The sequence below is a fragment of the Wyeomyia smithii genome, chromosome 3, assembly GCF_029784165.1.
Source record: "Wyeomyia smithii strain HCP4-BCI-WySm-NY-G18 chromosome 3, ASM2978416v1, whole genome shotgun sequence".
Taxonomy (NCBI): Eukaryota; Metazoa; Arthropoda; class Insecta; order Diptera; family Culicidae; genus Wyeomyia; species Wyeomyia smithii.
The window spans coordinates 104,074,368-104,218,546 of record NC_073696.1 but is presented as its reverse complement, the minus strand read 5'-3'; the positions used below and the strand labels follow the sequence as shown (position 1 = coordinate 104,218,546).

General features: G+C 40.1%; 4 protein-coding genes across 8 annotated transcripts; 1 reads left to right on the top strand and 3 right to left on the bottom strand.

Annotated features, from left to right (window-relative positions):
• Window positions 1-3,525: 3,525 nt before the first annotated feature.
• LOC129731183 (chromosome transmission fidelity protein 18 homolog) lies at window positions 3,526-22,495 on the bottom strand. Of its 2 annotated transcripts, XR_008728978.1 has the most exons (11): window positions 22,274-22,495; window positions 21,638-22,202; window positions 21,402-21,570; window positions 20,561-21,330; window positions 20,285-20,504; window positions 8,915-9,286; window positions 6,816-6,991; window positions 6,383-6,761; window positions 5,279-5,339; window positions 4,731-5,225; window positions 3,526-4,667 (listed from the first exon to the last, which is right to left on the bottom strand). XR_008728978.1 is itself a non-coding variant. In XM_055690994.1 (10 exons), exons 1-10 carry the CDS (start codon window positions 22,356-22,358, stop codon window positions 5,125-5,127), a joined length of 2,898 nt encoding a protein of 965 aa, XP_055546969.1. In that variant the 5' UTR covers window positions 22,359-22,495; the 3' UTR covers window positions 3,526-5,124. The 2 variants fall into 2 exon arrangements, 1 of the variants encoding a protein (XP_055546969.1); XM_055690994.1 differs by having other exon boundaries at window positions 3,526-5,225.
• LOC129731184 (cilia- and flagella-associated protein 206) lies at window positions 17,629-20,395 on the top strand. The gene is made up of 6 exons (XM_055690995.1): window positions 17,629-18,048; window positions 18,110-18,526; window positions 18,584-18,945; window positions 19,002-19,262; window positions 19,319-19,473; window positions 19,767-20,395. The coding sequence occupies exons 1-6, from the start codon at window positions 17,811-17,813 to the stop codon at window positions 20,134-20,136; spliced, it is 1,803 nt and encodes a 600-aa protein (XP_055546970.1). The 5' UTR covers window positions 17,629-17,810; the 3' UTR covers window positions 20,137-20,395.
• Window positions 22,496-32,146: 9,651 nt separating the features above from the next.
• On the bottom strand, window positions 32,147-37,670 carry LOC129728466 (uncharacterized). The gene is made up of 3 exons (XM_055686913.1): window positions 33,513-37,670; window positions 32,430-33,356; window positions 32,147-32,386 (listed from the first exon to the last, which is right to left on the bottom strand). Exons 1-3 carry the CDS (start codon window positions 37,668-37,670, stop codon window positions 32,147-32,149), a joined length of 5,325 nt encoding a protein of 1,774 aa, XP_055542888.1.
• An 8,859-nt stretch (window positions 37,671-46,529) lies between these two features.
• Window positions 46,530-137,090, bottom strand: LOC129732577 (frizzled-4). Of its 4 annotated transcripts, none has more exons than XM_055693568.1 (4): window positions 136,833-137,090; window positions 134,442-136,073; window positions 95,950-96,143; window positions 46,530-48,786 (listed from the first exon to the last, which is right to left on the bottom strand). In XM_055693568.1, the coding sequence occupies exons 2-4, from the start codon at window positions 135,341-135,343 to the stop codon at window positions 48,146-48,148; spliced, it is 1,737 nt and encodes a 578-aa protein (XP_055549543.1). In that variant the 5' UTR covers window positions 135,344-136,073; window positions 136,833-137,090; the 3' UTR covers window positions 46,530-48,145. The 4 variants fall into 4 exon arrangements, with proteins under 4 accessions (XP_055549543.1, XP_055549544.1, XP_055549542.1 ...); XM_055693569.1 differs by having other exon boundaries at window positions 134,442-136,054; XM_055693567.1 differs by having other exon boundaries at window positions 134,442-135,965.
• Window positions 137,091-144,179: the final 7,089 nt, after the last annotated feature.

The window sequence follows — 144,179 nt, the reverse complement described above, 5'->3', positions numbered from 1 at the left end:
GAGATATCCGGCTGGGTCGGGAGACGACATGGTGAAGTGAACTTCCACCTGACACAAATCCTGTCAGGCCATGGTTGTTTCAGGCAATATCTACACAGGTTCGGACACGCGGTGTCCCCCATGTGTCCCGAGTGCGTGGAGGAGGAGGAGACTGCTGAGCATGTCTTCTTCGTTTGCCCCCGTTTCGCAAGAGCGAGGAGCAACATGATGGTTGTGAGCGGGCCTGGCACTACTCCGGACAATCTAGTCCGGAGGATGCGCGACGACCCGGACATCTGGAACGCGGTCTGTGCGGCCGCCTCTCAGATTGTTCTGGAGCTGCAACGTGTGTGGCGGGTCAACCACCAACACGCCACTGGTAGCTAATTACCAGTCTCCAGGTAGTTAGCTAGGAGGTTATAAGAGTAAAGAGGGTGCATCACGCACAAAAGCCACTCCCCGACGTAATACTTAACCATCGTTCCGGGAAGACCAGGGCTGGAGACTGGAGGGGTTTTAGTGGGTCGGGACAGGGATCAGTAGGTGTCTGGGCGAGTGTAACTACCCCAGCATCTCTCCCCTAGTCTCATCCCCACACCCTGAGTTCTCTTCTCAGGTGTCTGTTTGCAGATTTCCCCGCCACCTTTAAAAAAAAAAAAAAAAAAAAAAAAAACACACAAACATATACACCTATACATGCATATATGCAGAAAATGCTCGATTCGTCGAACTGAGTTAAGTAGTATATGACATTCGGCCATTTCAATCATTTTTCTACCTTTTAATTAGCCAGTGATCGTTAGTAGAAAGTCAATATGTTTACTTTCATTATGTGATTTCACATTTTTATGAACAACGGACACAGTTACAATCCGATTGCAATGAAATTCAATAGCAACCCATGGGGCAACTAGACTTCTCATTTGACACTAATTTTGTGAAAATCGGTTCAGCCATCACTGAGAAAAATGAGTGAGTTTAAACAACCTCAGCATAACTTTTCTTTACATAACTTTTGAACCATATATTCAATCATAACGAAATTCAAAAGTTAAGGGTTCTGGGGACAGCCCAATCATTTGAAACCATATGTTTAATCATAACGAAATTTAAAAGTTAAGGGTTCTGGAGACAGCGCGATCATTTGAAACCAGTTTTATTGGAATCGGTTATGTGGTTTCTGAGATATTGATGTTTCGTGATTTTTACATTTTGATACATAACCTCTAAACTAAAAATTCGATTACAATGGAATTCAATAGCAACCAATGGCGCAACTAGACCTTTCATTTGCAATTAATTTTATGAGAATCGGTCCAGCCGTCTCTGAGAAAAGTGAGTGAGAAAAAAAAAGATGCACATACACACACACATACACACATACACACACATACATACATACTGAAAATGCTCAGTTCATCGAGAGGGGTCGAGTGGTATATGACATTCGGCCATTGGGATCACTTTTATACCTTTGGTTTTTCCAGTGATTGCTATACCTTTCTAGGAGAAAGGTTAAAACATTCTCGGGGTAAAAAGTGTAGTCCGAGTGTAGCTACACCGCGAAAACGAATTCGACGTAATAATTTACCGTGAATTACTTACTAACACTTCTCTATGAGCCTTCGTGGGATATTTTTTTCTAACTCTACATAAAAAAGCTCCATAGCTAAATTCGATCCACGGAGATCACACGATATTTCATTTACCATATCACCACCGGTGCATTGTCCGATTGCAATTTTTCAATTTTGTATATTCAGATTTACTCTCGGTTATATTGATAGGTATTTTTGTATGCATGAATGATGCAGACATTAACAGTCTTTTTTTCGATTTTTTTGTCCTCTTTTCCCAAGCCGTTATTTAATAATGCTACAACAAAGCAAAAATAAGGTTCGACCTAATGATTTAGCTTGAACAGAAAAAATGTCAATCGCTATGTCTGGAAAAGGATAAATAACATCAATTACCATTTTTTCCTTCAATATAGATTGGGCAGCAGTTCCGTTTGCTTTTCCAATCCGACGACCACAAAAATCCCGAACAGTTAGTTCACACCGATAGATGCATCATGGTGCTGCATTTATTTATTCGATCCCATGAAAAACCCACCGTAAAACAAGTTATGTATTATAATTAATTTGATCAATAATTCAGCTAAATAGGAAATTAATTTTTCAGATTTTTTTTTAATATTTTCATTACGGGTTTCCCTGCCCCAAATCTGCCAGTAATCCGACTGTGCAGTCCGAACGTGCTCATTAATACAGCGTGGGTGGCCTAACAGGAAAGCAATTTTTTTCTGAGGGTTATACAGTTTTTTTCACCAGTATAACCCTCACATTGTTTTTGATTCGCGCGATTTTAAGAACGGTCTGCAATGAAAAATTAATATCAAATTACTGTAGTCAGAGTGAGAATCTGAGTGGAAAATTAATATCTTTCCATATGATGATGACTTTTTTCCCCCGACTGCCTGCGAAGATTTCGGTGTCCCGGGAAGAGAGAAAAAATGTGCCGCCAAATTGCGAATGCGTTCGCATGAAACGGTTATTTCCGATTTATTTATATCGAATTCTGGGTCCCCAAATAATGAGGCGGAATTGATTTCGCTGCAGGCTTATAAAATTATTAAATTTATTAATATTAATCCCGTGGGTGGTCACTTACGACGAAAATCAACGAATTTCGTAAAAAAAAATCCATTTTCGTTACAGTTGACTATTGTCGACTAACAGACGATGTCTGGTTTGTTGACTGAAATATTTTGCTATTATTCATCCAATTTCTCTCGATGTTACTTCTTTCCTTTTCGTTCTGCGTTTGTTTTATGCATGAACAATAATTAGCAGTGTTGTACATATATCAAGAGATACAAAAAAGCAAAAACAAACAATAATCCTGCAATTCGTAAGGCCATAAATCTGATTTTGAAAGTAAACGAAAGGGGTCGAAACTTGTAAGCTTTTGCTACTGAATTTTAGAGATCCTGTCCCGGTCGACCTGATGGTGTTACTGGTGCACATGTGTGAATATTTTCATCTCGAAATTTTGTTTCCACCAAGCGGTAACGTAAAAAAAACGCTATCCAAAGGGCGAAGGGTGTCGACTGTATGAGCGGAATCGATCCCATTTGCAGGGGACGATTGACTGGCTGTTTGCTCACCTCCTTCCATTATAACCCACTTGTTCGTCTATTTGTCAAAGATCACGTTGAAGTAGATTTGGGTGCACAAAGGAAACATCCACAGTAGCGGGCAACCCCTGTCGGATTGTTTTGTGGTTTTAGGCTAAAATATGTTTCGAAAAATGTTGCCGACCGATTAGCCCCTAGGGGAAGTTGACTGAAGGGTTTGCCCGTCGTGTTTGCTTTGTGCAGACCCCTTATGTGCCGGGACCGAGCGAACGACTGCATCGAGAAGTTTTTACTATCGCATTAGCGAAGCGAAATTATCAGGATCAAGTGATAATCACATTTCGGAGCTCGTTAGCGAATTTTCTCCTTGTGATCGAATTAGGCGCTATTTATTATCATTATTATCTTTTTGACAAAAGGAGCTACTGCTTGTGGCTAGTATATGTCGATGTGATATTAGGAGGAACCGAAGAACGATTTGAGCTGTATACCGCAAACAAAATCATATAGTTTAACTATCTGAACCCTTAGATTTTAAAAAATCACCCGTTTCAAGATTACATTTGGTCGAATATAATTTTGTCTAGTGCAGAAGATTTCTCTCAATGTACGTTCCTGTTGTGACCGTTATTCTCTAAACATATCGAAATACGTGATATATTTATCACTGAAATTTTTTTGTAACAGTGACAAGGCTTCAAATGTTCGAAAAGTTTTGTTTCTGTTGAATTGAAATAAAAAAAGTTTAAAAATTAAAAGAAAACCTTTCTATGAAACTAGTCCTAGATTTTCATTAATTGCTTTCGTTATAAGATATTACAGTTTTTTCCATCGTGGAAGCGATCAAATTCAAACACAAGGCTAACCTTCAAAAAAAGCGTTTTTTCGCAAAAATCAGAATTTGTTCATCGTAAAGAAATATTAATCCTATTTGATAACAAATAGAGAATATTGCCAAATCAAATGAATCATCACTTCAGGGATTGATTCGTTTTGTTTAATATTCCTTTTACGATATCTACGAAAACCTGAAATCCTAACATTCGGAACACATGTTTTAAGGGCATCCGTCTTCCGGAGTACCATACCAAAACAAAATAAAAACTTGTCTGCCGTCGTAACTTTTATACGCTGACACCTGTGGCCACCACCTCACATGATATTAAAGCATCACAGTAGCAGCAAGTACCGTTTCGGTAGAAAATTTGTTTTAATTTTTACTCAATTTTCACACTCGGCACACGCCACACAACAGCACTTCCGGCAATCTTGTAACGACTCACTTTTATCTCCGACGATACTTTGTTGCTGAAAATTACTACTTTATGCTTTGCTTTTTGCATATCTTCGCTGTATGTTGTTTCGCCTTCAAAGAGAACCCGGGTAGTAAAACACTTGGCACCACCGGAACGTATCGCCAAAGTTAACCTTATGCGCCATCCGACGAAACAGGATGCCTTGGTCGATCTTCCGTTTTGCATCCTTCACTGTTTTCGTTGATCACATTCGATTAAATTTTAATAAGATGAGCAAAAGTTTGGGTAATTGCCTAAATAAATTGGGTTAAATAAAATTAAGCGGATTAAGCGGTAAAGAAAAGGCATTTCTGAACCTCGGCTACAAACATAGACTTGTGCTCCAAACGAAAGCGCCGCGCCACGGCGCTACGTGCAAAGCCTCCTGTAAAAGAGGATGTTTTTCGGTCGAAAAATTAGCTGCTTTGAAGTGTGTGCGCTCTAAGCGGTACGGAAATTTTCCGCAAAGTTTTCCCCACTTGATTGCGTTCCGAGGCCGGTGGACGATAGTGAACTTTGCGGCAGCCGTAGCTTTTGAACTTGATTATGTTGGAAAATTTAGGTATTATGAAATTATCGGCAAATTATGCTTTGAGTAGCTTATAAATGATAAGCCATTTTTACAGGATTTCTTTGCAGTAACTTTAAGGATGGTACGAATCGGATGAACACCTTCACTTTCATTTACGCTCGAGAGTCATAATGCAGGGCTTACATCAAATCTTGCAGAGTAACATCCTTCCGCACGGCATTGTTAAAACCTTCCTTGTAGCGATACCAAATAGGGCTTTTTACAATCGTGTCAGTTCCACCTGAATAAAATTTATCCTAGTGAACAAAACAGCGGCAGATATTAGGCTCTTACCTTCTTGAACGGGTACCATTGTTTCACGGGTTGTGATCCGACCGAAAAAGTCCTTGAATACCTAAAAGCAGGCAACATATTTTATTGGTTTGAAAATTTCTTAATATTACGCTACTCATTTATTTTATAGATGATTTTTATTATTAATAATATAAGATAGCAAATCTGCTCGATAAAATTTTATTGAGTATTAAATATATAAAATTAACAAAATTATTATTATTTAAATATATAAAATTATCTTTGGTATTCAAGAGTTAACCTTGAGAACACTAATGTTTTGATCGAAGCTTTTTGTAACAACTGTGCACAATTTCACCCCAGCCTACGGTATCACAATCATCCAAGCTTTCGATTTCCCCCTTATTGTGGCTGTTGTACAACTAAAGAAAATTCAAACAAACGCCAAACGTATTTGCATAACAAATGCTTGAAAAATTGCTTTCACTAAAATTCCCGAACAAGGCTTATTACCCTTATGCATATTGTATTTTTCTATCAAACTCTCTCAATTTTGTCGACGAAGAAGATAAAGCTAAGTACACTTGATTCCGAACATCAATTTTCGGTTATGAAACCAATCATATCAAACCAATCAAAAGTAAGATTGGATCTATCGGTTCAATCTAGCCAAAACACAACCGACTTTTCCGGTGCGACTAGCAGCCAAAATGATTTTTTCCCAGCAAGCATTCAGCCACCAGCCTGCAAACAGAAAAGCAGATAGGAGATGGGCGCGAGATGCTTTTTCTATCAAGCGTTCAATCAAACTTTATACTCCTATTTCAATTTTGTGCCAATACAACTTTCGCGGATTCGTACGGCGAAAACTCCGGCTCTAGCGGTACGATGCAATCATCAATTCGAATAATCGTAATATTTTCTAAATTGATCCTTGATGGCATAAAACTGTTTCGATCAGTTTGTTGCCTTCGACGGCAAATTATTATTTGAGGAAATGTTTCTATCAACCGGTTTTAAATTTTGATAGTATATATGATAATCAAATATTGAGTTCTATTACTTTCCTGAATGTATATAGACAATTGTTGAACAGGTATTTATAGCACAATGAAAAACTTTAAAAATGATAAGCACACTTACCACCTGTTTCACTTTCTGGACGACTGGTTTCGGCTGAAGAGTTTGCAGATGATTGGGTAACGTCGACGATGATGCTGCGTTCGATGGTTTATTTTTACGAGCACCACCGATTTCGGTAATTTTAGCAGTTTGTCCTTTCGCCGGTGCCCGGGATACTTTTGGCTGAGCTCGTCGCATAACCTCCATTTCCACTTCTCTCGCGACGATTTGCTTTCCAAAGTAGCTCAAATTTTGCCCGGAAACACCTGTGAAATGACCCAGTTGTTCGATATCCGGATTCAGCTGGTACTGATAAGATCCCTCAGCCGATTTCAGTTGTATGTAGTTCAAGCCAAAATCTGCCATAACTTCTACTGCATGAGTTAGGTCCGACTTTTCCCTGTTGGAAAATTTATAATAATAACAGAATTAAGTTTCATATAGTCATACTTACTTTGGAGTCAACAATTGCAGCGAAACCGATCTCAATGAAGGACTAATCACACGCTTCAACAACGGCACCGTATCCAGCAGCACCGTTGGTCCTTCACCAATACCCTTTAGCTGCGCCGAGAGTCCCTTCCGCAGTCCCGTTAGTATCAGTTTACAAGTTGCCAGCTTTTGGGACGTCTGTAGAAAGAGGGAAAAGAAAGCAGAAGCGGAGTTCTTTTTTGTTAGAGATCAAAAGAAAAATTGCATCATACAAAAATTGAATTCCTATCTCAGGCGGGAGTGAAAAAAAGGTAAATCTGACCGAGAGTTGCTACAAAAAAAGTAAATGAATATTGAATAATTAATAGAATCATTTCATGAAACGCTCTTTCGGGTGAGTTATCTTAATAATCATCAGATTTATGCTTAGTCCACACTTTCTCTGGTAGGCTTACCGCCTGGGCGAAAAGGGTTCAAAAATGCTTTTTTCGCATCGGAACTCGCGTTAAGGCACGCAAGATTCAACAACACGAAGCATGAATGTTATCGAATATGTTCACACACCATCTTTAAGTCCAGAAATCAAACAGAAAAGTGTTGGAAAATTTTGGCAAGCACCAAGCCCTAATATAGTTGACGACTAACGGAGAAAAACCGCGTTAACGGCTAGGGGGAGTGCTTTATAATTGCTGCATAAATTATGCATGTGCTACAGAAAGAAACCACATTAAGAGGCCGTTATTTACTAATGCACGAGAATCCGGCCAGTCACACCCTTGGTTGACACGTCCCAGAAACGTTAGATTATTTGGCATAAAACCATATTGCATAATTGTTACACTACGCATGCCACAAAATTCTCCACCCTTAAAATGAAATCTAAAAAGGCACTCAACTTGTTTTGGGGAAATGAATACGCCTTGCAGAAAAGTTACTCTTGACGAAAAATATTTTTATTAAAAAATGAATATCCGAGTGTTGAAAATTTCATTCCAATAGAAATTCCAATAAATAATTGCATTTGTATTTCAAAAGTTTAAGGAAGCGGTTTCGAGGACTACATTTCTATTTCAGCAACAAATTGTCATTAATAATATTTTAGTGTTGTCAAACTCAAAGGAGTTTGTAAAAAGATTTTTAGGTTTACGGGACTCACTAGATAACATTATAGTGAAGACCTAAAATTGATAGAAATAAAAAGTTACTCTACGAAGACCACAATCATTAGAAACTTTTAACTCATTTTATTATAAATCTAAAGAAAGCATCAAATATCAGGTGTGAATTATTTTATGCAAAAATATTTTATGCATATTCGCTAGACCAACAAGACCATCTCATTCAGTACTAATTACTTTTTTTTCTATTGCCGAGCACAAAATGTGTCATCCACTTTCGCGCTTTCAAAGAATTCAGCGGCTCTCGGTGCGCAAGGACAAAATTCCTGTGCAGCTGATTCGCCGCGTGGGTTACCACGTATGCACACTCCTTGGGCAAACAAGCGGGATAGCCAACCGCTGACGTGCACAAAAAGAATTATTTAAAATGGTGTAAATTATGTTTAAACTGTGTGTATTCCATTAACGACATCAGCATCGTAGACCGAAGTCATACAGCTCGTGATGGTGCTTCCGTGTTGTATGCAAAGGAGCCCATCCTTGTCTTTTCAAAGCCCGAAGGCATGCTCGTGTGCGGTGCGGTTTGACTGCATGCACGTACGTGACGATGATGCAGCTTCATTGACAGTAAACGAGACCCACTCCCTGCTGACCCTTGAAACTAACTTCTGCATGGCGATGAAAAAGAAACGTTGTTATTTTCCCTTAAATGTTGCGGTGCAAAATGGAATACTAAATTAGAGATTGCCGCACAGATTGAAGAATGAAAGGGAAAAATAATTAGTAGCTTCCACGGATGAAAAGCATTTCCGAAGCGCTGTCAATGTAGGAGAAAAATTATTCTATTCACTAGCGCAAACAGCTATCAATAAGCTTCTCTTTGCGTCTTTCAAAGCACATACATTCATTATTGTAAAGCACATAATAAGTTATAATAACCCTAGTAATTGATTTCATTCAACACCTTACCCAGTATTATCACAAAATACTCGTTCGTACGTACCTCGAAGCCCTTGTTAGGGAAATTAATTTTCGGCCAGACCAGACCGGCAAATAGGAAATGCCACGACACGAAAGCGTACATTAGGTACGGGTATATCGAGTAATTCTGCTGGTGGTTAATCATCTGCTGGACGCGATCGTTGAAGCAAAACCAACTGCCAGCTTCCGCTACACCGACCATATTCGGATCGGGCATTTTTTGCTGCAAATAGTTCTCGAACACACCCTGCGTCAACCTATCGTAATCGCCGGCCATATGAATCACGTCCAGAATGTTGACCATCCGCGTGGCTGGAGACATATCAGTTAGCGTGACAATTGCGTCGTTAGCTGAATTCTCATCCTCTACTAAGGTTTTCTTTGGCCGTTGAATCTGCATGAATGAAGAAAAATAAGAAAATTGATAAAAAAACATCAATTTGTAAATTTATAAATAACATCAATTATTTTGATCGATTACAAAAACTGAATGAAGGTCTAGCGTTATTGGAAGTGGTATACAATAACTAATTAAAAAAAAAACGAATACTAAAACTTCATATCTGGAATAGCTGGTTGTGAACAATCAATAATCTTTCCGTTTAGTTTAAATTGAGTAGATGTTAGTTCAACTCTTTTTTTCTGTATGGACTTCCTCACTGCGACCAGAATCGTAGATCTATTGTGAGATATGCCCGGGTGTCTGCTGTATCCCGCACTTCTATTATAAGCAATACCGCCATTGAGAAGTGGCATGCTTATTATAATTGTTTATCAGTGCTTGTGTGTAATGTGATACTCTTCCTTTCACCCGCTTACTGTTCTACTATACCGATGCTCGTTCCTCTTGCCAAATATCCCCAATTATCATTCCCTGGAGAAGTGTCGTAGTGCGTCCTTCTTGCCAGTTTTATTAATAAGAGGGACTTATGTATTGTTAAGAGAAAGTCACGCAATGGTGTTATAGATTATAGATTTATTTTTTATAGATTTTTTATAGTTATCGAATTCAACTCTCAGGCCCACATTCCAATCTGAACCTTGATAAAGACTTCTGAAATATATATTCTCCATTAGTGTTTCTCCTTCATTTCGCATACTGTTTGTTGAAAATAAAAATTGCAACTCCATAACTAACTTGCATGAAAAAAATCCAACACGATTGTCGAAAGGCTGAAGGTCCGGAAAAATAACTAATGGTTAGACATTTCTCCAAAGTTCCAAAGATAGTTTAGATATCTCAAAAGATACACCGGAGTTATTCGATTTACAGCTATTGAATTTAAAGTAGTAAATTAGGTTCATATCCATTTCATTCAAATAGGCTGTTTAAAACAGATAGTATATCATCCATGCATTACGAGAGGACTTTTTTCGAAATTTTCGACCCACCTCCCCTCATGATAAGGTTTAGTAAGATTTTGCATTACCCTCTCCCCCTAACAAATCTTATTTTGTTTTAACCCTGGAGAGATAAACTTATTCTGGCTTTAAATTGATGCATGAATTTTGAATCATTTAACATGCAAGTTTTTGTTCGAAATTCAATAATACCAGAATTCAGTTTTTTCGAACAAATACCAGAATTCAGTTCTTTCGAAAAACGAGAACGGATTCGCACTACACTCCCCCCAAAATTATGGATCACCACAATTATGGATCATTTTTGTATTTCATGGTATAACTGTTTGAAGGCATGTAACATTATTGCAATAAAATACCTATGCCATATTTGCTAGCTTAGAAAACAGTGAACATCGTTTTTGTTTTTAGACTGATGTGTTTTTTATAAGCGTAAAAAATGTCATCGGTAATCTATCAAAATATTTGTCGTTTTCCTCATTCAGCGTAAGTAGCACACTCCTTATTCAGAAGTTTTATATGTAATATAATCGCTTATTCTAGAGCAAAAAATAGCTCGTACACAAAGATCAAGGTAAGTTCTTCACGATTCATCAAAATGTTAATGGTTGGTAACGATTTTTTTGTAAAAATAAATAAAAATAGATAATTTTCTAAGTGTTCCATAATAGGGACCGAAACAAGATAGTTTTTCACAATTATGGATCACTTCGATTCAAATGTGATTTTCACCAATTAAAAAACTCTCTCACCTTCTATTGAGCTCTAAACAGAAGCTAAACAGTGCTCGGTCTTTGGAAAATACTGTTTCTAAAGCATGCGGGACAGAAAAGCTGCATAAAGCGGCAAACCATTATGATGTATCATATACACTAAAGTCGCTTTTTACGCGGGGGATACGTGCCGCGTAAAAAACGCGTAAATTCCGGAATCCGCGTAAAAAACCGCGTTAATTCCGGAATCCGCGTGAAAACCGCGTAAATTCCGGAATTCGAGTAAAGAAATAACGGAATCCGTGTAAAAAAAAACGCGTAAATTCCGGAATCCGCGTATAAATACCGCGTAAAAAACCCAAGTGAAAAAACCGCGTAAAAAGCGACCTTAGTGTCGCTACCTTCGGGAGCGTCAGGCCTGGACCTGCCAGATCTATGGATTTATCCTTAGGGGCCATCCACATACCACGTGGACAGATTTTTAACGATGTTGACCCCCCCCCTCCTCCCCCTCCGTGGACAACTGTCCATATAAATTTAAAAAAAAATTTTGGACCGTGGACATTAGCCAAACCCCCCCCCCCCCTTCCCAAAGCTGTCCACGTGGTATGTGGATGGCCCCTTAGATCTACGGATTAACATTTATATGGGAAATCCGTAGAAAGGGTGGGGGGGGAAATCAGGAGAAATCAGGAAAAAACCGTGGAAATCCGTAGAACATACAGATTTTAACGAAATAGTTCTGACATCTCACAGGCTGGACTCTCGATCTAACTGCAACCTCAAAAGCCACATAAAATGTGGCCAAAGCATGCGAAATCTTTGATATGATTTGAAACATGTTATTTCTTCATATTACCAGTGGTGGGCACCATTCCGCTAATTCACTAACTAGCGACGCTGAAAATCAGTTAGCGATTTAGCGATTTCGCTAATTTTTGAGCTGGTTAGCGAAACTGTTAGCGTCGCTAAAATTTTGTCCTTCGAAACGCTAATCGCTAATCCGCTAAATTTTGTAGAGAAGCGATAGTAGAAATATTTAGAAAAACTGTGAATTGCTGATGGCGTACGTAAATTGCTTCGAAAGATGAACATACTTTACTGCGAAAGTTACTTTTGTCAGTTTTTTACCCTAGAATGGAGTTTCAGCTATCGTACAAGCCAGAGGAGCATTTTGAAGAACAAGCACAAGGTCTAGATTGAATTTTCGGCACACCAAGAACTTTGGTAAATTGCAATGCGCTTAAAATTATGACAACTTTGGTTCTACTTTTTTGATTCAGATAATAATTGAATTTTTATGAAAACTTTTTTTAAGAGTATCTATTTTCAATGCAAGCTAAATAACTTTTGTTATTCTTGTTTATACAAAATCAAATAAGAATACCGTTTCGTAAACCTCTTACTGTAAATAGCTTTAAAAATAATTGTTTTCGTTTGTTTAACCAAAACAGATCAAAGTGGTCCAAATCTTACAAAACACGAGCAATAAATATAGCGATATGACTATTTACATATTAAAAAGTTAGCGATTAGCGATTAGCGAAAGTTCCGCTAATGTGGGTTTAGCGTTTAGCGTTTAGCGATTATCGAGCTAAATTTTCCGGTTAGCGACTTAGCGATTAGCGTCGCTAAATTTTCGGTAGCGGTGCCCGCCACTGCATATTACATAATTTGAATAAGGTTCATTGAATGAATTCGTTGCCAAAAACGGTTTTTATTATGTTGATCCATAATATGATGCGAATTGTTTCATAATTGGGACCGCTGGCTCGCTTTTTTTCTGGCAACTGTTTCCAGAAATGAGCAATTCTAGCTAAAACCGTCCCACTGGTGACATGAAGTCTTTCAAAAAGGATATTTTTATGTCTAAATGATTGAAAGTAGCGAAAAAATGAGAAAACCACTTTGGTTAGTTCATATTAATAGACCCCTCGGGCACAAATCGGTTAAACGGTTTTTACAAAAATTGATTTTTGAGCAATTCTTGACCTTTTTATTGATTTATTTCTCTTAAATTTGTCATTGAACCCCCTGCAGGCTGCAACCAACACATCGTTTTCAAGAGAATTGATAGAGCTTTCATTTGAAGTAGAAAAATATTGGCCGCTATCTTGGATTTTATCAGAAAAACGTGTTTTTGAGCAAGTTCGCAACCACCGATTTTGAATTTGACATCACCATTGGAAAGCTGAGAAAAAATGCTTTAAGATGCATTCAAAATAGTAGATAAGCATTAAGGTTATCTTGTCATTCTGGTCACTTTTCAAAATCGACCTTCAAACAGTTCAACGCATGACTCGCGTCCAATATCAAATCAACGCAATATACTGAACATGTGGTGTGCGTATGATGTGGACAGTCAGTATTCCTAGTTTACAGGTAGTAAGTGCACCCACGCACCGTAATTTTTGAATAGCCTTTAATCAATTGGCTGAATTTCGTTGGGTAGCAAACGTACCCTTTTCGTCGATAAGAATTTGCTAGGGATCAAAAAAGTGACGATTCTACTCTTACTTTATTTACGCTGGCATACACAAATCTTCTCCAGATTACTCGGGAAATACTTGATTCATACTATACCTTGGTATACCATACCTAAGTTTGTTGATAGTAGTTTAATGCATGAAAACAACAGTATATAACAGTAGCAAAAACAACATCTAACATTAATTTGTTCAATTACTAAACACGCGAAAACTGTCCTCCGTACAGGGAACCAAACTTTGTTCTAGCAAAAAAATCGTAGAGAAGCTTAATCACAAATTACGTTACACTCAAGGAGGAGCGAGGGAGTGAAGAAATAAACAATGTGAATGCAGTGAAAAGAGATCAAAGATAAGATTTTTTGCTTTACGTAATTTGTGAACAGACCCAAAGTTACAGAGGCATTGGGCCATCCACATTCCACGTGGACAACTTTGGGGAGGGGGGTCTGTGTGATGTCCAAGGTCCATACAAAATTTTGAGAATTTATATGAGAAGTTGTGGGTGAGGAGAGGAGGGGGAGGGGGGTTACAAAATCCTTTAAAATCTTTCCACGTGGAACATGGAAGGCCCTTAATATACACTACCCACAGACACACACCACAGGCTCAGCATGATTTGATATTGGCCGCACGTCATGCGTTGTACTGTTTGAAGGTCGATTTTGAAAAGTGACCAGAATGACAAGGTAAACTCAATGCTCACCTATTGTTTTGGATGTATCTTAAAGCATTTTTTCTCAGCTTTCCAATGGTGATTTCAAATTCAAAATAGGTGGTTGCGAACTTGCTCAAAAACACGTTTTTCTGATGAAATCAGAGATGGCGGCGAGATCCAAGATGGCGGCCAATTTTTTTCTACTTCAAATGAAAGCTCTACCATTCCTCTTGAAAACGATGTGTTGGTTGCAGGGGGTTCGATGGCAAATTTAAGAGTAATAAATCAATAAAAAGGTCAAGAATTGCTCAAAAATCAATTTTTGTAAAAAACGTTTAACCGATTTATGCCCGAGGGGTCCATCAATATGAACTAACCAAAGTGGTTTTCTCATTTTTTCGCTATTTTCAATCATTTAGACATAAAAATATCCTTTTTTAAAAGACCTCATGTCACTAGTGGGACGGTTTCAGCGAGAATTGCTCAAATCCTGCTTAGCATCTGGGATGAGTGGAATCAAATTGTTCAGGATTGTAGCCTTGCGGTCTGCATCGATTTCTCGTAGACTCTTTAAAAAAAATATTGTAGACAGTTTGTTGAACGAACTTTCGTCTATCAACTTTAGTTGCTGTTTGCTAAAAACCGTGCACCGGTTCATGTTGCAATCCGTTGAAACTAAATCGCTATACAGTCATACCTTGATACAAGGCAACCTCGATATAAGGCAACCTCGATATAACGTAATTTTTACCTCAATATAACGTTACTTTTTAAGATGTATTTCAATAGAAAATAAATGATACATCAACTGTTTTGGGGTATAAATTGCTTCAAAAAATGGTTGTAGTAACATTTGAAACTAATGGAACCAATAAGAAAGGTTTAAAATAACTAATAGGTGATAGGAAATAGGTTCTCACGCATCCTTCAGTGACAATTCACAGTCTTGCATCCTTTAAACAAAAATTATTTTTGCTTGTTGAAATTTTCTTTAAATGGGCATAAGAAAGGTTTAAAATACTGATAGGTGATGGAAAATAAGTTTTCGCGCAAGTTGGAAGGCCCCAACACACTGAATTGTGGCAACTGTCGAGGCACTACGTTGCTCAACTCCGCTTCGTGCTCTTTCGTATCCTGTTCTTCAGATTGATACCGTTAACAAAATCCCTTGTCGACGAATACCAGGCTGGTTTTCGACAGAGGCTTTCCATGACGGATCAAATTTTCACCTTGTTCTGGGAGTATAACTTGCAGATCCACCATCTGTTTGTAGCTTTAAAGGCGGCATACAACTCAGTTGAAAGAAGCGAAATGCGGCGAATAATGATGGAATAAGGTTTCCCAACGAAACTAATTGAGCTGAGTCGTATGACGCTTGAGGGATCGAAATCATGCGTGCGGATAGATGGGGAGACAACAGTCGAATTCGTAACGTTAGATGAACTGAAGCAGGGGGATGCGCTCTCCAATTTGCAGTACGAAGAGTAGACGTCCAAAGAAACGGTAAGATCATCACGAAATCTCACATGCTTCTTGGTTTTGCGAACGACATTGATATCATCGGTATCAACCGTAGGGCCGTGAAAGAGGCCTTCAGGCCTTTTAAGCGGAATGCGGCGAGGTTGGGGCTCAACATTAACTCTGCCAAAGCAAACTACATGGTAGCTGGCAGGGAGCGTGGGAGTTCCGGTAGTGTTGGTTCCGAAGTGGAAATTGATGGGAACGATTTGAAGCGGTTGATGAATTCGCTTGTGAAGTGGTTAATGTACGCTTGTGACATGTGACAACGATATGAGCCGCGAAGTGACACGACGAGTTGCAGCTGCGAATACAACCTTCTAGGGACTACGTAACCAGCTGAGATCCCGTAGTTTGTAAACTCGCAATTAACTAGTGCTGTAGAGGACGCTGATCTTTCCGGTTGCCTTTACGGAAACGAAGCATGTACGCTGAAGGAAGCTGATCGACGAGTGCCCGGAGTATTTGAGTGTAAAGTTCTGCGATCGATACTTGGCGGTGAATATGAAGAGTGTAGCGCAAACGCATGAATCACTAGTTCTACAAGCTTGCAGTAAAGGTATTACAGCGGGACAGGCTTCGATGGACTGGAAATGTGGCCAGGATACCTGCCGAGAAAGCCGCCACAACTGTATTCAGCAGAGAACCAGAAAGATGCCGTCGACTCCATGGTAGACCTTGCACTCGTTGGGTGTGCGCGGTGGAAGAAGATGCACGATCTGTGTACGTGGTGACATCTAACAGTATTTCCTGCAAGTACTTTCTAGTATACTTCCTGGTTATTGGCCACGGCTTCAAAATTTCCTTATCGGATTTTGATATGCACAACAAAACCTTCGACTCAAGTTTGTGGGTATTTGAGACTCTTATATAGAAAAGTAGCTTCCATCATCCAGAATGAAAGACTTTCTGCCGCACTTCCGAGTCATCCAACGGCATTGGAATCCCACGGTTTGGATTTAATCGTCAGTGTATCGTCAGTGTAATCTAGAGATCTGGTTTTCTTTCTACACATTTTTCTTTCCTTCTTTAAAGTCTTGCAGATGTACGGCTTCAAACAACGGAACTTTCTGGCTGCTTCCCGCTGACCTCCGAATCCTTGCTGTTGAACATGTTGTGTAGGGAGCGGAGTGTTTTCTTGTTCATTATTTCCCTTGGACGGCTACCTCTCTTCCGGATTACTGCCATGGAAACCAGGATACGGTAGACGGTAACCGGTATATTTCCACTCTTAAAATGGTCCACTGTGTACTTTTCGCCACGATTTTCGTTTGTTTGTACAATTTTTGTACAATGCGGGCGCGCACGTTAGAGAGAAATGGAATGTGTGACAATTCTCTGAATGGAGTAAGGTTATGGAATGTTATTTTTGTATAGAAAAGTGTTGAAGTGTTGCCATTCTCATTTTAAGTGGACAATCTCGTTATCTCGTAACATTCTTTTGAAATTTTACTTCACTTGCACTCATTCATACTTTAATTATCTTATCGCATGAGGTCGGGCTGGCAAACTAAGAAAACTTCAAACTAAATTATACTTTACGAACTCATTAAATTTTTTGTATTAGGGACCATCCACAAACCACGTGGACAGCGTTGGGGGGGGGGGGGATTTGTGTAATGTCCACGTTCCATACAAATTTTTTAGAATTGATATGGGCAGTTGTCCACGGGGAATTACATTATATGAATTACATAATATGAGGATGTGAAAAATGAACACTGGACAGAACAGAAGGTGTGACTTAGACTTAGAAAACATTTTCCTCATCAAGAAATGTAAGCCAGCAATTTTTAAGATAGCCAATAATTTGTCTTTGAATAATTTGTCTTTGAAAAAGTTGAGTTACAACGGTACAAATTCCTCACTGAGGAAATGGTATACATTTAATTCAAAATTTATTATTTCATTCATTGGGTTAAACTTTTCTCGAAAATCACAATTCCATTTTTGAATGATGAGTTATTTTGGACTTGTAGGTGCCTTAATTTTGCTATAAAGAACGAGTGATAAACAAAATAGGGTACATACATCCGCATAGCAACCGCCAAAACAACGAGCGTTACGTACCTATCAAGCGATACCAATGCCCACGGACCAACTTAACAGCAGTTTACCAAGCTCAATCGAATTTTAACAACCGGTCGGAAAAGTTGATTCGCTTCCCGAGAAGACACCAAGATGACGTCGAATCATTTGAAAACCTACTTATTAGAACCGAACATAAATCTTAAACCGCTGCTCTATGAGATTGTGAAACAATGTGAAAAGAAAAACATTCGCTACGATAAGCATCTAATAACATTCATCATGAACTTGGTCAGCTTGGACCCGAAGTTTGAAATTTACATGGAGACGCTTAGTGCCGACAGACGGAACCATGACGATTTTGTGGAGGAATGCGTCGCAATACTCTCTGGTAATGGGTAAATAATTACATACCTGAAAAAGTATTGATATATTTTTTTTTTCATTTGTAGAAGATCGGTCTCCTAGTTTAACCACTCTCAAAATTCAGTTGTATTTTTTGGAACATTTTTTTAATAAAGACGAGGTAATCGAAAAACACACTCGGAATCTGCAGAATAAAACAGCTCATCTACTAAGAGAAATTACCGAAAATGACGTCATAACTAGAGATGAACAGGATGAAATATTCAGCAAAATCATAATAGATATCGTCCTAAACATGGGACTCGGTAACCCAGATAATAAAGAGGTGATTGTCGAAACAACAAAAGCATTAAACTCCGTGATGTCCCGGAGCGACAAGGCGAAGTTTATCACTCTCGACAAAAAGGACCGGCTGCTGGCACTGAAAGATATACGTGAGATAGTGTGCGGCATTCGTATCTTCAACAAACATGCCGGAAATGCTTCAAACGGAATGTCTGATTGTAAGTATAACTATGCCAATTGAATTGGAGAAAGTAGTATAATTCTACTTTTTATAGTACCGCGGTTGTTGGATCAATCTCACGAATCTACCAAATCGATCCTGCAGATAACGTTATGTGAAATTATGGACAAAGTCAACCTACTAACCAGTGCATTGAATTCTTCGATCGCTTACGATCTACGTAACCGTACGATAGTAACCCTTTTACCGGAGAACATATCTTCGGAGGATTTGGACGACTTGAAAGATTTATTAATTATGTATCGACAACATGAAGTTTATACTCGAAAACTAATTGATGAATTAGTTTTAATGAAATACAACATCGATACCTGTAACCAAGAATACAACCAAAAGTTGATCAAGCTTCACGAGGCCGTTCAGTATCGAACTGCCATTCCAACTGATCGCGTATTTGTAAGATTTCTAACTAATGGTACTATGTTCGCATCATATCGTGTGTGTACTTTTAGCCAAAATTCTCTGAGTTGACACGCATTTGGATGCAGTATCAAAATTACATCTATTTACTATCGGAAATCAACCAAATTAGTAATACATTAACAAATCTAACGGAACGATGCCTCAGTTTCGATGACCTGGCATACCGTTTACTAGGAGAATGTCAAGTTCAAACCGACTTGGATAGATTGGGCAAAACAAGCAACAAGAAACTTTACATTGACTCTGAAAGTGTAGCCTGTGAAATAGTACCCTACGCGTCATCCTTGAAGGTATGCTTTTTTTATTTATCGGTGATCATGATAATAATTTGTTCTTTGTCGTGTAGGTCGAATTTCTAAAATTTTGCGTATGGCACTTGGCAGAAGCAAATGGCCTTTTAATGCCTGGCAACACCGACATGGGAGTGTGTCAGTATCAGAAGGAACTTTATGCATTTAACATACCCGAACCCGCGGTTTTCTTCAGTGAAAATCCCGATAAGTAAGTTTAAAACTTGCTTTGACTAACTCTAATTTCATGAGACTATGTTAACCTATTCCCCACGCGTGCCGACGTATGATGTTGGTTCATATTTTAGGGATTGTACAATTAAGAACGGTTAGCAAATAAATCAAACTTTCATTTGAACACACAATTTGTGCTATCTAAACTCGAAGTTGCCGAGTGATTCGAAATTTAATGCAGTTTTATGTCTGTGGGGAATAAGTTAAAATTATTTGAACTGAACTGCTGGCTGTGCTATACAGTTTTCGTTCTAATTTACTCCATGACAGGTATTTGTTTAAAATCGTCAAACTCGCCCGCAAAAAGGTTCAACTCGTTGTCTTTCTGGACATTTTCTTCAAGTTGCAAAATTGCTACAACTCAAAAACAATGGAGGTGTTCCATGTCAAAGTCCCGCTAACGGCCGAACAGGAAGTGCAAACTGAGCTGCACCCGATTCCATCAAATATCGACCGACAGTATCGTTGGAACATCTGGGATCTTCGCCGGGAGGCCATCGGATTAACTAACCTTCGCATGAAGCGAACCAGTTCGTCCCAAACGACGAAAAGCAAACCTACACAGGTATATTTGCCGAAAAACCAGACCACACAGACGCGAGTGTGTCGCGGAACGGAAACCGAAGAGCGGCGACAATGAATTAAGAAGGTAGAAACGGCTCCAACACCGCTGAAATTTTTTTCAACATCAAATAATGATTTAAGCTCACAGCAGAGTAAATCAGGTTAGATAATTCTGGCATGAAACGATTTCTGGAATTTTTAAAAAAAATGCGCCATAACCTTACCTGGAAGATTGCAGACCAAATTCCGAACAACCCCTTGTGTCGATCCTTCTGACCAACATTACATTTCAAAACGTCCGTCAGTCGCAGGGGTTTCTTTAACGAGCTATGAAATTGCAGCATGGAAAGGCATGACCGTACATCATTTCCTGTTTTATCCGCTAGTGCTAGCATAGATGTCAAGTCTGTTGTGATTTTCTCCTGCTTGGCTATCAACAGTAACCTGTAAAAGTTTCAGTTGAAATATTACAGGTTATATAGAACATTTTTGGTGCTCACCTTTCTGCCAGTCTGGCCGATTCAGTGGGTGGAAAGTTGACAACGAACGCCATCTGACGCAGTTGTCTCAATGCAGGAACGTACAAGTCGTTACATATACAGATTATCGGTCGTTTCAAAATAAACTTGTCTCCTTTGCCTTTTTTATTACCACCTTTTTGCGGGACCGCTCCAGACACGAATCGCAGCAAAAAATCCACCGTTGCTACTGGGGCACCATCGATTTCATCCAAAACTATACAGTTCGGTCGTTTATCTTCATTAAGCACGGATTTCATCTGTGTTCCACTCTCCAACGCTAACCGAAACGCTTCCGGACTTCGATCATCGGATGCGTTGACCTCTCGCACAACATACCCGGCATGTCTGGCGATTGTATGAGCCAAAGTGGTTTTTCCCAAACCTGGGGGACCACACAACAAGGCAACTTTCTGCACTGGGCAACCGTGTTCATCCAGATCAGTATTTAATGCCGATCGACCTTTCCGCTTCCAGCCTCCATTCGACTCAAATCGGCCGGTCTTTTTATTAAAACTGTTCAACTGTTTAGTATCAGTTTTTTGTTTCGGTTCGCGTCCGAAAACCACCTTATCCCATAACTTTAACCATTGCAATAGACTGCGATTTGTGGTTTCGTCCGACAGTAAATCAATATAACGTCTTGGGCGGTACTTTTCAACCCATAGCTCGGTACTCTGATCTGGAACAATGACCTGTACATCCGGGCTAGATTGAATTGCACGTTCAGGAGCTTCAAAGCGCTTCGAGACCTAGAAGCAGTAATGAACAATTAATTCTTGTTGTCTCGTTATTGTTTTAATGGATTGAGGAACAAACTCACGATTTCCTTAGCTTCGTTCCAAATTCTCTCCTTTGCATCACCTAGTAATCCATTGATACCATTCTTGAAGCAATTTATTTCATTTATAGCATTCGTTTCAAACTCTTCCGAGTGAAACCGCACGTAAACCCGCTCATTGTCACTTCGCACAATCGTAGCAAAAGGCCACCTTAAAACGAAAAGCATAATTTTATACAATTAATTTGCTTAATTACGCAGAAAAAGAAATAAGTTACTTCGGCACCGAATATGACAAATTCTGCATCTTGAACCGATGCAAAGCCTCTGCTCGATCCAATCCGGTCGATTTAACTGGATTCACAACCGCTTGGAAGCGTTTCCTTGCTTCGAGGATTTTTTCGATCAATTCCATATCAAGTTCCTCTTCGGTTTTGGTTTTCTTCGTGTAGACCTGCTGACACAAAATGTGCTCATCATCTTCGATATCCTGAATGTCTCCGAATAAAGCATCTAAACGTCTTTTACGTGGATTAAGACCGATGTTTTGAATTTCGCTTAACGGGTCAGCGGCCAGTATACCAGCATCAGCATTTTCAGGAAACGGCGTCGAAGCCAAACGTCCATAACGCGACGGACCCGGAGTATCAAAGAGCCGCTTATTGATTGTGGATGAGTTTCTCGGTATTTGTGAAAATGCGGGGCTTTGTAACGGGCTGTCCTCGTTGATTTGAGACAAACGTGGGCTATCTAGTGGACCTCTGCTATAATGAGAAAATGCTGTCGATGCACGAGGAGGGTCGTTATTCTTTGCACGAGTTGGTTCCGGTTGTGCTTCAGACACTGTTCCAATGAAACAAATAGAGCATATATTATTGTTTTTACTATACACATATTTGAATAGGAACATTTACTTTCAAACCCCAAATCATCCATCGCCTCGAGCTCATCTCCATACATCAGCTCAAATTCCTCCTCTTCTGTCGGATATTGATCCATTTTTACACTTTGTAATTTTAAACAAAGAGCACGCTTTATAATTGTACTTATTTGTTTCTTGTTACAATAAATAAAACTAAACTAATTCATTGATATCAACTTTAAGCGAACACCGTCTGATCCTTGCAGCGTACACATAAACATTAAACTGTCAATTATTCGCGCTTCTTTACTGTGTTATAGTAGCATTCATCGTGAGCTGATTGTGACTGCGGTGAGGTCCATCTACTGGATTGAAGGAGAAGCTTGTGCGCAATCTATCATAGCGCTGATCGTAAAAGTTGCATGCAATTGAAAAGGCTCACATGAAACATTGATTGACACGCGGGTAATAAACATTTATAAAAGATGATAACTAGGTAGAGCGAAAAACATTACATTTTTTACGAATAACTTACGTACCGTGCAAATAATAACGCAGTAATTCACCTAATCGCGTAAGGAAGCTAATCGCTAAATTACCAAATCGCATGAGAAATGCATTATTTAACAAAATCGTATCAGAAAACTAAAGCGCGAAAAGAAAACCGCCTATAAATAAAACTCTAAAATTCCACAAATCATGTTGAACGAAACTGAATATAGCAACATAGCATAATATCATTTGGATCAATTGAAATATATTTGAATGAAAGTTTGCGAATGCGATTAACACGAAAAAAAATTTTCCTCAATTGAAACGATTGTTGCATAGAAATTGTTTGTTTTGGAATAATTTGATAATATACGGATAATATTCGATACCATCTGGGACGGTTCGAGATCGCAGATTCTATAAGCATTCGAATCCTAATCACTTTTCGTGACGGACGCAATTTAAATATTTCTTTCATCCCCGTACCTTTCAGCAGTAAAAATTTGCAAATTTCCAGATCGATTATATTATTCGTACTCATACGTCAAAAGTGTTATATAAAACATTTTTCAAATGCTTGTAATAACCATTATTGCTGGGAAACTTGAGAAAAAAAAGTAATTTAAATAAGTAAATTAAATAATTTAAAATTAAAAGTAATAATATAGAATAAACACATAACCGCATTAAAAGAGTGCACCTGTAGTGTTTTCGCATGGCAGATTTATACCAGTGTATATGACAGATTTCAATAAAAGAAGTATATATTCTATTTATTTTCCGTGTAAAATACGTTCTTTCCACCACAAGGGAGCGCTGCAAAATTCACTGAGCACTCAACAGTTTTCGAATCACAGATGACCTTTCGTTCTGTGATCTTAGTGAAGATGGCGGATACGTACCTCGGACTAAAGGCTTCTTCGCTAAGAGGTTCTTCTATTCAATACCCGCATTTAAAAAATAAGAACTGAAATACTTTGTTTATTTTCCAGCTTTTTTTTTCAATTCTAAAAATTCATTGAAAATGTGCAGATCTTTTTCATGCGGGGTAAGCCCACCCACCAGCGGGGTAAGATCGCCCACCATTTTTTGAGAATAACAAATATTTTTAGGGCCAAAACGGTTGATTTTATCGGTATAGTGTCTTTGAAAAAGTTGTGATGGTATTTTTTTTCCTTTTTAAAAAATATACACTGTGAAAAATCTTTTTTTGTACGTTTTAAATTTTTTTATTCTTTTGATTATCCAAGTTCAAATAAATGTTTAGGTAACTTTTTATGGTTTTCAAAATAAATTAATAGGGGGTTTCAAGATATTCAATTTATAACATACCAGTCTTTAAGCTAAAAATAAAAACTCATTAAACCAGTCTGTATGATATTTTCGAAGACTTATTATGTATAGAATAATAATAATAGTTATAAATTTTTTTATTCATAATTAATTTTTGCACGTTTATTTTTTGAAGAACAAAATTACCTACGACTCTATACTAATCAAACAAACTGCTCAAAAAATTTCTTTACTCAATTTGTGCTAGTTATATTTCTGTTACTCCATGATCCAACAACCATCAAATTTTAGCTTACCTTTTGTAGATTTCGCAGGAACAACCTAAATTAATCCACCTAGCGGTCAGACCCAGCCTTTCTCATTCAAACTTTAATTTGTAAAAATATATTTACATGAACGCTTCAATCCAATAAATGTATATTCACTCTTTAGATTCTAAAATAATGATGTTGTAATCTATACATATGAAAATGCAAGCCGGTCTGTCTGTCTGTCTGTCTGATCCATATAGGTTCGAAAACTACCGAACCGATCGACGTGAAAATTTGTATGTAGGGGTTTTTGGTGCCGATAAAGGAATCCTATGATAGTTTGAGACCCCTCCCTCTTCTGGAAGGAATCCCATACAAATGAAACATAAATTTCTGCACAACTTAAGAACTAACCGACTAAATGGAACAAAATTTAGCATGTGAATGTTTTTAGAGGAAACAAATATGTGCATAATGGTTTGACAAAATGAAACACAAATTTCTGCACATCTCGAGAACTAATCAACTAAATGGAACCAAATTTGGCAGGTAAATGTTTTTAGTGGTGAAAAATATGTCCATAATATTTCGACACCCCTCCATCTTTTGAAAGGGAGTAAATGGAACCAAATTTAGCATGTGAATGTTTTTAGGGGTAACAAATATTTCCATAACGGTTTTGACACCCCTCCTGTTCTGTTCTGGAAGGGAGGGGTTCCATACAAATGATACACAAATTTCTACACATCTCGAGAGCTAACCAACTAAATGGAACCATATTTGGCAGGTGAATGTTTTTAGTGGTAACAAATTTGTTCCATAATCGACCTCAGGCAACATTTTGGATTGTAAGATGGCAACTTCCGGTTTCTGGAAAACAGCCAAAATGGCCGATTTCCACCCAATATAATAATATCCGGATCTAGAATGATACACAGGAGCTAAAATCGATCGAAATTGTCTTCAAATGCCATGATGAAATCCAAAATGGCTGCTTTCGGTTTCGGAAAAACAGCGACAAACGACCAAATACCACCCAATATGGGTTTTTCCGGAACCGTAATGATGCACTGGAGCCACTTATCGACTTCAGACCACATTTTGAATTGTAAAATGGGAACTTCCGGTTTCTGGAAAACAGCCTGAAATGGACGATTCCCTTTATATATGAGTATCTCCGAAAACAAGAAAGATGTACAGAAGCTTGAATTTTAAGATGGTTACTTCCGGTGTCTGGCAAACAGCCGGAAATGACCAAATACCATTCAATATGAATGTTTTCGGAACCAGGATTACGCTCAGATGACAGAAATTGATTTCACAGGCAATTTTAAAGTCCAAAATGACGGTTTTCGGTTTCTGAAAAACAGCCAAAAGTGACCAAATACCACCCAATATGAGTATCTCTGGAGCCAGAATGTTGCAAGAAGCTAAAAATTTACCTCAGACACCACTATGAATTGTAGGATGGCAACTTCTTGTTTCTGGCAAACAGCCAAAAATGATCGAATAACACCCAATATTGTTGTTTCTTCAACCAGAATGACGCATAGAGGCCAGAAATTATCTTAAATACCATTTTGAAATCCAAAATGGCGACTACCGGTTTATGAAAAACAGCCTAAAATAAACAAATGCTATTCAATATGAGTATCTCTGGAACCAGAATGATGCAAGGAGCTAACAATTGACCTCAGGCACCATTTTGAATTGCTAAATGGCAACTTCTAGGAAACAGTCGAAAATGACCGAATAGTACTCAATATGAATATTTCCGTAATCGAGATGATGCATAGAAACCAAACATTGACCCTGGACACTAGGCTGTCCCAAAAAAATCGATGTTAAAAAAGTCAAGGTGCTCAGCCCCAAATTGAAAGATAATGTTATTTATAGCATTTTTGTAGAACATTTCGACTTTCTAAAAGGTCGTTTTCAGGTTGCCCAAACGTGATTTATGAAAAAATTACTTTTTCAAGCTACAAAACCACTCTTTTGCACTATTTTCAAATCTCTTCGATTCCTACATTTTTCCATATATTTTTTTATTTTTGTGGGGTTCTTTTTGAATATTTTGCATGGTTTGGTTCAGCATCACATTCAATTTTTTGACTCACAGAGCCCACTGAACATCACAAAAAAGTGAATTTTCCTTATAATTTTCAGATAAACCCCTTCAAAACACATATAAAAATTTTTTTTGATCAAGAACTGAAATTTTTACTACAAAGCGGAATTCAAGACGAAAATTTACATGAAAAAAGATCCTTGATATCTCATCGGAGGGCTAAGATATCGGCGTTTTTACATGTGATGGAAAACTATGCATTTTGTCAAAAATGCCACTAAAGTTCAATATCTCCATTGCACAGTGTTTTATTTTGCCGTTTGTGCGTATAATTTCCTAAATAGTGATTCAAATGTTGATTATAGCCATGAGACATATTCAGATAAGTTTCAGGATATTCAAAAATGCATCTTTTAATGTAGAAAGAAGTGTGATCAATCCACCAATAAGTGAGATAAATAATTTACTTTTTAATCAGAATGAGATAGACACAAGGTGTCTTCGACAAAGTTATCAGCCATCCAAAAATGCATTTGTTTTCTGAACATTGTTATTTTTTATCTCCCAAAATAAAACAGTTATTTAACATATTTGTTAAAATGCAAAGTTTTCCATCATATAGAAAAATGCCAATATCTCAGCTTCTCGATAAGATATTAAGTATCTTTTTTCTTGTAAGTTTTCGTCGTAAATCCCGCTTTGCAATGAAAATTTCAGTTCATGCTCAAAGTTTTTTTTTATTTGTGTTTTGAAGGGTTTTATCTAAATATTATTAGAAAAACAAATTTTTTTGTGATGTTTAATGGGCTCTGGGAGTCAAAAATTGAATACAATGCTGAACCAAACCAGGCAAAATATTCAAAAACAATCCCACAAAAATAAAAAAATGTACCAAAAAATGTAGGAATCGAACAGAATTGAAAAAGGTGCAAAAAAGTGGGTTTGTAGCTTAAAAAAGTTATTTTTTTATAAATCACGTTTGGGCAACCTGAAAACGACCTTTTAGAAAGTCGAAATGTTCTACAAAAATGCTATAAATAACATTATCTTCCAATTTAGGGCTGAGCACCTTGACTTTTTCAACATCGATTTTTTTGGGACACCCTACAGGACACCCTTTTGAATTTAAAGACAACCACTTTCAGTTTCTGGAAAACAATCAAAATAACTAAATACCTCCCAATATGGGTATTTCCGCTGTTAGATTGATGCCAGAAAATCTGCTGAGAATGACCGAATACCACCCAATATGAATATATTCAGAATTAAGGCGATGTACAGAAGCCAAAAGTCGGTGATGTTGTCATTTCGATAAAACCAATCATTTTAAACGATTTGTTATTTGACCTTGATCATATCCTATGGCCGATTCATTGTGCATTTGCAGATTTTAAACACATCGCAAGGAATCAATGAATCAATGGAACGTTCAAATAGTACGATACCACATTTAAATTATGTTGAGGCCACATATATCGATCAAAGCAGGTATAGCTTTCAATAGTCTTTGAATTTCTTCTCTTTCCATAACTTTTGAGCCACATATCAAATTGTTATGAAGTTTTTTTATTTGTAAGTTTGAAAGATGACTCGTTCGTATGGCACTAGTTATGTTCAAATAAGTCATGTTATCTTTGAGATAATAGACTTTCGTTGTTTTATAAACAATTTAATACATAACGGTTGCTTAAGTTCGATTATAATCAAATGAAATGGGAACGTATAGGGCAGCCAAAATTTGAAACCACATGTTCAATCATAACTCATCAGATAACCCTTAACTAGCCCGCTCATCTGATAATAATATTAATCAAATCGGTTGTGTAGTTTCTGAGATAATGAAGTTTCGTGATTTTCACATTTTGGTACTTTACAGACGAAGTTACAGTCCGATTACATTAAAATTCAATAGGGTGTTATGAGGCAGCTAGTCTTTTAATTTTACACTAATTTTGTGGAAACCGGGTCAGCCATCTTTGAGAAAAGTGTGTGAGTTTAAGTAGTCTTGTGAATATTTTACTTTTCATAGCTGGATTTCACATTTTTAAACATAACAGGCAAAGTAATAGTCCGATTGCAAAACAAATCAATAGGGTTTTATGGGGCAACTAGACCTTCCATTTGACTCTGATTTTATGAGAATCGGTCCAGCCATCTCTGAGAAACATGAGTGAGATTAAACAGTCTTCAAAACACGTTTCTTTTCATAACTTTTGAATCACAAGTTCAATCTTCATAAAATTCAAAAATTAAGGGTTTTTTAGGTAGCCCGTTCATTTGAAATCAATTTTGTTCAAATCGGTAGTGTAGTCTTTGAGATAATGATGTTTCATGATTTTTACATTTTGATACATAACCTCTAAACTAAAAATCCGATCACAATGAAATTTAATAGGGTCTTATGGGGCACCAAGACCTTTTATTTGCAATTAATTTCATGAAAATCGGTCCAGCCATCTTTGCGAAAAGTGAGTGAGAATAAAAATCTGCACATACACACACACACATATACACATGTATGTGTGTGTGTATGTGCAGATTTTCATTCTCACTCACTTTTCTCAGAGATGGCTGGACCTTCATGAAATTAATTGCAAATGAAAGGTCTTGGTGCCCCATAAGACCCTATTAAATTTCATTGTAATCGGATTTTTAGTTTAGAGGTTATGTAACAAAATGTAAAAATCATGAAACATCATTATCTCAAAAACTACATTACCGATTTGAACAAAATTGGTTTCAAATAAACGGGCTACCTGAAATACCCTTGACTTTTGAATTTCGTAAAGATTGAACTTGTGGTTTAAAAGTTATGACAAGAAACGTGTTTTGAAGACTACTTAATCTCACTAATGTTTCTCAGAGATGGCTGAACCGATTTTTATAAAATCAGTGTCAAATGGAAGGTCCAGTTGCCCCATAAGACCCTATTGATTTGTTTTGCAATCAGACTATTACTTTACCTGTTATGTTTAAAAATGTGAAATCCAGCTATGAAAAGGAACATATTCCGACTACTTGAACTCACTTTTCAGAGATGGCTGACCCGATTTCCACGGAATCAGTGTCAACTAATAAGTCTAGCTGCCTCGTAACAGCCTATTGAATTTTACTGTAATCGGACTGTAACTTCGTCTGTAAAGTACCAAAATGTGAAAATCACGAAGCTTCATTATCTCAGAAACTACACAACTGATTTGATCAATTTTATTATCAGATGGAGGGCTAGTTAAGGGTTAACTGATGAATTATGATTGAACACGTGGTTTCAAAGTTTGGCTGCCCTATACGTTCCCATTTCATTTGATTATTATTGAAATTAAGCCACCGTTATGTATTAAATTGTTAATAAAACAACGAAAGTCTATTATTTTAAAGATTACATGACTTATTTGAACAAAACTAGTGTCAAACGAACGAGTCGTCTCTCAAACTTACAAATAACAAACTTCATAACAATTTGATATGTGGCTCAAAAGTCCAACATCCTCGACTATTGGCTTTTGGACATCGCCCTAATTCTGAATATATTCATATTGGGTGGTATTTGGTCATTTTCAGCAAATTTTCTGGCATCAATCTGACACCGGAAATACTCATATTGGGAGGTGTTGAGTTATTTTGGTTGTTTTCCAGAAACTAACAGTGGTCGTCGTTAAATTCAAAATGGTGTCAGGGGTCAATGTTTGGTTTCTATGCATCATCTCGATTACGGAAATATCCATGTTGAGTATTATTTGGTCATTTTCGACTGTTTCCTATAAGTTGCCATTTAGCGATCCAAAATGGTGCTTGAGGTCAATTGTTAGCTCATTGCATCATTCTGGTTCCAGAGATACTCATATTGGTTGGTATTTGGTAATTTTAGGCTGTTTTTCACAAACCGGAAGTCGTCATCTTGGATTTCAAAATGGTATTTAAGATAATTTCTGGCCTCTGAGCGTCATTCTGGTTGAAGAAACACCCATATTGGGTGTTATTCGATCATTTTCGGCTGTTTCCCAGGAACCGGAAGTCGCCAACCTAGAATCCAAAATGGGGTCTGTGGTCGATTTCAGCTGCTGTGTATCATTCTAGATCCGGAGGTACTCATGTTAGACGGAAATCGGCCATTTTTGGCTGTTTTCCAGAAACCACAAGTTGCCATCCCCATCTGAAGTCGATTTGTCGCTGTTTTTCGCTGTTTTTCCGAAACCGGAAGTCGCCATTTTAGAATTCAAAAAGGTATCTGTGGTCGAATTTAGCTCCTGTGTATCTTTCTTTATCCGGATATTATTATATTGGGTGGAAATCGTCCATTTTGGCTGTTTGCCAGAAACCGGAAGTTGCCATCTTACAATCCAAAATGTTGCCTGAGGTCGATTATGGAACATATTTGTTACCACTAAAAACATTCACCTGCCAAATATGGTTCCATTTAGTTGATTAGTTCGCGAGCTGTGCAGAAATTTGTGCAGAAACATGTGCTTACAGAAGAGGGAGAACGTCGAACCATTATGGACATATTTATTACCCTTTAAAACATCCACATGCCAAATTCGGTTTCATTTGCTTGGTTTGTTCCTGAATTGTGCAGAAATGTATGTTTCATTTGTATTGGACCCCTTCTTTCCAGAAGAGGGAGGGGCCTCAAACTATCATAGGAACCTTTATAGGGTCCAAAAACCTCTTCATACAAATTTTCACGTCGATCGGTTCGGTAGTTTTCGAGCATATATGGATCAAACAGACAGACAGACCAGACTACATTTTTATATGTATAGATTATAACATCAATATTTTAAAACCTAAAGAGTGGATATACATTATTTGGATTGAAGCGTTCATGTAAATCTATTTTTACAAATAAAAGTTTGAATGAGAAAGGCTGGGTCTGACCGCTAGGTGGATTAATTTAGGTTTTTTTTTATTAAATTTTAAAAAAAATATTTTTAATTCTATTTTTATATCTTTTCTTCAAATTTTTCTACAGTGTATGCTTTTTTCGAAAGTAAAAACCTACTATTTTCAACTCTGCCGGAGACGTCATACCGAAATGAACCGTCCTGACTCTAAAATTATTTTTGTTCATTAATACCATTTGATCGAGCCGTGTATGCTGTAATGCCGGACTTTGGAGGTGTTGCTTCCCGTTAACTCAGAACGGTACCAAAATTCACTGGAGAGGAAATATCGACGATCTACCGCTTCACCTTTTGGCGTGAATTAATCGCTGGTCACCACTTTAGCCGTAACAAAATTCACCGTGCCGGTCACGCTGATGGCAACGGGTTACTTGGCGCACGAGAATAGCGGAGTTAAAAAAAAACTTCACTTCGAAGTCGGATAGCACACCAGAACAAAAGGCTATCAAATTGGAATTCGGACTCCTGATCGAGTGAAACAATTAATCCGTGTGGTTCGATTGGGGATTTAATTTCTAATGAACGGTTTGTACAGAGCTAGGATCAATTGGTATCGGTATCTGACTATCACATTCTCCTCTCGCTACATCTCTCTTATCAGAGAATAAACTCTACAGAGTGCGTTTAGTAGTCTTGCGTTACGTTATAAGTTAAGTATGTTTAGCCTAAATTTAGGTCTAATACTAGCTCGTAAGAATAATCTAAGTTTTAACAATTTATCATGCACACTATTTACAAATTTACAATTTTACAATCATTAACTATTTACATATACATTTATAGCAATTCTTTATGATCAAAGTATTGATCATTCCGGCCACCTTGAAATGTAATTTCAACCTTCAGATTTCTTTCATCATTCATTAAGTTTTCACGATGACAGCTCCAGTGAATGAAACTCGACGATGGTAGCATGTTCATTCGCCTCCTTGGAACATCGTTTGTTTGCCTCCATTCAGGAAAGGGTTGATCTTCGGTTGGGTAGCCTTCTTCACTTCGTTTTCATCTGTAAACAACAAAAGACCCGGTAGAACGAACGGGTTTTTTAAATTAAATGGAACGCTAATCACCTGATTGCTTTCCAGATACGCATTGAGATAGTTTCGAAATACTCTACCGATCTTTGTAGTTTCAGCATTCATCGATGGCTTCAGCATCTGTTGGTAATGGCAGTATAGCGATTCTCGCTATCGGTCTAACGACATTTTCTGCTACCGCTGTCTTGATGGTAACGACGCGAGTCACGCCGTCTTTCCCTGGGTGGAGTTTGACGATTTTGCCTAAGGGCCATGTCGCAGGTGGTAAATTATCATCTTTGATAACGACTATGCGTCCCCTTTCAATTGGAACAGGACGCTTGCAACCTTCTGTCGCACGGGATTGTAGTTGGGCTAGGTATTCCGGATACCAGCGTGCCCAAATGCGCTGGAAGATTTTCTGCGTTCGTTGCCAATGATTTAAATGGGACTCCGAAGTGTGAATGAGACTTGGCTCGGGAACTGCTTGCATGTTTGAGCCGACCAGGAAATGCCCTGGTGTTAACACTTCGAGGTCAGTGGGTTCACCAGGAATCGGTGTTAAAGGTCTCGAGTTTAAGCACATTTCAATCTGTGCTAGCAGAGTAATCATGTCCTCCTGGCTGATACTTGTGTGGCCTATTTCTCGCAGCAGGTGGTACTTGGCAGATTTTACTGCGGCCTCCCACAACCCTCCGAAATGGGGGGCTCGAGGTGGCGAGAATTTCCACTCAATCTCGTTGTCGACACACCAGGCGACAATTCGATCTCGTTCGGTTCCATTCGATTTTAGCATTTCAAAAACGTGACGTAGGTGGTTGGCTGCCCCTTTAAATGCGGTTCCATTGTCGGAATGTAGTTCAAGGATACGACCACGACGGGCTATGAACCGCCGGAGGGCTGATAGGAAAGCTGGTGTTGACAGGTCAGAGACCAGTTCGATATGAACGGCCTTCGTTGCGAAGCAGACAAAGATAGCAATGTATGCCTTGACTGGTCCGTGTCTACGGACTGCGGATTTCAAATATACGGGACCGCAATAATCGACGCCACTAACTGAGAACGGTCGGGATGGTGACACTCGGGATTTCGGTAAGTCTGCTGTGGCTTGCTGGATCAAAATTGGTTTTTGCCTAAAACATTTGATACATTGATGATAAACACGGCGGACTAGGTTTCGTGCTCCAATTATTCAGTATTTTTGACGAATAGTTGAGAGCATTAGCTGGGGACCAGCATGCAAGAGCAATTTATGGTAGTAAGTTACGATTATTTCTGCCAACGGATGATTTGCGGAGACGACAATTGGATGCTTCGTGCCTTCGGGAAGATCAGAGTTAGACAGGCGACCTCCAACTCGAATCAGACCGTTTACACACATGAACGGTTTTAACCATTTGAGTGGCGATGACTTGAGGTCTTTCTCACATCTCGTTGAACAGTTCAACAGAGCAAGCTCATCTGGGTAGAGCTGGGCTTGAGCTAAACGTGCAAGCGCGTGATCTGCTGCTTTAAGATCTATTGTGGATAGCATCAGAGATGCATTGGGGGATACTTTTGGAGTTTTCTTTTGAGCTAGACGAATAAACTTGAGACAGTAGCCCATGACGTGTCGAAGTTTTGTATAGGACGAATATCTGGCAAACAGGTGATCAGCAAATTGTGATTCAACCAGGGTGGTTGATATCAGTGCTACCGTACGGGTTTCTTCTTCGACATAAATAGTTTCTTGATTTGGGACCACTGAATGCGGCCAACTGCTTGGCGGGAGAGCTAACCAGACTGGACCATTCCACCATCTGGTTTGTGTTAGTATTTCTGTGGGTTGCAAACCACGTGAGAGTTCATCGGCAGGATTTTCTACACCTGGCACATGTCTCCAATTGGTGCCCTCAGTAGACGTTTGGATGAATGATACACGATTCGCCACAAAGGTTCTCCATCGGTTTGGTGGCGATCTCAACCACTGAAGCACTGTGGTTGAATCTGACCAGAACGTGGTGTTAGTAGAAATCTTTATGGCTTGCGTAACCTTCTGGTATACCTTCGCTGCAAGTTCTGCAGCACACAATTCAAGTCTCGCTATAGTGTGTTTAGTAGAGATGGGCGCCACTTTAGACTTTGAGGTTAGCAGCTGTACGTTAACACCTTCGGAGTTCTCTGAACGCACAAAACAACATGCTCCATAAGCGGACTCTGACGCGTCGCAGAAAATGTGAAGTTCAATATTCGATGCCATTGGCACAGCAACAAAGCGGAGAATCCTCAATTGATCCAGAACGTGAAGCGTTGCATGAAATTGCCTCCAAGTATCCTGTGACTTTGGTGGGAGTGGTCTGTCCCAGTCGTATGGTTTTTTATCTTCTGTTTTCAATCTCCACAACCGCTGCATGAACATCTTGGCGGCAGCTATGATGGGACCCACAAGGCCTAATGGGTCAAATATTTTGGCTATATACGATATCACCTTCCTCTTCGTGAGAACGGCAGCTGGGAGAGGTAACTGGACGTTGAAGCGAAACATATCACATTTTATATCCCAAACCAAACCTAGTGTTGAAATAGATTGGTCATCTTGCAAATCGTGTAGGGGTTGAATGGCTAAATCTGTCACAGGTACATCAGTTAATACTTCCGAAACGTTTGATGCCCACTTCTTAATCACAAACCCTGCAGTCTTAAGCATTGCTGCTACTTGCTGACGGATAGCTATAGCAGCTTGTGGATCATCAGCACCGGTCAACAGATCGTCAACGTAAAAATCGTTATTAACGGCATCAGCTGCCGCTGGGTAGGCGTGCCCCTCTACTTGTGCTAAATATTGAAGGGTGCGAGTTGCTAGGAACGGAGCGGACGCAGTTCCGTACGTAACTGTGCAAAGTTCATAGGTATCGAGTGGATCGGATGGGCTGGCACGCCAGAGAATACGCTGTGGTGGTTGATCGTCTGGGTGTACTTCAATTTGTCGATACATCTTTTCGATGTCAGCGACAAGGGCTACAGCGTGGAAACGGAATCGTATCACAATCGAGAGTAGGTCTTGTTGAACTACTGGTCCAACTAGTAGTGTATTATTCAGCGAAAATCCAGAACTTGTCTTGCAGGAGGCGTCGAACACCACGCGTACCTTTGTGGTAGTGCTCGACTCTTTGAACACTGGATGATGTGGCAAATAACAGTGAGGCTTATTGTCGGGTACTGGATCGATTTTTCGCATATGGTGGAGGCTGGCATATTCCTCCATAAACTTGAGGTAGGCGGTTCTGACTGTGGCATCTCTTTCGAGGCGTCTTTCGAGGCTATAAAATCGGCGAATGGCAATCGCGCGCGAATCGCCAAGGGTGACTTGCGGATCTTCAGACCGAGGGAGGCGAACGACGAACTTCCCGGATTGAGTTCGAGTGGTGGTGCTAGCATAAATTTCTTCACATCTTCTTTCTTCAGCGGAATATAACGGACCTTGATGTACCGATTCTAGCTCCCAGAATCGTTGGAGAGCGGTATCCAACGATCTATCGACATTCGAAATGTAGCAGGTGGGTGGAGCATAGGTTGATTTGATGGGTACCTTTCCAGAAACTGTCCACCCAAAGACTGTTTCAATAAGCAGCGGCAGACCACTGCCGATTGGTATGCGCTTCCCAGTGTGAATTTCGTGATAGCATTCACCACCGATGATGATGTCGATTAGTCCCGGTTCGTTAAAATATGGATCCGCGAGTTGGATCTTCGGAATTTTCCATGAGGTTGTGCTAAGCGGTATCGTTGGCAAATTGGCAGTAGGTTTCTTCATTACGAGGAACTCGAGGGTAGTGGAAAATTTGTTCGTTCTTGATTTGATTGTAGCTGATATTTGGCGTTTTATTTGCTTAACCGAATCACCTATTCCGGCTACAGCGACGTCTACTGTGCGGGGGCGGATGGCGAGGGCGTTGGCTAACTTCTTGGTGATAAAATTAGACATCGATCCGGAATCGAGGAGAGCTCTGACTGGTGTTAACTTTCCATATTTATCAACTACGTGAATAGCAACCGTCTCTAGTAACACCGTGCTGTGGTTTGATTGGATGGAGAGACTAATTTCGGGTGGATTTGCAGATTCAGAACTTCTTACGTTCGCTGACGTGGTCGCGGTAGGTTGCTTTGCATTGTGTTCGGTTGTAACAGCAGGTGTCGTCGATATTTTAGAGGGTGCAACTTGGTCGTGCAACAGCGAGTGATGTTTTGCATGGCAGGTTCTGCATGAAAACTTGGATTTACAAGCTCGCGCTTGATGGTTCGTACGAAAGCAATTCCAACACAGGCTTCGCTGACTAACTAATTCTCGACGTTCAGAAACAGAGAGCTTGGTGAACCTTGGGCATTGATACAGAAGATGTCTTTCGGGGCAAGCCGGGCATTGAGGGTTGTTAACTTTGGTGTCGGATGTAGCAGCGTTGGCTACGAATTTACCATGATAGGGTTTCTTCGGAACAAATCCGGCCACCTTGACAGTAGCTGGTTGTGAACGGTGCTGCAAATCACTCGACACAGATTTAAGCATTCGTACATGCTGCACGAGAAAGTCAACAAGCTCTTCGTAAGTGACATCATCCTTCTGGCGGGTTTCCTGCTCCCAAGCGCGAACAGTGGCGGGATCAAGTTTACTCGTAAGAATGTATACTAACGGTGTATTCCACGACGCAACAGGTTCTCCTAGCTTTCCCAAAGCTTTCACGTGGCGTTGGTAATCGTCAACAAGCGTGTTTAAATCCTGAGCAGATTCGCGCCTTATCGATGGCAACTCGTATAAACCTCTGAATAATTCCTTTTTCAAGAACCGTTTGTTATCAAATCGCTTCAACAGAGCGTCCCAAGTCGACGCATAATTATCCGCTTGAATGTCAACGGATTCGAATGGTTTCTTGGCATCCCCTTCTAAAGCTTGAATCAAATATTGCAATTTATTCACCAATGGGATATCATTGTTGAAATGGATCATGGATAGAAAATTGTCTCGAAAAGAAATCCAACGCGACTCATCCCCATTAAACTTCGGCAGATCAATTTTCGGCAGACGATGATGAAAGCTAACGGATGTTGGCTGGTGGCTAAAGTTCGCCATTGTTGAATTTAGGATCTGCTGCGGGACCTCCAGTTTGGACATCAGAAACCCTTTCAGCGCACAAAAACGATTTTCGAAATCAGCCCGTATTTGGAGATGTTGTTCAAACGCATCGGCTTTGTCAAGCATTTCGATTTCCGCTTGTGCCTCAAGAAATTCTCTGTTGCATCTTTCAAGAGTATCTAGCCTCACCTGAATTTGATTTGCATCCCTATCTGCATTGTATCCCTCTTTAAACTTCTCTATCACGTCTCGAACTACGCACACTCGCTTTCGAACCAACATGTTCTCGATCAACTTTTTATCCGCCTTGCTAGTCATCACTCACCACTCAACTCATAGTTTGACCGAAGCGTCTCGTTTAATTCGATACGCTTTATCCTTCCCGCCGCGACACGTGACACCTTTTGTGTAACGGTTACGAGAGCAACACAAAATTCGATCGATTATAATCCTATCCGACGCGCTATGCTGCTCCTACGCGAACCGGAATGACGGAAACACCACGAATAATCGTTCGAAATTTATCCTTCCCGTCGCGTCGTGATGTTTCTACGCGAACGCAATCGACCGACCGAAAAAAGACACGTAAATTCGATCCGCTACATAACGCCACCAGAAATCGTTAAGCCTAATAATTATGGTTGCAAAGTGTGCTAGCACCAATGCGCACCGCTATTCATGCGTACGGTGTGCAATGCTCATTTACTTGTGATGCAGCAGATAACAAATTTCAGATGTGATCAGTTTTATCAACCTGATGTCACACTTTCGCCCTTCTATGCCAAACATGCAATTTTACCATTTTTCTATAATAGTACTGGCAACGAATTATGGCAATGGCCGAAATCAAAAAACGGCACACGGTATGTTTCTTAGAGAGCAATTGTATGGCCTACCTTTGTGTGGTCGAATTCTATTGACCACTTACCGCAATGGCGGGTTACTACCTCGTGCGTCGAGAATTTGGCTTGGATTTGTCCTCCAGATCCGGTTCGAAGGACCAATGATCGAGCCGTGTATGCTGTAATGCCGGACTTTGGAGGTGTTGCTTCCCGTTAACTCAGAACGGTACCAAAATTCACTGGAGAGGAAATATCGACGATCTACCGCTTCACCTTTTGGCGTGAATTAATCGCTGGTCACCACTTTAGCCGTAACAAAATTCACCGTGCCGGTCACGCTGATGGCAACGGGTTACTTGGCGCACGAGAATAGCGGAGTTAAAAGTTAAAACTTCACTTCGAAGTCGGATAGCACACCAGAACAAAAGGCTATCAAATTGGAATTCGGACTCCTGATCGAGTGAAACAATTAATCCGTGTGGTTCGATTGGGGATTTAATTTCTAATGAACGGTTTGTACAGAGCTAGGATCAATTGGTATCGGTATCTGACTATCACATTCTCCTCTCGCTACATCTCTCTTATCAGAGAATAAACTCTACAGAGTGCGTTTAGTAGTCTTGCGTTACGTTATAAGTTGAGTATGTTTAGCCTAAATTTAGGTCTAATACTAGCTCGTAAGAATAATCTAAGTTTTAACAACTTATCATGCACACTATTTACAAATTTACAATTTTACAATCATTAACTATTTACATATACATTTATAGCAATTCTTTATGATCAAAGTATTGATCACCATTTTTACACAAGTTTACTTTTTCCAAAAATTAGTCTTGTTGAAAAAATATTACTAGAAAAGCTTCAACCAAATCGAAAATGGTCGATTAACCTCGTTGTCTTATGTGGCTTAAAATTGCTTCACTGATCCTGTAAGTATTGCTTTTTTTCTTTTAATAGGGGGGGGGGGGGGGGAATATTTGTAATGATTTATTTATGTACTAATATCTATTCAGAATTAATATTGTGTGTTCTGCCACAAATGGTGACATTTCAACACTATTATATTAGTATTGCCTTTGTAGTGTCGAGGCTTTTGGGTCTAAAACACAGTTGTATACGTGGCGGTTTTACCCCATGTATAGTGGGCGGCTTTACCCCCAGTGGAACATTTTCATATTTCACCGAAAAAGTAGTCAAACTTACAAGATTACTCACGGCTTTCGATATTTCCGAAAGAAGACAGATTCAGGCAAGCGGTTAAACGTGCATTCACGAACAAAACAATAGATTTTTAGACAGAAAAGCCTTAAGTCCCGTTGCCGCAAAACAATAGCGCATTGACTGGTTCTGTGACCGTTCGCGCACTATCAAAACAGAAAAGGGTGCAAAATGTTATGTAATTATACTGTAATAGACACGTTAAAGAAATTTTTCAATTGTTATATAACTTGGTAGTAAACCTACGGTGGGCGGTTTTACCCCGCTGGGCGGTTTTACCCCGCTGGGCGGTCCTACCCTGTTTACCCCTACATGAAAAAAGGTGTTCTCGAGAAGACAGTGCTAACCTCCCACCTCGAGTTCAAGTTGGAAGTGATTCATGAGAATTTGAGCTTCGTTTTTGGGCTGATATAAAAAAACGTTTTCGCACGATGACTAAAATTTTAAAATGAAAATGAAATGCGCGATTGAAAATTTAAAATGAACGTTTTGTGTGGCGAAGGAGCTAGGTTCCAGTGTTACGTCTGTTAGTCTGTGCTGGAAGACAAAAAAGTCGATTCTTCTGAAACATTATTCTGAGACTACACCAGATCTCGACGATTCATCAGGATATTATCATTTCAACCCTGTACTGTACCTTTCTTCTTAGGTCTTTTTTAACGAGCACGACATTATTATCGGAAAGCCATTTGAGATTAGATTTGGCTGAATACACTAACGTCAAATCCGGGAAACATAGAACGTTATGCGTTATAAAAAAGAACGTTATGCATTATATGCAGTGGAATCGATCTCTTCTTCAAGCAGTCGTTCAAATAAATTTGAGTTTTAATTGTCCTTTTTGTGAAGAAGATCAAAAACCACATATACAAATGTCTTGTCAGACCAGCACCTTGTGATCCAGTTTTTTTATCGCAACGGACGGGTCGTCTCCGTGATTGGTAAACTGTTCCCAACAGTTGTAATGTAAACACTGCGGCCCCGATAGTGTCTATGAATTTTCCTCCCATATGTCTCATCATAAAAATGTACTGGTTTGGGTTATCCAAAATACGCTCATATATATAAATTTCAAGCTTTGATCCTGGAACCATATTACTGCTCTGGAATTCGTTTGAACACTTGCTCTTTGTTTTTTTTTTTGGCTATGCTTAATCGTCTGGATAATTCTGATGCTTGTCTTAAATTCCTCGTCCAAATCACGAATAAAGGCTGATTTGTTTTCCAGCATGTAATTCACGACTCTCCGGTCCAATTCACGGTTGCTCGGACCAGGTTCTTGACCACTTTTCCGCATATCCTTCAGGGAGGACTAATGATCAAACTTTTTGACAATCCTCTTAAACCTTTTATCCGTTCCACGATCCGTAAAACTTCCGTTTTAGTTTCCAACTCAATCCGCGGCATTTTGAAAACAACCTTCTCAACTTAAAAAAGTAACTTGTTCATTTTTTTACCAGTAAAGTTTTTACTCCCAACGCCTTCCTCTATTAATCTGCATTGGACGTGGTCAGCTACGTTATTGTTTAAAGAAATGAAAGATCATCGGGAGTTGCACACTCTGTGAAAACACAATAAACAAATTTGTACCTGTTTGGGGCCGTTCTTAAACCACCTGGTCATAAAGAGGGGGACGGGGGGGTTTGTCAAAAGACCACGAAAGACCACGAACGGGGGTGGGGGGGTTAACGAAATGACCACGTGGTCTTTTTTCCTGGCTTATAATTTATTGTTTTTTTTATTCTCGCTTATTTTCCGTCGGTCTAGTTCCGCCACTGTTGTGGCCAATCACCGACGCCCAGGAAGGCGACTCCATACCCAGGACCCTAACTCGAGACCCGTTTAATAACGGACCGGCGCCAACGGCTTTACTTCCTGTCGGCGGTGGGATTCGAACCCAGGCGTCGAGCGTGGTTGGCGGAGACGTTACCAACCACACTAGGCCCCCGCTCTTATAATTTATTGTTGCCACCAAGTCAAGAATGAAGCTTTTGCATTTAAGAAATAAAGAATGTACTAAAATTTTAATCAATTTAAGTTAAAAATTTAAGTGGATTTTTGGCACTTGACAAATGAAAGACCACGTGTTTAAAATCGAGGGGGGAGGGATGGCCAAAAGACCACGAAAAAACACGGGGGGGGGGTACGGGGGGTATTAAAAGTGATCTAAGCATGACCACGTGGCTTAGGAACGACCCCTTTATGTGTAAGAAGTTAGGCGACATCCATAAATTACGTAACGCTCATAGGAAGGAGGGGGGTATCCTTGAGTGTTACGATTTGTTACACAGGGGAGGGGGGAGGTGAGTTCAGCGTTACGTAACGAAAAATCTCTGGAGAGACTATCAAAAAATGAGCATTTTTATCAAGGAAATCCTTCTGCACCGTTTCGTAATTTTTATGGGGGAGGTTTTGGCATTACGTTTCGTTACATATTGGGGGGTGCGGGTCCAAAAATTGTTTTTTTTTTGCGTTGCGTTACTTATGAATGTCGCCTTATTGAATTATTTTTTGATACCCTATTTACCAATCTCAACATAAAACAATTCCATCCCTGATCCAACGTCAAGCCTGCATTTGTGCGCTCAGACACAGACTATTCGTTTAATCGATCAGTTGAACATCAACTATCGTTTATGATAGACAACTAGCCTGTAATTACCTCACCTACCGCTCACATGGACTAGTGATATCGAACTTGAAATCAATGCTCGTGAAGTTTTAAAGTCGTTGATTAAACCGAAGATTTATTGCTTTATTTTAAAATACTATCAACACACATACACATACCGCATAAGTCTATAATTAATGCTTTTCTTAGAGTACATGTTATTTTTTTAATTGTATAATCTTAGCTCTATTAGACAAACATACTGTTGAATACATAATAATCATGTAAATGGCACAATTGGAGAAAGTTACTTTTGCGTTACAACTAGCAATACACTATTCGTTAATACTTGCGGTTCGTGATACTAAATCTGTATAATACATGACACATGTCTTACAGTACATTACACTTAGAATATATACATTGCATATATAAATAAGAAAAACTGATGTTACATTATCCTATACACTGCAAAAGCATCCAAGTGTTACATCTCAGAAACAAACAAGTTTTAGTTCATCAAACTACAGGAGACGAAACCGGTCGATAATTAAGAACAGGAGCATTTTCCCACTGTAGGTACTGAGGCGGCCTAAGTAAACAACCAAAATTCGACAGGCTCATAAAAACTGATACACATTTATAATCACTAACGACACGATAATTAGCTACCATACTGGAGCCAACCCTTAGCCGGGCAGGTTTGTACAACGGCGGACTGGTAAATGCAGTTCCGTTTCAAAAAACTTAACTAGAGCTAAATTACAGGTTTCCAGCTCGCAAAATACATCCAGCTACAAGGTGGGTAACCTTGCTTACATGGATCCTCTAAAACCAGCGCGGTTATAAGTTAAAACTGGGAATAACGAGGACATAGCATATCAACAAATACCGCAAGGGACCAGTATCTACACTCAAGCTGAAACCATTCCAGGAACGCGGCAGATATATTGCACGCATAAAATTTCGTTCTAAAACAAACAAAATAATATACATGAGCAAATGATGCACAAAAAGTGCACCGGTTTTTTTTATACCCTACGGGTGTGCAGAAGAGTTTAACACGGCAGGAACCGTTTACCACGGTGTAGACGGTGGGTGCCAATCCGGCGGTTTGGGTCCAACTTTTATGACCCCCAGAGCCCTCGGCACACCGAATCCAATTATAGTTATTCCTTCGATTCGATTGGGTGAGAGATCGTTTACATTTCAACGCCCATTTTCTCCGTCTGTTATGTGGCTGCAGCGAGCGGTAAATAAAAACGTTCAGCTGGTGCCTATCGAAGGGCCCAGGACGATCAGGTTCAGGTTTAGCGGTTTTCATGCATACGTATAGGGCAGCCATTCGTGTGATCGCACGATCGCAGAATGCCGAATTGCTACCGAAGAGAATGCTACCTTATCTCATATAAAAAAATGAGGGGGCATGATCAGTTCACGGTATTGTTTTTTTTTTTTTTTTTCATATGTTTTTCCAGAAAAATATACAATTTATCATTTTTCAGTAAGCGAGTCAAAGAATGTGTTTTGTTAGAACAGTACAATGTAAAAACAATAAATACACTTTTCAAAATAAAAAACCAAAAGGAGTTAGAATTCAAAGCAATCTAAGAACAAAATATTCACTTCTTTGTTTGTAATTACAGCACTTATTTCCTTTGAATCCTAGTAACGTAATGTACAATCAAAGAAAAAAATACTATAAGTTCACGTGCAGGTGGCGCAGCATGACATCCAATCGAAATAAAGCTGAAATTTCGCACGCAATAGTATCAAATCATTCACAAAATGTCTCAGGTAGTTCATTCTGAACTTTATACTAAAGGCAGTATTGTCATATTATTCTTGGCCTTATTTCTTTTTAAAAGCATAGTAGTCTCAAAACTAAATGAAATATTCTGTTAAGAAACAATTACCATAATTGTTTTACTCATTTTTCAAGTCGAACTATTCCGCCACTGTTTTAAGTTGTTTCAAAACATTCAGAATTATGCTAAAATTGAATATATAACAAAGAAAAATTTCAAGAAAAGTCCATCGAAAATCATAATCGTTATCAATTTAGTTCTTTTACGTTTTACTAACTTTTTCAAATACTAGCAGCATGATAAACGAGTTTTATGCTTGTTCAGTTGCAATTCAGTAACTAATTGTTAGTCTTCTGATGAATATGTGAAAATGCATATTGCGTCCCAATTCCAACAGGAACAAAAAACAATATTAAAATAGCTGGCTACAACAGATGTACTTAAACCTGAACATTTTTTCAATTTTTTAATGAAAGCTGAATAATAATAGGAAAAGTTTTGCTCACGCAACGGAACTGTTAGTTGAATTAAAAATAAACTCACTGCTAAAGAGAATAGCCGAGCACTTTTTGCATGTGAGAATTCACATCGAAGAAGCGCCTAGAAAAAATTGGAATAATTTAATTATTGAACAAAGGCAGTGTTGTTTCTCTTTAAATACTATAATGAAACCAATTTGATTAATTCCAATTTGACACATTTCATGAATTTATCTAATTGCCTTTGATTCAAAATACCGCGCAGCCGCGTTTCCACAGTGCATAAATCGTTATCAACTGTCTTATTTGACCCTGACAAGCCTGTGCTAACTGCCTCTTATTCAGCAAGATTGGTTATTGTGAACAACATTCGCAGCAGTAGGTAGCGTTAAAACTACTTCCTCCCGGGCAGTTGCATATTTCTCACTCTCCTGGGCTTCTGCAATATACAGCACAGCGCAGGTTATTTTCCTTTTTATGTGCATTTTATGGTTGATTGTCGGGACCCTGCTGCATATGCAACTCGATCACTTTACATAAAACTGTTTCTCGGTGGTAAAACTGAGTTTTTACTCTACTTCAGCCTACCTGAAACTCTGGAGTAGTTTTTTTTTATTTATTTACGAACATTATCATTAAATTTTAATCATAAATTATTGCTATACTTTCGCGCACGATTTTTCACCTCCTGCCTTCCGCTATTGACTTATTTGCACCTACTGATTCAACGGAACCCGTTCTGAGGTGCAAAAAAGGAGCAAAAATCCAATCAAAAATCGATTATATTCGAGAAATGCGTATCAGTGCGGTGGTTTTCAACACCATCATCCAATACAGCCTGTCAGCCGCATACAAGACCGAGGCTGTGGATGAACTTGTGATAATGTGCATTTACTAGGGTGGCCAACCAAAAGATAGTTGGAGATTGGTGCAAAATTTCAAGCTTAACAGAGATTATCACATCAATTTTTTAAGCTTCAAATGAACTAAAAATTTCGAATTATCAAGACTTATAACTTTTATAGAACTTACGGTCACCTTAATGCAGCAAAAGCAGGTTTCCGGAACCCTTGCAACCACTCCAGTTAATGCAAACGACGGTGACGACACCGCCGTCCCGAGACCACCATCTTCTGAGTATCTCAGTCATTTTTTATCTCGCTTTACAAGCTTTCTCGTCTTCCCTCTTGCACACCATTTCAAGCGTCATAATCGCCGATCGTCGCCAATGCAGTGCTGTCGCCGCTAGCGCTGGGGAGCACATACCTTTAAAAAGGTTGCTCGGCTTTTCGACTGGGGTTGCAAATACGAGTTACAATTGGACTGCCGGAGATATCGTCGGTTGGTGTTACCCTGATCAAGTTATAACTCCTAAAAGTTAAATGTGCATCTGCATGTGAAATGCACAGAACAGGAACACATGATAGGTTATGTGCTGGTTTGGCCTCCCGAGTCATCATAATATCATAAAAAAGTCACTGCTTTGCTATTTTTTGGTTATCCATCAAAAATTTATTTCGAATGGAATAAACAAGGAATATTTTGTTCACCCAAATATGCTTAATACCATTTTAATGTGTATTGCACTGATACTGTCACCACAGACTAACACACGTTGCACTGGAATCTAACGCCATCGCCACAAAAAAAAACGATCGATTCAAATTTCCAATGGGATAACAGTCATTGCACGACAACACCGACTGGAGCGCTGCCATACAATCTTATACATATTTTTTGGTTCCCAATCTGCCACGAAATGTCAAATGATTTTGAAATACAAGACGCAGCGCGAGCACGGCAACAGATGGTGCAAGTGTTATTAAAATAAAGTACTGGTATTATCTGAATGACGATTTTATTGAAAATTTGTTCAATATCTAATGTCTGATAGTCTGTGCTATCACTTTACCGAATGTAAGGAGAACCCTTTTCCATCGCTTGAAAGCTTTCGATTTAGAAAGGTTAACTTAAAAAGAATTGAATAGCAAAGCAGTTCTTTTTTCAACCAACATTTAAAAAAAACCTGCTCCTGTTAATGTTTTTTTCAAAATATTCCTGTTAAGTGCAGAAAAATCATCGCAAATCGGGCTGCTTGGGCTTAGGGGCCATCCACATACCACGTGGACAGATTTTTAACGATTTTGACCCCCCCTCCCCCTCCGTGGACAACTGCTCATATAAATTCTAAAAAAATTGTATGGACCGTGGACATTAGCAAATCCCCCTCCCCCCAAGCTGTCCACGTGGTATGTGGATGGCCCCTTATTGAAATTTATCAAAAGAAGTGAATCTCTATGTGATTTCAATTCTACGAAATGAAAGAATAAATGCCAGAAAATTACTGAAAATTTTTTCACGACAAAATCTGCTGTTATCTGTTATCGAAAATTTCCACATTGTACAATGCTCAAAACCATGACCTTAACAAGCAAGATACGATGGCTTGCTCTTTAAGGTCATGGTTTTTAGCGTTGTACAATTGTACATTGTCAATTTCAGAAAAAAAAAATTCCGTTTTTTTTTTCATTCAAATTCAAAATCGTTAAACATCTGTCCACGTGGAATGTGGATGGCCGCATAAAGGATAAATGTGTCCCCAAACCTCCTAATATTGTCCGACAACAAAGAGCTACAATTGCTGAAAATTTCTTAAAAATTCAAAAAATGAACTTGCAATTATCAGCAAAGATAATTATTTTCATTAGTTTATCTTTTGTTGTTCTTAGTAATTAGGAACTGATAATATCACAAAAAAAGACGATAGACTGGTGGGATCAAAAACAAATTTTCAACACTTACTTACTATCAAACAAGTATGGATTATCGGTGCAGCATTATAGATTGCCAACTAGTTATTTGTGCAAGAAGCATCAAGGCTTAGTGCTTGAAAACATCTTTTAATAAAAAAAATCGGATAGATTAAAAAAAATTCTGTGCAATTTGTCCAGAAGTATGTAGTGTATAAAAACTCTGCACAGGCCATTTATGGATGAAGATCCAGTTTCTACATCAAATCTAGTTGACGATTCAGCAATTACAATATGTAATCGCAGCTGAAAGCTATTAGCTATTAAAACTAATCTGAAATCCTCGTTTCTGTACACCCGGGCCATAACCTCCCCATGCCACGGTTCCATCACAACTAACAGCGCTCCTCTGAACTGCGCGCGCATGATCTCACAGAAGAACGGTTGCATTTTGTGTTTCTGTTCCCGGTTACCACCGCGCTCGAGTCATTTAGCAACAACAACAACGCCATAACCGTCGTCGTTTTACGACCCGCATGTGCAGTGCAGCGGCGCAACTTGTGCCCACATGGTACATTCGCACTTATTCCCATAAATTTTATCGTGCAACCGTGTACACTGATCGAACTACAAGCGATCCCCAAGTCAACTGCACCGGTCGGTCGGTCGCCCGGCCGGCACCACACCGACACCGTATATGTAGATCGTACTTGTGGCTCATTACCGTGTACAGCCTTCGGCGTCCGGTTTCAATGCCGTCTAGTGAAGATAATTTTTTCGCAGCATAAAATAAAATCTTTGCTAAGTACCTACGTATCCCGAAAACAGAACGAAAGAAAAAAATAAACGGTCATTTAAGCACACACACTGTACGGGTTATACATTCGTTAAAGTACACATCACAACTCGAATAAAATAATTTAAACTTCATTCTAAAATTAATATCACATTTTTCGCCAACGTAACATGTACGTCGATAATTGACCGCTCCGCTTCGATCGGTTCCCTGCTTCTTTCTTTCTTTTTCTCTACCTTCCATTTCAGCATAGTCGCAACTCGTATTCCACGAATCAAGCCTCTAATCACAGCACAGTCTCGTTACCGGTCAGACTCATCGTTTGTGAGGATGCCTTGTAGGCACGTGGTTTGCGATTAATGTGCGAATGGGAAGGATACTTTCTTGCGTGCCGGGGAGGCATTTTACTCAATGACACCGACACCAGCGAGTTCTGGGGGCAGACTGTCTGATACGAGGCAGCCGAGTACGGCGACGTGGCAAACTTAGGCTGCGGCTGCTTGTAGACCTGATTGTTGATTTTGCTTCGACACAGGCCGGCTATCCGGGGACCGACTGCCCATGCCGATGCAAGAACCCCAACTAGCAGCTCTATTACCGCTCTCAGGATGAACGGCCAAATGGGGGCCTTTCCTGAGGATACCGGTTCCAGCGACGGATGCGGTAGATTCAGCCAGTTCTCCCGGTACGCGAACTCGTAGAACATTATCACCAGCAGTAGAAAACTAGGCACCGAATAGATGAAGAGGAACTTTCCCATACCGGTGATGTGAACGGGCAAATTGTTCACCAAAAGAGCCGAAGATGAGCGCTTCCTCAGGTAGGCAGTGAAGAGGTACCCCGATCCAATAACCCAGTAGGTGAGCAGCGGGACCACAACGAAACCGATTAGTGCTTTGTCCGACTGGTTTCCGATGAAGCAAGAACCTGTAATTGGAAAAGATGAATATCGGTTATTGATTGATGATACGGATTCTTGGCCTTATTATCGACCAAAATGGATTTATCGATAGAACGCACTGGAAAAAAATATAGCCAAGCATAGCTCAGGTTAATTTTTCAGACAAACGTGGACAATAACATGTTACGGAAAAACAGTCAGCAATGGGGTTTAATTTTAATTTTATTTTAGAAATTCAGTTCGATTAAAACATCTAGTATTGCAAAGATTTCAACCCTTTTTACAATTCTCGTGCAGCTTTTCAAAAGAACTCGAGTAACAATTAGAGATTGTCCCCTCTCGCCCCCTCTATTTTTTATTACAGCATCATTGAGAAAGTAGTCAACGAATTTATAAGGTTGCTTGGCTAACTATGCAAAGAGTGAAAAGAGTGAAGATGAAAAATACGCGAGGAATATTTTCTTTGGCAACGAGTGGTCCTTCAGTTTAAACAACATTCAAACTGTACACCCAACGCAAACGGGGAACATTTTATTACTTTAGGACAATTTTTTATTACTTATTGTGTCTTATGACTGCGCATTATACACAAATAGTAATAACCGAAAAGTAACAAAAAATTATGACAGGCATACGCTTATGTGTTTCTGCAGGAGAACATACAGCCAAGCACCGCAATGCATGTGTTAGCAAGACTTCACTCGCTGCATTTGTATTGATACAACGATCAGATTAATTTTTGTCCCCTTCATTCACACATAATGAGAATCTCACCCGTCAACCTCAAATGTCTAATTAAAAACACTTTCGTTTCGTCTCCCAGTGTTTACTTGAAATGAAAATATGTTATACTGTCTGAACAGAGTTGCCGAAGTTGCGAATATTGTTCTGGATGGGCACGAGTATTGTATTTTCAAACAAGTGCAAATGAGTTTCCATGAACCAATGAGTATGTGTTTTGGATAGCTTGCAAGAAAGCGAATGTTTTTGTTTTTCTCTAACGCAATTTACAGATCGTGATGTCATTTAAAGACGCATTTCAAGTCTTTGAAATCATCAACGTTTGCATACTCTATGACGGGGAAAATGCTGCTTGGCAGCTCTTGTCATATTCTTTCTCTACTCCGTATGCACACAACGAGCGAACTAATACACGCTCACCGGATGAATTGGAGATTGAAGAAATTTGTAACATGTGCAACATATGCGACGGTGTGTGATTTTTTTTACTTCAGATGGAAAGGGAGCAGTTTTTGACAGAAAAAATCTTGCATGTGGTTGAAACGACCATTATTAGATAGTCGTACTCCCGTAACACGTGCTAAATATATGACAGTATGTGTTGTTACTTGACTGGGGAAGAATTTTATTGCCTTTTAAGTAATAGGTTTGTTACCTAAAAACAATTTGGCGCTATTGCTTCTAAAGTAATAAGGAAAAGTTTTGCGTGTACTATCATTTATCGCTATTTTCAAGCAATGAAACACATCATAATAAAGTTAAAAATCCTTGTGCATCTGGTGGCGAAAAGCATAAGTGAGAAATTCATAAAAATATTATGCAAAACAAGAATTGATAGAAAGCTCTCCATCATTCGCTTCTCTGCTTTCGTTGCAATAGGATGCAAACAAACATCGCTCCGTACAGATCTATCGTACGATTCAGAACAATAAGCATTGTTCGACGACGCGTGTGTTGCTTGTGTTTTCGGCGCCGGTGTTGCGATAGTTTGTACATCCAGCAGCCGGAGTGAATTCCCCGCGCCACCGCCTGCCGTTTACAGCAGTGTCGCTGTGTATTGTGCACTGACGGCCACGTGATTTATTTTGATTTCGGTGTCACATCATCCTTATCATCCAGCAGCAGGAAAAAGTTCCCCGCGCCACCGGGCGCTAGTTAGCCCCTAGCGCCGGTTCAGCCTGCCGTTCATCATCGGATCATCGGATTGATCCAACGTGCAACCAGGAGGGCGCGTAGATAAATAATTTAGGAAGTCTGGTGAAGTATTCGCTTTTATTATTAGTATATTTTTTTTATCTCAAATACCATCGTCTTTTTTTCTATTTGATCCCTTTTGTTTTGGAAAATTGTTTCAAAATTTGTTATACATTATTTGATCCCCCGATATACGTAATTTATCGCTTGCGCGCGGTAGAGCGAAACGCTCCCGCGAAATATGGACAACATGCAGGTGGGATTATTCCTGGATGTAGGTCCAAATGGGAAAGAGATTGATATCTCCCCCCCTCAGTTCTCCTCTACCTTCCCCTGTACCTAGTCCAGTACCGAAGGTCCCGGTACGGGTTAAAGCTTACCCAGATGCCGCTGGCGGTCCTTACGTTTTTTTTTTCAGGCCTATTAAAAAGCCATTGAATATTTTGCAAATCGGCAAGGACCTGGCAAAAGTTTTTCGGACGTCACTGAAATTACGAAAGTGAGACCGAACAAACTGCGAGTTGTCGTGAATAGCTTGAAGCAAGCAAATGCAATTGCTTGCCACGAGCTTTTCACGAGAGAGTATCGCGTGTACATCCCTGCCAAGGATGTAGAAATCGACGGTGTGGTTACCGAAGGGAATCTCACTGTCGAAGACATTTTGCGTTACGGGGTTGGCTGTTTCAAGAACCCCCTGATGCAAAGTGTAAAGGTACGAGATTGCAAGCAATTGCATTCAGTATCCATCGAAGAAGGGCAGAAGAAATTCATTCCTTCGGATTCCTTTCGAGTGACATTTGCCGGATCCGCACTGCCGAACTACATCCGTTTGGACAGGGTTCGTCTACCTGTACGCCTGTTTGTGCCGCGGGTTATACACTGCCAAAATTGCAAGCAGTTGGGTCATACAGCCACCTACTGCTGGTAAATGCGGAGGGAATCACGCCGAGACCGCTTGCAATGAGGACACTAAAAAGTGTCTTTATTGCGGTGGCCCCCGGCATGAACTTTCTGCATGCCCCGCGTATAAACAGCGCGAGGAGAAAATTAAGCGTTCCCTCAAGGAACGATCAAAGCGCTCTTTTGCAGAAATGCTTAAGAGGGCTGAGCCACCCTCATCAGGAAACATATTTTCCTTTCTACCAACCGATGAGGGGACATCCGACGATCCCGGCGAAGGGTGTTCTTATGCCTTGCCAGAAGGATCTAGAGAGAGGAGAATGCTCAACTCTCCTAATCTTTCACCTAAAGGTCGTAAGATAACCCCTAGCGGAATGACCAATAAATCAACAAACAAAGGAAGCGGTGAAGAAAAGCCGAAGCAAGTACCTCCCGGTTTTAATTTTAAATCAAACCAGGAGTATCCACCGCTTCCCGGGGCACCAAAAACCCCTCGTGCTTCCATTTTTCGATCAGAGGATAAAAAAGAAACAGGGTTCATAAATTTCTCTGATATTGTGGACTGGATATTCAAAACATTCAACATAACAGATCCGCTTAAAAACATTCTTCTTGTCCTTCTCCCTACAGTGAAAACCTTTTTAAAGCAACTAGCAGCAACTTGGCCCCTCATTTCAGCTATCATATCTTTCGATGACTAATACATCGAAAGAGGCTAGGAATTCTATCACTGTATTACAGTGGAATTGCAGAAGTATCATCCCCAAATTCGATCTATTTTCACATTTGATAAGCACATGCAATTGTGATGCGTTTGCGCTCTGTGAAACTTTTCTTAATTCAAATGACCAACCCAATTTCCACGATTTTAACATAATTCGTCGAGACCGAAACTCACACGGTGGAGGGGTACTTTTAGGGATCAAAAAGTGCTATTCCTTTTTCAGAATCGACCTCCCCTCGCTCTCGAATATTGAAGTCGTTGCCATTCAAATATGAATATGAATGGAAAAGACAATATGAATATGAATGGAAAAGACATTTGCCTTGCTTCGATATATATTCCTCCATCTGTGCGGATTGAACAGAGGCAACTTTCTGACATAGCAGAATTGCTTCCCGCACCTTTTTTGATTTTTGGAGATTTCAACTCTCACTGTTCGCAATGGGGGTCGCCATACGACGACAACCGATCTTCTGTGATTTGTAACTTGATCGACGACTTCAACATGACGCTTTTAAATACTGGGGAAGCGACACGTGTACCTAATCCTCCAGTACGTGAAAGTGTGCTTGACCTATCCCTCTGCTCGACCTCACTAGCGTTAGATTGCCGGTGGAAAGTAATCAATGATCCCCACGGTAGTGATCATCTACCAATCGTTATTTCAATTGCTAATGGTTCTACCCCCTCAGATCCGATCAATATTTCATACGACCTCACACGTAATATTGATTGGAAGCGTTATGAGACCATCATAGCGAATACCATCGAGTCTCACGAGGAACTTCCTCCGGAGGAAGAATACGCGTTCTTAGCTGGCTTGATAATCGACGCCGCGACTCAAGCTCAGACGAAACCGACACCCGGGGTAACGATTAGACAGCGCCCTCCCAACAAATGGTGGGACAAAGAGTGCTCTGACCTGTACGCGCAAAGGTCCTCGGTGTATTTGGCCTCCCGAAAACACGGTAATCTTGATCTGCTCCGAAAGTACGATGTACTGGATAGGCAGATTTAATTAAAGCGTTTAATTAAAGCGAAAAAACGCGGATACTGGCGTCGGTTTGTAAACGCGTTGTCGAGGGAAACAGCGATGAGCACTCTTTGGGACACGGCCAGACGCATGCGGAATCGTAACGTTTCTAAGGAACGCGAGGAGTATTCAGGCCGCTGGATATTCGACTTTGCCAAAAAGGTCTGTCCGGACTCTGTACCGGAACAGAAAACTTTTCGCGACGCGTTTTAAGTACCCACGGGAGAGCCTCCATTCTCGTTGTTGGAATTTTCAATGGCCCTCCTTTCGTGCAACAATAAAGCTCCCGGGTTGGATAGAATCAAATTCAACCTGTTGAAGAATCTACCCGACTTTGCAAAAAGACGCTTGTTGGACTTGTTCAACAAATTTCTTGAGCTAAACATTGTTCCGCACGACTGGAGGGAGGTAAAAGTAATTGCTATTCGAAAACCCGGAAAACCTGCCTCTGATCACAATTCTTATAGGCCGATTGCTATGCTCTCTTGCCTCCGGAAATTAATGGAGAAAATGATCCTCTTACGGTTAGACAAATGGGTCGAAACAAATGGTTTACTTTCAGATACTCAATTTGGCTTCCGCCGGGGCAAAGGAACGAACGAATGCCTAGCGTTGCTTTCTACTGAAATTCAACTCGCCTTTGCTCGAAAAGAGCAAATAACCGAGAAACTTCATTTTCAGGGACTTTCACCAAATTTGAATAACTTTTTGCTCAATTTGTTGTCAGAAAAGCATATGTATTTCTCACATGGTGATTCGACAACTTCCCGAATTAGTTACATGGGTCTTCCCCAGGGCTCATGTTTAAGCCCTCTCTTATATAATTTTAGCGTCAATGACATCGATAAATGTCTTGCAAATTCATGCACGCTAAAGCAACTTGCAGACGATAGCGTAGTTTCCATTACTGGAAGCGAAGCTAGCGATCTGCAAGGTTCATTGCAAGATACCTTAGACAATTTGTCTGAATGGGCTCTTAAGCTGGGTATCGAATTCTCTCCGGAGAAAACTGAGCTGGTCGTTTTTTCTAGGAAGCATAACCCAGCTCAGCTGCAGCTACTTTTAACGGGTAAAACGATCACTCAGGTTTTAGTCGCTGAATATCTCGGGGTCTGGTTCGACTCTAAATGCTCCTGGGCTTGCCATATTAGGTATCTGACACAAAAATGCCAACAGAGGATTGATTTTCTTCGTATAATTACCGGAACTTGGTGGAGTTCTCACCCAGGAGACCTTCTAAGGTTATACCAAACAACGATATTGTCAGTTCTTGAGTACGGCTGTTTCTGCTTTCGCTCCGCCGCGAACACGCACATTATAAAATTAGAGAGAATACAATATCGTTGTTTGCGTATTGCCTTGGGCTGCATGCAGTCGACCCGTACGATGAGTCTTGAAGTGCTAGCGGGTATTCTTCCGTTGAAACATCGTTTTTGGAATCTCTCTTACCGGTTGCTAATTCGGTGCACAGTTATGAACCCATTAGTAATTGAAAATTTCGAGAGGTTGGTCGACCTTCAATCTCAATCCAGATTTATGACTTTATATTTTGACTATATGGCTCAAGATATTAACCCTTCTTCATACGTTCCTTTCAATGTCGCACTTTTAGATACTTCTTATAATGCTATATTCTTCGACACCACCATGAAGGAAGACATTTCTGGTATCCCGGATCAATTGCGACCGCAAGAGATCCCGAAGATTTTTTCCAATAAGTTTAAACATGTTAGTTGTGATAAAATGTTTTACACTGACGGATCTAATCTAGATGAGTCCACTGGCTTCGGTGTTTTTCACGAAAATTTCACCGCCTCCTACAAAGTCGATGCTCCTGCTTCGACGTCGCAGAACTAGCTGCTATTCAGTAATCCCTTGAGATCATCGAAACCCTGCCCATAGACCACTACTTCATCTTCACAGACAGTCTCAGTGCCATTGAGGCTCTGCGATCGGTGAAGCCTGTGAAGCACACCCCGTACTTCCTGGGGAAAATACGGCGGTTTTTAAGTGCTTTAACAGATAAAAAATACCGGGTTACCTTAGCGTGGGTCCCTTCTCATTGTTCCATTCCGGGCAATGAAAAGGCTGACTCTTTAGCTAAGGTGGGTACGATTGATGGCGCTATTTATGATAGACCAATTGCTTATGATGAATTTTTTAGTATTTTGCGTCAGAGGACGCTCAAAAGTTGGCAATTATCATGGGATACAGATGAACTGGGACAGTGGCTACATTCAATTTCTCCTAAGGTATCGACGAAAGCATGGTTCAAGGGGTTGGATGTAGGTCGAGACTTCATTCGCGTGATGTCCAGACTTATGTCCAATCACTATACGTTAAACACGCATCTCTTTCGTATAGAGCTTGTGGAAAGTAATCACTGCATTTGTGGCGATGGCTACCACGACATTGAGCATGTTGTTTGGTCGTGTACCGAATTCTCTGGTGCTAGGTCCAAGCTGATAGATTCCCTCCGGGCCCGAGGAAAACAACCGAAAGTTCCCGTTAGAGACATCCTGGGTAGCGGTGATCTCCAGTACATGACACAGCTATACTGTTTTGTGAAAATTGCCGACATTCAAACTTAAAATTATTTTGTCTACTTATCAGAATACCACTATGCTGGAGACACGAAAACGGAACCAACATCTATGTTTACGCAAACACTTCAGACCAAAACTGCGCCACATCACTATTACTGCTCTACCAGTTGAAAAACAATGTGTTAAAATAGTTTTAAGTCAAGATTGTACTACCCTCCTCTCACCTTTAATCCCCACTAGCTCGTAGTCGGCCGCGAGAAATAAGAAAAGTGCCTCCCTCTTTTTCCTGCTAACTTAGACATAATAAGAATTGTATTTGGCTCAGTGAAACATAAGATGTGTCGTGCCGTGTCAAATAAACTATTTAAACTCAACTTAACTATGGTTGCCTAATCATGAAGAAATAAGAAAAAAAGTTGGAATTTTACAAAATAGAAGAAAAAGTCAAAGCCAGAACGGTTCGTTTGATTGATCTAATGTCTTCGGCACAGTTGTAGACTGTGATTTCATTTTATTTTTCCAGAAAAAATATACACAATAAGACAAAAATAACCATTCTGTACCGAACACGCTTCAGCATCGGTTGTGCTTCGAAATCGCTCCGATAACTTTCAATACGTGTGTGCAAGTGGTGGCATTTTTTGACCGGTGTCTTTTGTCTAGATTGCTGTATCGCAAGGTCAAGCGCCTTTGTGTTACTGTGTCGCTTTGTAGCTGCCTGCTGTCGAACGATTTGGTGGTGAGTGCAGTGCACTCCAACACGAAGGAGAAAAAAAAAGGAAGGTACGTGCTTCTTGTCTGTCCCATCGGCGCGCTAGGTTTAGCGCGATGGATGTAGACCCCCCACCTCCCGCACCTCCATCCTCGAATCCCCTCGACCCTGTCCCTCCTGCCCCCCCTCCTAATATTAATTCCTCAGCTCCCCCACGTGTCAGATTGTATCCAGATGGATCGACTCTTCCGGTGGCAGTTTACCTCAGGCCTAAAGCGGGGCCGAAATCGAAATCTTTAAACATTCTACAGATTACGAAAGACCTGACGTCACACTTTAAAGCTGTGACTAAAATTTTAAAAATCAGGCCGAATAAGCTCCGTGTCGTGGTCAATGACCTTAAAGAGGCCAACGATAAAGCTTGCTCCGAGCTTTTTACACGGGAATACCGTGTCTATGTACCCGCTAGAGATGTGGAGATCGACGGTGTCGTGACCGATTCGAGTCTGTCCGTCGAGTGTATATTGAATAGTGCTAAAGGGTGCTTTAAAAACAACACATGTCCCGATGTGAAGGTGCTCGACTGCAAGCAATTGCGGTCGGTATCGATCGTCGGCGATAAAAAAGTTTACACTCCGTCAGACTCGTTTCGAGTTACGTTCGCCGGGTCTGCACTACCAAGCCACATCTCGATCCACCGGGTTCGTCTCCCTGTGAGGCTATACGTTCCCCGCGTCATGAACTGCACTCATTGCAAGCAGTTAGGCCATACAGCCGCCTACTGCTGCAATAAGGCACGTTGTGGCAAGGTTGGGGAGTCTCATGCGGAAGATTCTTGCAGTGTTAACGCTGAAAAGTGTATTCACTGCGGGGAAAATCTGCATGAGCTCTCGACATGTGCGGTGTACATGCAGCGCAGGGATAAAATAAAACGGTCTCTCAAAGAGCGTTCAAAGCGTTCCTACGCTGACATGCTGAAGAAGACCGTTACCACTTCTCCCGTTACTTCGAACCCCTTTGATCTGTTGTCCTCTGATGAAACCTATTCTGACGATTCACCAGCGGGAACATCTTATGCCAATCCTAGGGAGTCTAGAAAGAGGAAAAATATTTCCTCTCCTAAACTTCCCCGAAAAGGTCCTAAGATTTCCCAAAGTGAAATGAATGGTACAAACAAACCTAAAAGTGCAGCGGAAAAACCGAAGCAAACCCCTCCTGGGCTTGCAAATTTAAAGTCCCAGAAGGAGTTCCCAGCACTTCCTGGAACATCTAAAACCCCAGTTGTTCCTTTTGCACATCCAGTTGAAAAATCAAATGCTGGACTGGTGAAATTTTCTGACATTGTGGACTGGATTTTTGAAACTTTCAATGTACCCGATCCAATAAAAGATTTTCTTACGGCATTCCTCCCAACAGTTAGAACATTTTTGAAGCAGTTGACTGCTCAATGGCCCCTCCTTGCAGCGATCGTATCCTTCGATGCCTAATTCATCTGCTTATGTGAAGGATTCTATCTCTGTCTTACAGTGGAATTGTAGAAGTATTTTACCAAAAATTGATTCGTTTAAAGTTTTGATAAATAAAAACAAATGCGATGCATTTTCCCTTTGTGAAACTTGGCTAACTTCGAATACTGATCTAAACTTCCATGATTTTTATATTATTCGCCTTGATCGAGACACCCCATATGGAGGAGTACTTCTAGGGATTAAGAAGTGCTATTCTTTCTATCGTATTAACCTCCCCTCGATTCCAGGCATCGAAGCTGTCGCATGTCAAATGACAATACAAGGTAAAGAGCTTTGTATTGCCTCAATATATATTCCTCCCAGAGCACAGGTTGGGCAACGACTGCTCTTTGATTTAATAGAACTTCTTCCCTCGCCACGCTTGATTTTGGGAGACTTTAACTCTCATGGCGTGGCTTGGGGTTCCCCTTCTAATGATAACCGCTCCTCTTTAATTTATAACCTTTGCGATAACTTCGACATGACTATTCTAAACAACGGTGAAATGACACGTGTCCCGAAACCTCCAGCGCGCCCAAGCGCTTTGGATCTCTCTTTATGTTCGACGTCGCTACAGTTGGATTGCACATGGAAGGTAATCCTCGATCCTCACGGTAGCGACCATTTGCCTATTCTTATTTCAATTACCAACGGGTCAACTCGCATGCGGCCAATTGAAATTCCGTATGACCTCACACGGAATGTTGATTGGAAGTTATACGAGGAAATGGTTTCAGAAACTGTCGATTCGATTCAACATCATCCACCACTTGAAGAAGACAACCTCTTCGTTTGGGCTTGATTCTCGACGCCGCGTTGCAAGCCCAAACGAAGAAATATCCCGGCGTAACGATTCAAAGAACGGCCTCCCGCTCCGTGGTGGGACCAAGAGTGCTCCGAAGTCTACACACAAAGATCCGACGCGTTTTTGGCCTATCAGAAGAAAGGTGGCGACCTGGCGACCTGGCGACTATATACGGTATTCGGAGCTTGATACTAAGCTTAAAAGCTTGGCTAAAGCAAAGAAACGCGGATATTGGCGTCGGTTCGTGAACGAGACGTCGAGGGAGACATCGATGAGCACTCTTTGGAACACAGCCCGAAGAATGCGGAATCGCGTAACGGTCAACGAAAGCGAAGAGTCTTCAAGTAGGTGGATAATTGATTTGGCCAGGAAAGTATGTCCGGACTCTGTTCCTGCGCAAAACTTTGTTCGCGATGCGTCTCCGGGCCACGACGCGATAGAATCACCTTTTACGATGGCAGAATTTTCAATTGCCCTCCTGTCCTGTAACAATAACGCGCCTGGGTTGGATAGAATCAAATTCAACTTGTTGAAGAATCTACCCGGCAATGCCAAGAGGTGCTTGTTGAACTTGTTCAATAAGTTCCTGGAGCAAAATATTGTACCGCAGGATTGGAGGCAAGTGAGGGTGATCGCCATCCAAAAACCGGGAAAACCAGCCTCTGATCACAACTCCTATAGGCCGATTGCAATGCTATCCTGTATCCGGAAATTGATGGAGAAAATGATTCTCCGTCGTTTAGACCACTGGGTCGAATCAAATGGTCTACTGTCAGATACTCAATTTGGTTTCCGCCGTGCCAAAGGGACGAATGATTGTCTTGCGTTGCTTTCAACAGATATCCAGCTGGCGTATGGTCGCAAAGAACAAATGGCGTCTGCGTTCTTGGACATTAAGGGGGCTTTTGATTCCGTTTCTATTGACATTCTTTCGGGCAAACTTCACCGACAAGGATTTTCTCCAATTTTGAACAATTTTTTGCACAATTTGTTGTTCGAAAAGCACATGCATTTTACGCATGGCGATTTGGCAACTTTTCGAATTAGCTACATGGGTCTTCCCCAGGGCTCATGTTTAAGCCCTCTTCTTTACAATTTCACCGACGAACGTCTGGCAAATTCATGCACGATAGGACAACTTGCAGACGACAGCGTGGTTTCTGTTACAGGAGCCAAAGCTGCCGATTTGCAAGGACCATTGCAAGATACCTTGGACAATTTGTCTGCTTGGGCTCTACAGCTAGGTATCGAATTCTCTCCGGAGAAGACTGAGATAGTAGTTTTTTCTAGGAAGCATGAACCTGCTCAGCTCCAGCCACAATTATTGGGTAAAACGATTTCTCAGGTTTTGGTACACAAGTATCTTGGTGTCTGGTTCGACTCTAAAGGCACCTGGGGTTGTCACATTAGGTATCTGATGAAAAAAAGCCAACAAAGAGTGAATTTTCTTCTTACAATAACCGGATCATGGTGGGGAGCACACCCGGGAGACCTTATAAGGCTTTACCAAACAACCATATTGTCGGTAATTGAGTACGGGTGTTTCTGCTTCCGCTCCGCAGCAAACACACATTTGACCAAACTGGAGCGAATACAATATCGTTGTTTGCGTATCGCCTTAGGCTGCATGCAATCGACCCATACGATGAGTTTGGAGGTCTTAGCTGGAGTTCTACCATTGAAAAACCGCTTCTGGAGCCTGTCTTCTCGTATTCTTATCAAATGTGAGGTCTTGAACCGTCCTGTGATTGAAAATTTTGAAAGGTTAATCGCACTTAATTCTCAAACCCGTTTTATGACATGGTATTTCAATCACATGTCACAAAATATTAACCCTTCTCCGAATATTCCAAATCGTGTCAACTTATTAAATACTTCTGATTCTACTGTGTTTTTCGATACATCCATGATAGAAGAAACTCGTGGAATCCCGGATCATTTACGCGTGCAGCAGATCCCCAAAATTTTTTCCAATAAATATCGAAACATCGACTGCGACAATATGTTCTACACTGACGGATCACTTATCGATGGGTCCACTGGCTTCGGTATCTTCAATAGCAATTTAACCGTCTCCCATAAGCTCGATAATCCTGCTTCTGTTTACGTCGCAGAGTTAGCTGCAATTCAGTACACCCTAGGGATCATCGAAAAAATGCCCACGGACCATTATTTCATCTTTACGGATAGTCTCAGTTCCATTGAGGCTCTCCGATCGATGAAAGATGTTAAGCAATCTCCGTATTTCCTGGGGAAAATACGGGAACATCTGAGTGCTTTATCCGAAAAATCTTTTAAGATTACCTTAGTGTGGGTCCCTTCTCACTGCTCGATACCGGGCAATGAGAAAGCGGACTCTTTGGCTAAGGTGGGCGCTACAAACGGTGAAATTTATGAAAGACCAATTGCTTTTAATGAATTTTTTGCATTTGTACGTCAGAATACGATCATCAGTTGGCAAAATTCTTGGACCAGAGGGAAACTGGAAAGGTGGTTATATTCCATTATACCCAAGGTATCGACGAATCCGTGGTTCAAGGGGTTGGATGTAGGTCGAGATTTTATTTGCGTGATGTCTCGGCTTATGTCCAATCACTATAGATTTGATGCGCATATCCGTCGTATTGGGCTCGGAGAAAGCGGTATCTGTGCCTGTGGTGAAGGTTATCACGACATAGAGCACGTTGTTTGGTCATGCCCTGTCCACCGTGACGCCAGGTCTAAATTAGTAGCTTCCCTTCGGGCCGGAGGTAGACGGCCAGCTGTTCCTGTTCGTGATGTCTTGGCGAGTCGTGACATACCCTACATGACCCTTATATACATTTTCCTAAAATCCATCCATGCCCCAGTCTAGTCCCATTCCTCTCCGTCTACACCCAACAAAACGACAAGAACACGTTTGAACCTTAAGCAGAGGTTTTGGAATCAACAACTGCACCCCACACGAATTCACCAGGACCTGAGAACCCGAGGCCTTCAGTGATATCTTGGCTCAGCGGCACATACCATAGGCCACTTGAACACCAGCGAACAACAACAACGAATCATAACCAGCAACTAGCCCCCGGACAATACCTTCAGGACTCGAGAATTACAAGCCCCTCTTCCAGCTCATGACATCGTGGCTCAGCAGAACAAATCCATACATGCTGCATATTCATGGCCATTCGAAGAGCATCAGACGACCATCAAACTACAAAACAGTGATTGAAAAATACATCCTAGTTTTAAGATAGACTTAATTTCAGCTCGTAGTCGGCAGCGAGGATAAAAAATTTGCTTTAAGATTTTAGGTTTTCAGATATAATTGGCGCCGTTAAACATTAAATTGTATTTGTGCCGTGTCAAATAAATGATATGAGAAAAAAAAAGACAAAAATAAATTGAAAGGAACACAGAAATATATTATTATACATTAAATACCTCAAAAAACACTTCAGACAGATTTTTTCTATGAAAACTACATTTAACTTTGAGAAAAAATATTAAAATGTTATAATTTAAAAACAAACATTTTTTTTACAGTGTTTTTTGTGGGTGAACGAAATTTTTATCTACAACTTCGCAGAAGACTATACTGATCAAACAAATTGTTTTGATCATTATTGGGCATTCGGCTCAGCACATACTCATTACGTCAAATTTTCCATTAACATAAATAACTTTGTGCTTACATCTAAATCAAATTTACTTTCATTCAACACTAATGAAATAACTCTCTGGAAAGATTGTTCCTGGAAAACACCCAAAATGGCTAAATAGCCAGCTTATACGAGTATAGCCGAAACCGAGAAGACATTGATGGACAATAAATCAGTTGCCATTTAATTTTTCTCAGAGCCGCCACATTATTTCCAGAGATTCACACTAATAACAGTGTTGAATAAAAGTTATTAACATTTAGAAGAAAGTCTATCGTAATCTTAGTGTATATCATTCAATGAATTCACGATCATTCCCGAATGCAACAATGCAAGTGTTGCGCGCTTCGTTGCTACCCGCGGCTGCTTAGTTAGGATCGCCCTAGTGGCCATCAAATTGTAAACTAATTAGATTGAGCAAAAGCAGGTTCTTTTATAGCCCAAAGAATGCATTTCCCGTTTACTAGGAACATAATTCCGCCGACCGTGCTAGGGAAAGCCGATTTTCGAAAAACCAAAATTTTTTTTTGATAACAACAGAATTCGACATTTTATGCATTTTTACGACATCAAAAAAAATTCGATATCGAAAATTTTATGCACTACTACTATCTGTGCTTTTCTTCACCAGCCGAAAAAGTGAAACTATGACCGCTTTAAGGCACTTCTTCTCCAAGTCCGATTGGGCTTAGATTTTTTTTTTGAGAACATTTTTCAAGAAGATGAAGCTTTTAAGCCCTGCTCGAGAATTTTTAAGTCCCAGAATTCAGGTTATTTCCAAATAAGATTTTACATAACAATAGAACACGTGGTTTCATGCATTACTAAGACATGTAGAAATGTAAACATGTAGAAATTTCGATTTCGACAATTTTGAGTACATTTTTTCATTCAATTGAATCTTTGACCGCCGTGTTTCCGAAGTCCGATTGAGCCTAAAATTTGCATGGAGTTTTTTTCCGAGTCCTACCGCAGAACGATATTCGAAGGTTAGTTTTTTTTCCACAGCCCCAATGCTCAGTGTGTCGAACCTCGTATTTTTCGATAGGCCTTAGTTCCGGTGCAATGGGGGGCACGAAGGTAGATCCGGCCAGAAAATCGTAGGTCCCTCGTGTTGCTTCAATAGAGGAAGTAGACACTCCTTGAGGTAGATCTCCCCGTTTAAAGTCCCGGTAGTCAAAAACGGCGCACTCCTTGCCACATTAGCAGATCAGGTATTTTTTGGCAAACTTTGAAAGTTTCTGATTCGTTACTTCCCTCGGAACATCAAACTTATGACAGGCGGTGAAGAACAGTAGCCCCGGAAGCTACCAGAAGTTCGCCTTGACGTAAGTCTCATCATCCATGGTTAAACGATGAGGTTTCGTAAGTAAAAATTTTGCCCCTTCATCAATATTTGGAACCTTCTGCACTTTATATGTACGCAGTCACTCTCGGTCCTTGGCACTCTAAATGATAGAAAAAAGGCAAATTCAACTTTTTGACCATATCCCTGACCGAAGCTTCGAAGAGGATATACACACGCTCTCTTAGCATACATTGAACTCAAAAATGAAGCTCTATTTTCTAATTCATATTGCTTTTAGAGAGCGAGTAATAGCGCTATAACCATAATCAAAAAATGCTAGGACTAGAGTTAGTACTCAAGTTCCAACCGTAACAGTTGAAGCGAGTAATGGCGCTATATCCTTGGTTTCTAAACCTGAACATAAGGAGGGAATACCTATGTTCCATCCCAGGAGATTGGTCAACAAAGGAGTGTACTTTCTTAGCTTTGTCACTCCCAACAGATTATATTACTTCTTACATACAGATCGGTTGGTACGGATTGTCCTCGTTCTTAGATTATACAGTCAAACCTGTTTTTGTGCGACGTTTTTTTGTGCCATTTTTTTTTGTGCGACGTTTTTTTATGCGTTTATTTTATTTGTGCGAAATTTTTTTGTGCGGTATATGAAAAAGGACCACATCCAACAAGATTTCCAGCCATTTAGTTTTTCCGATCCATGGAATGAATTTCAACACATTCGTCAAAAAAATTACTATTTGAGCCACTTTTACGAAGGAAAAGTCTCGTATTGCTAGCCTGCGAAGGATAGCGGTTTGAAAGATTAGTATGTTTAAAAAAGTTACGTTTATCAATCAGATGTTTAAAAATTGTTCTCATAAATATTCTAAATCAGAATCATCAACTTACGAGTTATTTTTATCTAATTTTTTTTTATGCGATCCCTATCCACCGCATAAAAAAAGTTTTTTTGCAGTAATGTTGTGGAAACATGGTTTTGTAGCTACACGTGAATTTTCAGAAGATTTTTTTTATGCGACTTATTTTGTGCGATCCCTATCCCTCGCACAAAAACAGGTTTGACTGTATTGTATTATATTGGCCGTTGACAAGAAAAATGTCAAATGGTGAGTTGACAACCTGGAAGGAGCGTCAAACATAGCTTCGGCCCTCACAAGTTCCTATCTCACACCTCCACGAGTCATATGATTACACTAGACTGCCGGTTGAAACATGGATACAACTGGTTGGTGTTGCCTGGGCCATGTTGTCATCCGACAATAGCTAAGTGAGAAGGTGCGACGCGATCATTGGCGCGTTAACCATATTCCGGCGGTGGAGGTAATGCTTCGCCAACCCGAGCGTCTGTTCACCAAGATGGTGCGGCTCAAAACAGCGTCTGATCTCCATGTTAGGAGCGGCTGATTAACGTCCTGGTGGCAGCGTGGGACTCTAAACAGAGCTGACACGATGGTCCCCCGGCGAGACAGGGGGTTGGGGAAGGCCCAACGAGCCGCCCCGGAAAGCAACATGTGACAAACAACGTAAGAGATAATACGGATCGGAACAATCGGCATGGACCTAGGCAACGAAATAAGGACTAAGATTGGAAACTTGGGACATGGAACTGCAAATCGCTCTGCTTTCCAGGATGCGACAGGATAATTTATGACGAGCTACATCCACGCAACTTCGAAGTCGTAGCGCTGCAGGAACTTTGTTGGACAGGACAGAAGGTATGGAAAAGCGGGCACCGGGCGGCTACTTTCTACCAGAGTTGTGGTACCACCAGCGAGCTGGGAACCGGCTTCATAGTACTGGGTAAGATGCGCCAACGCGTGATAGGGTGGCAGCCGATCAACGCAAGGGTGTGCAAGTTGAGGATAAAGGGCCGGTTCTTCAACTACAGCATCATCAACGTGCACTGCCCACATGAAGGAAGACCCGACGACGAGAAGGAAGCGTTCTACGCGCAGCTGGAGCAGGTCTACGATAGCTGCCCGCGACGGGACGTGAAGATCGACGGGAGGCAATGTACAGACCGGTAATCGGACCAGATAGCCTGCATGCCGTGTCTAATGATAACGGCCATCGGTGCGTAAACTTTGCGGCCTCCCGTGGTATGGTAGTCCGAAGTACCTTCTTTCCCCGCAAAGGTATCCACAAATCCACCTAAAGATCACCCGACCAACAGACAGAGAACCAATTCGACCACGTTTTAATCGACGGCAGGTTTTTCTCCGACATCATCAACGTTCGCACCTACCGCAGTGCGAATATAGATTCGGACCACTACCTAGTAGCTGTGTGCATGCGCTCAAAACTATCGACGGTGTATAACACCCGCCGAAGTCGAACGCCGCGACCAAATATTGAGCAGCTGCGGGACGCCGAGGCTGCACAGGAATACGCGCAGCAGCTGGAGGCAGTGCTACCTACGGAAGAGCAGCTTGGCGCAGCTACCCTTGAAGATGGCTGGAGGAGCATCCGATCCGCCATAGGTAACACTGCAGTAGCGCTACTAGGTACAAGGGCCCCGAATCATAGAAATGACTGGTTTGACGGCGAATGCAAACGGTTAGTCGAGGAGAAGAATGCAGCACGGGCGAGAATGCTGCAACCCCGTACGAGAGCGAACGTGGAACGATACCGACAGGCACGGAACAGTCAAAACTCAGTCCTCCGAAGGAAGAAGCGCCAGCTCGAGGACCGAAGAGCTGTACCAAGCTAACGACACTCGAAGTTCTACGAGAAGCTGAACAGCTCCCGCAAAGGCTTTGTGCCGCAAGCCGATATGTGCAGGAGCTTGGACGGCAACCTCCTAACAGACGAGTGTGAGGTGATCGAAAGGTGGAGGCAGCACTTCGACGAGCATCTAAACGGCGATGCAGTAAAGCGCGAGGACGGTATGGCAATTGATCTTGGTGCACGAGCAGAATACATCAGAATTCCAGCCCCCGATCTTCTGGAAATGGAGGAGGAGATTGGCCAGCTGAAAAACAATAAAGCTGCTGGAGTGGACCAACTTCCCAGCGAGCTATTGAAATACGGTGGAGAAACACTGGCTAGAGCCGTGCACTGGGTCATTGTCAAGGTTTGGGAGGAAGAACGAGTACCGGAGGAGTGGATGGAGGGTATTGTGTGTCCCATCTACAAAAAGGGCGACAAACTGGAGTGCTGCAATTACCGGGCAATCACTCTGTTGAACGCCGCCTACAAGGTACTCTCCCAAATACTTTGCCGTCGACTATCATCATTTGCGAAGCAGTTCGTGGGGCACTACCAGGCGGGATTTATGAGTGCCCGCGCCACCACGGATCAGATATTCGCGGTTCGGCAGGTTATGCAGAAATGCCGCGAATATAACGTGCCCCCACACATCATTTGTTCATCGATTTTAAATCGGCGTACGACACAATCGATCGGGACAAGCTATGGCAAATTATGCACGACTACGGATTTCCGGACAAACTGACGCGGTTGATCAAAGTGACGATGGATCGAGTGATGTGTGTAGTTCGAGTTTCGGGGGCACTCTCGAGCCCCTTCGAAACCCGAAGAGGTTTAAGGCAAGGTGGTAGTCTCTTGTGCCTACTATTTAACATTGCCCTGGAAGGTGTCATTAGAAGAGCGGGGATTAACACGAGTGGCACGATATTCCAAAAGTCGGTTCAACTGTTTGGTTTCGCCGACGATATTGACATTGTGGCTCGGACCTTTGTGAAGATGGCGGATACGTACATCGGACTAAAGGCTGAAGCCAAACGGATTGGACTCGTCATCAATGCATCGGAGACGAAGTACATGAAAGGAAGGGGTTCACGAGAGGACAGTGCTAACCCCCCACCTCGAGTTCAAATTGGTGGTGATGAAATCGAGGTGGTTGATGAGTTCGTGTATCTGGGCTCACTGGTAACTGCCGACAACGATACCAGCAGAGAAATTCAACGGCGCATTATGGCAGGAAATCGTGCATACTTTGGTCTCCGGAGGACGCTCCGATCGAGTAGAATTCGTCGCCGCACCAAGTTAACCATCTACAAGACGCTGATCAGACCGGTAGTCCTCTACGGGCATGAGACATGGACTATGCTTGTGGAGGACCAACGCGCCCTTGCGGTCTTCGAGCGGAAGGTGTTGCGTACCATCTTTGGTGGACTGCAGATGGAAAACGGAGTGTGGAGAAGGCGAATGAACCACGAACTGCAGGAGCTGCTTGGGGAGCCATCTATCGTTCACACCGCTAAGATAGGCAGGTTGCGGTGGGCTGGGCATGTTGTAAGGATGTCAGACGACAGCCCGGTAAAGATGGCTCTTGAAACCAATCCGTCAGGGACGAGACGGAGAGGTGCACAGCGGGCAAGGTGGATCGATCAGGTGGAAGACGACCTGCGGACCCTACGCAGACTGCAGAGCTGGTGAACTGCAGCCATGGACCGAGTGGAATGGAGACGACTCTTACGTACAGCAAAGGCCACACCACGGCTTGGGACTGTTTGGTAAGGTAAGGTGACAAAAAAAATGTAGGATCCTGGAAAACGATATCCACCATTTTAAAAAAATGGTTTCCAATTTTTTTTAAAGGGTGGAGATCATTTTCCAGGATCCTTTCAAGTACTGGCTGTGTTAGTGTAGACTAGACTAGGCTAGACATCCCTGACCGAAGCATTGAAATTTCACGTAAACGCTTTCACAACACGCTTGTGATCCTGATCACTAATAGAACATCCTTTCTGACCGCATTTCTCCTTCCATTCATTGCTCGTATTAACATTTAATTACACGACTCGCCGTTAACTGCACGATTTCGAGTTGTTTTCCGATGCCCCCCTGAGATCGTTGACGATTTCCCAGGTGCTTGCGCAAAATCAATTCACGACGTTACTATTCAGGTAACGGCAGTTTGCCAATTTTCGAAAAATTGACAGCGATAAAAATACAGTGTTAACAATCCACTCCAAACTACTTCTACTAAAATTTTCAAAATAAAATACCCAATGGGTAGTTTTCTACAGTGTTTTTCCCGTGATGCAATTTGATGCGAGACAACTAACAATTCACTAGCAATTCGAACTGGTTGTTACTTAGAAACAGTTTATTACAAATTTTACCTTACATCTGTCTTTTTTCGCCAAATTTTATGAGAATAATTAAATACTAATAATAATAATTTAATACTTTTAAAACGTGACATATAGAAGATGAAATTGTTTGCAAAAAAAACTTCAATAATTATACTACCAATAATATGAAGTGCGGAGTACAAAAAACACCTGGGCAATATCACAATAGATCAAATTTCTTTGGTCGCAGTGATGAGTCCACACAGAGAGTCCCGAACCGGGATTCGATCATATGAGCACTGGCTTCTTAGATTTAGTGCTGGGACTATCCGGATTAAAATATCCGAATATCCGACCTCGGATATGCGACAAATATCCAAAATCCGGATCAACCGGATATTATCCGACAGGATATCCAGATTTTCGGACAGTCGAATATTCGAATATCCGGATTTTTGATCTGATCATAGTTAGATTGTGGAAAAAGCCATTTTTCGCGTTATATTTCATTCGAACGGGCCTAAAAGACAGAAAAAAAAATCCGGATATCCGGATAGTATATCCGGATATCCGACTATTCGATTATCCGTATCCGGATATCCGGACATCCGAATAGTATTCGTTTACACATCCGTGACCCGAGCTTCGGATAACCGGATCACGAATATATCCGGTGAAAAGTCCCAGCACCAGTTAGATTAGCATCGTACCTCGAAACTAGTTAAAAGGATTACACTAACAATAACCCAATAATTAATTAGACTCGTTCTATGCTTCCGTTATTAACATATAAACCCAATTAATCGACGGTCTTCTACTTTAAGATAGTTCAAGATAGTTCTATAATATCTTATTTAGATAAATCGACCAGCTCAAACCGATGTATGGGGACCATCATCATCATCAACACATGTGTCATAAAACTGAGGCCAAAAACTCTGTGCCAATTAATTTGCTCCGTGCAATTCAATCAACCATTTGGGAAGTGAATATTGTAAGCGAGGGTTCACGTCTAATTCAAGTTATACATATAGTGCGCTCAATAAAATCTCTCAAGCATATAATATCAAAACGCAGTCTTTTGTCGAGAGCTCCTTTTTTGCAGGAGCTAGCTTTAAACATTCAACTAACACCGTTATGACTCCAATACCGTTTTTAAAAATAGAAACAACTTCGAGAAATTGCAAAGATACAAAATACCAGTATCAGTTAGTTACGGCTCAAATGTCCAGAAAAGAGATTCGTGTAGAAACTCAACAATAGAATTGAAAACAGTTCTGTTTTTAGCTTAGGCAAAAGTTTGATAGAAAATTAGTTTGCATTTTACCTTTTATCGCCAGTCTTGTTAATCGAAATCTTCCTCGGAAAGAATCTCTAACTGTTTTTTTTTTTAATTTAATAATTTAAAATAATCACATGAGCTATAAATCGGTTAAAATTCCGGCAGACTGACTCCAGCCAAGCTTGAAAGCTGTCGCCGTTCCGCCAGGATCCACCACCGGTTTATGTATGGGCAAAATATTATATTTCACATTTCGCACATGTCACTCTAATGGACGGCGTTCCCATCGAATTTTTATTAGCGCAATAAAAATTCAGGGAGCGTAACATATCCGATTTCTTCTGTAGCAAAACCTACTTCCCCGTGAAATTTCACACGATTTTTCTCTTAACGCTTTGTGTCCCAGTCCAGCAGACACCGTACAAAAGGCAGTTAACCAACGTAGGTGCAACTGCTGAGGAGGCTGCCACTGCTCAACACTTATATGACAGTGAACACCGTTGCATCTTTCCAGCAGCCATAGCACGTACCCCTTTCGTTTGGTCAATCGAAGGAGGACTTAGCCCTGACATCCGGACCGGTCCTTTCATTGCCAGTGCCAGAAAGTGTGAAACGGAAATTCGAGATCGACCTTTACCAATCTGCCGCCAAGCAGAACTTACTGTTCCCTTTGTAAAAGTGCAAGGATGGATGAAACATGCTCCCAATTAAACGAAGGTCACCGCACATTGTGTGCACTGCAGATATCAGCATCTGAAAATGGGCGGTGTGCTGAAAAGAGGACCCCATTTGCATTGCCATGATCGGAGATGATCGCACGGCAAAGGGCATTGTGTTTAATCGGAGAAGCTGCGGTTCCAATGTCTTTGTCCCTTTTCCCGCTTTTTCATCGGACCGAAATCAGAATCTTTTGTCTTTAAATTTATTTATGCAACGGCATTGTTTTTTTTTTCTCTTCGCCCATGGAGGATCCCCGTCGCCGATTCCAAGGAACAAAGAATACGCTACGATTTTGCCAAGAAACGACCGGTACATGCATGTGAAACCGGATCGAAGTCTTATAAATCATGAGCTGTATTCATTGCTCGCGAAAACTTCTGCAGCTTCTGTTTGTGGCTGATTCATTTGCTTGACGAAGAGCCTTGCGCCGGTGTGCGGTCCCAAAAAATGTTCTACAAAAATAATTTAATTAAAACTTTTTTCTTATCTCCTTATCATAAAAATAGCTTCTTTCGACGTACGACGTCTACAGAACAGTTCTTTCAATAAAACAATTTTTTTCCTGTATGTACTCCATCTTGAAGCACCAATTTTTTAATCGAAATAAAACTTTTTTGTATTTTTGCAGCAATTAACTTTTGATTGCTTCAAGAGTAATTGTATATGCTACGTTACTGTCAGTACTATACTGCTGTTTCAAGCATAATTGTCCCAGCGTGCACGGGGATTGTGTAGAATATGGGACAACTATGCATGGCACGGTAGTATAAACGTCATTACTTTTTAATCACGATGATATTACTGCTTAACAACAATGCTCTATTGTGTCTTTAGTAAACTAATTGATGGTAGATTGCGTTATCTAGAATTCACAGTAAAAATCTACTGGGATGGTTGCTCAATTTTCTAAAATTAAGCAACGGTTTCTCCATACTAATGGTATCATTACGAAAACATCGGTGGAACGACTAATACGAAAGATGTACTCAGAAACGCTACATGCCTGTTTCATTGGTAATTAAAATGATTAGGTCAGAGTTCTGTTTGGAAGGCACAATTACGGGCCTGCAAACCGTTAACAATAACACCGCCCTAGCAATTATATGATTGTTTAAAGCTAAATGAACTATGAATAAATCCGAGAATTTTAAAAAATCTTCGGGCATCGGTCGCCATGACCTACTTTTAACAGTTTTACTAGTTGCTTTCAACATATTTCTTTAGTGGGAAATATTTCATGATATTCTTATCGATAGATCTTTGTTTAATACCGTAATAAAAAAACCTCTGCTGGAAAGTATAGACGTAGGCAAAATCAACCGTTAATATATGACCGCATTTCCTTACTCTCGAGAAAACTGAATCATACCTCTTCTGAGATCGGAAAAATGACCAAGCAAAGAAGCTTTGTTCAAATCAATTATACTTATATTTATATTCCCGCTCCTGACAGTGAATGCAATTTTATGTAATTTATTGAAATGAATTCGCGATTCGTTTGTAAAACTGCAGCGCATACATATATGCTGAAAAAAACAAAAAAAAAGAGCGAATGCAGAAAATCTGTTTCCCATTTCTGCCGATCGCACCACATACTTACATATTATCGACTGCGAATCGATCGTCTCGCTCGGCACATTGTTCGCAAAGGCAAGGTACATCTCAGTATCGCGAGAAACAACTTAAGCGAAATACGAAACCTTCACACAGACTCCGCATAATACTCTCACGTCGCGTCGTCACCGTCGCACAGTATGTCCAAATCGAGAAACGGACGGCAAAACTATTTTTTCAAGTCCTATGTTATCCATATCTTCTAGAAAGTTGCTTCGTTCACTGCTGTCCTTCATATGCTTTAATGGAATTAGTTACAAATTTCGCCGTATAGAGGGCGCCATACCTAACTTTGGAACGTGACTTGCTAGACGAATTGTTTTTCTTCTGTAAAGTTGTGTAAAATTACAAATTTGTTTGCTATTTGTTGTTGCTTGTTGAGATTAGCTACAAGACGCTTCCTAAAAAGGCTTTTTAAAAGCAGTTTTTCATTCATATGTTCAACTATAAGGCCTAAAACATGACTGTATAAAATTGAGAGTGACGCGGTAAATCAAGATGAACAATTTCTAGTGATATATTGGTCATGAATAAAAACTGGAAAAAAGTGTTTTTAAGGCGCAAACGAATCCAAGCTTCTATGAAGCCATCCGATAGAGTACCTTTCTTTCTAACAGAAAAACACAAAACTACACTGGGTTATTTGATGTTTCGAATATATGGCCAACTGAAGTTGCCGATTTTTACATGCATTTGTGCGCTCTTTATAGCACAAAGGCCGGCGCGTACATTACGTTTCCGTTTCTATGCCCAATAAACAGACATCACAATGGGGCTAAATCTAGAAACGAACGGAGATAGGAAATTTTGAAGTCCAAAGTTATCAGTATCTTATAGAAAGTTGTTTCGTTTACTGTTGTCCTTTATGTGCTTCAATGCAACCAGATACAATTTTCATCATATAGAGGGCGCCACACCTAACTCTTGAACGTGACTTGATAGACGAATAGTTCCTTCTGCAAAGTTGTGCAGAATTTTACTACAAAACTGTTTGCTGAAAACCTCAAACCTCTGGAAATTGAGGTTTGTTTTTATTTTTTATTATTTTTTTTTTTAAGTAGAATACTTCTCTCAGGAAGTTCGGCTACATAGGGATGTGAAATGAAAATCTAAAACCAAACAAAGTGAAAAATATGTCCAATTTCAAATGCTAATAAATCGGTTAGTATTCGATGGATTTCCTTCGTTCTTGCAGCAATAGATTGGAAAATCTTCTAAAATTCTTCCCAAAATAAGATAATTGTTATTTTAATTTTATTATTCACACTATTGTACTATTGAAAATAGTCAAGCCTTGTCAAAACGAAAAATTCGACCTCTGATTGGTCGTTATATGCTTGCTTCCCAAGCACGGTCGACAGGATCATATACCTTGCAATTGAAAACATGCGATTTGGCCTATATAAGAGCCTGTTTCAGCCGGAGCCGCTCATAATAGTTCTAGACAGCGACAACAGCAGTCGTCCTTTCTTAGCAGCAGCACTAGCCCTGTGGTTGGTCACCACGTCTCCGGAGCAGCGCGGTTCTTCTCAGCGTGTGTCGCCAGACAGCCATTATTCCCCCCGTGTTGGGGCAGCATGAAGATTGCAATCAGGAAATCCAATTTTGAACATCAAAATGCTTTTTTCAAGGCAAATAAACAAGTCATTGAAAGTTAATAATTTTTGTCAACGCAAACAAGCATTATGTGTTGCATCCTAGAAATTCAAATTTGTCGCACCCGTCTAATTTACTGAATGTGAAATAGCTTCCACAGTGCATGTTGTCCGTGTATCTTTATTCCCCCAATGTTAGGGCAGCTTAAAGTTTGTAATTAGCAACCGATTTTGAACCGCAACATGCTTTTTGACGTAGAATTACGTCTTACGGCAACATATACAGGGGACCAATTTCATTACAGGGATCCAATTTCAAAAACCAAAAACATCGAGAGCGTCACAAAAAGCACCTGACTATCTGGCGACTGTTATGGAGTTTTCGGTAGCTGCAGAATTATTGAAAATGGCAGGCAATTCTACTAGAGAAACCGGGAGATCTAGAATCATCGGCGAATGGTTATCCGGAATGATGATAATTGAACAAACTTGCCAGTGTTGTTACTGTTGTGAAATATAATAGCACCTTTTGGTGCTCTTCAACTATGTGATTGAAGTAGGTGAAATTTTTTCATCATGTGTAACAGACGGAAACCGCGAATTTCAGCATTTGCAAGCGAGAAAAAATTCAACATTGCCTCAAGAACGTGTTGGTGGCCCTGAGAAGGACCGGTTATAATTTATACTTGTTCTCGTGCTGGATGGCAGCAGATAACAGAAACGGTTATATTTTGAAACCTCAGCAGAATTTTGACCTTTATACTCATGTCTACCATCGGCAATGTCAAACACGCAATAATCTGCTTTCATACGACACGGGGACGGGACCATTTTCTTCAACCAAGCTGCGCAACACGACTTAAAACATGTTATTTTGTTGCTTCAATGAGAGTGCTATCGGTCCGGCTCGACAGAATATCCACAAGAAATCATTTTTGTACTAACGTGCTACGAAACTGAGGAAAAACTTTAGAAACTGAAAAAAGAGGTGGAGCTTATCAAATGATCGCTCTGAGCCAGAATGAAGAGATGGATTTTTTTTCGAACGTTGTAGTATGGTATGACTGGAAATGATTAAGTCACACATATTATTCAAGTTATATCATTCCACAACATTCGAAACAATTATTATGTCAGAGCGGATATTGCACGCTATCTGACTATGAAGCATCCATGCAATAATTGAATGAAAATTGCAATTGCAGCAATCGGCATTTTTCAAAGCTACTAAATGTATCGAAGAGCATATTGAATGGTTATCAATAAACTGCAACTGAGGTTTAATGCTGCTGCAAATGTACAGCAGTCAGCACGTTCTGCTTACGATGCTGAGTCTATTTTAGAAAATTCACAACTCTTCATTAACAAGGGTGTAACGTCTTGTAGAAGACGGTTAAAGTTTAACATCACAGCAGCTCATGTCTACCATCGGTAATATCAAACACGCAATAATCTGCTTCCATGCGACACGGGAACGGAAACATTTTCTTAAATCAAGCTGCGCAACACGACACAAAACATGTTATTTTGTTGCTTCAATGAGAGTGCTATCGGTCCGGCTCGACAGAATGTCCACAAGAAATCATTTTTGTACATCCGTGCTACGAAACTGAGGAAAAACTTTAGAAACTGAAAAAAGAGGTGGAGCCTATCAAATGATCGCTCTGAGCCAGAATGAAGTCACACATATTTTTCAAGTTATATCATTCCACCACGTACGAAAAATAATTCATTCCTATTTTCATCCCTATATAAGAGCCTGTTTTAGTCGAAGCCGCTCATAATAGTTCTGAACAGCGACGACAGCAGTCCTCCCTTAGCAGCAGCGGGAGCAGTGCAGGGGGTACCATCGATAGCGGATAGCGGCCACAACTGTGGCATGGCTGCGGATAAGCGTAGCAATTGCTCAGCAGTTGGGCCAGCGTATAGCGGCCACAACTGTGGCATGGCTATGCATAGCGTAGCTGTTGCAGCGGGTATATCAGCATCGATAGTAGCAGGGTCAGCTGATGCAACGACACTCCCTTCACTAAAATGCTGTTTCAGTGTGGTAGCGGGAAGCATCAGCAGCAGCTCCACTGATGGCTGTACATTAACCTACAGCCGAGCGAATCGGTTCGCGTCGCTTTTCGCGTCTATTATGGCAGAGGACTAATGGGAAAGTTGTATCATTTTGTTCAGAACAATATTATTGTCGGTAATATTACAGAGATGCTATTGCGTAAATCCGATTTTGAATTGAACAATTGTTCTTTTGAGAACAAATAAAACACTTATTTGAAGAGTTAATAGCTTTTGGTACCAATAGCAGTATAGTGACAGCCTCAGCGGTAGATGCAGATGCAGCCGGTACTTCCCTGAGGCCGATGTGGAAGTAAATGGGAGCAGCACGGCGAAGCAGTTCGGGTTATGCTTAGACGCGCGTCATTTTCCGTTGTTGATATTCCCCACATGAAACGACGCGCTTTCGTATGACAGCGGTGGTATTAGCGGTAGATGCATTTGCCAACACTTCCTCCAGTAAAGCCGTGTCTAGTTTTCAATGTGAAAACACCTTTCTTATTGTGTTGACCGTGCGCCTTAGTCCTCACTATCAAGGTAAGACAGAGATGTAAGATAAACACTACATCCTATGATAAATTGAACAATTGTCCTTTATAATGACAACAAATGATTTAATGAAGATTTAATTTTGAAGTAGAATACTTCTCTCAGGAAGTTCGGCTACATAGGGATGTGAAATGAAAATCTAAAACTGAAAAAAAGTGAGAAAATTTTCAAATGCTAACAAATCGGTTAGTTTTCGATGGTTTTCCTTCGTTTTTGCAGTAATCGATTAGAAAATCTTCTAAGATTCCAACCAAATGCATGAAATTGCAATTTTATCATTCGAACTATTGTACTATTGAAAATTCTTGAGCCTTGTCAAAACACAAAATTCGACCTCTGATTGGTCGCATTCCCAAGCACGGTCGGCAGAGTTATGGACCTAGTAAATTGAGAATGCATCATTTGGCCTATATAAGAGCTTCATCAGATAATAAACAGACATTTCATCGGATATTAAATTGAACAACTGAAATTTAAAGAACACAAATGAATATTTGAGGAGTTAATATTTTCTCGTTTTGCGCTATAATCCAAAGTTAATTATCTTCATCTTCATGCATACTCTGACTATTATTACGTGTTTGCGTCGCTTAGTGTTTGGCTACGGTCATGCAGAACGCAAATACAGCGCGATGCGATTCGACAAGACGAAATCTGTTGAAATGTATAGCTCTACTTTGCCTTAAAAAGAGCTGTACATTTCACCACGGTAAGGCGAATCGCATCGCGCCGGCATTCGCGTTCTGCATAACCGTAGCCTTTGTTCCATTCCCGTTTAATGATGTCGTATTAAATGTGCATATTACAATTCGGCAGCACTTCAACTTCTCATTTGCACAAAATTTAAAAACATTCAATGAACTTCATTCAAAATATCAAACAAAAAGAAATTACAACACTGCCAATGAACGGTCAACGTTTATTAACTAGAAAAAATGACTGACACGCAAGCAGCCGTGTTATTATTCTTGTAAAAGTATTCTACTCTAACCTTGCGGTCGTGGCTTTGCATACAACCTTCTTGTGATTTTTTTGTAAAAAGTGTTGTATCTCTAAAATCTCAATTTCTAGAGGTTCGAGTTACTCTAAAAAGCCTTTTTAGAAAACGTCTTGTAGCTCTGAAATCTCATTTTCTAGAGGTTTGAGGTATTCAGCAAACAGTTTTGTAATAAAATTTTACACAACTTCGCAGAAGAAATTATTCATCTAGCACGTCACGTTCAAAAGTTAGGTATGGCGCCCTCTATACGGCGAAATTTGTAACTAATTCCATTAAAGCATATGAAAGACATCTGCAAACGAAGCAACCTTCTAGAAGATATGGATAACATAGGACTTGAAAAAATAGATTTGCCGTCCGTTTCTCGGTTTGGACACACTGTGCGTCGGCCATGGCAAACGTGTGGAAAACCGAGCCTTTGTCACCGGGCTGCTGTTCAAGGTTTGCAGTGCACAAAATGCTGGAAACGCGCATTCCGGGAGGCTGAAGTAACGCGCGAGATTCGTAAACACAAACAAGGCAACTCGATGCAAAAGTTTACCACTGCGTACATTAAGGAATGTGAAAAAATCGTAAAACGAAATGAATAAGGAGTTGAAAGCGCTTCTCCTACCAAACTGCATGTAGAGCGGCCTATGTGCATTCTGTTGTTTGGCTAACTAAACAGCTGCCGCGTTGCATGTCGTTACCTTTGCCATGGATCATGATTTTTCGAAAAAGTGCTTGTCGAAATTGGAAAAGAATGACATAACGCTTGTTTCATAGGACTCGACCATCATTGATTTGGTTGATATTGATAACACTGGTGAACACAGGCTTTGTCCTAGAGCTTAAACTAGTAAAAAATGAAAGATTATAGCCTTTTGACCATTCCACTGAATTTCGGTCACCCAAGCAAAGATAAATTTTTCAGAAACATAAAAGAGTTTTTCCGTGGCGAACGTATGGAATGTTCATTTGAAAAACCTGACATTTTGGATAGATGATAGAAACTTAACATTTACCTCAAATTTGATGAATCTTCATTTATCGTGTAGTTGAGTTTGTTGACATTGTGCCGGTGATTTGGTTTTGGTGGTAAAACGATTAAGTTTCGGAAAATGGCACGAATCGATCAAGATACTCGTTTTTCGATTATTCAAAAGTACTGTTCCGAGGGACTATCCTGTAGAAATATTGCAAAACTTTAAAAAAAGTCTAAGTCTGCTGTGTACCAGATCATCAGAAAGTTTGGAGAACACCATACTCTTGAAGATTTGCCAAGATCCAGATCTAGAAAAGGTGCGGCTTATCCACAAATCGAGCAGAAATGTGTGAAGCTTTTACTGCCCGATAAGTGTGACTCGAAAAATTGCTCAAAAACTCAGAGTTAGCATCGGAAGATTCAAAATATCAAACGGAGGAATCACATCAGAGCCTACAAAAAAAAGAAGATACCGAAACGGACCGCGGAACAGCATGAACGGGCAAAGGAACGATGTCAGAGGTTGGATAGGACACTGAGAAAGCAAAGAAACTGTTGCATTTTAATGAATGACGAAACTTATTGTAAACTGCTATTTGTTCTTGTGGAAAAAAAGTTTGCCATATTTCACAACAGGAACCATAAACGCTGAGAATTATCGGAAGGAGCGCATTCAAAAACCGTTTTGCTGCTGTGTGTCGTCAACACCAGACCCCACCAATGTTCTGGCCAGACCTACTACGCTGCTACCACTCTTGGAATGCTAAAGAAATATAAGATCAAATTCGTCGTTAAGATGAAACCTCAATGAATGGCCGACTTCGAGTCACCACTTCGAATTTTCAAAAGCACAAGACTCAGAAATACTCATTGCGTTCCCTATGAAAATTCTTTTTTATGTTTGCTTCACTGCAGCAAACATAAAATAGCATTTTCACAGGGAACGCATTAACTGTTTCCGAGTCTTGCGCTTTCGAAAATTCGAAGTAGTGATTCGAAGTCGGCCATTTGTGGATTCAATGAGGTTTCACCTTAAGACGGTTGAATGCTATTGGACAATTATCAAGCGGCATCTTCCAAAGGATGGTAGAGAAGCACAGTCAATTGATGAGTTCAAGAAAATGTGGTCATCTGCAAGCCGAAAAGTTAGGCCAGAAACTGTAAAGAGGCTTATGAGTGGAGTTCGAGGAAAAGTTCACCAGTTTTATAAATAGATGAACTTACTCAGGTTTTACATTTCTTACTTTTTGTTGAGAAATAAACCTTCATTTTGCGAAAAACTGTCTAGAAATTTTTTTAAATATGATAAAGATATTACCAAACCAAAGTGTCCGTTTGAAAAATAAAACAGTCCTTAGAAGAAATGGAGCAACTACTCTGTAGCCTTTTGACCTACTTCTGCTTTTACTATGGGCACCAACATTCACACGAATGGTTTAAAAGCTATAATCTTCTATGCTACTTGATTGGATATAAGATTGTGCTTTTTAAAAGTAAGATTCTTATCATAAATTACCCCTAAGTATTTAACATGATCAGACCAATTTAAGGCCCTTTTCATCAACGTGATTATGAGTGGGTTAAAAAAATAATCCTCTTGACTTATGTGGAAAAGTAATCAGTCGTGTTTTAAATTCGTTAGGTTCCATTTACGGGAATGCTCGTATCGACAAAAAACAGAGACTTTTCACATTCTGGTGGTAAATCAGGAGTATTAGAAGTACAAATATTATATAACATTGGACCCAGGATACTTCCTGAGGTACACCAGCTTTAATGGGCAATCTATCAGATTTATCATTTAAGTAATTGACTTGAAGACTACGGTCAGACAGGTAGCTTTGTATTATTATTTTGTAGAGAGGAAAACTAAAATTTGATTTTTTCTATGTCTAAAAGAACAACTCCAGTGGAATAGCCTTCAGATTTATTAGTTCGAATCATATTAGTTACTCTAAGTAACTGACGAGTAGTCAAATGCCCATTGCGAAAATCAAACCGCTCATTTGCAGAAATTGAATTCTCATTAATATGTGCGATAATTTTATTAAGAAGTATTTTTTTTAAAGTTTACTTATTGATGGAAGTAAACTAATTGGCCGATAAATTGAGATAGCTTCAGCTGGATATTTTTCAACTTCAATGAGAGTGACTTTAACATTTTTTCCATTAACGATTACAGCATATGTTAAAAATCTTACCGAAAAATTTAAAAAGCTTTTGGAAAGTCTTTTGGTGAGGTTATAGAAAGTTCCATTTGGATCAGGGTTAGATTTAGGTGCTAGAGGGTTCGGGGCAGATATTTTCGTGGGGCCCTCTTTTTTAAATAAATTAGAGGTAAGAAAACTTGAAATTTTGAATGATTTAACGCTTCTCTTGAAGGTGACGAACAAAAAAATGGTCTCCACTTTGTCGTCTCGTCTGGCCCAGGACTAGGGGGCCCCTCGTGTCGAAAGGCCCTCGAACTATCTTAGTAACCTTCCCCGGCCTCTGAAGCCTCTATACACAAAATTTTACGCCGAGTGGTGCAGTAGTTTCCGAGCCTATATGAATCAGACAGACAGACAGACAAGACCGTATTTTTATATGTTTAGATTTAAGATTAATTTACAAATGATGATGTCTGTAAACCATTTGCAACATTAGCAAAATTGATATATTAGTTTGCATTTCAACAGAAAAAAATTACCTGTTGAAAGCGGCAAATTTCCAATATCTCACGGTAGCCTAAGACTTAGCCTAGAGCTATTGGTAAAATGCGACAGTTTATACGATGTATTATAACACAGTGCAACAATTTTTTTACCTTGGCTTCTATGTACGATTTTTTTAATATATTTTGATGATGTAAAAAAAATCCTCGAGGTTCCATTTCACCTCAAGGGGCAACAATGGCGCCGTTTCGAATTCTTGAGAAATCGGAAATTTCCGATGTTTTTTCACCGCCATTTTGTTTTAAAGCCAAATATCAAAATTCTGATAGTTTGTCTACAAAGCAAAGCAAAGCCTTGGTGCTACATTCCGATTCGGAACTCGACCTTTTGTTTGTATACACATATTTCGCAGCCAACTGTTAAGTGTACAGAATTTACAAGCAATAGTTCGAACCTGCGTAATTTTTGCATTCTTTCAATCTACAATTCGGTCTGGTTTTACACATATATTGCGCAAAAAGCACATTTCAATAATTAACCAGCGAATACATTGAACTAGATTGTACAAAGGTACGTACGTACATACAAAGGATACGGCGCAACTGAGACACATTCATTGTCCAGGTTTCGAAACTTAATCGAAAGTTGCGCAAAGAGCGAACAATATTGATGTGAATTCGTGCCATTCAACTTTTGCGTGTACGCTGACCTATGTATACTTTATCAAACTATGATAGCAGGAATAGGGGGTATGTCGCCCTACGGCCAACACTTTTTTATGTTGCCACTCAAGTGTGCAATACATCGCCGTTCACCGGAAATGATCGATCAATTATGTTACCGAGCGGCAGCTTCGATTATATGACATCCACTGACTACACCACATTATCGAATTGACTTTGAATGATTAGCGCTTGTCACGGGAAAAGAGGTGAATTCAAAGGTACGGTACGGTTATCAGCGGTTGTTTGTTGTACAATAAAAGCTAAGAAATTAATACCACTTATTGACAATCAGTGAGCTGCTAAACAATGCTGTACACACATGCAGAAAAATCCATTGCAAAATTGCACCCCACCGGCGAATGCTCAATAAGATTCCTAATCCCGCATTCGATTGCCGGCAAAAGTTCGGGAACATTTTGCAAAGCCGTGGCCTCATGTCAGTGTGTAAAACAACCAGTAGTAGATTTGGACTTTGATGTTATCGTGATTGCTTCATATTATTGACGTTTTTTTATCACAACTTCTCACTCATTTTTTTTGTGTGTGACCAAGTTATCAAACAGCAGGGCACCTTATCGAAACTGTGTACACTTCATCCGGAAGAGGCCACCAAACAAACAAACCTCGTTGGTTGATTTCATAAAAGGTGCCAAGAGAATCGACCCTGCTCGCAAAGTACATGAGACCTGATAAGACCCGAAAACGAAGTGCGTAAATATCGAACCACTATTATCAGCGAAGATAGCGAGTCTACCAACCTACTGTTCAAAAGAGCCGTTCGACGGATAAATGATAAGAAGGAGAGAACAAGCAAAACTGGAAACCCGGCCATACAGTATAATATTGTAGTACGGCGACATACACTACACAATACGTACAGTTTTCTCAGGTCATTCTGGTATGTCTGTCAAAATATGATTGATTAGATCGATTGAATCGAGTTAAGGGAATGCGATAAAAAAGAATAGCCGGTTGGGGTCATGTGATGATTGCTAAGTATAAAATTACTTTATTTTGGACCGTAATCGAACTCAACTGGTAAAACTGCAGATTCCATAGTCCAGCTAGAAGACTTCAACAGCGCAAACGTTGAGTTTTCGCTCGGTTGCTCGATTGTAAGTCCACCAGACGGATTCAACCGGGGTTCGTGGCAACCGGCGGCCGTACCACTCAGCATGTGATTAATCGCGCTTACTGTTCACCTTTCCGAAAAGCACCCGGGGCATAATTTCACAGTTCTCTTATCACGTACACGCGTAAATATGTGCTACAACCATTCCGATTACCGCTTCCCATTTATCCCTTTCAAGTGGTCCAGACCCGCCGTCGCGAAGAGCAAGACGACGAGAGACTCCAACTCAGGCAGTAATGTGCATGAAATCAGCTCTCCCCCAACATCGTTCGGAGCCCAACTGGCTTTTAAATGGTATAATTTATACCTTAGCGGAGCAAACCAGGAAAAAACCGGTTCCAATCAGCAAGCGTCTACATGAGCCGTCCACAATCGGTCAACCAAGAAGTGTGTGTAGAGATGCATCTGAAAGTGCAGCAGCGTCCACTTGAAAAGTGCACTCTTCAAGTTCAGAGCGTTTCGACACATTTCTAGTGTGCAAACTCTCCATCGCCATTCCGGCAGCCTATTTGCTGCAACAGAGCAAAGGTCCGCACAAATCACTTTAGTAGGAAATAAATCAATTTCCGAATGGGGAGAAAATTGACTTTGTTAGGGTTTTAGTATGCATTGCACATACATACATGCATTATAGGCAGCTGTTGAAAGCTTGAACTTACCCCGGCAAGACTCTCAGTGGGTTTGTTGGTTTGCATCACGACGATAAGTGAAATAAGAGTGCTTAACCTTTCACATACAAACGTAACTCATTGTGCACACTTGGCCGTAATGAATGAACGGAACGGGTCTCGGAATGTTTTTACCCCTATTAACCTAAAATATCGCAGAACAACTTCTTTTCAACTTTCTTGTGAACGGAAATAGCCGCCATGATTTTTGACATGGGAGAGGGTAATACTCCGAAACCAACTTCTACATGCTCGCAAAACATTGTTATAGGTAGTATTGTTTAAATAGCAGTTTAATTCAGATTTGTACTTCAGTTCAGAAATTTTGACTCCTTCGTAGGTTTTTACAGAGAAAAATGTTAGCTAACTCATGTTAACATAACAGAAATTGGGGAAGATGAACAAGCTGTGGACCATGGACGAGGTGAAAGAAGCTTGCAGAAAATTGAGGTACCACAAATCCGCTGCAAAGAACGAATCAAAGTCGTGAGAGAACAGCTGTATAGAACAATTCATCAGATTATCTTGAGAGCATGTTCTGAGGAGAAATTATCCACGGACTAGTTGGAAGAACTCATATGCCCTATAAAAAGGGACATTGACTCAACCTATTTTTTTGAGTACCATTACAGTTTTCGAGCGGGATTATCAACAACACACCAGATTTGAACCTTGAGACAGATCCTCGACAAGGTTTACAACTTGCAGACGCATTATTTGTTATAGACTTCAAAGCGGTGTACGATTCAGTGAATAGCAACGAGTAGATTATGCGTAAATATTGTTTCCTAATAAAACTTATTAAACTTATACGTGTGACTCTTGACGGTTTCACATCATGCGTCAAGACAGCGAGCGCAGTTTCGGCCCTGTTTGCGACGTTGGATGGTTCTCGCGAACCATTGACACCATCGGTGTTAATCGTAGAGTAATGGAGGAGGCCCTCACAGCGCTCAGAAGCTGCGAGAATTGAATGCACATTGCCGAAACAAAGTACACTAAAGTCGCTTTTTACGCGGGGGATACACGCCGGCCATGAATCGTGGACATGGATGGTGGCTGATCGGCGAGCGCTTGGAATTTTCGAGTGTAGAATCCTACAATGGATACTCAATAGCAAACTAGAACCGTCTTAAAAAATAAACCTTGAGTCCACTGGCGTAGCGTGGTGGGGCAGAGGGGGCGGTCCGCCCTGGGTGTCTCCCTTAAGGGGACAGAAGGGTGACATTCGCGGAAATAAATATCAATTATCATGCGTGTCATCTTCAAGAGATGTCATTCACCAAAAATTATAGACATTTCCTCCTATTGATTGCATGTTAATTTTAGTGCAGCCTAGGGCAATGACATCCAAGTTTTCCGCTCCGGGTATCACCCAGTCACGCTATGCCACTGCTTGAGTCTGAATGGTCCAAATATCATGTGGTTGAGAACATACAGATATTTATGAAAAATTCATTAGTTTTTTTTTCAGGAAAACAAATTATTTTATTTATTTTTTTAATATTCTACGACTCTCTAGTTCTAAACTATGCAAGCAAAGCCTTGGATGCTACCTTCCGATTCGGAACTTGACTTTCTGTTCATTTATACACAGACTTCGCAGCCAACTGTTTATGGAATTGCGGGGCTAGCGCTACGATCCTACTAACACTAACAGCCTTTCCCAAGCCGAGACTCGAAATCCCAAGCCGAGTATAAATAATCGGAAGAAAGGGTAATTACTTTTAATTTGATACAGAGAACATGAGAATTTGTAAGAAAAATGCAAAAAACACAGCGAGAATAAAAATCTAGGCAAAAATGCAATTAAATTATTCGTTCCCATTGCTCGACAGAAAGGCAAAAAGTTCCTATATACTGCAAACGATCTTGCCCGCCACCCTGTTGTCAATCCATCATTAGTAATGCTTCTGCGAGCGCAAATGGTAATAATGGTCAGAAAATACACCAACTCCATCACCTGCAAAAAGTCTACAACACACCGATGCACTGGGTAAACACGTGCGGTGATCACTAACCCCCTTCTGCAGCATCCAGTAGACACTATGTGGAGCAGTGTGTAGTGCGAAAATGTTTGGCTGCACCTACCGACGTCGACGTCGACTAGTTTGAAATTGTTTGCATTTCGCTGATGCTCTGTTGAGCTATTTCAAACAAACGGTATGAAGTTCGATCAAAGCATCTTCGGACCGGAGTTGGAGATGGGGAATGGTTACTGGTGGTGGGCAAAGCTACGAGGTGTTATTATTTGTTTGCATATTCATAAAAATAGTAATGTACACGGTATTTCTGGTATTCCCGAACTTACTCTCGAATGCTCAGCATGTGTTTTGTTCCACTTGCCTGTCGGTATTATTGTGCCGAGTAGCATTATTTCGTGTAGAGAAAAATGCTAAAAGTGAGTAAAGTCATCTTCCACAGTATATTCTGACTTGGGAAAATCATATGCAAAAAGACTCTTTCCGATGGCGTTCAAATATATTCAGAATACAGTCTATCGCACTCGGAATTCTGATTCATGCTAAATCCAATATTGCGTATCTACCTCTGCAAATAAGCATTCTATGTTTGCTAAAGCTTTTATCTCTAACGCCCGTTTTTGTCAGTATGATTATTGATCGTGTACATTTCTATATATGGATTTTAGTTAGAAATATACAATTAATAAAAAAGATTGCCAATAAACTTCCTGCCCTTGATTGAAACTTGGAATATAGCGCTCTCCCTCACTGTTCGCACGTGTCTTCGCAAGTTATGATCAAAATCACCTCAGATGTCTTAAATCAAACTATGCTACACGGAAGCATGCCGGACTGTGGATAACCACGACTGGCAGACGCAAAAGGCCAAGCACTCATCGGTTGTAAAGAGCCGCCACCGTCAGCAGTAGCACCAATGTTTATTTATTGTTCTGTAATTTATTGTTTGAGTTTGTTTGGATAATTAATTTATTCCTTGCCCAGCTGCAGAAGATTTTTCTCACACGGCAGAAATCACACGTTACACTCCGAAGAAAAAAAGTATCGAATCGGAAAAACGCGCTCTCAAAACCTGCGGGAGAGCTCAAGCACATTTTTTCCATACCTGGGCCCCCCCGGAACGAAGTCGGACAGAATCCATCGTAGGAAAGCAGCCAAAAATTACCCGTGAAATAAATTACATTACGTTACGGTGCGAGTAACGTCCGCTGAGCCACGCAACTCGTGAATCGATCTACGTTAAATTTGTACGACTTGGCATGCGGCCACGTACGGCAAACATAATTTAAATTATGCGCTCTCTAGAATCGTTTGCCTGCTTGCTAGAAAACGTTGACCACTTTCCGGATAGCGTTTCTGATGCAAGAGCTAATTTTACGAGGTTACACGTTCGGAGGATTAGTTCATAACGAGCAACGAAATATTTGTTTGCTTGAATAGTCGATTGCGTCCGTTTGCTGTGATAATTAATCACTCAGTTTTAGAGAGAAGCTGATCGAATATGTATACATAGCTCGTAATGGGAAATAACAAGCAATAAGATATTCAAGAAATGAATAATGAAAGATGTTAGGGTTCATTGGTTCATACACAATTGTAATCAGTAGTTGTAACCCAAAAGTATAAATAACATTTTTATAGCGTCTCTCATCAAATAGTCGGCTACAATCGAGATTATTCACAGAGTTTGAATTACACAAAATGTAGCATATTTACCATTTAGTTACAACATAGACACTATTGAAAACAACATATGCCTGCAACGAGAAACACAAAACAAATTCCATCTGTACAAACACGCCGCGAAGCCTAGGGAAAAGGCGGCCTTCATTGAACATTCCGCTAGAAGCTAGAACAGTTGCTTGCATTTTAATTACAATTTCCAAGGTGGCAAATAGCGGCACATGAAGCCGTCATCATGACAGCATGTCAAACATGGGTGTAATGTTTATCTGAGCTGATACTTGCAGAGCACCTTACCAGCCGGTGGGTTGGATGCCGCCCCTCTGCAGTGAGGCGTAATAAAAAAGTACGTCCACACTGCAGTAAATCACAGTGATAAGTAACTTTATAAACCAATAGTCGCAGCAGTTGTTGAAACGAAACCGAAACACGGGCCGAGGTTTGAATTTTGATTAGCATGTTAGTTTGATCCTACTTACGTATGCAACGGCGGCACAAGCTGACGGTCCCTCGAGGAAGGCATTTATTAAATCATGTTTAATTGTTTACTAACTTTTCGTATGCGTACAACCGAGCAGACCACATAAGTGCAATAGGGTTGCTTGACAATCGACCCTTGCAGATAGTTTCATATGATCTGAATCTCAGAATCTGATCTCATTTTTTAGTGATCAATAACATACACGTTGTTTTTCTTTGCAAGATGATGTATTCATTCGAAATGTACTGGCAAATAAAAACAACGCGGACGAAGTATGCTACAATCAAACACATTTAATTATCAAACTATCATATCAAGTAATCATTAGATGTTCGATGTTATATTGAATAATCATACTGGGCACAATCTCGATAGCTCACGCGAAATCTCTGGTATACTGACCATGATGAAAGTAAATTACGTACTCTCCCACTTGAAGAAATCGCGAAGCTTGATCGTTTGAAGGGGTGACAACTAAAAATTTGGATTTTTTTCTATAGTTATCAAAAAACGGTGGAAGAACTTAAAAAAACTAATTTATTTCTCATGAAGGTACATTCATTGCGAACCAACAAAAAATTTTGAATATATGAGAAAAGTCCGTTACCGGCTTCCCGACGAAGTTTTCTTATGATGCCGAAACAAGAGCGTTGTACGGCCTTCAAGTCCGCTTTTTGAATGCATATCTCGATTCTATCGATCAACTGTTCGCAATTCGTTGATCTCCAGTTATTTTTGCACCAAAGGAACTCAAAATACCAAAGAAATCTTTGATTGGACGACACAGAGGTGGATTCGGTGTGTTGCGTATTTGGGGTTCAAATGGAGGCGAGTGGTTGTTCAGAAACGTTTGTGTTTTTGACGTACTGTGATGATATTTTCTCTAGCCAAAACACACACTTTTCATCTGTATGATGGTTTGAAAGAAATGGAATCATAATGTTGTTCAAAAAAAATCAAAGGAGGGTTGTGAGCAAAGCCACGACCGCAAGGTTGAAGTAGAATACTTTTACACAGCTCTACTTACGGCTGTAAATTAACCTACGGCCGGCGTATCGGTTCGCGCCGCTTATCGCGTTTAGCCTGGCAGAGGCCTAACGCGCACGGCCAACACAATAGAAAGGTGTTTTCACATTGAAAATTAGACACGGCTTTACTGGAGTAAGTGTTGGCAAATGCATCTACCGCTAATACCGCCGCTATCGTACGAAAAATGACGCGCGTCTAAGAACACCCGAACTGTTTCGCCGTGCCGCTTCCATTTACTTCCTTATTACATCGGTCTTAGGGAAGTACCGACTGCACCTACCGCTGAGGCTGTTACCATACTGCTACTGGTACCCAAAGCTATTAACTCTTCGAATTAAGTGTTTTATTTGTCCTCAAAAGAACAATTGTTCAATTCCATATCGGATATGATGCAATCGCATCTCTGTAATATCACCGACAGTAATGTTCTTCTAAACAAAATGATCCTACTTTTCCATTAGAGGAAGTGCCGGCTGATGTACCGCAAAAATCTCGCCCGATCGCTCGCATTGGCGTTTAGCCTGGCAGAGGCCTGAGACGTGGTGACCAACCACAGGGCAAGTGATTTGTTTAATTTGAAGGCAACCACAGGCGCGACCCGCTGCTATGGTCTGTTACTGCTGAGTGCCGATATCTGCTGTTACTGCTGTCAACGTTGTGGACGGTTCATCCAGTTCACCTTCCGACTAATGAATGTAGCTAGTTTTCCCAGAAACACTCTTTTATAGCCGAAGGGTGCTACGAAATAGGCCACGCCTTTCAGTTCAGGTTTACCATTTCCTTATGTTCTTTAGACGAATTATTCCACAATTCGCATTTGATTTTTGTATCCAGCGAATAAACACCGATGGTGCTCTCACACACGCAACGGTTTTAACCCGAATCTTATTGCGGTTTGTAACATCAAGCGATTTCGCTTGCTCGCTGTTGCGTGTTGCATCATGTTGCAACTTGGCAGCTGGGAGACGACGAAATTCTGTTTATGCTGATTGATTGAATCGACTTCATAGTAGCTCTGCATAGTCGAACTAACTGTCTTTGTGAATGCGGTCTAACAGGGCAGTTTGTTATTTAATGTCGGTTATGCTGATCGCAGCCTTTGCGCTGCCCCTACAGTGGGGGGTTTGCTAAATAAAGTAAAAATTAGACATCTACAACAGAATTTGATTGCATCCCGCACAGAATGTCTGCTTGTGTTGATGCCAGAAAATTATTAACCTTCAATTATTTTTTTATTTGCCTTGAAAAAAAGCATTTTGCGGTTCAAAATCGGTTGCTAATTACAACCTTTGAGCTGCCCTAACATTGGGGGAATAAAGATACACGGACAACATGCACTGTGGAAGCTATTTCACATTCAGTAAATTCGACGGGTGCGACAGGTTTGAATTGCAGGATGCAACACAGAATGCTTGCTTGCGTTGACAAAAATTATTAACTTTCAATGACTTGTTTATTTGTCTTAAAAAGGCATTTTGATTTCCAAAATTGGATTTCCTGATGGCAATCTTCATGCTGCCCCAACACGGGGGGAATAATGGCTGTCTGGCGGCACACGCTGAGAAAAACCGCGCTGCTCCTGAGACGTGGTGACCAACCACAGGTCTAGTGCTGCTGCTAAGGAAGGACGACTGCTGTTGTCGCTGTCTAGAACTATTATGAGCGGCTCCGGCTGAAACAGGCTCTTATATAGGCCAAATAGCATGTTTTCAATTGCAAGGTATATGATTCTGTCGACCGTGCTTGGGAAGCAAGCATATAACGACCAATCAGAGGTCGAATTTTTCGTTTTGACAAGGCTTGACTATTTTCAATAGTACAATAGTGTGAATAATAAAATTACAATTATCTTATTTTGAGAAGAATCTTAGAAGTTTTTCCAATCTATTGCTGCAAGAACGAAGGAAATCCATCGAATACTAACCGATTTATTAGCATTTGAAATTGGACATATTTTTCACTTTTTTCGGTTTTAGATTTTCATTTCACATCCCTATGTAGCCGAACTTCCTGAGAGAAGTATTCTACTTCAAAAATCCCATCTTCTTTAATAGATACCCAATGGTAGACTCACACGTATCAGAATCTCCTCCCCAATTTGCATTTGTATACCCGGTTAGCTGTTAATCGCTATCCCTCGTGTACGTCAGCTTTGGCCCACACGTGCCAGGTAGATAACCCATGATACGCTTAACTGTCTCCCAATGTCGTCTTCCAGGATTCACTGAGAATTGGCTCACCAAGTTGACAGCAAACCCTATGTCTGGTCTTGTAACTTGAGCTGCATATAGTAATGATCCAGCAGCCTCTTTGAACGGGACACTTTTCATCTCCTCTATTTATCCGGGGTCATGAGACACATTGACTTATCAAGCTTCATTCAGGGGTCCAGAGAAGTTTCCACAGGCTTGAAATTCTCCATAGGAAATTTCTTGAGAACGTCTTGGATATAGTTTTGTTGGTCGAGGGAAAGTTTATCGTTTTCTCGACGTGGGTTATCTGCAGTCCAAAACAATACTTCACCTCTCCAAGTTCCTTCATTTTGAATAGGGAACTCAGGAGCGATTTGAGCTTACTTTTAAGTTCTGCATCGTTTGTGAACAGCAGGAAATCGTCCACATAGATCGTCACGAAAAATATTCTTACATCTTTCATGATAAAATATAAGCATGGATCCATCGGACTTTAAATGGTGAGTAGACAACCTGGAAGGAGCGTCATACATAGCTCCGACCCTCACAAGTTCCTATTTCACACCTCCACGAGTCGTATGATTACACTAGACTCTGTAGTTGAAACATGGACACAACTGGTTGGTGCTGCCTGGGCAATGTTGTCATCCGGCAATAGCTAAGTGAGAAGGAGCGACGCGATCATTGGCGGTAAACCATACTTCGACGGTAGGAGAAAAGCTTCGCCAGCCCGAGCGTCTCTTCACCAAGATGGTGCGGCTAAAAACAGCGTCTGATCTTCATGTTATGCAAATCAACGTCCTGGTGTCAGCGTGGGCCTCTAAACAGAGCTGACACGTTAGTCCCCCGGCGAGACAGGGGGTTGGGGAAGACCCAACGAGCTGCCCCGGAAAATAATATGTCACAAACAACGTAAAACAGTCGATGCGCCAACGCGTGATGGGGTGGCAACCGATCAACATTAGGATGTGCAAGTTGAGGCTAAAGGGCCGATTCTTCAACTACAGCATCATCAACGTGCACTGCCCACATGAATAAAGACCTGACGACGAAAAGGATGCGTTCTACGCGCAGCTGGAGTAGGTTTACGATAACTGCCCGCGACAGGCAGTGAAAGCCGTCATTTGGGACATGCATGCTCAGGTGGGACGGGAGGCAATGTACAGACCGGTAATTAGACGAGATAGCCTGCACGCCGTGTCCAATGATAACGGCCATTGGTGCATGAACTTTGCAGCTTCCCATGGTATGGTAATCCGAAGTACTTTCTTCCTCCGCAAAGTTAATCACTAAACCACCTGGAGATCACCCGACCAACAGACAGAAAACCAAATCGACCACGTTCTAATCGACGAGAGGTTCTTCACTACTACCTAACAGCTGTGTGCATGTGCTCAAAACTCTCGACGGTGCACAACACCCGCCGAATTGGAACGCCGTGACTAAATATCGAGCAACTGCAAAACGCCGGGGTTGCACAGGAATACGCGCAGCAGCTGGAGGTAGCGTTACCCATGGAAGAGCAGATTGGTGCAGCTACTCTTGAAAACGGCTGAAGGAGCATCCAAGCCGCCATAGGTAAGTGGCACCTCTGTAGCGCTACTAGGTATAAGGGCTCTGAATCATAGAAACGACTGGAGTCGAGGACAAGAACGCATCACGGGCGAGAATTCTGCAACACCGTACGAGAGCGAACGTGGAACGATACCGACAGGCACGAAACAACAAAAACTCAGTTCTCCGAAAGAAGAAGCGCCAGCAAGAGGACCAAGAACGCGTAGCGATGGAAGAGCTGTACCAAGCGAACCACACTCGGAAGTTCTACAAGAAACTAAACAGCTCCCGTAAAGGCTGCGTGCCGCAAGCCGATATGTGCAGAAGCTTGGACGGCAACCTGCTTACGAACGAGTGTGAGGTGATCGAAAGGTATAAGCAGCACTTCGATGAGCATTTGAACGGCGATGCAGTAGAGCGCGAGGACGGTATGGCAACTGATTTTGATGCACGAACAGAAGACAACAGGATTCCAGCCCCCGATCTCCTAGAGGTTAAGGAGATTGGCCGGCTGAAAAACAATGAAGCTGCTGGAGTTGACCAACTTCCCACCGAGCTGTTGAAATACAGTGGGGAAACACTGGCTAGAGCCATGGAACAGGTCATTGTCAAGATTTGAGAGAAAGAATGAGTACCGGAAGAGTGGATGGAAGGTATTGTGTGTCTCATCTACAAAATGGTCAACGAGCTAGTCTGCCGTCTACTATCACCATTTGCGAAGCAGCTCGTGGCGGGATTCATGGGTGCGTGCGCCACCACGGATCAGATTTTCGCGGTTCGGCTATACAGAAATACCGCGAATGTAACGACCTACATATCATCTATTCATCGATTACAAATCGGCATACGACACAATGGATCGTGGCCAGCTTTGACAAATTATGCACGATTACGGATTTCCTGACGATCCAACACGATTGGTCGGGAGCTTCGTAGCCGCAAGATTACAGAGTCCGCTTTGATGAGCGAGTGGTCGTGGGTTCGAATCTTAGTAGAATCAGGCCATTTGGTTGTCAAAAGACTTTATTCTCAGGCTCTCCACTTCATACCTTTCCTTCAAGCTGAACTCTATAGTACCCCTGCTGACTTTCATCCTAACAAAAAAAGTCCCTCTTATAATAAAACTGTTCTGAGTAACGTATAATAGTTCTCTTTAGGGAATTGTGATTATGACGCGGTCTTGGCTGGAGAAACGAGGTTTCGATATGACTCCTTCCTCTTGACAAAATATAAGTCCTACATATAATAAAACTGACCGGAGGTGAAGCATTCCTCTTGACATAATAAGTTCCTCTTAGAATTAACCTGGTCAGAGAGGAACGTTAGGTGTAGCCTCAGTTCAGAGAATTGTAATTGACGATATTGGTAGGATAGGAAGAGGCTCGGTATAGTAGAGCAGTAAGCTTGAAACGAAAGGGTAAACTCTCACACACAAGCACGGATATAAGTGAAAAGCGTATCATTCACTTCAATAGTGATACTGCCAATAATATGAAGTGCGGAGTGCAGAAAACACCTGGGCAATATCACAATAGATCAAATATCTCTGGTCACAGTGATGTGTCCACACAAAGGAAAAAAACACGGTTGTTCAAAGCTTGATGAATCGAATGATGTGTGTAGTTCAAGTATCGGGGGCACTCTCGAGTTCTTTCGAAACTCGAAGATGTTCAAGGAAAGGTGATAGTTTCTCGTGCCTACTGTTTAATATTGCCCTGGAAGGTATCATAAGAAGAGCGGGGATTGACAAGAGTGGCACGATATTCCAAAAGTCGGTCCAACTGTTTGGCTTCGCCGACGATATCATTTGTTAGGGAATTGGAATTACGTTGTCTATTGATGTGAATTTTTGTGGCTCGGACCTTTGTGAAGATGGCGGATACGTACATCGTACTAAAGGCCGAAGCAGATTGGACATCAATGCATCGAAGACGAAGGACATGAAATGTAGGGAATTCACGAAAAAACAGTGCTAACCTCTCACCCCGAGTTCAAGTTGGTGGTGATGAAATCGATGTGGTCGACGAGTTCGTGTACCTGGACTCACTGGTAACTACCGGAAACGATACCAGTAGAGAAATTCATCGGTGCCTTATGGCAGAACATCGCACATATCATAATCAGAGCGGTAGTCCTTCACGGCCATGAGATATGGACTAGGCATGTGGAGAAACAACGCACCCTTGCGGTCTTCGTGCGAGAGCCACGACCACGTAAGGACGTGACTAGCCCCGTTATTGGAGTATAAAATCCTCAGTGGTTTGGACACATCACGGAGTAGTCATTGATAACAGTCAACACTAAGCTGAGCTAAGTTGATATATGTGAGTTTAGATTTATATGGAGGAAAATTACTTTAATTTTAATTAGAGAAATTGGTGTCATTTTTTATTACTCTGCATTAGAAATTAATTATTCCTTTTCAATAGATTCATGATCGCTGAATCACAAAACACCCAACAATTTTCTGACTTCCATTGTATTTTAATGAAATACGTTGAGAAATTTTATTGGAGATACAAACGTTTTTAGTGCTCGATCCCAAAACAAAGAACCCACTAGATTATTACGCAATATGTCCATATAAAACAAAACCCGTTGAAAAATAAAATGAGATATTCTCTGCATGTGCTTATGAGAGATAACAATAAAACAACCTAAAAATACATATTCAAATGTTTTACTGGCCAGTCGCAGTGCTCAACTGACGATCGCCTGATGCATGTGAACAGTCCTGAGCAGCATAAGTGAAACAGACGGACTTGGAAATTTAATGAGGTGCCGCCTGATGTTTTGTTTTTGCTCATTACCGCATCTTCTTGCGAAGGGATCCCCTCCGATATTTGACAGGTTTGTTAGTATGTAAATATTTCGTCAGAAAGAAAAAAAATGCACCAGAATAAGCTACCGCTTCTGGAATGCGCCAGCAGCGACACGCAGGTCGACTAATGTGATCACGTGTAGTTGAAAAATGATAAAATTTCATGTCGGCTTATACTTCGTACTCATAAACAAACCGAACGCCGTTAGATTACGCGGATGAAGAGCTTGATTCCCGCATTCCAATACGTGAGACCTACACACATTCCACTATATCGATTTATAGGTGCGGAGACTACGTAAATTTTAATTTGATACTCGAAACTTACCGAAAAGTTCATCTGCGTCGACGAACCGCGCAACTAAAACTACCACGGTTTGTAGTGCCGGTAGACCCCAGGCAGCTAGTTGAAATAGCGTATTGTAGGAGGATCCCGATTTCTCGGAGTGTGCATCGCCATTTAAGTCGATGTTCAACAATCGACGAACCGATTTGCTCCAACGTAGACATAGAATTGCCCACCTGAAATGAGATAATGGATAGAAGGAAAACGTTGAAAAAACATCATGGTAATAATTAGTTAGGGTGCATATAGAATCAGTATTATGCGTTAAGTATAGATAAGATAAGCGGTATGAAATAATTCCATTAATCCACGGCGCTTGTTTAATCAGAAAAAGTATACACATGTTCAAATTGATTAGAAGATACTGATCCACTGAACAGTAATCCCATTCCTGTATCACGTGGCTATCGGCAAAACGCACAAACAGATGAAACTGCTTAAGCGGGTTGGGGTACATTGCCAAGCACATGACTTAAATCAACATCACGCTTTCCGTTCGTAGCATTTTGATAGTTCCTAATTAATCTCATTCATCGATGCACGCAATATCCCAGTGATCAGCAGTAATTGGAGCCAAACCTCCCCATCACGGAAGACTTGCCGCCGGCCCAAGGGAAGTCCAATTTATTGATAAATCTATGCTGGTCGTTTCATTTTCCGGCTCATTTCCGCCCGGGTTTCGAGCAATTTAATGACCGCTCGCGAAAGGAAGATTCATGTACCTCAGCTTTCTGTGTATACGACAGGGTAAACTATTCAACGGAAGGTAGGCATTATTTCGAAACGCTTTGATTGGAAATCAGAAATACTACTGAGTTGTATTGGGAACTATTCCACATTCGTTGAGTGAATGAACCTAAAAAGCACGGATTTTTAATGAATGATTTATTTTATATTATTATCATAGGGCCTTTACTAGTATTGAATCTATAAATATTCTGAATTAAACCGAATAGTTCAAGTTCTAGTAAATATATCCGTCGAAAAGGCAACGACTGAAAAAATTCGTCAACCCAAACTTCCACATCACTCAAACTACACCAAAGATCCCGCCGTTTATCAAACGGCAATTTGTCATTCCTGACATTCTTGACAGCTCTCTTGAAATGATACACTCGGTCACTCTATTAATATACTTACAAGCACCACTATCTCTCGTAGGGCGACGAATGCGGTGTGACGATGAATGTTCCCAAAGACTTGCTGCTGCTGGCCAAACATGTCAGTCATAGTCACTTCGGACCTCGTCCGCGGGTCGGTCCGTTTCATTTCGTCGTTCATAGATCGCGACCGATGGTCAAAGATAATATCATAGATACAGTGTCAGTCAGAAAATCTAATAAAAATTGATCTGTTCACGGTATTTCAAAAAGCCAGATTGTGTTGGTGGCTAGCTAACATAAAAATCTTCAAATAATCTCCCAATTCAACAGCCAAGTTGGTGAATTAGAGTGTAGCTAATAAGGCTTGTAACTATTATCTACTGATTCGAGAGAAAGTGGTTTTGTTGGTGTACATTAGATTAATTGTCTGCAACTAGGAACAAACTATTTTGTTTTGAGGTTATGTACAAATTATATTATAGTTCAGCAAAATAATTGTCTCCCCAATGTTTACATATTGACCGCCCTAACAAAAATTGTATCACTTTTGACCCTCACCGATTCACCCCGTTACCCCCTTCCTGAAGAATAACTTATTTGCTGATGAGCGAGGATCGAAACCGTGCTTGCGTTATTTTATTTTCGAATCCGCAAAGGTGTTTCTTGTTTCGAGCAATTTTTAACCGGTTCCTATTCTCTCACGTAGCTACCAGCTTACCCGCTGCCTCGGAGATTTCCTTATTACGAACGAAATTGGGAAGAAAAAATTATAGCCCGTTCATCAGAGTTCGAAATTCGGTTTGTACTGGACACCTCAACATTTCTCTTCCCAGCGAGCAAAATTAATCATTTATATTTTTGACATCACTTCCCACCCGGTTCGTTCCGAGGATTCGCGGCACTCCGTCTCAGATCTTGCGCTCAATTTGGAAATCAACGAACCTGTTGGAATGATTTATCATTTCTTACATATCTTCTCTTTCCCCCCCCTGGATGGAATACTGATGATACCCAAAATGGCTCTCTCCTCGGAAAAAGTAAAACCGCTGGCGAGCTGTGAACGATCAGCCATTTAGAGAATAATGACTTTTCCAACGGCTTTCTACACACCACTCCGCCTCTTCGGATTCGATCTGTATACGGAACCAAGGAGTAAGAAAAATATGCTTAGATCTTTATCGGAATATAAATATTTTCTTCTTCCTACCAACATACCAGCAAAGTTACATTGAGAGCAGCCTAACTCTTGGTGCGTTTCAACGATCCATTTGAAGGTGTTTACATATATCAGTTTAAAACCCAGCGTTCGACAAACAGAAAATATACTTTAATCATTTTATAAAACACATTCACAAAAGAAGTTGGTGTATTATTCAACATCAAAACTTTTCAAGCAAAAGCGCTGAGTAAGACCTCTGAGAAAACCATTCGATTTTAATCCCATGGATTGTGTAAAGATCCGGTAAATAGCGTTCTCTTTACTCACAGCATAGGTTTTTGTTTGACATTAGTGGTAATTTCGTTTCTCGTTTTATAAGCAAAGACAGAGAGCTGTTTAAACGTTGTTATACAGGGTGGCAACGTGAAAGTGATACACTTTATTTATGTCATGAAACTTAAACCAAATCTTCACCAAACATTTTTTTAATGTGTCCAATCTCAAATGCCTAACGTCGTCCAACTCTCCTAGCGTGCATTCCTAGATCCCGAAGTCTAGTTATTTCGGTGCTGGTGCTGAATCATGTTGAAAGTAAAAACTGTCTTTCCCAAAAATTATTTTAGCGCAAGGATGCAAATGGCCTTTGATAAAGCAACACTTTAGTACTCCAAGTAGTACTTCATGTCTATTTTCACGCCCCTATCAATGAATAGCAATGGTAGTTCCCTTTTAGTCGATATACCTTCCCAAATCACCACAGCTGACGCATTTTGATATCGCTCGACCGCTCTTTTATCGGCTGGTATATCACATAGACATGCTCCATAAACACGGTCATTTTGCTTGTTCAAAATTACCCCCAGAGTAAATAACTTTTCGTTCGAAAAAATAATTTTGTGAACTGCGTGCCTCTTCAGCAGCAGACGAGATCTAGCAACTGTCGGCAATATTTTTACGAGTTAATCAGTGAGTTTTCTGCTTCATATAAGCTGTCTATCCAAGGTCCTGTTTGATATCAGTTTCCATGGAAGTGTAGTTCATGTTCGTTTCTCACGCCATTTTACTTGCCAAACGAGCTGGATTTCGCCGGAAACGTTCCTTCACTGCTTTGATGACCGCTTGAGTCCGAACACTCCGGATCTTACCAGGTTTTTTCATGGAAACAACTGTGCCTGTATCATTTAAACGCTTGATGGTCCTGTAGACGAGTAATCTGCTTAAATTCAGATGTGACAGCTTTAGTCAATCCATGCAGGTGCAAGACTTATCTTTGTTCTCTATTTGAATCCATTGCAATTCTCTTGAGAGCGGAACTGAAAACTGACTGTATTTATTCCGAACGAACAGTAAACACGTCACTTTTTCAAAACATGCTCAGATGTTTGTCATGCTGTGACAGAAACTGAATATGTAAATAGTTTAAAAAAAACTGCGAAAGACAAAACTGTTTTCAAATTTTTAATCATGGAAAAAGGCTAGAACATTTGTATTTTATTACCAATTTTGGGTAAACCTTCATCTGTATCTATAAATTTTGGGTGAACCGAAATAATCTAAAGTTCACAATGTTTTTGAAGTAGAATACTTCTCTCAGGAGGTTCGGCTACATAGGGATGTGAAATGAAAATCTAAAACCGAAAAATGAGAAAAATATGTCCAATTTCAAATGCTAATAAATCGGTTAGTATTCGATAAATTTTCTTTGTTCTTGCAGCAATAGATTGGAAAATACTCTAAGATTCTTCCCAAAAGAAGATAATTGTAATTTTATTATTCACACTCATGTACTATTGAAAATAGTCAAGCCTTGTCAAAACGAATAATTCGACCTCTGATTGGTCGTTATAGGATTGCTTCCCAAGCACGGTCGACAGAGTCATATACCTTGCAATTGAAAACATGCTATCTGGCTTATATAAGAGCCTGTTTCAGCCGAAGCCGCTCATAATAGTTCAAGACAGCGACAACAGCAGTCGTCCTCCCTTAGCAGCAGCACTAGCAGTGCACCAGCGATGGCGGAAAGCGGCCACAGCTGTGGCGTAGCAACGGATAGTGCATTAGTTGCAGCGGATTCCAGCAACGATAGCAGCTCGGCCAGCTGATGCAGGGACAGTGGATACCAATGGCAGCGTATAGCGGCCACAACTGTGGCATGGCTATGGATAGCGCACTAGTTGCAGCGGATCTCAGCATCGATAGCAGCTGATGCAAAAGTTGACTTATTTTGCAACACGTGAGCCGTCTAGTTTTGAGTGTTATATCAGCATTTCACTGTTTACTTTATCACAACGAATACACTAAAGTCGCTTTTTACGCGAGGGATACAAGCCGCGTAAAAACCGAAATCAGCGCAAAAAAATACCGCGTGAATTCCGGAATCCGCGTAAAAAAATCGCGTGAATTCCGGAATCCGCGTAACAAAAATGCGTAAATTCCGGAATCCACGTAAAAAAAACCGCGTAAATTCCGAAATCCTCGTAAAAAAACGCATAAAAAAACCGCGTAAAAAGCGACCTTAGTGTACTTTGTTCGCACTGTCAGTGATAACGCAAAGATGTAATCGGCATCATATCCGATACTAAATTGAACAACAAATTGTCCTTTACAGGATTTAATAAAAACCTGATGATTAAAGCGTTAATGTTTTCTTTTGAGTTAATTTACATTTTTAAATTTGTAAAAGTTATAAATTTTACTTTATTTCCGTGTCCCAGAACGTACTGAATTATCTTTCCCTTCAGTCATAAGCACGTCATCCGAAAAGATTTCATCCCAAAATTTTAAAAATTGTCAAACCCCAACCATGACAAGCAACTTACTATATTATTTGAAATGGTCAATCCTTGTTGAAGCGTAAAATACGATTGATCTGATTAGACAACGTTTATTTACTAGAAAAAAATGACTGACACGCAAGCAGCCATCTTTCTTGTAAAAGTATTCTACTTCAACCTTGCGGTCGTGGCTTTGCACACAACCCTCCTGTTATTTTTTTCTTCAAAATCAGCTTAACAATTTTCTCGCTGTCATTTTAAATACTAGGTAGAAAATATTATGCCTAATTTAAAAATTTAGGTTGTTGCATACGAAAAAATGAAATGAAAAATAAAATGGAACTAAGACTGGAACTTTACCTATTCACACGATTATGATGATGCCTAGCTCTTTTTTTTGCAAAAAATATCTAGCACACACCAAATCAACTTGTTTAACCTCTGCTGCGTGAAACTACATCTTGGTAGTGCAAATAAAAAATTTATAAACCCATCAAGACGAGTTGGAGATATCAAGCCGACTTCAGTAATCCGGAATGTGCTAGTCAACAAATCGGAGGCCATATTTAACAATCAAGAAATTCTGCTTTGATTATAATATAGTTACAGCTTTAGTGACCGAGCTGAATGAACTGTAATAATTTTACTGACATTGTTGATTAGGACGAACTGTACAAATTTCTAAAATTTCCATTTGTAAAAATTACATGGTAGTAATGTTCACATAATTATTGATATTAATTTCTAAAATCCATTCTACAGATAAAATAAGTAGAATTATTAATAGTTATCAATAAAGCAATCAACTCTAGAGGCAAATCGACAATTAACGAGACTCACTTAATTTCTAACAGCAAAAAAATTAGTGCATCATTTCCTGCCACCCACCGGGGCACGACTTGAGCCGTACCCGCCTATCTTCTGCATCGTGTTCTCCGTCACCTCGCCGGTTTCCATTAGTTCTCCACCACGGCCCCGCTTCTAGCGTCTCGCATATATAATCTCATCTTGATTGCTTCTTTCATTCTGTCCATTTGTTAATTCCATTCCCGTAGTGATGCCAGCTAACTGGACGGAAACTACCTGCACCAAACTCGACCGCTCGAAAGCAGCCAAATTGAGAGGGTTATTTCTTGCTGTCTTACTCTGGTTATTCCGCAGAGTAAGTTCCACAGGCATTCAGCTGGCTGACACCGGTCTGGTGTTGTAGCTCGTTTCTTTGTGAAAAAGACCCAAACAAGATTAGACATTGGAGGGAAGGAAACTCAGAAGAATCAACTCGTTTGTTGATCTTTACGCAGTCAAAGAATGTTAAAAGCAATAACGCACGCCAATTGTAACCCTGCAGGATCGAAGACCGAAGACCGGGCAGAGAGACAATCACAAGCATTGATCAACAAGACAAAACTACACGCTGTATAGCGTTTGTACTGCGGATTGTGATTGTTATTAAAGAAATAATATCGATTCAAGCCTCGTCATTAGTACCGTAAACACCCTTCAGGCTGAGTATATTTTTCCAAACAAATCGAGTACCATCGATATCAATCGAACTGCTACTCTCTGGGACACCTCAGAGAAGAAAAACGCTCTTGCGGCTTCGGCACTGCTTTGTCCAGTTCTTGTTACGTGTGGGTGTTGATGATCGACGTTAACGAGCACGCAGATAGCAAAGCAACAGCACTTTAATTTGTAGGCTTCAAGGGGGAGCTGCTTGAAGCTTCGCGGACAACGACGACTTGTAGCAGCAAGCAGACTGACTTGAGCAACGGGATTTTGGAAATGGTTTGTTCAAATTATTTACGTTGCACAAGAAACCAAATAGCGTGGCCGAAAATTTGTTTTGCATTGAATGTTTTGAATAAAACAAAACATTTTCATCGGTGTGTTGTTAGTCATGACGGCTAACCAAAATAACGTGAAACATAATTTTGAACAAACAACCCACTTTTATCCCACTATGCATCACTCTGCCTAGGAGTTTGGAGCCCACGAGAGACGCATACGCTACTGGTCGAGTGAAGTTTCAACCGGCTCCAATCTCAGACGTCGTTATTATTCTGGAACTAACAACGACCATCAACAGGTTACGCCCATCGGCCCTGCCCAGCCAGTTTTGTGCGTTCGAACTTGTTGGCTTACACGGATGAGAGTGTACGGAACAAATCTACACGTAGTCCGTTCGAACATTCCACAATGTGGCACGATCCACTCGAACCGTGTGTGGTGGTGTTTTGGTAAGAACCGAGTCCAAAAATCTTTGATTTTTTTTAAACACGATATAGTGTATAATTTCTCTTTCAACTGTCGTCGTGTAGAGTTCGCAGTTCTTTTTTTTCAGATGAAACTCGAGAAGTTGTATTTTGATTTTCACAATTGAAATCCAGCAAATGATAGTTCAAAGATTACTGGTCACAAGTTAAAATCCTTACAACTTACAGTTTAAAACCCTTGTGCGTGACATATTACACGTTTGAATTCCGAAAAGACCGACACACAATTCATTCCCCTGGAAACAAATGACCCATAAATAGGCCTCGAGGTCACTCATTGTTCCGCCCGTTCGGTTTCTTCGAATCATCATGCTGAGAAAAGCAGTCATGGTTTTCTTGATTCCGCTTCGCATTTTCGCTTTTTGGGTAAAGTATTACTGTGTCCAGTCCAGCCAGAGCTGATTCTGTTCTCCCAGAAAAAAACAAATCCAACCCAACTGAGCTGCAGCCCAGACTTAACAACAAGGAAAAAAATCTTTCGGATCACTCGTTGTTCCGCTTCGGTCTCTCCATGGTGGTTCGTCATTCGATAGGATTCCATCTGAGCAGCACGAGAAAAAAAAAATACATAAAAAATCAGCCCAGTCAGTAATAACACGTTGTAGTCGGACTGATTCTACTTTTCCGAAACTTTATTTCTCATTTTCTCTCGTTTGTCGTGCGCTGCCTTTTCTCGTTAAGTCCCCTCAGCTCGGCCCGTCTACCCTCTCCAATTCGTTGGGAAAATGGACAGACAACGGCTGCACGGTTCCATCCGGCACAAGCACGCTCGATTGCCGATCGGCATGTGGCATGCAGCTCCTCGGGTTCGTTTCTTGTGCCGGTTTAGAATGTTTGCTTGTCCATAATTAGGGATGATAGATTAGAAGGAGAAATGTTGATTCTCTGTTTGTTTTCGGTGTGGGACAACAGTCGTATCGTTAGTCTGTTTGGCGAGGAAGAAAGCACAATGCCGCCGCAGATCATCCTGGCCGCATGGCGGTCCGTGAATGTCATAAGGAATGTGAAGTTCCGGTCCTTTACCTGATCGTCCGATTGCCGCTGTGCGTAGCAGGGTCTTTGAAAATGCAAATCAGTCAGGAGTAACTGCATACTGTCGGCCATGGATAAAACCGACTAGCGCTTCCTGTGGCACAATATGGATTCCACATAGAAAAGTTTTTTTTTTCATATTCCAGTGCTAATACATGTTTGTTTGTTGACTGTAGCGGTTAATTTTGTAGATTTATCGGCTTAATCAGTCCGTGTATAGAAGCAAAAACGAATATTTGTTTCTTAATCCGACAGTCACCAGTGCTAATAGTTAAAATTTGAAATCTTCCAACTAATTGAAGCCAAATAGAAATGGAAATGACTGTGTTCTGATATTCTTCACCACAATGAATTCAAAATAAGGTTTGTGGTTAACTGTACTATGTTTTTATTTAAATAAAAAAAACATAGTTTAGTAAATCTCAACCCTGTGAAAATTTCAATAAAATATATTTATCAAAAAAAACGTATAAAACGCAAGGATTTGTTATTGAAAAAATCAACCCAAAAATCTTCAAGTTCTAACGCTGGTAAGTTTGTAACGACTTTAAGGTGAAACACCGGGCTTGAATTTAGCCCGAATTTACAAGATAATTTTCTCGAAAATCATTAAAATTACGTTTGTGATACTTTGATCAATTGTTTGCACCATTGACGCATGCATAGAGTAACAATTCGAGCGCTATTTATTCGGTGGAAGGCGAGATTTTTACGTTCAAAATCGTCAAGTGAAAAAAAAACCCAATTCTCAAAGTTAAATGGAAAAAAGCCACCGTCCAGTTTCACCTTAAGATAGAGAAAAAAAGTGACTCATTTGAGCCACAAAAATGCCGCATTCAAAATAATGTTTAATAACGAGTGACAACTAAAAATTTGGAATTTTTTCTACAGCTGTCAAAAAAGGTGGCAGAACTTAAAGAAATACTAATTTATTCCTCATGAAGATACGTTCTTTTTGAACCCTGTGGACTTCAAGTCCGCTTTTCGGGTTCATCCCTCGATTCAACTGTTAGCAATTCGTTGATCTCCAGTTATTTTTGCACTTAAGGAACTCAAAATCCCTAAGAAATCTTCGATTGGACGATACTGGGATGTATTTGTTAGGTTGCGTATTTGGGATACAAATGGAGTCGAGTGGTTATTCAGAAACGTTTGTGTTTTTTTGACGTGTTGCGATGATATTTTCTCTGGCCAAAACACATACTTCTCATCTGTATGAGGTTTCGGATGAAATGGAATCATAATGTTGTTCAAACATTCGTTCTGGTATATATTTTGATTGATAGCCAAACCACTAGGTTTGAACCATGATTCAACAAAAACGAAAAAGTCCTTTTCTGTCCACTACTTTGGTCGGTCTTCCACTACCTTCCTGTCGGTATACAGTTGAGGTTTGCAGGAAACCATACACAATAGAAACCGGAAAACTTTCGCTTTCAAAATGGTTTACTATGAACTTCTTGCCAAAATTGTTGTGCAGTTCATAGCGAACTGTACAATGCACTTGCGGAATGCTCCTTGTTTGGATGCCATTTTGAACTGAACTGAGCATGCATAAACAAAACAAAACATACTGGCATGAAGAGGAAACATAGAGCTTTCATATACTGAGCGTGTTTGTTGTGGAGTAAAAGCCCCAGAAAAAATCCAGATTTTTAGTTGTCACCCGTTGTAAAAAAAATTTTCTTGCATCCTGGCCAGTAGAGAGCTGGCAATGCCATGTCTGTAGATGTGTGAGTTGCACTCTGACGTTTTTTTCAAGTTTCCTCTTTTCTTCGATATGTTTGCGCTTGGACAAGACCCGATTGTTAGTTTTTATCTTCATGATAATAAACCAAAACGATTGCCTTTATTTACTTTTCTAATACAGTGGTAGACATTCGTTTAGCCGCACCCTTTTTTTCTCAATATTTTAAAAAATAGATCAGTTTTTTGTTCAGTTTTGCTGATAAATAACGAAGGTTGTTTATTTTCATCGAATTTATTATTAAATAACAGTAACAGTTCCCTTTTTGTACTCAAAATGATTCAAAAGTGTGAAATTTTGGTAGACATTCGTTTAGCCGCATCTTCAAATATCGAAAAAAAAAACAAACATTGTGTGGCAAATTTACAGTTCAATCGGTGTCTAATATTTAGTATGTCCCCCTCCATTTCGGATCACATTAAAATTCTATTCGGCATCGAGTCAGACAGCTTCTGAAGTGTTGCCATCTCAATTTCAGCCCAACACTCCTGAATTACTGCCTTGAGGCTAGAAATGTTGTCAAACTGTCGTCCGTTTGCATAGACCATGCCGGCCAAGATTCCCCAGAGGTTCTCCATGGAATTGCATTCGGGACTGCAAGCTGGCCATTCAAGAAGCGGAATGTCCCTCTCAGCAAACCATGCCTTTGATTTCTTGGAAATGTTGGGTAGTTTATAAAATTCGGAGAAATTTATTGCACACATCACTGACTTGCTATGTAATAGTGAAAAACGTATATATGTATCAGGTTCGCAATATGAGTTAATTTTCATGTAAGTTTCAACGACTTTGGCAGTATGAGGTTGAGCATTGTCATGCAGTAAAATCAATTTTTCGTACGTTTGTTCGTATATTATCCGTTTTTCGCGCAATATTTTTCCTCTTTCTAGACTTCCCGGGGTTGGCGAAAGGTGCTCCCGCTAGCAGATCGTCAGAGTTGCTTTCATCAGAAGACAGCAGATCAAAGGGTTTAGTGGCGGCGGGCTATTTCAGCATTTCAGCGTAAGAAAATTTTGAGTGCTTCAAAAGACCGTTTAATTTTGTCCCTGCGCAGCATGTACACCGCACATGTCGAGAGCTCATACTGATAATGACACAATGAATACATTTTTCAGCATTTACACTGCAGGAGTCTGCAGGAGTGCCTTATTGCAGCAGTAGACGGTTGTGTGGTCCAACTGCTTACAACGACGGCAGTTCATAACGCGGGATATATATAATCGCACATGGGGACGAGCATGGTGGATCGAGACGTAGCTTGGTAGTGCAGTTCCGGCAAATATAACTGATACGAGTCTGACAGGATGTAGATTTTCTTACCCTCTACAAGTGACACAGACAACAATTGCTTGCAGTTAAGAATTTTTTCCTCAGAAAGACTGTTGTTCCTATAACAACCAACAGCATCTTTCAAAAGGCACTCGACGGACAGACACGGATCGCGGTCACAACACCGTCGATCTTCATGTCTCGCGCTCTCATTGTATTGCACAGTCTTCCCTGCTCCCTATTTTTCGTTTCCTGTATGGACTTCCTCACTGCGACCAGGATCATTGATCTATTGTGAGATATGCCCGGGTGTATGCTGTATCTCACACTTCTATTATTAGCAATACCGCTATTGAGAAGTGGCAGTTATTTAATCAGTACTTGTGTATAACGTGATTTTACCCTTCCTTTTACACGCTTACTGTTCTACTATACCGAGCCTCGTTCCTCCTGCCGAATATCACCAATTACAATTCCCTGAAGAAGTTTCTTCGTGCGTACTTGTGGCCAGTTTTATTGATAGAAGGGATTTATTTTTTGTTAAGAGGAAGTCACGTAAGGGTATTATAGATTACAGCATAAGGGAAGGGTAATTGATGACTTAAGCATGAGAATAAACTCATGCTTAAGTCCTTTTTGACATCGAATGGCCTGATGCTACTAAGATTCAAACCCACGACCATTCGCTTGGCAAAGCAGACTTTGTAACTTTGCGGCTGTGCAGTAGGGTGTCCCAAAAAAAATCGATGCTGAAAAAGTCAAGGTGCTCAGCCCTAAATTGAAAGATAATGTTGTTTATAGCATTTTTGTAGAACATTTCGACTTTCTAAAACCTAAATTAATCCACCTAGCGGTCAGACTCAGCCTTTATCATTCAAACTTATTATTTGTAAAAATAGATTTACATGAATACTTGAATCCAATAAAAGTATATTCACTCTTTGGGTTCCAAAATATTGATGTTGTAATTGAAGCTTAAAATATGAAATTTTACGTAATGTTAGTGCTTAAGAAATAGTGAAATAAAAGTATTGACTTTTAATTTCGAACAATTTCATCACGAGCGATACCGGGAACGTTCAAATAGTACGAAACCGCATTTGAATTATGTTGAGTCCACGTATATTGATCAAAGCAGGTATAGTTTTGAATAGTCTTTGAATATCTTTTCTTTCCAAAACTTTTGAACCACATATCAACTTGTTATGAAGTTTGTTATTTGTAAGTTTGAGAGATGACTCGTTTGTATGACACTACTTATGTTCAAATAAGTCGTGTACTACTTGAGATAATAGACTTTCGTTGTTTTGACAATTTAATACAAGTTAAGTTCGATTATAATCAGATGAAAAGGGAACGTATAAGGCAGCCAAACTTTGAAACCACGTGTTCAATCATAATTCATCAGTTAACCCTTAACTAGCCTGTTCATCTGATATCAATATTGTTCAAATCGGTTGTGTAGTTTCTAAGATAATAAAGTTTCGTGATTTTCACATTTCGATACAATACATACGAAGTTACAGTCCGATTGCAGTAAAATTCAATAGGGTGTTATGAGGCAGCTAGATCTTTCATTTGCCATTAATTTTGTGGAAATCGGTTCAACCATCTCTGAGAAAAGTGAGTGAGTCCAAGTAGTCTTCGGAATATGTTTCTTTTCATAGCTGGATTTCACATTTTTAAACATAACAGGCAAAGTAAAAATCCGTTTGCAAAAAAAATCAATAGGGTCTTATGGGGCAACAAGAACTTCCATATGACACTGATTTTATGAAAATCGGTCCAGCCATCTCTGAGAAACATTAGTGAGATTAAATAGTCTCCAGAACACGTTTCTTTCCATAATTTCTGAACCACAAGTTCAATCTTGATGAAATTCAAAAGTTAAGGGTTTTTAAGGAACCCGTTCATTTGAAATTAGTTTTGTTCAAATCGGTTGTGTAGTTTCTGAAATAATAAAATTTAGTGATTTTCACTTTTTGATACATGGTGCCTAAACTAAAAATCCGATTACAATGAAGTTCAATAGGGTGTTATGAGGTCACTAGACCTTTCATTTTCGACTAATTTTGTAAAAACCGGTCTAGCCATTACTGAGAAAAGTGAGTGAGTTTAAGCAGTTTGCAGCTTTTGTAACGTGATTTGACATTTTTATAAATAACGGATAAAGTTACAAACCGATTAAAATGAAATTCAATAGCAACCTATGGGACAACTAGGCCTTTAATTCGAGACTAGTTTTGTGAAAACCGGTCAAGCCATCTCCGAGAAAAGTGAGTGAGTTTAAACAGCCTCTGGAAAACATTTCAATACATAACTTTTGAACCATTTGTTTAATTTTTATGAAATTTATAAGTTAAGAGTTCTGAAGATAGCCCGTTCATTTGACATCAGTTTTGTTGAAATCGGTTGTGTAGATTCTGAGATATTGATGTTTCGTGATTTTTACATTTTGATACATAACCTCTAAACCAAAAATCTTATCACGATGAAATGAGCATCCTATTAGGTAACTACACCTTTCATTTACAATTAATTTCATGGAAATCGGTCCAGCCATCTCTGAGAAAAGTGAGTGAGAAAAAAAAGTTGCACATACACACACACGCATACACACATACACACATACATACATACATACAGAAAATGCTCAGCTCGTCGAACTAAGTCGAGTGATATACGACATTCGGCCCTCTGGAGCACTTTAATACCTTTAGTTTTTTCAGTAATTGCTATACCTTTCTAGGAGAAAGGCTGTAAGGTGCACATACACACGTACACACCCACACTCACACACACATATACACCTATACATGCATACATGCAGAAAATGCTCGATTCGTCGAACTGAGTCGAGTAGTATATGACATTCGGCTATTTGGATCACTTTTCTACCTTTTAGTTAGCCAGTGATCGTTAGGAGAAATTTAATATGTTTACGTCCATTATGTGATTTCACATTTTTATGAACAACGGACAAAGTTACAGTCCGATTACAATGAAATTCAATAGCAACCTATGGGGCAATTATACCTTTCATTTGACACTAATTTTGTAAAAATCGGTTCAGCCATCTCTGAGAAAAATGAGTGAGTTTAAAAAAAACTCAGGATAATTTTTCTTTACATAACTTTTGAACCATATGTTCAATCATAACGAAATTTAAAAGTTAAGGGTTTTGAAGACAGCCCGATCATTTAAAACCAGTTTTATTGAAATCGGTTATGTGGTTTCTGAGATATTGATGTTTCGTGATTTTTACATTTTGATACATAACCTCTAAACTAAAAATCCGATTACAATGAAATTCAATAGCAACCTATGGCGCAACTAGACCTTTCATTTGCAATTAATTTTATGAAAATCGGTCCAGCCATCTCTGAAAAAAGTGAGTGAGAAAAAAAAGTTGCACATACACACACACACACACACACACACACACACACACACACACACATACACACATACATACATACATACAGAAAATGCTCAGTTCGTCGAAAGGGGTCGAGTGATATATGAAATTCGACCATTGGGACCAGTTTTATACCTTTGGTTTTTCCAGTGATTGCTACACCTTTCTAGGAGAAAGGCAAAAATCGTTTTCAGGTTGCCCAAACGTGATTTATGAAAAAATGATTTTTTCAAGCTACAAACCCACTCTTTTGCACTTTTTTCAAATCTGATCGATTCCTACATTTTTCCATACTTTTTTTTGTTTTTGTGGAGTTATTTTTGAAGATTTTGCATGGTTTGGTTCAGCATCGCATTCAATTATTTGACTCACAGAACCCATTGAACATCACAAAAAAGTGAATTTTTCTCATAATTTTTAGATAAAACCCTTCAAAACACATATAAAAAATTTTTTTGATCAAGAACTGAAATTTTTACTGCTAAGCGGGATTTGAGACGAAAATTTACATGAGAAAAGATCCTTGATATCTTATCGGGGGGCTGAGATATTGACGATTTAACGTGTGATGGAAAACTATGCATTTTGTAAAAAATGCCACTAAAGCTCAATATCTCCATTGCACAGTGTTTTATTTTGCCGTTTGTGCGTATAATTTCCAAAATAGTGACTCAAATGTTGATTATAGCCATAAGGTATATTCGGAGAAGTTTCAGAATATTCAAAAAAACATCTTTTGATGTGGAAAGATGGGTGATCAATCCATCAATGAGTGAGATAAAAAAATTATTTTTTAATCAGAATGAGATAGACGCAAAGTGTCTTCGACAAAGTTTTAGGTTATCTTAAAACAAGAAACTTTACCGAAGACATCATGTTTCTGTCTCTTACATATTACGAGCAACATTGAGTTTTCTATTAGAAGGCACTAAAAATCACAATTTTCGTTCTAACTTTTTTCGCAGATTTTCCCGAATTTTTAAACCTTCTACTAAGTTATTAACCATCTAAAAACGCATTTGTTTCCTGAACATTGTTATTTTCTATCTCTCAAAATAAAACAGTTATTTAACATATTTGTTAAAATGCGTAGTTTTCCATTATATATAAAAATGCCAATATCACAGCTCTCCGATAAAATATCAAGTATCTTTTTTCATGTAAATTTTCGTCGTCAATCCCGCTTCACAATGAAAATTTCAGTTCTTGTGTTTTGAAGGGTTTTATCTAAAAATTATTAAAAAAAATAATTTTTCTGTGTTGTTTAATGGGCTCTGGGAGTCAGAAAACTAAATGCAATAATGAACTGAACCATGCAAAATATTCAAAAAACAACCCCACAAAAATAAAAAAAATATATGGAAAAATGTAGGAATCGAACAGAATTGAAAAAAGTGCAAAAGAGTGGGTTTGTAGCTTGAAGAAGTAATTTTTTCATGAATCACGTTTGGGCAACCTGAAAACGATTTTTCAGAAAGTCGAAATGTTCTACAAGAATGCTATAAATAACATTATCTTTCAATTTAGGGCTGAGCACCTCGACTTTTTTAACATCGATTTTTTTTTGGGACACCCTACTGTGCTGTGCAGCTTCCTATACATTCGGTACACAGTCCGACAGCCACTGACGATAGCACACACATGCAATGCCAAACGGGTTGTTATTTTCCATCTCCTTATGTCTGTTGGTTCTTCTAAGCTGTCGCTAATGACAGTATTTAAGACCCGACATTCTTCGGCATTATTCCGAGCTGGATGTCAGGTGATTTTGATTCACGAAAGTAAGGCCGGTGCTATAATGAAAGCGCGAAACTCGTTATCTCTCACGTGGGGAATAATATCAACAATGGGAGCATATATGGAACGGTTTACTTCGTATCCATTATTGCACCATCCTAAGAAAAAAGAGAAACGAAGGAGTGCGAGTCCAATATCATCGATGATAGCCGCAGTCGGTCAGGAGTCTATCAACAGCGCAACAATACATCCTCAAAATGAACAAACTAGTCTGTAAGGTCCAAATGAACAAAATACATGCGCAAGAATGAGCTGTCGTGGGCAAGACAAGACAGCTTTGTATTTTCGAGTGAGATTTAGCTGTATGTGAACTCTCATGAATAGCTTTCATAAGGCTGTTAGAGTAAAAAGAGAGTTGTCAGTATAGTGTCGCACCGCAGTCATTTTCCGAAGCTTGAACACGGCCTTGTAACGTCACGTGAAGTCTCTCGAAATTCGCAAAATATTTAACGATTTCGATCTCTGTCCGTCTCCGTCTGGATGCCTGGGGCGAGGTGTAACTGAAACAGGGACAAAAGAAGATTGATCAGGGGAGACAGGGTCGGGCAGGTTCGGGAACGGAGAATCGGGGGGTAAGGGATATACATCCATTACGCTTAAGTTAGCGAACTAGCTCCGACTAGAAACACATCCCTTTCTTCTTCTTTGCGTACTCCCAACGATGCTCTAGTGTCTTCGACAGAACGATCACCAGATTACAGCCACACGCAGCAACACCGCCACTCAGTAGCGAGCTGGTCTTGAGTGGAGATAAACTTTTTGCAGCGACACAGCCCCACAATAGTTGGCCTTCAACACAGATTACACAGCACACCACTCGGAAAGACCGTACCATTATCTGTACACGCAGATCGAATCATGATGAAACGACTACTTAGCACGTTCGTTTCTGTCGAGTCTTCGACGCGGAATGGGCGGTAATATTTAGCAAGAATAGTTTTCTCAGAAAAATACTCCTAATATTATAATAATATCATGTCGGTGGCCTAGTGCTTACAGGTATCGTTGACCAAAACTAACGCGAAAAACGCGCAAAAGTGGGATGGTGCGAAACCACATCAATATTGTGCGAAATTAGTGCAAAATTTGATTAAATTTCAAACCTGAATAATGAATGTGTGTTGACCATAACACAATCGATGCTCTAGCCTAGTTTCAACATATTCGGCGGTTGAGAATCATTACACTTATGAAATATCAACCGGTGTTGGTATGGTCATGATGATTTGTACTAGTAATGGTAATGTTTTTCAAAACGTTGCTACCGAAGAAGCAGTGTCAGGGACAAGACGTTTATATTGATAGACTCACGAAAATTAACCACGGATTTTTTTAGCGCCCTAATACAGATTGTTCACCCGAAGCCAAAACTTACCGAAGCATCATAATTCAATAGGTTCTTTTACACTTCAAAAATGTGTTATGAAATGAAAACACACCGGATTCTCTTGAACGCATCCCCCGTGCAAAATAAAAGAATCGAGTGTACAAGATATTCTTTTCTGAGACGAATTTGATTGAGGCAACCTTTAATATCGCATACGGTACGTACCTGGTTCATCAGCATATCGTCCCAGAACTTTGAAATGAGCATCTTAAACTGGTCCAAAAGGTTCATTGTATGTTCGCTCTTCTTAGCCAGCATTTACGACCATACATAAAAGATCAAGGGATTAAGGTCCGGGGAACTGGAAGGCCACAAAACCTTATCGAGAGAATCAGTCAAATTCTCCCGACACCACGCTTGGGCGATATCCGCCGTGTGGGCGTAAGTGGGCGGACGGGGGAATTCTGGGCGACGTCGGCACCCACAACCGAACATTTTGGACATTTTCCGGCTGTTGCAAATCAAAGAGCTTCTCATCAGAAAACACGAACTCCTGACCTGCGTACCGCGAAAGTACTTTACTTCGACGTCGCGATACTCCTTTATCGTGCGCGGTAAACAAACAACAAATGACAGCAAGTCGACACCGTGCGCTTCGGTTAGCCTATATATGAAGCTGAAGCTGATGCTAATATCAATACTTAGAATGCTCATTAGAGTGACCATTTTTGTAACATCATGCCATTTCGATGAGCGCCGGGCGGAAAACGTTTCCTTTTTACTCCAAAAATAAGCCATGAAAATTTGAAGTTGATCCGAGTTCATTTAATGGACACACAAAGCGCTTATATTTAAAAAATAGATTCTCATGAGAACGGCTGTTTTTTATCTCTTTTTGAAGTTTTTGCCTTTGTTCCCTAAAATAGTTGTATATTTTGCGTCGAAATACTCTTTAATTATAAAACCATATCATTAGGGACAGCTGCCATTCAGTTATTATATCCTTAATCGTACTTCATTGCAGCAACTGCGTGAAGTGAACCGTCACAACCGGATTGAAGCAAAATTATTAAGAACTTTTTGTATACATTCAATGTTAGTTTTAGTATTATTATTATTATTCGTTCAGCACTAGTGATCTAAATTCGCTAGGATGGTAAATTTTATCAAATATAGTCGGTAGATCTCATGTTGATCGATGTTGAGTTACGATGGAACAGCAAAGTTCTTGGGCGCGCTTCAAATTGATTCAAGCTCCGGCAAAAAAAAATCGCCCAAGAAGTTCATAAAATGCTAGTGGATTGGAATGTTTCGGAAAAGATTCGAAAACTAACCAATAGTTTTTGTTCTCTTCATATCTATGAACTTTTATAAAAAATGTAGGATAATCGCTCCATTATTTGTCTCAACAGCTAGGTGCACCTATATTTATCTTATTTCTCACATTTGTCCAATTTACCGTCAAATTTCTACAATTTTTGAAAGTAAATCTATTTGCTTTTCGATTCTGTCTGGTTGAAAGTTTTACGTTGAAAATATGGTAAAATTTGACGATAAATTGATAAAAAAAGGCGTGATGAGATGAATATAGGAGCGATTACCCTATTACAGGGCAAAAGCATCGGAAAAACACCTTTCTTCAACTGTAACACAAGAGCATCAATCGAAATCAACTTATTCACAGCCAATCAACTCATTCACAGCCAATCAACTCATTCACAGCTTCAATGATCCCAAAGTTCGTTCGAAATTGTTCGATAAAGATTGCAATCAAATCAAGCAATTTTTTGCAATCAAGTTCGCGGCGATTATGAAGAGCTCTTGGAGTTAGCATTCACATTTTTTGGTTGTGAAGGGACCCTTTTTAACTTATCACACGCAAAATTCATGGCAAAAAACATTTTCGCCTGAAAAAATATTTGCTTTGATCATAAATTGCATTCGAGACATGTTCCTTTTTATAGTCAAACTTCATATTCAGGTGTTTTTCGGATGTACGAATACTATCCAATGTATTAATCAAGTTATAAATTTTCTACGTGATTCTTTCGCATATGCCGAAATTAATAGTCGTTTCAGACGCTGTAACTGAAAAGATGAAAAATCACTTGTGGTATTTAAACCCAGAATAAGTTGTATTGGCTTGATTTCCCGCTTGAAATTAAACAAAAAATGATCAGGTGATGAAAAGCGAATGGTCCTTAAAAAGCTGATGTCGCAAGCATTCAAATTCTGAACAGTTATTAGTATGTAATTTATTCCATCTCGTTTTATACAAAACCAATGCTTTTGTTTTAAACTTAACCCTTTAGTACCCAAATTAATTTTTAGACGGACTTCGAAAAAATCACTATTGAGCCTCATAAACATTTTTTAAGTTCTTATTGAAGCTTTTTAGAGGTTCGACTGAAGACCGCCTAGTGGCGGCACTGGGCAATAGAGGGTTAATATTGATTTTCTTGATTGTGACTCAGCCGAATAGAAAAATATCGAAAAATAGCAAACTTCTGTCAAAAATCATTCGCTATAAACGACGCCACAGAACAAGGTGTTAAATTTACGAAAAATTCTAACCGTGTTTCAACACATAGTGAAGACGAACTTTAATTTGTATTGCACGTTGTTGATTCATACCAAAAAAATACCCACCTCATTCAAAATCCGAACTTTTAAACAAACACCAAAAGTAATAGATTATTTTAAACTTAAATTAGGATGATTATATTACTGTTTTTTTTTTTTTTTTTTCTTTTTAATACAAGTGTATTTAAATACGTTTATCGAGAGATATATGTTAAAATAAGGAAAAATTCGGTACAGTTTTCGTGTAAATCGAATTCTAAAATATGAGCGCTTTGTGGGTCCATTAAATAAACTCCGATCAATTTCAAATTTTAGTGGCTTATTGTAGAGGTCAAAAGGAAACTTTTTCAGCCCGGCGCTCTTTAAGATCGGTAGTTTCAAAAACGGCCATATAAAATATGGCCACTCTAATGCACATGGTACACACCGATACAACGATGAAAAGTTGTATTCGAACTTATTGATCACCCTAATTCCAATATTTATCAATATATTCATTGTACAAATCTTACGTTATACATTTCACAATGTGCGCAATGAGGAGACACATTGGTTGATGAGAACTTCAACTTCCGCGGCTGAAGCGAATCAAGTGTTGCAAGAAGTTTCCGGGATTATGCTATAAGTAAAACAACGTGCCGTGGTTAGTACCATCGCATTACAGACAACAATTTCGATGTTGACGACTTTCTCCGTGAGGATGAGCCTAAAACCTTCAAAGATGCTCAATTGGAGGGATTGTTCCAATCTATGCTAAACACAGGAACAACTTGCTTCGGTGTTATGAGTTACCCGTCAATTAATTTTCAAGAGATTGCATGCTGTTTTCCAAATTAAGTTTTATTTTTAATTAATAAAACAGCGAGAACTTAGTTGCATATTCAATAAAAAACTGAACCAATTTCCAATTACAATTTTTACATTTTTTAGTATGATTAAATTACTCTTTTTATAAACAGTTGAATTTAGATTTTATGCAAAATTCTAAAAAAAATCATTAATAAACTTTGTTCATAAGTCCAGCTATTTGCTGATTATTACAACTACCGTAAGCCGGGGTGATATTGTACCATACAATGATTTTCTCAACAATAAATTAGTCTGAACATCCGTAAATAATATTATAACCCTCGAAACAGCGGAGTTTCATTCAAATTAAGTTTAAATCTGCATTTTCGACATGAATTTAAAAAAAGTAAAGCGTACTGAAAATTCGCATTAGTAATAATCTCCGTACTGTGAATAATGTTCAGTGTACGTAAAACCTCCAGGCGTCAGACAGAATACCTCCATCCGTCGGATCATTTCGTTGGTCCATTGGGTCATTGGGCGCAAAATCGGCAGGAGCCTTGTTCGAGAAATTAAACAGTTTAGAGCAATTCTTCTGCGCTCAGCTTGGCTGTCTCACGAAAATGACCACCCTATAATAATACGCCTTCCATTGCCCCTCAATCGAACAGATAACGACCCTTACTAACGACGCCAGAGGGCGTCTCCGGACAACTATGCCTCGCACTTGGAGCACCACACGGCGAAGCGCAAACGATCTGGCGCTCTTCGTCGTCATCACGAGGTTCTTGGACTCCGAGTGTATGCAACTTTTTCCCGTTTTCTTTTTAACCTCCAATCTCATTTACCTGAGTGAAACTTTTTTCTTCGGCCTTTTCCGCGGCTACAAAGTAATTGGCGCTTGATTGCAGCAGCCGCTTTGACTTGGCCATCAGAAAGCACACCGGTCAAATAGTGCATGGGTATGGTCACTTTTTTAGCGGCATCTTCAAATCAGATAAAAATAGCAAAGGGAAAAAACCGAAGCTGAGTGAGCGTTTTTCTATTCGATTTTTGTTTTTATAAACGAATCGAACATAGAAAGCTGGCAAACGTTGCCCGTTGTGGCACGAATGATCCAACTGAAAGAGACTTTATTGAACAGATCAGAGTATGAAGGACCAAACGCCAAACTAAAGAAGCATGGACAAAGTGGGGCCATCCAATTTGAACCGAACTTGGTTTGGCTTTGGCGTATAATGATTCAGGCCTCCGAAAGTAGCAAACGCGACGAGAACGAGGGGAAAAGCAATGATTCGATTTATTGATCAGTTTTTATTCAAATCAAATCAAACGCGTTTGGTTGTTCTGTCGGCATTGTTGTTGTTGTTGTTAGTGCTGTTATTCACCAGCCCACCGCCATCTGCCCAGCCCCTTCGACCGATTCAGCTCTGATGGTCAGATTATCGATGGCAAAACCATCGCACGATCGGCTCCACCAGAGACACCCGCTTGGCGCGGCGAGGCGAGGTAACTCGTTCAAATCGTTCAAAATCTTAATCGCTTTATTTTGTAGATTTTATTCAGCATTTATTTTCATTAATTAAAATTTATAGCCCTATCGGGGAGCAATTTATTGCCTGAAGGAGAGGCACAAAGTTGTTCTTTTGGGAGGACGGACTCCGAATCGCAATCTGAGGCCGGCCGGGATGGCGGCAAAGAGCGGGAGAGAAGATTTCATGCGTGGCCACCACCAGGCTCAGCAATTCTCGTTCATTCAACTTCGTCATTTATTCGCACCGAACAGTTCCCCGCACTGTTTATAGATCGTCTCTACGAAGTAATCGCCGGAGCTAGCAGTACCAATTATGTATAAAACCTGCGGAAAATAATCGAGTTGCAATGGCCCTCCTTCAGTGAGAATTTAAACTATGGGTATTCATGTCGAGCTCGTAAACAAATACCCAGCCGTAAAAATACTCACCTCCATTGACGAGTAATGGAAGATACACAGTTTACGGCTGGGTATTCGTATACGAGCTCGATGTGAAGACCCCTATTATAATCATAAATTTAGGACGATGTCCACGTATCAGCTGAAAATACCTCATTAGTCTTTGGCGTAGCTGTTCAAATAAAAACTCAAATTTAAAGAAAGAGGACTGCTGTGTGGTCTACTCGACAGAGGCTGGCCTTTCTTTCAACCCATCAGGGTCGAACACCGGAAACATGTTTACACAATTAGGCAAACATCCAGACCGTTTTTGAGCCCTTCTTAGCTTTACTAGCGGTATGTGCACAAGGCACAAATAGTTTAGATAACCTAGCTCTAGTAGTTGAAGCCCTCTACATATATTCGAGCACGTGGTACTACAGGATTTCTGCATCGTCTCTGCCACAAGCATAACAGACCAAAGTCAATAGCCGTGCACTCTTTTTGGAGATGGTAAAAGAGAGAAAATGATTAAACAAGATTTCTGTTCAGCAAGTTGGTCCATGCGCTGATGCTGTTATTGTGTGTAGGAAGCCTCAATACTCAATACCTTACACAGATCTTGAACCGTTCGATAGGCTCTTGGATCATCAGCTAAAGCAGGTGCCCACTGCTAAGGGGTGTATAGTCTGAACGCAGGGCTAGTTTTTCATAGCTTGATTGGACCGTTAACAACGAAAGAGATGTCGGAATACTGAGAAGCAAGCGGCATGATCGCTAAGGCACATCAAGTGGCACTTCAAACTGACGCTGACTAACTGAGAACTGTGCATACTTCTATCGACAGCTTTTACATCACTTAGTAGCGCTGATTATTGGTAGCCCATGCGCGCAATGGTTTAAGCATTCGGTTAGATTTTGAAAATGCTTATAGGTAAAGTGAACGTGTGATAAATGGACATTATTTTCTACAGTGTTTTTGTTGTACTTTATGCCTAATCTTTAATCTTGTTTATTATTATTTTTAAATCTTTTTTCATCCAGTATTTGCGTCGTATGATATAATATCAAAATAATATTTGTGACTGGAATCAAATAGCAGCATTTTTAACAATATTTAGTTATTTTTAAAATGTTATTACACTGAGAGTACTCACAGTACAGGGTGCGCCATTATTATTGCTACAAGAAACAGAGGACCGTTAACCTTGTTCTTGCAAGCAAGAGAAAACTTTTGAAATAAAATTAATTTAGTAAATAAAAACAATCGGAAAAAAGAGCAACTCTGTCAATGTGTTCTTCTTTAGCTTTGATGACAGCTCGGAGACGCTTTGGATAAGACTCGACGGCAGAGCGAATGTCATTTTGAGGAATTTCCTTCCAACAAATTGAGCAAATACTTCTTCAACTCGTCCAAACTTGTGTGTTTTTATCTCCCAAATCGAAAAGTCCATCACGTTGAGATCTGGCAAGCTTGGAGGCCACTCATCCTAGGTGGTGACAGAGGAAAAGTTGGACTTGCACCAGAACGGTCCTCTTGGTGTGAGCCGGGGCACCGTCTTACATGAGGGTTCAGGTTTGGTTGTTATTCGTTTTCTGGGCCCAACAAATATAGACCCGACTTTGCAGTTTTGTTGCAATAATTATGGTGTACCCTGTATCAGACATCGATAAATGTGGCGTGTAGGTCAGAACAGGCAATTATGAGCTCGTGAACAGTAACGAGTCGAAAACAAAACCTTTCATAGTTGTTCGTTGGCCGCAATGACCAGAAACAAAATTCGAAACACAGTTCGCATCAAATTGGTTTTGTCTCCGCTTGGCGCATTGCATTTCAAATTTATATGAAGATTTGTATGGAAAAACCAACTTTTTTGCATTTTCCATTCTAAAGAGCTCAAAATGGCCCAAACCATAGGTTTCATGACTTCAACTGGTAGGTTTTTCAATGCCTAACAACTTAACCGAAGGCACTAAAGAGCTTGGGTGTGCCATAAAATACTAGAGCTGTTCAAAGTCGATTATGTCAAAATTTATGTTTCAAATCATTTTTTCTGCCAACACTGCCAGTGTACCGGCGTCAGTCCGATTTCCATCAGAAGTAACCTCTGAAACACGTTGTAGATTCTACCTGCGACTAGAATATAGAACTAAATTTGTTTGTTTGATCCAGCTGAGTGTAGAAACTCGTTACGACAGGTTACTTCTGATGGGAATCCTAATGACGCCGGTACATTGGTAATGTTGGCAGAAAACAAGATTTTCTGCTTTTAAATCGACATACTAAACTTTGAACAGCTATATCTTTTCTTTAGGGACATCCTAGCTCTTCAGCGTCTTCTACAAAGTTGTTACTATATTAACATAATGTAGTGCATTATTAGAACATTATTGAGCTCTCTAGAAAGGTAAATGCAAAAAGCAGGTTTTCTCATATAAACTTCCACACAAATTTGAAATGCAATGCGCCAAACAGAGACAAAACCAATCGACTTCCGGTAAGTTTAGGGTTGTTTGGGGCCCCAAAAGAAACCAGAAAAACTTGGTTCTGGAAAATCGGTCTTTTATCCCCACCCTAATCCTCATAGACGAATCCTCCAGGCTGTACTACTGTCAGTACCATATTTTTTGGCGATATCCCAATCCGAGAGTCCTTGGTTTACCTTGATTGCCCCTAATAGCTTCCAGCTCAGCTGCCTATCGGATATTCTACTACGACGCTTACTGATTCCTCCGAGGCACGGTCAGCCGTTCTCGGAAACGTTTGCATACAGTAGATTTGTCGAATTTATGTGTTTTTGCGAATTTTGGAGCGGACCACGTTGGGTTCTCAACTTTCATACATCACGTATCTAGATGAAACTTTTAACACTGAGAAGTGAAGAGCACACCTTTTTTTATTTCTCTACAGTATTTTTTTAAAGACAAAATTGCTATCTTCTAGTTTACTTAAAATACTATACCGGAACGACAAACCGTTTAGATACTAGAAATATTTTTTTTTTTCAACAACTTGAACTTTTTTTCAACAAAACAAACAAATTAAATAAATTAAATTGTTCATCTCAAAGAACTATTTCTATTCTTCTACACGTTATTGGTTATCTGATCTGGTTATTTAAAAAAAAAGAAAACAATCAAGGCCAGAACGGTTAGTTTGAGTGGTATAGCACCTTTAGCATAGTTGCAAACAATAATTTTCTCCTTAGAGAAAAATATAGGTACATTGTAGAAAACATTTGAATTTTGTTTTGTTTGACAAATTCTTATTTTTTTTTGTTTCTTCAAGATTAGTTACTTAGGCTTACAGTGTGTAGTACCCATTTTGCACGTCTGAACATTCGGAAGCACACCTGGAGACACCCCAATTGAGAGGCCTGCTCTCAGATCGACCACGTGCTGATCGATAGCCGGCCTTTTTCAGACGTCATAGATGTGCGGTCTCTTCGAGGGACAAACATCGACTCGGATCACTACCTCGTGGTAGGCAAGATTCGCGCCCGGTTGCCCAACGTATTTAAATCGAGGTCGGCGAGGAAGATACGTCTGGACATCCAGAGGTTATCAGCGGAAGGAGTTGCTGTGGAGTATACTCGGAAAGTTGATAGACGGATTGGTGAACCAAGACGGAAGGTGACGGAAGAGAAGAACCGAGCCTAGGTAGCCAGGCGTTGGAAGCAACATTTTGAAGTGGTGTTGAACGGTAAGGAAGGTAGAAGAGTCGTCGAGAGGAACAGGATAGAAATTGGGGAGAACGGACACAGTGAAACGCAACGAGCTGTAGCAAATAATGCTTGAACATGGTTTTCCAACAAAACTAATTATACTGTTACGTGCGATGTTTGACGGTTTCACATCATGCGTCAGGATAGCGGGCGAATTTTCGGACGCGTTTGTGACGTTAGATGGTGACGGGCACTCAATCTTGCTGTTCACCATAGCTTAAGAGGGTTCAATACGAAGGGCAAGTGTGCAGAGGAGCGGCACCATCATCACGTAGACCCACATGCTTCTAGGCTTTGCGAAATACATTGATATAATTGGTGTTACCCGCAGAGCAGTTGAGGAGGCCTTTACTTTCGAAGACGAATTTGTTTATCTTGGTACTCTCGTGACATAAGACAACGTGGTGAGCCGCGAGGTGAAGAGACGGATTGCGGCAGCGAATGGGGTTTAATACGGATTGCGTAGCCAGCTTTGATCCCGCAGTCTACCGACTCTGATCCTCCCGGTGGCGCTCTACGGACATGAATCGTGGACGTGGAAGGAGGCTCACGAGCTGCACGAATCACGAGCTGCACGAAATATACAAACATGCTGATCTTGTCGAGCTGGTGAAACACGGCAGGTTACAGTGGGCTGGCCACGTAGCACGTATGGCGGATGAGCACCGGCAAAATTATTAACAGGGATGCCAAATATACAGATTTATCTGTATTTTAAAGATTTTGGGCCAAAGCAATGTTATTAACGAATCTGTATATACAGATATACAGATTTTTCATGCACAAGTACAGATTTACAGATTTTACGAAATTGACATTTATTTTCATAAATACTGCAACGCATTAGCATCAAATTTTGGTCTAATTGAAGCATCAAATTTTGGTCTAATTGAATGTATTTACAATTTCTCGCGGTTTTTGACCCTGGAAAGATAATTTTGTTTGGCGTCAAATTGATGTAGAAATTTAAAATCATTAAAAATGCAAGTTCTTGTTAAAAATTTAATAATAAGTGATCATTACGGTGACACATCGATACATAACAAATACCAGAATTCTAAAGCGAGGAGTTAAATTGACGCAGACTATCTTTCATCCCTCAAATATTATTATGCTAAAAAAGTCAGAAGTAGGTCACCTCCAAAAAATCATTTTTTATCATATATGTATATAATAATAAAGTTGGAATTAGTTAACAGCATTTTATGATTATCAAAAGCCGAACTACTTGAATCAATCAAAATCTGTACAGCAGTGAAGTCCAACTGGCATTATTCCAAACGAGCTCAACTGCACAGCATGTTTATGCTACGCTACGCATCGTAATTGAAGACTTCCTGATAAACAGTGATCGGAAAGTTGTATATTCTCGAATTAAAAACTTTCCGCCCCTCCCCGCAGCCTCTTCTGCACACGCGCCCGGTGTTACACACCCAACAACAGTAGGAAGCGCAACTTCAGCGCTGAATTTTAGACCGGGAAGCGAACAAATAATACAAAAGAGAGCATCATTAGAGGATCGAAGATAACCGTCTCACCTCATCTGATCTCATAGCTTGCAGTTATGGATGATTGCGCGTCTGTTGTTAAACCTCGATCGGTCGATCGGTCGATGGGGGAAGTGAAACAAAAATTGAAAACCAATGTTTGCAGGTCGCCAGAGTGTGGTTCCTCGGTGCGCTTTTCGAGAAAGATGAAAGCCCACGGCCGGGGAACGACCGAGTAAAACAAAAATAAACTATACCTGATTATGCCGGGAAATAACGAGCACCAAAACGCAATTGTTTATACTGCTCGTTACAGCCTTCTTCACATTTATTTTCCATGCATGAAGGGGCGCAGTCCCGGGGAACTCAGTGGGAACTCTTCAACTTGCCCTGTTGATGCCGTGGCTTTGGCCGTTTCGTAGCAGGCAAACATTTCAGAATTAAGGAGATAATTTGTTGAAATAGCAATCCAATTTGGAGATCTTTCTGCAGCCTAATGGGATTTCAATGTACGATCGGAGTGTTCAATTGCTTGTACATATACGTACAGCACAGCAATTGTGGAAAGTTCGACCAAGAGCTGAAAATTTTTTCCGGAATCAATGTCGGACTGCCGTTTGCTACAGGTATTTCGCGATGATGCCACTTTAGCCTTGTAAAAGTCTAACATTTGCCTCGTTGGTAGCTGTCCGCATTATCCCCGCAACTCTTTCTCCATGAAGATTGATGAATATGGTGTGTATGGATCTCGCCAAATTGCTGTACTGAATTGAAACTGTACAAGATCCCCATTGCAACTATGGCAACATCAGCATCGAAACTCACGCGAATCAAAAAAATTCGCGAATGAACTGAATTGAAACTGTACAAGATCCCCATTGCAGCTATGGCAACATCAGCATCGAAACTCACGCGAATCAAAAAAAAAACGGCTTTCGATGGCTCAGACCACAATGGATAAAGAAAGATAGATGGATACGTGCGATGCAAAAATGTTACGAGACAGAGAGGGAGAGATCGAAAGCAAACGAGACGCTCGTACGGACCCCGAAGTCATTATGAAAACAACCACAGTAATTACCAAGTCGTTAAGTAGACGAGTAGGCAATGAAAGAAGCTACTCAAATCGCAGAAGTGCTTCTTTGGGGATACCCCAGTTATACCAATTTGAACGGTGCTGCTCCATGTTGGCCGAGCGACTCGGGGATAGTCGAACTGCAGCTCCTGTGTGCCATTAGCCGGTGAATATGAGGGTGACCGCCAGCACTGGGCGACTTGCGAAAGATCGACACAAAAGATGCTAACTATACATAACTGCCATCAATAGCTTTCGTCTTGCCCTTGACTTATCGCGTGCAAACCTATTTTTGAATTTACGGCATATACTGACCATTATGTGCAGTATTGAACATGATTGGTCTGTTTTTAAGACGTTCTTCAATGTCCCGTTGTTTGTCCCAGAATCACCAAGACACAACTTAGGGCCATTCGAATACCGCGTGGACAGATCCATCTGTCCATCTATATCTATTTATCATTTAGCAGATCAAATAAATACTATTCGATGAATATACAGTTTAAATTCATTAAATTGTTGAAACTTGCAATCAACTGTCACAAAAGTTACAATTAAAACTATTTTAATTATAACAAAAAATGGAACATATTATGAAAAGGTTTAGACTGTAATTTTTAGAGTTTTGTCGATGCAACTCTGAAGATTCTTTTAGTAATTTTATGCCATATATCTTAGTTTATTCTCTTTTTTTTTTACTTTCACAATCAATGACATGAACATATTTTATAAGCTAAAACTTCGAAAAAGTTATGTATGTATGCCACGTCTCCCTTGCATAATACCAATTATTGTCTGATGTACGTTTCTTCGCTCTGCCCCGGAAAACAACGAAGTGTTGCATCAATACAACAATCGATCTCTTTCAGCGCGAAAACAAGAGCGTAATTTCAGTTTCCATAAATCATCAGCGTATAATGTTCAATGCACTGAGCAAGCCTTTAGAGAACAAAGAAAGGCCACAGTGGGAACGAGGAAAACATAATTTAAATCCGCTAACTACAGTCGGTTTCGGGATGCCGGAGATACATTCCCGTGCGTTGCCGTCTACACCCGATTGAGGCAAAATCATTGGAAGAACGTACTGAACTCGGTACACGGCATTCCTGTGTACTGATCCTCGCTCGTTATCCTCCTATTGAAGCGCAGTTTCAATGTCTCTCCTTACCACTGGCAAATGTGCAGCATTCGCGAAAGAAGAACGGGAATGCGTCCATCGTGCTAATGCAACAACTTTTCGCTTTCCGAACCACAATAACCACGGTGCTGTCGATTGTCCACACTGGTGGCGTCCACCATTCCGCACTCGCAGTACAGTAACCAGTAAACGAGGCCGCATTTTCTTCGGAAATCGAACTTTCCGATCAATTTATGCGGACAGGCAGTGCCATGCTCGAAGAACACAAAGCGCATCGCATCTTATGGCGCGTCTTTTGTTCCCGCCGCATCGTGCTCGCAGAATGCAAAATTATATATTTACATATTTGATTGATTTCCATCATATTTATAAAACTCTCGTTTATGCCTTTTCTTCTAACTTTGCGCCAGATTCCACCCTTTTGTTGATTGGGCGAACGGTCGAATCCCACATTTACCGACGATTTCCTCTTGTAGTGATTTTTTCTTGACCCCCCCCCCCCCCCCCACCTCTTCGTCACGCTATGAAGCCAATGTGAAGAAAATTGAAAACGATTCCATAGTGAAACTCAATAGCCATCACTCTGTCAACGATTAGCACCTTCACCCTATCGCTAATCAGCGAACATCAGCCCGCGGCAACGTTAAAGAGATTCATTTGCCGTGCCATGCCCTATTGAGTGCTGCAAAGCAGACCTAACGTGATGGGTTTCTTTTCGAGTAACAATCGTTTGCATCGATCGTGGCTTTTCTTCCTTCCCGTAAGTATAAGGCACACTTTAAATTGATCTGCCCCACAATAACTAGCAGTGTATCGTCGAGAGTGTACAACGTCATTCCCAGCGAATGCACTAAGCAAGACATCTAATGCTAACAAGAAATCAGTGGAACAAACCAGGATTGAAATGAAGGGTAAAGTTCGACGAATCTGCTGATATATATCTCGCAGCTTTATTTGAATCCACTTCTTCGGATGATGTAGTCTATTATAGTAATAATAAATAGTGAAGCGCTGTAATTAATCATTAACACAAATAAAACAAATACTAATATTAAATGCCTACAACTCATCACGGTAAAAAACTTTATTTTTATGACAAATACTAAATATCTCCCTACTTTTCCCACTCTTGCGTTGATTCTAAAAAGCATATAATCGGGGCACTTGCAGAACCAAAAGTCTTTAGGACTTATTTACTAAAAATATTTAGAAACCGTATGACCACTGAAATAAAATTTATATGGCGTGCATAGAGACTATTTCTTTGCTAATTTCTCTAGAAAAACCTTTAAAGAGAACAAAACAATAATTTCATAGAGTCACGATGGATTCATTTCAGTAAACTGTAAGTAAACAGTATTATCAAGAAAACCAAAATAGTGTCAACATTTGCCGATCAAGATTCATGTGCTACATTAAATCCGTTGCGTAATATTTTAGAAAGGATCATCTCATGAATATTTGTTGGGTTTTGAAGTTTCCAATACTTCTACGTAATTCTAGTGCCATGTTGCGCAGAAATATTGAATGCTTCAGAATTCATAGAGTAACTGTAGTACACTTCAAATTCGTTTTTCTCGAAATGACAAAAATATCACGGTCACGGTCCGGTTTAACTTAACACCAGAATGATAAATTGCTCAAATTAGCATATGAATGAAATAAACATGGCGCAGGCATGTAAATTGAGTTTTTATGAATGACTTTCATAAACTCATCTATTAATGCGCAACGTCTTGAAAAGGTATTTATAAATGTAATTTGCAGGCTGCACCGTTACCGCTAAAACCAATTTGTCATACCCGAGACCGCTTGTTTATTAAACAGTTTGATTCGAGCCCAAGCTGCTGACAGAAAATAAAATGACAGTTAGAATAATCAGTGTAATCATCTTTCTCGTATAATCTGTGATATTAAAAAAAACTAGGTCGTAAAACTGGGTGATACAAACAATTGAGGGAGTAGAAACTCATCCTACAACAGTTCCGTCTGGGTAGAAGAACAATGGAAAAAAAGTTCATTCTTTTCCCTTTGACTTCTCTCAGTTTATTTTCGTTACGTAGCCATTTTGCTCTTTACAACTCGAATCGAATCACTTAATGCATTTTTGTCTAGCCTAAAACCGAAATGATAATGGCATTTTCAATGATAAATTGTTGATTAACGGTGAATGAAAGTCGTATTGATTTGGTGTGAATTCATCGTTTATAAAGTCACGAGTTTCGACAGTAAATGTATTTTTCAAAACTCAAAAGTTTTTGACGTGGGACTACGTCTTTGTTTACTATACTGAGATGCATTCTGTAAAATTGGAAATGAAACTGCCAAATGTTGCGTCAGATTTCAAACGTTAATAACAGCATAACCACATGATGGATAACAATAACCAATATGTTGTTAGATCAAAAGTTTCAATGACAAATTTACACTAATAATGAGCCAATTACATGCGAGCATTCCTAGCACAGACGACGTGAATGGACACCATCCGCACCCCGTGTTATTCTCTGTATCGATATCGATATGAAAATTGACAGAATCTCCCCGTCCCAATAGGTCAATTTATTTTTGCTTCCATGAGCTTAGACTAAAATGATATCTCGATGGTAAAAGTTTTCCGAAAGTTTGAAACAATCCCCATTCTTGAACAATTTCTTAACCTGCTTAAAAGCAACCTAAGAAAAACTGATGTCATGAAAGAAAACATGCCAGTAAAAGCAACAGTATCAATGGAGTAAAGAACCACAGGTCTCTCGTCGTCTATGATTGCAGCGGTACTCTTCTGTTCGTACGTTTCAGCGGTACACTTCTATTCGTACTGCAGCTGCTTGTTCGTACATTTCTATTCGTGTGCAATCGAGGAAAAACTGTAATTCTGCTGTTGATGGTGATTGAAAGTTTATCTCATAAATATGATTACCATAAATTACCCAACAAGAATTGTAAATTTTGACCCAGGACTACGTCTTTGTTTTCTATACTAGATTACACTTTGTGAAATTGAAAATGAAACTGGTAAATGTTGCGTCAGATTTCAAACGAATATAGCAAGCGAACGACTTAATGCATCTTAGTCATTTATATGTCGGTGGATAGATAAAATGTGTAACAATTGTTTGATATAATGTTCAACATTGTTGCTTTACTGCTTAATGGTGGAAAAAGGTGAAAAGTTCCAAGGTCAAGCTTTCCCATACATTTCCCTCGTTATTGGCTTGCTTCCCGAGCACAGATAACAATAACATGGACGAAATAAATTCCACTGCCTACATATTTTGACTCAACAAAGTGTTTTGGTTTGTTTGTCTTTCTCTAAGCTGCGTGGCCACGCTCTAATGGCAAAAATCTACTCTCAACTCGATACAAAAGACTGCGTGTAGAAAATTCAGCTTCAGTTTAGTTTGTTACACAAAAGCGAGTGCAGTGAAGCTGTTGAAGGTACGCGACATTGTGGAACGAGAGCTGCATACGAGTCAACTTCCAGGCACTGCGGAGCATTTTACCTTTATTTTGCATACGGCAGCAACAGTTATCATAGTTCGCTGCAGGATATTTTGCTGGCACTGCTAATGGAGGGCACAGCGGAGAGCAAATTTTATTATGCGCGGCCAAGAAAAATATTCAAAACTACCGTTGGTGCGATCATCAGCGTTCTGTTCGTTCTGTTGTTGTCCTGCACACGTGAAGATTATGGAATCGGTTCGGTTTTATTTTGCATACGGCAGCAACAGGCACCATCGTACACTGCATAATATTTTGAGAGAAACAGCGGAGAGCAAATTTTATGTGCGGCCAACAAAATATTCAATGCTACCAGTGGTGCTGCGATCATCAGCATTCTGTAGCACACATTTCGAGCTGAAGATTATGGATCGGCCGTTGGATGTCGTTTGGATTAGCGAAATTAGAGCAAAAAATGTGTGGAATGAGTAGTAACATTGGTTAATTAAAACTGAAGTTTTGTGTGTAGATGGATAGAATACAGGCTTCCGATGGTTGGGTTGCAATGATAATACTTCGACGGGTCAAACAACGTCATTCTCCCTCTGGCTTGATTCTTTCTCCTTAGGGAATCCCTAGCCTGTAGGAGAATATCTTTCACAGCGAGAACAACTGTTCTCACACTGATGGGTAAAGCGACGCACTTGCTTGAAAAGAGCAGCAAATCGTGTGTATCTGAGTAGCTTGAAAAAAAACACAATTAATACACACCAGAGCTCACTGCAGTGCTTTTACTGTGTGTCTATTAAGCATATATCAAATAAAGAGGCATCTAGGTAGGAAAGTAGATAGCGTTGTTTGCTTCGAATCTCCAATTTGAAAAAAATAGATCCAATCGCCCGTCACGCATGTTTGCTTTTTGAATGCTATTCAAATAATCTCAGCAGTGGGTACTGCGATTTCTGTGTATTCTCACTAGAGTGATCCACCACTCTTGTTTTGCTCGGCTGTGGTGTGAGCAGCAAGTGTATTGATTGTTCTACGAGCGACAGAAACACAGCACAAAGCAAAATAATGAAGTTTGGAGCAAAAAATTGCTACACGCATGAGTGCTGCGAGAGCTGGGCAAGAAGTGAGCGATAAATATTCACTCTGTTCTTTCCACATATTGGAGGGTAATACCAACCCTGCTTTTCCCCATCTTGAGACAAAACGCTTTCTTTTATACAACCCAAGCGGCAAGTCCTTTGGAGCTCACTGAATGAGTGCTGCAGCAATCCCAGCGGTACACCCACTGATTGTGCAGACATCCCACTGACCGCGAAGACACATTTACCGTTAGAGCAGTGGCAAGTCAAGAACTTTGTCCTTGGTTATTAGTCACTCCTACCCGGGAATAATGCAGTGAATTTTATGTTTAATTCGATAGTTCCTAAACGGCCAAACACGCTGGCGGAGCACAGCCCTAGAAGTGCACCGAAAGCGGTTCGATCGCACATATTGTCACACTTGGCAGCAGGTTCAAAGCCTAGTCAGTCGCAATCGCAACCATGCCGGGCAGCATTGAGTGTTACATTGTCGTGTCGACGCCGTCTTCGCCGTCGTCGTTACGAAAGATATCAGATTACAAGTTGGAATGAACGGCCCAAAAGAAAAGGAGTGGAAGTTTATTTATTTTAATATATGCTATTAGAATTCCGACAGACAGGAACGGAATGAATATGAAAGCCGACGGCCCGAAAGCTACTTTGGGTTCGCGTATCGTGTTACGCTGCCTGTGTTCTGATGTAGGAAATTTAAAAAATATAAAGGACTCTACAGAGGAACTGTTTATCAAGCTAGTTAGAGACAACCCCTACGCACATTATGTAATTTATGAATAGTAAATTTAATACTAGGTGAATGAAAAAATCTATGTTTAGTTAGTAAGAATAAGGGAACATATTTGTCAATAATTTCAAATGCTCTGAACAAAGTCCTATCAATTATCAATTTCTTACCTCAATACTGCATTTCTGGCATCAATTTCTTAAACAGAATGTTTACCAAGAATCAAACGAATTATACCACAGTACCTGCGTTAGCAGTGAGTCAAGCCTAATCAAAATAAAATAAATTTGAATGGCAAACTAACGACGTAGTGGCCGAAACCGTTCGGAATCAACATCCAGCTGTGTCGCCATTCCCCCCGGCTTACTTCTTTTGATCGTATGCTTAATCATTAAACACAAGCCCAACCCGTGAATTACGTCCTTCAAGCCAAGAGCCAAAAACCGTAAAGTGTCTTTTAAGCGTTGAGGAAAACAAATTTCCAGTAAAAAACTGGTTGTTTACTACATTATTGCCAATAAGTAAAACTGAATTATACAATAAGTATGGATCTCAATCGATAAATGGATATCTTACGGTATCAGTTTGATGACTTTTTCTCCAATCCGCCATTTTTTACACCCTCCCCAGGGATTATGATTATAAATGCGGGCAAACAAAATCAGCTAACGATCGATGTTGGTGGCCAAAGAGGCTGATCAATGGAAATTTATTTTGAAAAAAAAAACTAACCACCATGAATATATAATCAGGGAGAGTAAAACAGTGAGTCTAGCTTTTTTTGGCGACTAAATATAACTTTTATCCCTTGAATGAGCACGATGAAACCTAGTTGTGATAATCGTGTGTTTTAAAATGTTTTTCGCTATGCTGTTCTAAAACATCCTTACGCATTACAGGGTTAATCACAAGTTCAATCCTGAACAAGCTAGTGTGTAACAAATGATTAATTCTTTTTGAATAAGATCGCCATTATGAGTTACATCGGCAATCACAATAACTGTCTTAAATCTAAAGAAATATCACTGTATATTAGGTTCCAACGAAGATTGCTTTTTTGAGTTTCTTTACCTGCTCCATCATTGAGAAAACTCATCGGCAAGGTAGTTCTTAAGGTTCTCAACATGTTTCGCTTTATTTCGCAATATTTTTTTTAAATTTATTGTATCCATTTTAAAGTAATGTTAAATGGAGAAATTATACTTTAATTATGATTCCGGAACTGCAGTATGAGTGTTTGAACTGCAAAATGATAACATAAACAATCGACTGTGTTTCTAATTTGATTCTCTACGTCTCGCTCACCGCTATTTTATAGCATTGAGAAACATTGGACTCGGACAATTTTTAATAAGATCGATGGCACAGGTACATTAGTCTGCTATCTTGTGCGCCCAGCACATCAAATTTTAATGGCCCAAAATAACAACAGACAGTGCGAGTTGGCATGATGACGAATCATCAACGAATAAATGAATAAATAAATGAACTATCCCGACTTGTAGGACACTCGCATCGGGAAGGAGAAGGATTTTTAATGACGTAAACATACGATTCTCAAAGTTATTAGAGCAAATTCTCAGCCGAAACTACGATCACAAATTCACCAATGAATGTTTTTGGCTTAAGAATGCTTTAAATGAGTCCTCTCATCAGTGGCTTAAAAAAAGATGGATATTTCTAAATTTTTTTTTTCGAGATGAAAAAGCGACACAGAGAAATAAACGGGTAAATTTATTCTTAGGTAAGTTTGAACTTGAAAAAAAATAGTTGAAAAAAATAAACGAAATGTCGAGCATATTAACAATCTCGCAAGGCGGCCGACAAAATATTTTTTCCTAAACGAATGATTTTTTTTTTCAGAAAATATATACTCTAAAACATCACACACAGCTTTGCAGTGAGGGCTGGGGTAATGTAAGGCTACGTTTTTTTCATGTGAGATTGAGATTTTGAGCTAGGAGGGAGGATGAGGACGAGGAGTGTAATAAAAATACGGAGAAACTGTACGGTACTGTTGCCTTAAACAGCATGTTTTCTTTAGAAGGTCAGTTTTTATTAAGTTCTAAAAGTAGGTTAACAATTTGTAAAAGAAAGAGGGCTGTTTCATACTTTTCGAGAAACCTTTACCTTTGAGACATCAAATTAATCTAAGTTATTAAAAGTCAACATTGACTTTTTTTATATTAATGTAGGTATTTGCAATGAGGTTTGATGAGGCTTCGTTTGTAAAGGTTAGGATCATATCCAGTCGGATTTGTTTCAACATTATCATCAACAAGCCACCTGCCGAAAAAAACCTGAATAATATCATAACATATTCCGTGACTGTATGATGCATAGCTAACAGAGAATGATTCCGTATGTTTCGAGCAATACGCTTCGAATGTTGTTAGAGAAAGAGTAAATTACCGTTTTCAAGTATCTCACACTAAAGTTCCTAAAATAGGCATAATTACCCAACGCACACTGCAATGCACTGTGCAATGTAGTTCGCTCTAATATGAACAGCCATCCGAAAGTATACAGCGTGTGGATGACATATTGCAGATCGTTACAAGTAATGAATGAACGTAGTTGGATTTTATTACTTACCAAACAGCTGCCGACATGCCAAAGTAGTAACGCAGCAGGAACGTGGCCGCACATGGTGCCGTCATGAGGCCATCCGTTAGCAGCAGCGAAACGCCCGGAAGCTGTGTATCGTAACCGCAAGCAGTTGCATTGCGTCCGGCTAGCCAGCGAACAGCCCAGCCCACCGTGACCAAGCAATGACTGATAACCAGGGGCATCAGAATCTTATCCCATCGTTTGGTGGCGAGAATCAAACACAATGTCGCTACAATAGCTGTGAAGAGGGCGGCCACACTCCAAGACGTCAGCCAAACTTCAGCGAAATGTTTTTCGTTCTGCTCAAACATAATATCCGCTTCGCATAAAGGTGCACAGCGACCTGATCGGTTCAATCGAACGAATAAATGCGACTTGATCAAACCTTGGCACGTAGGTCTATCGTTCTTGGATATCATCACAACATCCGTCGGTTCGCCCGGACCTTGCATGCACATGTGCTCGTGATTGTTCTCCTCCGGGAATCTATTACAATCAAGTGCCGAGGGCCATGGAAATCCAAAACCCTGCAAAATTGGATGACACAGGGTCTTGACGGTGAGACATAGACCTCTACATGGTCCAATCGGAACTGGAACCTTAGGTGTGCACATTGGCACGTATGCAGCACAGAGGAAAAATTTCAACTGTTTACTACAGCCGTACTGAATCAGAGGCGAGAACGTCTGTAGTGTGAAATCTGCATCGGATTGCAGCTCATGTCCAACCAAGTTTGGCAGTGAGGTCTCATTGTAGCCAATTCCACGACATAGTTCAATTTTAATAGGTTCACACGTGCGCAGTGCCGAAAAATCAGATGCGCTCCATACACTTCCGCAGCAGGTAACGAACAAAACTATCACCCTCGGTAGCATTTTAATCTCCATTGTGAATGCAGTTTTTATCAAGTCCTGGTTAGATACGTGACCCTTCCGTACAGCTCAAGTTATGCTCAACATACGTCCAACTTGATATCATCGGATAATCCCGCTTGTTTTGAATTTAATTGAAACGAATTCTCGCTTAACCGTTTTGCAAACAGCTGTCAGTGCAGGAACAACACTCGCAATGTATTTACGCTGCCACTTATGATTATTTCCTTTACATCATTTCCATTCCAAATAGGTATGGAATACAAGCATCATCACCAATAAGGCAGAAATGAAAACCAGGCACTGAGTGATCCCGCTACACATTCCACTGCGCACCCGCAGTTTCTCTGCGTCTTTCGCTTTCACGAATTTCTTCAACGATCGCTAACAACATCCGACAACGGAGAGCTGCTCTCCAGCGCTCAGCACATAAAAATAATAACATTCATATTTTCCTCCAACCACTCAGTGAGGCGCTCTCCGAAACGTGAAGCTTTGCTTCTCTTCACTTTGCACGAGCCTTCTTTTATGTTATTTTTTTTTTTTCTTCGGTAACCTTCTCCTTTCTTTACCACTGATTTTCTTCTCTTGTTATGCGATCATTTGTTGTAATTTACCTTCGGCCTTTCAGTGTTTGCTGGAAAAACAACATTTTTTAATGTCTTGTCTGTCTGTCGAGTCAATGCACTATACTCATTTACCACAGAACGTTTTGCTTAAAATGAGCTATTCCAACGTCACGCAACTGACAGTTACACACATTGTTTACAACCGATCCGAGGCCACCTGTTAATCGATTCCTACATCGCACCAGATTTGCTTATTTTACTAGCTTGCTCAGATATCGCAATATTTGAATGCGTGTTTCAACTTTTATAAATAAATCGCGATATACCTAATGTTCGTTGTTAATTTTGGTAAATGCAGCCGACGCAAATAGTATACAGATGGATACCATTTCCATTTCATTTACTCAAATACAGATGCATATTCACGTATTGTATGAATTGGAATTGTCTCGAAATTTTATTTTCATAGCAATTAGACTACAATTTTTATATTCACACAATCATTGCCTTTTGACGATATAATGCGAAGACGAGAAAAAAAAACTCAAACCGCACACGAAGAACACGATCGTGCACAGAATTCCGTGCTAAGTAGGAGCGAATGCAAATTAGCGACTTATGGCGCGGATTGGACAAGTCAACCGACACAAAACATATGCTTACGATTGGCGTTTGTCATGAATACATTATTAAGATTATTACTAGCTCGAATAGGTTAGTGTATATGGGCTGCAATACGATACACACCAACTGTGGCATTCTATTTTCACATAATGTACAGCGAGTTTCCAAACCGCGTTCTCGGTGCTTTTACTTTCAAGATTCCTTCGCTAATCGAAACAAAAATACTATTAACGATTCCATTTCTGCCAGCGGGTCGAATGTAAACATGTAAAGAAGGGTGTAAATGTACAAAACCGCTAAACGAAACTTACAGATAACACTATTTTTTCTTTTAATTCAGATGTAACTCACAAAAATCTGCCCGTTAGAGGCAAACATATGCACTTTTAAAAGAATTAAAACCCCGAAAAAACGCTATATTGCTCGAAAACAGTTTCATTATTTTGATGTCCATAAACAATACAATTCCAGTGATATCAATCGCGTATTAAACTCAGCCCGCGTGAAAAACCACCTCCATCCACAATGATACACTCACGGCAAACTACTAAGCCAGAAATTATTGTACAAGCCAAAGGTATTCTCCAAACTGTCTCGTTCGCTCTTCGGCTCGCTCTGCTGAGCGTTTCTACAAACTCTCTCCAGCAATCTCCTCTCTTGATCCCTCCGCTCTGTTTCTGCTGTTGTTTTGGATACTCATGGTTTCTTCACACGACGCAGAAACAGACTGCGATCAAAACATTTTCCACATGTAGCGCAAAGCATCGGAACGCAACCCGGCCAGTGGTGGTGTATATTGGACGTGGACCGAGTAATGGCTGACGAGACGGATAGAACCCACACAACCGCACAGCACTACGTTTTATTGATTCGGTAAGGTGAATAGCCCAGTTTCCAGGTCAGATTAAAAGTTACCAACTCATGGGTGATAATCATCATCATCCATAATCAACAAGATCAGTCAGCGAATGTTCAGTTGTAATAAAACACAATAAATTGCTCCAGTCGCGTGCGTATCGTATTAATTGTTAATAAATTAGGGTGGCCAGCTCTTTGGAGTTCACTTTAATCAGATGGGGATTCTCCGGGCTGCAAATCGATAATATTCATCTTAACAAATCAACCGCCTCTTATCATTCAAACTTTGTACTTCTACTTTGTTTCTGGTAACTGAAACAAATATATCTAGACTACACAGCGTTTGCAAAATAGTGTGTCAGACTTTGAATACAATTGATAAATTTTCTCGACAAATTTGTTTTTTTCTGGTAATAATGTTCATTTTCATAGAAGCTAAAGATTTACTGCCTCAATATTTGAGATATCAAGCGACAGTCTCAAATATAACACAAGAAACACGGAAGAAATTAGAACACTACTATTTTCAACTGATGCTTCGTTCAATTTATTGTTTCAATGACACGAGCATCGAGACTATCAGAATTCAATTACTTATGCATTTTACTAAAAAAAAAAAGATTTCGAAATAATTTTACCTAAGTTAGTTAAGTTTTTTTTTGTATTTATTGAAACTGCAAAGAATAAAGTTCTTAAAATTCCGCTCATAAAGCTTTTAGCTTTCAGTCCTGAAAAACTGCAGATAAAAAAGGTTGATATATTTAAAGAAAAAGTTGTTTTTGTGAACCAAAGAACTGAAAATCCCTCGGAAATCAATTTGGCGATACTGAGCCGGGTTCGTTGGATTGCGTATTTTGGGTGCTTAAAGCGTCGAGAGGCTCAGGAAAATTTATGTTTTTGGCGCAATTTGATGATGTTTTATCTGGCCAAAACATATATTTTCTATCAGCATGGTGTTTTTGAAAAAATGAAATCAATTTTTTTTTTCAAACATTCGTTCTGGAACAAATCTTGATTGATCGCCAAACACTGAGCGTGAGCCATAATTTAGACATTACTTTGCCCGTCTTCCACCACCTTCCTGGCGAATTGTTGTTGAGGTTTGCAAGAAATTATACTTACCGAACAGTCCCAAGCCGTGGTGTGTGTCTTCCACCTGATCGATCCACCTTGCCCGCTGTGCACCTCTCCGTCTCGTCCCTGACGGATTGGTTTCAAGAACCTTCTTATCGAGCTGTAGTCCGACATCCTTACAACATGCCCAGCCCACCGCAACCTGCCAATCTTAGCGGTGTGGAATAGATGGCTCCCCAAGCATCTCCTGCAGTTCTCCATCTGCAGTCCACCGAAGATGGTACGCAACACCTTCCGCTCGAAGACCGCAAGGGCGCATTGGTCCTCCACAAGCATCCATGTCTCATGCTCGTAGAGGAATACCGGTCTAATCAGCGTCTTGTAGATGTTTAACTTAGTGCTGCGACGCATTTTACTCGATCGGAGCGTCCTCCGGAGACCAAAATATGCACGATTTCTTAACATGATGCGCCGTTGAATTTCTCTGCTGGCATTGTCGTCGGCAGTTACCCGTGAGTCCAGATACACGAACTCATCGACCAGTTCGATTTCATCACCACCAACTTGAACTCGAGGTGAGAGGCTAGCACTGTTTTCTCGTGAACCCCTTCTTTTAATGTACTTCGTCTTCGATGCATTGATGTCCAGACCAATCCGGTCTTCAGTGCGATGTACGTATCCGCCATCTTCACAAAGGTCCGAGCCTCAATGTCGATGTCATCGGTGTAACCAAACAGTTGAAGCGACTTTTGGAATATCGTGCCACTCGTGTTACTCGTCGTCCTGAAAAATTGTGCATCTTCATTGGCTTTTCCTATTGCTCGTCTCTTCAATCTATCGCTTTTAACTAAGACTTTCCCAGATATTTGGAAATTTTCTAGAATCGTGCCTATTCATAAGTCAGACAGTACTCATCATGTGGAAAATTATCGTGGAGTATCAATCTTGTGTTCACTTGCAATGGTATTCGAAACAATGATTCAAACTGTACTCTACAGAGCTGTGAAATATGTGATGATATGTGAGCACCTACATGCTACATGGGTTTATGCAGCATAGGTCAACAACGTCTAACCTAATGTGTTACATGAACTACTTATTTAAAGAAGTCGAAAACAGAAAGCAAGTTGACTCGGTTTATTTCGACTTTTCTAAAGTGTTCGATGTTGTTACACACAATTACGCCATTGAAAAGTTCAAGCTTATAGGATTACCAGAACATATCACCGAATGGCTACACAGCCAATCCGCACGACAGTCACCAATAAAATAAGGATTTGGTCTCAAAATTGTCCCCCAAACGTTTTAGAAAAAATGAGGCAACAGTTTTTTGTAATTGAGTAACTATTACTTTTTATTTTTGTGTGCATTTTCTCACAAAAGTCACTGAAGTTTTAGTTTGAAAAACAAATGTTTCTAATTTTTGTCTCTGTGACATTTGAATTAAAACTTATTAGTTTTTCTCTAAAGAATCACAGCCCAAATTACAATACTGTGGAAGCACAGGTATTTTTTCGTTAAGTAGTTACGGTGATAACTTAAAGAACAAACGATATTAAGTCCACGGAAATAGTTTCCTGGTTAGTCACTGTGACTTTCGAGAGGAAATATCCACCAACAGTTTTGATTAAAAGAATATGTGCCCTTTTAAAAAACTTATAAGTTATTAGCATTGTTACAGTGATTTTGGTAATCATCTCTTTTGGTTTAAGTTGAAAAAAAGTAATCATCAAGCTTTGACGGACAAATATCACTGTTTGATCACCGTGACTTTAGTCAGGAAATATATGTCAAATGTTATACTAGATCCTTTTAAAATTATCTCTTTTTGATCAAATAACAAGGAAAACATTACTTCAATATCACATATTCCCTTCATCCAACATTCGATTAGTATTGTCTTACAAGAGTCTGCGTATCAATTGATCGTTATTAAATGATCTATAATCATTATCGAAAAGAATGAATCTTTTTTTACAGAAGTCACCAAAAATAATTGGTGACGAACTCCTATAGTTTTTTTATTCATCAAGATGGAGGTGATAAATACTAAAAACGGTAAAAATATATATAATAAAATTATAGCATAATATGATTTATGCATTTTCCTCGTAAATTTTCATATATTTTGTAACAATATTATAACAGGGGTTGCATTAGAACAGACATATGATTGAAAAGAGGAATAAATGTAATATTTTTTGTTTCAGCATTATTTAAAATTTTCGGAATATTATTTAAAACCTAATTATTCTTTAGGCGCATGAAAATTTTTAGGGGTAGGCGATATACTTTCACCATAAAAGTGAAATTGTTTTTGAAAAAAACATTTGGCATTTATCGCAATCCCAACTTCTTGTGTGTTATCACTTTATATGTACACGTTCAGTCATTTCTGATTTCCATCATCGAAATGAAAAGAATCTAAAATAGTAATGGGAGTTGGTCACGAAAGAAATTTTTTGTTCTAGAACTTTGTCACGAAAAATATTCATGAATGTGTTGATGAAAATGCGACTCGCGGTGACAATTTCAAACAAAGAAAACGTTTCTGGTTTCTTCTTCTTTCTGGTCTGTGTTAACTCAGCGTACTCCAGAGAATTCGTCATCACTTCAGGTGTGCCACACGGGAGCGTGCTTGGTCCACTTATATTCAACCTATTCGTAAATGATGTTTGTTCCCGACTGAGGTTTTCGAAACAAATTTTTGCTGACGATCTCAAACTATACCGAGTAGTTTCATCCGAGCTGTACTGTTTAACCTTGCCAAGCGATATAGACGAGGTTTTATTGTGGTGTCGTGAAAATGGAATGAACTTTTTTTTTCTTCATCTATAATTTATTTGACACGGCACAAATACAATTTAATGTTTAACGGCGCCAGTTATATCTGGTAGCTTACTTTCTAAAGTCCTCGCTGCCGACTACGAGCTGAAACTAAATCTAACTTAAAGCTAGAATGTTTTGCATTAAAAGCACTGATTTGTTGTTTGATGGTTTTCCATCGCCATAGGTAAGCAGCACATTGAATATGTTCCGCTGCTGGACCAAGATATTACGGACTGGCATATTGGGTTGTCTCCCTCGGGACCTGAGAGTATCGTGCTGGTCTAGTTGCTGTTTCCGGATCCGGGGTCTTAACGTGTTCTTGTCGTTTGGTTGGATGTAGGCGGAAGGGAATAGGATTAAACTGGGGCGTGGATGGATTTCAGGAAAACGTATATAAGGGACATGTAGGATAGGTCACGGCTCGCCAAGACATCACGAACAGGAACAGCCGGTTGCCTACTTTCGGCCTGCAGGGAAGCTATTAATTTAGACCTGGCGTCACGGTGTACAGGGCATGACCAAACCACATGCTCTATGTCGTGATAACCCTCACCACAGGCACAGATACCACTTTCCCCGAGCCCAACACGACGGAGATGCGCGTCAAATCTATAGTGATTGGGCATAAGCCGGGACATCACGCAAATGAAATCCCGACCTACATCCAACCCCTTGAACCACGGGTTCGTCGATACTTTGGGGATTATGGAATGTAACCACCTTCCCAATTCCCCTCTGGTCCAAGCATTTTGCCAACTGATGATCGTATTCTGACGTACAAGTGCGAAAAATTCATTAAAAGCAATTGGTCTTTCATAAATATCACCGTTTGTTGCACCCACCTTAGCCAAAGAGTCCGCTTTCTCATTGCCCGGTATCGAGCAGTGAGAAGGGACCCACGCTAAGGTAATCTGAAACGATTTTTCGGATAAAGCACTCAGATGTTCCCGTATTTTCCCCAGGAAATACGGAGAGTGCTTAACATCTTTCATCGATCGGAGAGCCTCAATGGAACTGAGACTGTCCGTAAAGATGAAATAATGGTCCGTGGGCATTTTTTCGATAATCCCTAGGGTGTACTGAATTGCAGCCAATTCTGCGACGTAAACAGAAGCAGGATTATCAAGCTTATGGGAGACGGTTAAATTGTTATTGAAAATACCGAAGCCAGTGGACCCATCAAGAAGTGATCCGTCAGTGTAGAACATATTGTCGCAGTTGATGTTTCGATATTTATTGGAAAAAATTTTGGGGATCTGCTGCACGCGTAAATGATCCGGGATTCCACGAGTTTCTTCTATCATGGATGTATCGAAAAACACAGTAGAATCAGAAGTATTTGATAAGTCGACACGATTTGGAATATTCGAAGAAGGGTTAATATTTTGGGACATGTGATGGAAATACAATGTCATAAAACGGGTTTGAGAATTAAGTTCGATTAACCTTTCAAAATTTTCAATCACGGGACGGTTCAAGACCTCACATTTGACAAGAATACGAGAAGACAGGCTCCAAAAGCGGTTTTTCAATGGTAGTACTCCAGCTAAGACCTCCAAACTCATCGTATGGGTCGATTGCATGCAACCTAAGGCGATACGCAAACAACGATATTGTATTCGCTCCAGTTTGATCAGATGTGTGTTTGCTGCGGAGCGGAAGCAGAAACACCCGTATTCAATAACAGACAATATCGTTGTTTGGTAAAGCCTTATAAGCATGGGCGCAACTAAGGAAAATTTCTAGGGGGGGCTAGTTTTCATGTATGAAATTTGAAAAAAAAAAAACGGAAAAGGGAGTTTTAATATGCTTATTTAATAACGCTTAAAATAGTGTCGTAACAGCAGAAAAAATCACTTCGGGATAGAATCTCCGAAGATGTACTGAATATCTTGAACACAGCGTCAACGCCAACCTCTTTCAGCAACACTGATTTGATATTGAGGAGAGCCAGGTTTGGTAAATGGCTGGGCAGTGCTTTTTAACAGCATACCCGTACTAGCTGGAATAAAATAGACCCCAGTGTGGTTCAAGGCATAATGCCCTATTCCTACCTCCACGTGTTACCGACTGCGATACGAGCAACCAAGAGAAAACCGGTGAACCGGTGGGAACTTGGTCGTATGCTGACAGGAAAGGGGTAGTTGTTCTCCTTAGAGAGCAGCTTGTCTGAACCCCACAGGCTAGGGGCGGCTCAAACAGCGACTGATCCGGACCGAACGGCTGAACAATGAAATGGGGTGTCTCGCCAGCTACACCTATGGCGGCAGTCCCGTCGCGAGACTAGGCATCGCAGCCCTGATAAGGCAGCACACTAAAAGAAAAATACTACGAAGAATCAAGAATTCAAAACGAACCGGAACAATAGGCAATGACCCAGCCGACGAAATAAGGACGACGATTAGAAGCTCGGTACATGTAACAGTAGATCGCTCAACGCCCCGGATGTCGACTGGATTCCGCTGGATCAGCTAGAATCCCGCCACTTCGACATCGTTGCGCTCCAGGAGCTTTACCTGAAAGGAGAGAAGGTACGGTGGATTTGTGACCGCAAGGCACAGTACCACCAAAGCGGTGGCACAACCAATGAGCTTGGTAGCGGTTTTATAGTGCTGTGCAGGATGCAGAGTCGTGTGATGAAGTGGCAGGCAATCAGCGACAGGTTGTGTTTGTTGAGAATAAAAGGCTGGTTCTACAACTACACTATTCCCAATGTGCACTGCCCTCACGAAGGAAGACCTGATGCAGAAAAAGAAACGTTCTACGCACAGCTGGAGAAACTTTACGATAGCTGCTCGCGTAGAGACATCAAGATCGTCATTGGGGACATGAACAGAAGGAAAAACTTATATAAGTCGGTGATCGGCCCGCACAGCCTGTACACCGTAACGAACGAC

Bases quoted from the DNA above. Each gene is read 5' to 3' on its own strand.
- LOC129731183 (XM_055690994.1), bottom strand. From the start codon at position 22,358: ATGGATCAATATCCGACAGAAGAGGAGGAATTTGAGCTGATGTATGGA. The intron at 6,762-6,815 runs GTAAGTATGACT...ATTTTCCAACAG, and splicing joins CTGCAATTGTTGACTCCAAA to GGAAAAGTCGGACCTAACTC. The intron at 5,340-6,382 runs GTAAGTGTGCTT...GCCTGCTTTTAG, and splicing joins TCCAGAAAGTGAAACAGGTG to GTATTCAAGGACTTTTTCGG.
- LOC129728466 (XM_055686913.1), bottom strand. From the start codon at position 37,670: ATGACTAGCAAGGCGGATAAAAAGTTGATCGAGAACATGTTGGTTCGA. The intron at 33,357-33,512 runs GTAACTTACTAC...ATTTTGATCCAG, and splicing joins ATCCGTTGGCAGAAATAATC to CAAGCCACAGCAGACTTACC. The intron at 32,387-32,429 runs GTTAGACCGATA...CATTACCAACAG, and splicing joins CAGCGGTAGCAGAAAATGTC to ATGCTGAAGCCATCGATGAA.
- LOC129732577 (XM_055693568.1), bottom strand. From the start codon at position 135,343: ATGGAGATTAAAATGCTACCGAGGGTGATAGTTTTGTTCGTTACCTGC. The intron at 96,144-134,441 runs GTAAGTAATAAA...ATCTCATTTCAG, and splicing joins GGCATGTCGGCAGCTGTTTG to GTGGGCAATTCTATGTCTAC. The intron at 48,787-95,949 runs GTAAGTTTCGAG...TTCCAATTACAG, and splicing joins CGACGCAGATGAACTTTTCG to GTTCTTGCTTCATCGGAAAC.
- LOC129731184 (XM_055690995.1), top strand. From the start codon at position 17,811: ATGACGTCGAATCATTTGAAAACCTACTTATTAGAACCGAACATAAAT. The intron at 18,049-18,109 runs GTAATGGGTAAA...TTTCATTTGTAG, and splicing joins ATGCGTCGCAATACTCTCTG to AAGATCGGTCTCCTAGTTTA. The intron at 18,527-18,583 runs GTAAGTATAACT...TACTTTTTATAG, and splicing joins TTCAAACGGAATGTCTGATT to TACCGCGGTTGTTGGATCAA.